The 144179-nt window shown below is 40.8% G+C and overlaps 4 protein-coding genes across 9 annotated transcripts in view; 2 read left to right on the plus strand and 2 right to left on the minus strand.

The window, feature by feature from the left end:
- The first annotated feature begins 14310 nt into the window (after window positions 1-14310).
- Window positions 14311-30070, plus strand: ZFAND5 (zinc finger AN1-type containing 5). 3 transcript variants are annotated; one of them, XM_054185673.1, is made up of 6 exons: window positions 14311-14534; window positions 18012-18169; window positions 18572-18683; window positions 19106-19203; window positions 27818-27943; window positions 28201-30070. In XM_054185673.1, exons 2-6 carry the CDS (start codon window positions 18019-18021, stop codon window positions 28347-28349), a joined length of 636 nt encoding a protein of 211 aa, XP_054041648.1. In that variant the 5' UTR covers window positions 14311-14534; window positions 18012-18018; the 3' UTR covers window positions 28350-30070. The 3 variants fall into 3 exon arrangements, with proteins under 3 accessions (XP_054041648.1, XP_054041649.1, XP_054041650.1); XM_054185674.1 differs by lacking the exon at window positions 14311-14534 and adding an exon at window positions 16015-16168; XM_054185675.1 differs by lacking the exon at window positions 14311-14534 and adding an exon at window positions 16041-16262.
- Window positions 30071-48264: 18194 nt separating this feature from the next.
- On the minus strand, window positions 48265-80584 carry GDA (guanine deaminase). Its single transcript, XM_054186338.1, has 14 exons — window positions 80356-80584; window positions 74937-75025; window positions 73119-73290; window positions 70473-70560; window positions 69107-69212; window positions 66314-66341; window positions 64784-64891; window positions 63648-63755; window positions 61440-61537; window positions 60559-60626; window positions 59853-59999; window positions 57361-57479; window positions 56219-56246; window positions 48265-55195 (listed from the first exon to the last, which is right to left on the minus strand). The coding sequence occupies exons 1-14, from the start codon at window positions 80476-80478 to the stop codon at window positions 55125-55127; spliced, it is 1353 nt and encodes a 450-aa protein (XP_054042313.1). The 5' UTR covers window positions 80479-80584; the 3' UTR covers window positions 48265-55124.
- Window positions 80585-120915: 40331 nt separating this feature from the next.
- On the minus strand, window positions 120916-134933 carry CZH9orf85 (chromosome Z C9orf85 homolog). 3 transcript variants are annotated; one of them, XM_054185794.1, is made up of 4 exons: window positions 134783-134933; window positions 125171-125277; window positions 122129-122242; window positions 120916-121359 (listed from the first exon to the last, which is right to left on the minus strand). In XM_054185794.1, the coding sequence occupies exons 1-4, from the start codon at window positions 134882-134884 to the stop codon at window positions 121182-121184; spliced, it is 501 nt and encodes a 166-aa protein (XP_054041769.1). In that variant the 5' UTR covers window positions 134885-134933; the 3' UTR covers window positions 120916-121181. The 3 variants fall into 3 exon arrangements, with proteins under 3 accessions (XP_054041769.1, XP_054041771.1, XP_054041770.1); XM_054185796.1 differs by lacking the exon at window positions 134783-134933 and adding an exon at window positions 132074-132471; XM_054185795.1 differs by lacking the exon at window positions 134783-134933 and adding an exon at window positions 126093-130280.
- A 209-nt stretch (window positions 134934-135142) lies between these two features.
- Window positions 135143-144179, plus strand: part of ABHD17B (abhydrolase domain containing 17B, depalmitoylase) — a 17752-nt gene continuing 8715 nt past the window's right edge. The window contains exons 1-3 of one of the 2 annotated variants that reach the window (XM_054184767.1): window positions 135143-135447; window positions 141859-142092; window positions 142180-142333. In XM_054184767.1, the coding sequence (XP_054040742.1) occupies window positions 141867-142092; window positions 142180-142333 (380 nt within the window). In that variant the 5' untranslated portion in view covers window positions 135143-135447; window positions 141859-141866. Of the gene's footprint in view, window positions 135448-141858; window positions 142334-144179 lie in introns of both variants that reach the window. The other variant, XM_054184766.1, reaches the window with a different exon arrangement.

Raw genomic sequence — 144179 nt, forward strand, 5'->3', positions numbered from 1 at the left:
CCACTGATGGGCCACAGTGAACAAAGCCAAAGTGGCTGGGGAGATATTTCCAGGATAGGCCTGGAAATCTCCCTTAGTACTTACAGATTGAATGCTAGCTCTCAAAGGACGTTCTCTCGGCTTCCGCAGCTTTCAACCTCCAGATTATCAAGTGATCAAACTTACCCAGTGGCAGAGTAACTAGACTGCCCAGGCTGGTAATCAGCACAGTAAAAATAGTGATCCAATGCCATGGATAGACTCATTCGTATCAGTAAATTTGCTTCTCAGGATTGTACAATGTCTAGAAACAGATTTAACCAAGTCTGTGTGAACTAGCATGGGTGGGCTGGGCTAACCTTTTACGAGGAGGAGTACTGAAGCAGACTCCTAGGGACTAAGCAAACGGCAGGGCACCAAGGCTCCCGGGGTCCTTCTTTGATTCTCCCACTGCCATAATACGTGTCCTTGTCCCAGTCTCTTAGGTCACCATGTTCAACTAAAGTTAGGTACATAAATCCATATTTAGGGATTGACCTGCTTTCTAGAAGTGTTCAGCGTAATTCTCACTTTGATCCCAGTACGGCAGGCCCCCTTCGGCTGAGGAGAGAAATTCACCTTCTCCCTAGCAGCTGCGGATTTCTAAAAGAAGTAAATGTAATGAGATAATCAGCAGGAAAATGGCTATGCATTTGATGTATCAATATTATAGACCAATGTCGCCATCACTGGATTTTCTTATTATTTCAGATTAAAAAGCAAGGGAGCACGCAGCATTACCCAAAATGGCAGGACAGTCTGGCAAGTGAACCTGGACAGACAGTTGTCCCTACTGCATCTGCATTCCCTTCTGTATCATTGTCTTGTATTCAAGCCCTGGTAAACACTATCTTTATTCTTTTATAAACAAATTGTCTTTATTATTTTATTTTTAGTAAGATTACCAAAGGGAAAAGTTAGAAACTGATGCCATCAGATACCTGGAAGGGGTCAGGTATGCACAGACAAAGAAACCTCTCAGTGCTGACAAATGAAAAAGCAGGTAATATGAAGTTTTCTCTAGGCTTCTGGTGCCTTTAGAATGCAATGAAGGAAATGCTTTCTCAGATTTGCTAATTTTGCATATTCATTATGTTTCAAACTGCATTCTCAGCAGTGGTTGCATGCTTTTTCCAAAAGTATCTTACTTCTGGAAATGAAATATGAATGACAAACCGACATCTTAATGAAAATTACCTGCATTTATTTACACTTACAAGGCTTTTAAATTAGACTAAGTTGCAGAGACTTGCCAAAACAAGCAGACAGATACTTATGAAAAGAGTCTGAGGCAAATGGCTTGTGAGTCAAAGATCTTCATGAATGTTTTTAAATTCACGAGTTAAGTAAACATCTTCTGTGGCTCTACAGCAAGATGCCACTGGACTGACATGCAGAAGCCCAAACTGGACACTATGTGAAACCAGCAGCTCTGGAAATCAGACTAATAGACATCTTGGTTTTCCTGAGTTGCTACATACCTCTTAAAAGTCACTTAAGTCAAGGTTTTCAAAAGCTTTCAGGAATTTTGGCTAGGTGGATCTCTAGGTGTCATACCTCAAATACCTTGAAGGACACATTAGGCTCATGTTCAAGGTGTGGCTTACAGGAACTTTGCCAACTCATCCTCTTTAAAGAATATCTTGGTCTGGGTAGACACCAGACTGCTAGCTTCTCTGGAGAAGCAGTGTTTTAATGGGACAGAAGTGTTAGTCTGTGTGAGTCACACCAGAAATACTAGGGGGTACAATGGAGACATTTTAGCTTTCTGGAGTGCTTGCAAATCTAGTGTTACCTATAAATTTGGTGTTATCAGTTAATGAAACTCTACTAATGAATAACTATGTGGTTACAGAGAAGTGCCTATTAAGTCACCTTAGAACTGCAATTAAGTGCTACCATGCCATTTCACACACATGCATACACTACAGCACGTCAAAGTACTATAACTGCATCTTCCACATGCCACAGAACATTTTAAAAATGCAGAATAATAAGCAGGATCTCAGAAGTGTGTTAGCATTTTAGTCAAAAAGGGTGCATGTATGCTTTCAGTTTCACAACACAACTTCCGTACCAGTAGTGCTTTCTGAAGGAAATATGCTTTATACAATATAGACCAAATTTTCAGTTGGTTCCTTACTGTCCCAGAAGAGCATTTTAACATAAAAAACCCTCTAGATTTGCAGAGAGATATTATGTGTGTAATGATCATTTTTCATCCAGTTTTGCAGGCATGTGTGTATTTATGGAAATCATTTTAAACACCTGAGAATTGAACCAAAGCTCAAACAAACTGCTTTTAAGTTCCACATACTGAAGTAGTCTCTCCTCAGTGCAAAGATATAAACAAAAGTAAGGCTGTATCAGAAGAGAAAATCAGCCCCCATCTTGTTAGTTCTCTTAAAACATGTGTTGTTTCTATTTAAATGTATACCCATCTGCAGTGTCTGAACATTTCTCGTGTTTATTTATTTAGTTTCTTTTGAGAGCACACAAATATTGCTTTTAAACTACTTATTTTGCTTTGAGGTCAAATTGTATTTAGTACCTTACTTTGTGTAACGATTACTTTTTCCTTTGGTCTACAAATTACACGGATTGTTATTTACCCATATCTATCTCTGAGATCCAAATAAAGGTGTAAATAACACATAACACACAATGTAAGTAATGCTATAAAGAATATAATAATATGAATAACTCCTAGAATCAGGGGCTTGGATTCTAATCAACAGCTTATCCCACAAAAGGGATCTTTCACTCTCAGTGAAAAGTTTGCATAATTCCTATCCCTCAGTGAAGTGCTGTTAAAGACTTAAGCAGGAAGCAAATTTTCAAAGACCAATAACTGTGAATAATGCTTCACATGATCTATAGGCTTCTGAAGTTAGCAGGATTCTGTCTTATTCCCATTACTGGTGAATATTTTTGTCCTGATATGCAAGTTTCACCTATAGCTTTAAAACTCCAGCCTTCTAAATGCTCCATATTAGTCATAAAATAAATTTGGCTTCTATACACCCAATACCCTGGAAACTCATTCATTACAGCTTTGTTAGTATTGCATAAGTCTCCATACGGCAGCAGATGTGAAGCTTTTTCCTTTCTATTTCATTGATCCGGCCTTAGCTCCAAGGCATAAGAATTCCTGGGGCTCTTTTATGTGAAGGACCTAAGCAGCTTAAAAGGGTAAATTTCTTTTATGGTTCTACCAATTGACATTCACAATTTTCATTCTCTGAGGAAATTTACTATACATTGGTTTTGACCCAATACTATGGTACTCATGGGGTTCCCACAGAATAGTACATGAAAATGTTGGGGTATAGGGAATGGAGATTAGCAGTTATTTTCTGAGTAAATTGATGAATTATCCCTGAGCTCTTCCCAGCATCAGAGAAAACAAAAACAGTACTGGCGTGAAAATTCCTGTGAGGAGAGAGTTAAAGTTGTGATGTTTATGGTTTGTTTTTTTTTCCTTCCTTAAACTAAACAAAGACATTCAGCAGTGTCCTGCCAAATATTTACATCTCTGTGGTAAGCACATATCCAAATTAGCTCAAAAGAACCCCACTCTGAAAAGATAGAAAGGTGACCTGCTCCAAATGAAGTGACCTGCTCCTTATTGCAAGAATCTTTTTATGTCACACAGAAATCTGAATAATTGCTGTGCCCTGAAGAAGTTATCTTTGATATCAGGTATGTCCCAATATTGGTCAAAAAGGATTAGTTAAGATTTACATCAGGCACAAAGGACTGTATCAAGGCAAGGCAAACTTGGTCCACAAGTGGAGCTGGGTAGCCTAGCAGGGTCTGCACAGCTACACAGACACAAAGAATTTGGCCACCACCAACTGCATTACGCAACTCAGGACATTACTCTGCGGTGCTGAACAAACGGGCACTGCAAATCCACCCGCTTCCGTACCACAGCTCCTCTGCCTACCTCAGCCCTCTTAACATGATCAATGTAGTGTATCAACACTACAGCCACAACATCCACCTGCAAATACTTGCCTCCTTTGTGAAAAATCAAAACATATTTGTCGATTCTCCACAACTGAGACCTGGCCACCTTTCAGGCTTTCTCTATCACGATGTGTGGTCATACCATACCACAAGTACAGTTTGATCTTTGCCCAGGAGATGCCCAAAAAGAGAGAAATCTGACAAGGAAAATGGAGACGATGTTTAATTGTCAAATTAAATAAAATACCAGAATGGGCAGGAATTCCCTGCAGTTTGAGTGACCGTATCTGACTCCTATTTAAGTGTAGAAAAAAAATCTAGAAAATTGGGATTATCAAGAGAAGTGGATATACACCACTTGCACTGCAGTTTTCTCAGGAAAATCAATGTAAGGAAGATACATGGCTGAACAAAGCAAACAGTCTGTCCTCCTGTCCCATTAAAATAAATAAATAAATAAAATAATTGGGGGGGGGAAAAACCCACCAAAAAAAAAAAAAAACCAGCAGCTAACAGTCGCTTCGGTATAATTTGCTAACAATTCAGAATGACATCTTCAACAGTGGTCTGTGTTCCCATAATTCTGCTCTCACCCCAGTTTACAGTAAGAGTACATAAGTCACTGGAATTTGTACTTTTGACTGTGAAGCAACAAGAATTAAAAACATGCAGAGATTTTCTACATGTCAAATGTTAGTGTTTCTTAAGCACTTTTTACCAGTAATCATTCAGCTATTCTGAATCTCCACTGATGTAACTAAAAACAGAAAATGAAAAATGGAAAAAGAAGTCTTTAAGATTTTTTGTCATTTTTCAACCCAGATGAAATGAAGGTCTGTCACAAAAAAAAAAAAAAAAAAAAAAAAAAAAAATCCCCAAAAATCAAACCTAAGACATCAGGAAATTTACTGATAATCTGATTTGTCTCCCATACTCCCATATACACTTTTGATACAACATAAGGGCTTTTCATTTGTATTTTATTGATGTACATATTTAAGCGTAACACAGTCCTTTTTCAAAGAACTCGTAGACAGCCCAGACTGAAATAGAGAACATGAAAGAACATGATGCAAAATATGAAGTAACTAGGGAAAACTAAAGAGAGATTTCAAGGGCATTACACAGATCAATAGTAGAAAAATTTTTGAGGATCATGAAAAAAAATTGAAGTTGTTTACAGGATTTGAAATGAATCTATTTATTATTTATATTCATTATCAAAAATGCTACAAAACTCATTTACCAGCAACACAGAGTTCAGTAAATTAACAATGCATATATCCCTTTCAGGACACAAAGCTGATAATGTTGTTAATGAAATTATGTAAAATTTATTTTTTGTCAGGCAACAGCTTCTGATGAATAATTTGGAAAGTAGTATTTTTTACGAAAATGCTCATCTATCTCTACTCATACTACACTCTACAAATTGCATACTTTACATATGTAAAAGATAACTATGTTCATAAAGCCAAGATTTAGTCTATGCAACAGATTTTAGACAGTCTGAGATACAAACAGCATATCCCCAACTCATACTGTATATTCACATTTCAGCATGTCCTGTTTCTGCCCTGTCCCCATGGACTGGCAGCAGAAGATTCAGAAAAAATATTCAGGAGGAAGAGAAAGGTCTCCAATTTGATGTGCTTAAAGCTGAACAATCAACGCTTAATATAACATGGTCGATGTTTGCCACATACTTGAGTCTTGGTTAAAAAGCTTTAGTAATTAATTTACAAAAGAATGAATGTATTTTTTCAAAAACAACTAAATACATATGAGATCTGAGGCACTTCTTGGTGCACAACACCGTGTTCATTCTGTGAATGCTGTGAAATTCTTTTATTACAGCAACCAGGTCTGGTGGTTGTGATTGATTGACATCATTCAGATCAGTGGTCTCCAAATTTTTTTGATCATGCACCCCTATTAGTAAAATGTTTTTGAACACACACACAGAGTATACAAATATTTATTTATAAATTATACACGTGTTACTGAAGTTCTAATATTTTCTTCCTGCACCCCAAGGGATCCTCTCATGCACCCCCCTTTGGAGACCACTGATTTAGATGTTCTAAGTAACTTAAGCATCTGCAGCGCGTTCGATGACGCAAACACCCAGGCTTCTTCCTTGCAGTGCTGCAGAAAACAGCTGGATGCAGAAATCTGTAGTGCCTATGGTCAGATATAGTTTGCCAGTCACAAGTACAGGCTATCAAACTAAGGATTATATTCTGCATATTGATTTTGCTTTTAAAATAATGCAGCAGTTAGAGAAACTAAACTAGTAGCTAAGCCAGCCACTGAGAATCCATTGATACAAAACCATTTAAAGCACCATCAGAAAACAAAGCACAAAAGTATTAAGCTATCAAAATACTGAAAAGAGCTCTTAGGGGGTGAAAAGAAGACATATGAGAGCAAGATGCAAGGACTTGCACAAAGAGCGGGTATACTATGCAGAATAGCCCATGAACTGACCTGTCTTTGGGAGTCCATTAAATTCTGAAGGTTAAAATTAATCTGGACAAGACTGAGGTGCCATTAGCACAACGAAGAAAGGAAACTGAGAAGCACTGGCTAGGATCAACACAGCCTATTGAGGCACTTGTCCACCACGTTCACAGAGGTTCATAGCTTGGTAATCATTAAATCAAGGCCTGCTCTGGGCTGTTCAGGTAATGTAGATTACTTTATCTGCTTAAGATGTGGACATTTCAGTCACATAAAGGTCTTCCTACACATAATTACGCATTTTCTTCATTGTAACTAGATTACTGAAACACTGTCCACGTTGGAACTACCTGGCATTTCGTATTAATACAAAAATATACAGAATATTTTTCTGGTAAGCCCATTACCACTCCTCTACAAGCAGAAAATAGAGATTAACATGTTCAATTTGATAACTGAAGCCCAAAACCTACTTAGGACCTGGCTGTCTGGGAGATGATGGCTTTTGCCATGTGGCATTTCCACTGATCAGAGTTTAGGGAAGATAATAGTCATATGTTCAAAGAGAGTGCACGCAACAAGGTATTTTCCATGCAAGCACCTTGTGATGGGCCAGCTTACACAACTGGAATGCTGCGACAGATGGAGGTGACCCCTTCGGGAGAGACAGGGAGAGGAGGAATGGAGCTGCCCTCCATATGAAGGAGCAGCTCGGATGTGTGGGGCTCAGGCCTGGGTAAGCGCTTGTGGGTCAGGATTGGAGGAGAGGTTGCTAAGCATGACACTCTGGTGGGATGTGTTACAGACCACTGACCAGGGTAAGAGCAGATGAAGATTTCTCTGAACAACCTGAGGAAGTCTCTACGTCACAGATGCCCACCCTCATCTGGAAAGGTAATGTGTCAGGACACCAGCCATCCAAGAGATTGCTGGAGGGCGTGAAGGATAACTTCTTGTTACACACACACTGGATGTGTCAAGCAGGGCCAAGGGACAGTGGGTGATGCTGCAGTGACCATGAAATAGTAGAGTCAAGTGGGGAAGGCAAGTAGCAGAGCACAGACCCTGGGCTTTAGGAGAGCACATTTTGGGTCATTCAGGGAACTGGTAGGTGGGAAACCATGGGAGTCAGCTCTGAAGGAAAAAGGATCCCAGTAAAGTTGGTCAGCCTTTGGGAAGAGCATCCTCAAGAACAAGAATGGTTCCCCTCTTCACTCAGGAAACGAAGTAGACATATCAGGAAGCCAGCCTGGCAAAACAGGAAACCCGTGATAGAGCTTCAACACAATAAAGGCAGTATTCAGAGAATGGAAGCAGAGGCAGCCTAAAAAGGGAGAATCAAGAAACACTGCCCGGCCATGTAGGGACTGTATCAGGGAAGCCAAAGCTCAGCTGGAGTTGAGACTTGCCAGGAACATCAAAAACAAGAAGAAGACCTTCCACTATCACATCAGTAGTGAAAGACTGAGCAGAGAAAATACATAATTGCTGCTGAATGGAGTGGATGACTTAGTCACAGCACACAGAGAAAAGGTTGAGGTACTCAGTGCATTAAATTCAAGAAGTCTGTGCATAAATTTCATTTCAGTAAAGCTGTATGAGTGCAATTAAAGCAGAACTTTTCCCAAATAGAAAGAGGAAAGTTCATTAAAATTGGTATTCACAAATGTATCCTGGAAAACATGTTATATAAAGATTTGCCAGCAGACCTTCCTATTCTGTAATCATGCAAATAATGATTCCTTGTCTTTCAAACCCTCCACTGCAATAATAATAATAATTACTGTTATTATCTAGTTGTACCTAGGAACAGGAGCTGTATCTAGGATCATAATACATTAAGTAGTATACAAATATAGAAAAAGAAAGCCACTGACCAAAGAGATTGTACTCCAGTCACTCTCTACAATCTCTTCTACTGCCTACAATGAAGATGAGACCACCAGAGTGTGTGTCATTACTCGAATGTCAGCATTACAGAATAAAGCAGGGGTGAGAAAGTACTGGCAGCCTTTTACTGCCCTTCTTAGGTAAAAGCTAAGAACCATGGGGTAGACCAACACATTTTAGAGAAAAAGTATCTGTGGAAAAGATGGGCACTCGCCCCTCTGTGTCAGACTGATCACCATCTATCTCTAAAAACAACACATCACCACCAAAACATTTCAGGGATGCTACATTTCACCTCAAATCTCTCCAGAGGGCAGCTGACCTTCATCAGAGGTAAGACTGCTCTTTCAGAGGACAGCCCAGAACCCTGTTCCATACCCTGTGACCCTTGGATTCACAAACTTGATATTTCCCGCCTCCCTCTCCTGTCAGGGTCCAGGTGCCTACACCCTTGAACAATCACAAAATACAACAAGGAACAATAACTGTAAGACAGCGGAAGGTGTATGTTTCTGCTCTACCTATTGACTTACAATGAGAATGTTCACCTGCAAAGACTTGTTCCCTACTGCCTGCTTCCTCAGAAGTGCAGCTTACCTGTGATGCCACTGAGCGGACCAATGTGAGGTGCAAAATCATCTCCTTCTTCTGAGGCTGTGATTCCTAAGGTTGCAAGTATCCTTTGGCTCTCTAGGTAAAATGTTCAGGCTACCCTGGGAGTGGTCTCCCTTTATAGGTCCCCGATACTCCAACCATCCCAAGTTAGAAAATGTCTCCAAAGCAGCTTGCATGAACCTCACGGTATTCCTGAAGGTACCAAGCTCTTAAAGGATAAGGTAATCTCCAAAACAGGAGGTAGAATTAGCTCTTTAGCACTGAATTAAGAAAAATGTGTGGCTACTTCTTTATTCGTTCTTTTTTTTTTTATTATGTGAGGGTTTGTTCTGAAGGAGAAGGAGAGTATGATAAGCCAACTGGCAATGAAATTCATAATCAGCAATTTAAATTAAAAGTGCTCTTCTGTTTTGGGGCAATGTACTCCTACAGCCGACCGTAGGAGAAGATCAGGTTTGAGACCATCTTAGGAACCTGAAAGTGCATAAGTCCATGGGACCAGATGAAATCCATCCACAGGTCATGAGGGAGCTGGTGGATGAAGTCACTAAGCCACTCCCCATTATATTTGAAAAGTCATGGCAGTATGGTGAAGTTCCCGCTGGTTGGAAATGGGGAAACATAACTCCCATTTTCAAAAAGGGAAAAAAGGATGACCCAGGGATCTACAGACCGGTCAGTCTCACCTCTGTGCCTGGCAAGATCATGAAGCAGATCCTCCTGGAATCTCTGCTAAGGCACATGGAAAATAAGGAGGTGATTGGTGACAGACAACATGGCTTCACCAAAGGAAAATCGTGCCTGACAAATTTGGTGGCCTCCAATGATGTTGCCACAGCATTGGTAGATAAGGGGAGAGCAACCGACGTCATCTACCTGGACCTATGTAAAGCGTTTGACACTGCCCTGCCCGATATCCTGGTCTCTAAATTGGAAAACCATCGATTTGATGGATGGACCACTTGATGGACAAGGAACTGGCTAGAGGGCCACACTCAAAGGGTTGTGGTCAACAGCTCAATGTCCACATGGAAACCAGTGATGAGGGGCTTTCCTCAGGGGTCAGTACTGGGACCAGTGCTGTTTAACATCTTTGTCAGCAGACATGGACAGCAAGGTTGAGTGAACCCTCAGCAAGTTTGCCAACAACACCAAGCTGTGTGGAGCAGTCGACACACAGGAGGGAAGGGATACCCTCCAGAGTGACCCTGACAGGCTTGAGAGGTGGGCCTATGCAAACCTCATGAAGTTCAACCAGGCTAAGTGCAAGGTCCTGCACCTGGGTCATGGCAATCCCAGGCACAAATACAGGTTGGGCAGAGAATGGCTTGAGGGAAGCCCTGAGGAGAAGGACTTGAGCGTGCTGGTGGATGAGAAGCTCAACATGAGCAGGCAATGCGCGTTTGCAGCCTAGAAAGCCAACCGCATCCTGGGCCGCATCAAAAGAAGCATGGCAGCAGGGCGAGGGAGGTGATTCTGGCCCTCTACTCTGCTCTGCTGCGACCCCGCATGGAGTACTGCGTTCAGCTCTGGAGCCCTCAGCACAAGGACAGGAACCGGTTGGAATGGGTTCAGCGGAGGACCACAAAGATGATCCGAGGGCTGGAGCACCTGTGCTATGAGGACAAGCTGAGAGAGTTGGGGTTGTTCAGCCTGGAGAAGAGAAGGTTCCGGGGAGACCTTATAGCGGCCTTCCAGTACCTGAAGGGGGCCTACAGGAAAGATGGAAAGAGACTCTTTTTCAGGGAGTGTAATGATAGGACAGGGGGTAATGGTTTCAAACTGAAAGAGGGTAGATTTAGATTGGATATTAGGAAGAAATTCTTTCCTGTGAGGGTGGCGAGGCACTGGAACAGGTTGCCCAGGGAAGTTGTGGATGCCCCATCCCTCAAGTGTTCAAGGCCAGGCCGGATGGGGCTTTGAGCAGCCTGGTCTAGTGGGAGGTGTCCCTGCCCATGGCAGGGGGGTTGGAACTGGGTGATCTTTAAGGTCCCTTCCAACCCGAACCATTCTGTGATTCTATGATTAATGATGCTGCATTTTTGCTTTTAATCTCACAAGACATCTGGATCTTGTAGGTACATTTAGGTCAAATAGAAAGGAAAAAAAAAAAAGGAAAATTATATTTTAGGGGCCACTTATTTTCTCTAAGATACTATGTAGTGGGAGTGTATCCCAATAATTCCAAGGCAAACAGACGGTCCTGGAAGTCTTTGAGTTGAAGTTATAAATCTCTGGTGAATATGCATAGGCTTAGGCTCACAAAGGCGATTTTTCTGTGGCTTGGGAAACTGGAGGGCTTCCTAGCTCTGCAGAACGCCATAAAAAATGTGATACACTTACCTACTATTGCACTCTCCTGGCTTGAGACTTGCAGGGAAAATACTGCCTTTCTAAAACAGCTTATATACAAAAAATAATAACCATGAGAAGAATGTGTAGGCAAAGAATCTTAGTAGGGAATTCTGCCCATTTCCCATTCCTCTGGAGCTCCTTATCTTTGAGACAAACTTTGTCTGTTGACATACCTCTTGAAAAATTACTCTGCTCTTTGAGATTTACCTTGGAAAAAACCAGAAAGGCTAATGGCTTTCAGTTGAAACTGTTCTGTCATCATCCTCTGCCCTGCCATTGTAAGGGAGGTCAAAATTACTCTCCAGGGCTACTAGTAGACCAACTTTTATTTTTACAATGAGATTTACTGTCATGCTCCGTTTTGGTCCTGGTCATAAAATCTCTACAAGGGGAAAAATAAGACACATTTCATCTTCTTTTTCCAGTTTTCCCCTCAAAGTGATAAAGTTATTCAACTCTCAGAGAGCATCTAGAGAGTAGTGTTCTCAGAAGATTTCCCTTCTACGTGATAAATCAGAAAGCTGTGCTTAAATGGTTTCTTGTAATAGTTGCAACTATTTTGTATGAGCAACTAGAAACTACCAGCCCAAATGTTGCAGGTGACAAGGGCGTTATTCCAAACACCAGTTCCACAGCACAACAGCAGCCTTCTGCAGCAAGCAGAGTGCCCTTTGCATCTGCAGAGGGTGTTATACTTGCAGCACTGTGCAATTCCATTCATCTGAAGCTTTTGGGTCTCAAGAGACATCTCTCTGACAAAGAAGGAAAAAGAGCTTTGGAAGACACTTCAGGGAAAAAAAGACTTTCCAATGATTTCTGTGGTGTATTTCCCATAGATCCATATGCTACAATTCTAGCATTTTTATTCAGATTAAGTGGTTTAGAGGCCCATAAATATATGCCTCTATATACTCTTTCCTTAGAATATCACTAGAACATGGAAGAAACTGCATTTAAGAAAAGTTTAATTACTCCACCTATCTAAAGCAACTTTGAATTTTACGGCTGAAGATGTTCTATGCTTAAGAAAAACATATCATGCTCTTATGAATCCATGTATTTTCCACTTCCCAGGAACACTGCCTAAAAAAAAAAAAGTCCTTAGTTTACTATGACAAAGCAACTAATTGTCTTTCTATGCCTGCTAGCAGTGTTTCGAAGGCATCAGGTACCTTGTGTTGCTCTTGGAGTGAGCAGGAGGTCTGAAATAACAAGCTTTATTCACTTCCCTTTGATTTCTTTCTCTTCCCATGCTATCCAGGCTTGCATGACCTGCTCATTCCCTCTCTCCACAGTGATGCAACCTTTCCTTCTCTCTTACCCACCTAGGTCAGTGACACATCCTCTGAATATAATAGCTCCATCAACATCCAGTAGACATGAAATCTATTTATTGTACCTATCCCATCTTCGAACACAGTTTGTGCATGCAGAAGTACAGAAATATTTAATCTTGAGGTTCAATGACCCACAAACTTGCAAAACTGAATGCAAATCAAGGTCTGGTCTTCAAGTCCTCCCTGTGCTTCTACATGGGGACAGCCAATAGATGGTAGCAAGCCCTCAAAAAAATGAGTTTTCAGTTAGAAAATACCTGAGCCAACGAGAAGTGCAGCAAAGCCCCTGACAGGCCAGGGCATGAGGCGGAACGGGTCTGCTGGGTATGGGCCACAGCCCATCACAGTGCCCTGAAAACCCTCTACTCTGCTCTGGTGAGATCCCACCTGCAGTACTGCATCCACCTCTGGGGCCCCCAAGTGTAAGAAGGACATGGATCTGTTGGAGCGGGCCCAGCAGAGGGCCATGAAGATGATCCAAGGGCTGGAGCACCTCTCCTATGAAGATAGGCTGAGGGAGTTGGGGCTGTTCAGCCTGAAGAGAAGGCTCTGGGGAGACCTTATAGTGGCCCTCCAGTATCTAAAGGGGGCCTACAAGAAAGCCAGGGAGGGACCTTTTACAAGTAGTGATAGAATGAGGGGTAACGGTTTTATACTGGAAGAAGGTAGATTTAGACTAGGTATCAGGAAGAAAGTTTTCACTCTGAGGGTGGTGAGGCACTGGAACAGGTTGCCCAGGGAAGTTGTGGATGCCCCATCCCTGGAAGTGTTCAAGGCCAGGCTGGATGGGGCTTTGAGCAGCCTGGTCTAGTGGGAGGTGTCCCTGCCCAGGGCAAGGGGGTTGGAACCATATGACCTATAAGGTCCCTTCCAACTCTAACCATTTCACAATTCTATGAAACGTATGTGTTTCAAGCTGACACCTTTGCATACCACTGTGATTATTTTGCAGAGTACATCTTACAAACAAAACAAAAACAAAAAAATCCCTAATTTTCAACCAGCGCAGCTCGCAAGCAGCAGGACCGATCCCCCTGCGCTGCCATCTAGCAGAAGGAAACCCCCACCCAGCCTGGCGGCCGGCACCCCCAGCCTCCCAGGCTGCTCTGCCAACCACGGCTCCACGCGTGGGTTGCGGCTGCCCCTGCGGCGCTGCCCGCTGCTTCTGTGCCGTGCGCTGGGCACGGCTGAACGCGCCGGGCACCGCGGGCGGGCGGGAGCGCAGGGGCCCGGCCGGGGCGCTCAGGAAGAGCCTGTTCAGCGCCCGCGAGCGCCCCGATCCCCCCGAAACGCTCCCGGGGCCGCTTTGGAAACCCAGCGGTGGCTGCCCGCTCCGCCCACCCGCGGGAAACCCGCGGGAAACCCCCGGCCGCCTCACTGCAGCACACCTGGGCGGGGCGGACGTAGTTCTGTGACGTAGTTATGTGACGTCACCCGGAACGTCGCCATCCCCCTGCACACCACCCCTCCCGCGGGAGGCGGTGGCACGGCGTGCCGGCGGCGAGCGCGCCCCCCGCCTCGCCTCGCGCGCCCCCGGGCGGCAGCGCGCATGTCCCGGCGGCCAGCGGCGGCGGGGAGGAGGCGGGGGCGGGGCCGGCGGCGGGTGGGCACGGCCCCTTCCTCCTCCCCCTCCTCCTCCCCGCATCCCTCCCTCCTGCGCCTTCCCGCCGCCCGCCCCCCGCGCACGGCGCCTCTCGCCCCGCGCCGCCGCCGACACGGCCGCCGCTGCTGCTGCGGGAACAAAGGAGGGAAGCGGCGGCGGCGGTGCCGCCAGCCCCGCGCCCCGCGTCCCCCTGTCCACTCCTCTCCCGCCAGCCACCCGGAGCCGCCCGCGGCGCCTTCTCCGACACCCGACGCGGGGTTTCTGGCCCCCGCTGGGAACAGGTAGGTGGAGGGCGGCGGCGGGCTGGGATGGGGTTCGGTTCCGCGGGGACCTCACGGCGGCGGGGAGTGCCTGGGCCTCCCCGCGGGCGACCCCGTCGCCTCTCCCGGCGGCCTCCTCCCGCCCGGCCCCCCGGCGCGGTGGGAGGCCGCCGGCCGGGCCGGTGCGGGGCAGCGCCGGCGGCGAGACAATGAGGTTTTCCTGGCCGGCGGCGGGGCCGTGGGGGCCGGCAGCGGCGCGGGGCCTGGTGGCGGCCGGGCCGGGCGTGACTCAGGGGTTTGGGAGGAGCGGCCCTGTCTGGGCATCCCCGCTCGCCGTCGCTGCTCCTGAGCCACGGCAGCCTCCGGGCCTTTTGTGTTCCGGTGTCCTCGACGGAGGAGGCGGTGAGGGGAGCGGGGAGGGGGGGGGTGTAATTAAGCCGTACCGGCGCTGCGGGCGCTTGGCAGCGGCTCCCCTTTTGTCTGACTCGCCCAGCCAGGCTTCACCCTCCGCGGGTAGGGACCGGTGTCGGTCCTCCTTCTTCCGTACCGAGCCCTCCGCCCCGCTTCCCCCGAGCGCGGCCGCGCAGGGGCGAGCATGCTTGGTGAACCACCCACCGTTCGGTTTGTTTCCCTGTTTCTCTTGCTTAATTGTGGTCCCCACACACACTCACACTTGGAGAGGAGGGTGTTGAGATCAATAGGTGTTGAGGTCATCAGGCCCACGGCCGGCGCCGTTGCCCGGTTTTAGGGTTGGTGTCGGTGCCCGGTGGGGATCGGTATTTCCGCCGTTAGGCCAGAAGGAGGGATCGGCCGGCGGGAGGGAGCCGGGTGGCCCGGCCATCGCCCCGGGGTGCGGGGGGCCGGGGTGCCTGGCGGCGTTAGCGTTCCCCTCTGCGTTTCGCCGGGGACGGGCGGCGCGAATCGCTGCTGGCCCGAAGGGCTCGCGTCGGTGTCGGGAGGTCCCAGGAGCATCCCAGAGGTCAGGAGCCGCTCCTGGAGGTGGTGGAACGAGACCTTTTTGTATTATCTCTTTTTTTCCCCCTCTTCCGCCGCCCAAGGGGAACAGTCGGGTTTCACCACCCCCACCAAGGTTGTGGGGCGCACCTGTGGGTCGGGGAATCGCGCCCCGCCGCCCGCGAAAATGTCTGTTGGGAGCTGCTTGGTGATGCTGCATTTTCTTGCGTGCGGGATTTCAGCATCCGCGCTCCCCGCTCCCAACCCACACCCCACCCCAACACCCCCCACCCACCTCCCTCGGGAAGGAACCCCGGAGGTCATGGCGTTTGGCGGCCCGGCTGCCGGCGGGGGTGGCGCGGGGGGCCGACGACCCGCCGGCCGTGGGGAAGCGGGGCCCGATGGCGGCGGCGGAGCCGGCTGACAGGCGGAAGCGCAGGCCCTGCCCCACGTGACCCGGCGCTGGGCCGGGCCGCGGGGGGGCTGCGCCGCCGGAGAGCGGGAGCGAACCGGGAAGGGAGGGTTTAACTGCCGGGAGGCGGGGGGGGGAGGGAAAGCGGCAGGAGCGGGGTCAGGCCGGGTGAGCGGCCTGGCAGGGTCCGCCCGGGGAAAGCACGGCTTCTGAAGGGCCCCGGAGCGACCTTTGAGGTGGCGGAGGAACGCGGTGGCAAAGGAGCAGCCGAGGCTCTCGTTTGTCGCAGGTGAATGTCACAAGCGTGAGCACCTGCAGCTAGGCTTCGTGCGCGGTGAAGGGCGATCGCTGCTCGCTAGCCTGGCAGCCGAGCAAGTCTTGAGGTTGGTGGTGTGGTGGCAGCGTGTTTAACAGCACTTTGAGCTCACCTGCGTGATAGAAGGGCAGAAGTACAGCCTTTATTTGTACCGTGTAGGCATAAGCCTACAACATAGACAACGTGGTTTTTTTAATTTATTTTTTTTTTAGATTTCTCTAGGTGTTGTCATGGTTTCGGTTTCTTTTAACTCCCTGGTGTGTGTGGCTGTAAAACTGTATCAGAGTAAGCGTGAAGCTGTTCTGTAGTCCTGAGAGGAAGTTGTTTGTACCTAGAAGGTCTAAATAAGGCATAGATAATACAACTCTTTATACCTGGAAAATGAGGTCCCATGACCACCAGCTGGCAAGCAGATGAATTTTGCTTGTTTACTTTCTCCTGCTCTTGGTTTGCTTTGATCCCAGCAACTTAGTTGAACTAGACAAAGGCAGCTGTCAGTCGCAGTTGTCGTACCAGTGGAACATAAGTTTACTACTTGCAGTGTGGGATTTCTTAATTAAAGGAAGTATTTCTCTACATGCTGTAATGAATTCACTCGGTGTTTTTGACTGCTCACAAGCATCAGCAGTCAAATATCTCTTACTATGACTGTTCCTGAATAGGAAGACAGTAATCTAGAAATTACACTAAAATGTCTCCAGGTGCCATGTACAGTGCTTCTACTAAACTTAAATTTTGGGAGGACAAGTGCAATATTCTTACATGTCCTCAATTTGTGGCAGATTGCTTGATTACTGTGTTCCAGTTTTATTGCCCTTGGGAATCAAGGATTTGGTTTCTGTTCAGTTTTTCTACTAACCTTGATCTGCAGAGGTTAACTAGCAGTGAAGGTGAAGTATTTTTATTCCTAACTTCTGCAGTTCATGGCAGAGTTACCATTGTCTGCCTTTGGGAGGCTTGGAGGTCTTGCTATAACTTTATTAAGACAAAGGATTTAACTGGCGCTTTTTTTATTATTTTAATGTGTAGGCTGTGTAATAGAACTTATTCAAGAGTTTAAAGTTGTTGATTTTATTTCTCTTGGAGGAATAAGACCTGGGCTAGACTTATTTCAGAAATGGTCTTTTGGTTCTCAGTTGAAGGGCCAGTTTATACCACGTTGTTGCCAGTTTGAGTGCTCGGTATCCGGTTTCATACACAATCTAAGCAGTGTTCACAGCCTTGTTTTAGAAACTCCTTCTAAAGATAGGAATACAGACTTCAAATGGCTGTGGCCAACACTTGAACGATTTTTATTGTTCTGTTTGACAAATGCATTGTGAGAGTAGGAACTGCTAATAGTGGAATTATCATCAAAATGATGTAAAATAACATTACTGGAAAAGTGGGGCTGGAGTTGGGGAGAAAACAAGCTATGTTGTTTGCCAGAACTGTTTGGTAGATGTGAACTTGATCTTGCTTATTCTGCATATCCCTGTTAGTGCATAGAGGTTAGTAATGTAATAAAGTGCTTTTTTTTGACTGCCAGTTTGAATTTAGTCATAACCTTCATATGTAGCTCGGTTCCCAACAAGTACGTTATTTTTCAGTAGTAGTATGATGACACTTTTTCTTCTCCTAAAGGTTCATAATGATGTTACTTAGCAGTACAATTGCAGTATTGAATGGCATATTAACATCCATATAACCCTCTTTAAGCATGCTGATATCACTTTGGGGGGGGGGTAGGGTGAGCAGATATGCTTTAATTTTATAACCCTGTAATTGATTTTGGTGACATGCCAGTTCCTAATGCAGTTCTTGGTTTTATTTGCAGCATCGAGATGACTCAGGAGACAAACCAGACCCCAGGGCCCATGCTGTGTAGTACAGGATGTGGATTTTATGGAAATCCTAGGACAAATGGGATGTGTTCTGTTTGCTACAAAGAGCATCTTCAGCGGCAACAGAATAGTGGTAGAATCAGCCCAATGGGTAAGGGTGTGTGATTGTTTTGGGGTTTTTACTTCTTTTACAATAAAATATACAGAAGATTTTTCAGGTGAACTTCCGAAAGCTGTGTACTAAAACAATGAATATCAAAGAGGATGCTACTTTAAATCACAGTAAAGATAAAAATACATTTCTGTGCAATGTGTTCTGATCTGCTTGGCATTCAGCCATAACTTGCTTTCCCACTTAGCCTCCTCTGTTAGCATATTCTTACATAATCTGTGTACTTTGGTTATTAACAGTATAGCCTGCCTTTAAATAGGAGTAATAAGCAGTAGCAGTGAATATTGTATGCAGACAGTTCACAGCTGTGTACAAGACTATTTGCCTAGCATATATTCTACAATGTGTCCATAACTAACTTGTCAAATTCTTGTTATATAGGAACAGCCAGTGGTTCAAACAGTCCTACCTCAGACTCTGCATCTGTACAGAGAGCAGACACTAGCTTAAACAACTGTGAAGGTGCTGCTGGCAGCACATCTGAAAAATCAAGGTAAGATGAAGGTATTACTTTCGGGTCTGAATGAGCTGCAAGTGTGCAGCAAGTTGAAGGCCTGCAGCAATCCTGCCTTATTGCAGTGAGCTTCTCCATAGGAAAAAAGAACGGTCTACCTCTCAGTCCTTTATGAATCTGTGTAAATGAGAAGTGATTAAAATATTTACTGTTGGACTCTTACATTTAAAAGGATGGGTTTGATTTATCTGGAGAAATATTTGCTACAGGTTTTGCCTGTTTTCTCCTAGGGAAACTAAAATTGAGTAAAAAAAAACGTGTTTTGAAGATAGTAAAAGCAGAGGTCAGGAATGTAGTAGACAGTAATTGAATAGACAGTTTATTAACAGATCTGGACAGTTTAAGCTTTTATTATGAATGCAAAACTAACGTAATTTATGCATTTCACTATACTTAAACAGAAATGTGCCTGTTGCCGCTTTGCCTGTAACGCAGCAAATGACAGAAATGAGCATTTCAAGAGAGGAAAAAGTAACACCGAAAACAGAGACTGAGCCAGGTATGTTGGCAGAGTAGCACTGGGTATAACTGGTGACTTAACAGAAGCTGACAGTTTGTTTACTTTCTAAGTAGGCATCTCCTGTTGTGGTGATGTTTTTGAGGAACTGTAAAGGTGATTGTTAAGGGTGCTTTTTGAGTAATCTCTTGTCAGCATCAAGAAAAAAGACTAGTGCCACAATACAGTACTAAGATGCATGTTCAATGTTAGTAAAAAAATTGATGCTGGTGAGGGTGATTTTGCCTCCCAAACCTTCGTTTTTAAAAGTAAGGCACTCTAAAATTGCACGTGGGCAAAGTGTTCAGTTTTGCAGTCAAACTGTTGAGGTTTTTGTGTATTATCTAGCAGTACAATTCCTGCTGACTCATGGCAGTCAAAATGGCTTGTTGCATTTGGAGAATGGAGTTCTTAATAAATTCCATTCTACAGAGGAGTGAAGGGAGGGGAAGGGAATATGTTGTTTAAAAATACTAACAAAAGCTGTTTAGCTTCTTGAACTAATTGAATAATCAGTAGATACAACCAAAGCGTTGTTCTGTGGATGTAGGATACTTGCAGCCTTAATTGCTTTGTGTGAATTGTCAATTTAAAAGTTTTATTTTTGTACTGGAAGGTCATAGCTGTAGTAGTAAACTATTTTTTGAAGGGAGGCAGGGAGGGGCATCTTTCTTACCTGCAAATAGTGAGTGATTAAATTCATATCAATTTGGATGAATGGATATCTTAACACACTTGTTCCATGCTTGCACATATTCACACTTTTTAAAAGAAACTTAACAGGTCTGAAACAGTCTTAAAACACTAAAAGCTGATGTTTAGTAGGAAGCCTGTTCACTCAAGCTGAAGATAAAATTAACTTTTTTCATTTTTGAAGTCAGTGAGATGAAAATTGCAGAAGATGCTACTCAGTACTGTGTAAAAGTGATTTTTATCTAGGTATATATTTGCCAGCAAAGACTGCTCTAACACCTGGTATTTAATCGGCTGGTATTTCTGCAGAGGATTTTGCCATAATATGTCATGAAAGTCAAAATTATGTGACACGAACTAAAGTACAGTTACACAGTATATTGGGGTTTTTGTTATGTATGGATTGAGAGGAGATTTTTGCAACTATTAACGTCTTGTAACTGATGGCATCTGAAGCAGCTTTCTGTATGTAACTGAGAAATAATTTAGACTTTGCTACAATATTTACAAGCCCATCGTGTGTTGTTATGAATACCTACCTGAAATGTGGCAAGCAGGAAAGAGGAATACATAAAATGGTAGCAGTGGTGAAGTAATAGGGACGTTACTCTTGTTAGAACTGCCAGTAAGAATTTTGTAATTTTCCCAGGTGTAAAGGATGATCTTCAGTTACTGTTGACATAGTACCTGAAAAACAGGTAATGTGGGTCAGCTATATGATAGGTAGTGTCACACTGCACTTTATTGATTAGAATAGGGGAAAGAACCCAAAGGCAGCTCAAGATACTTGTGTATTGTTGTAAGTAATCTCGCAGGTTGAAACTAGTAAAAGCTGTCACAGTCTTCTGTAGAGATCACTGGAAAAACTGCCACAGAGCTTAAATGTGTCTGGAAAAAAACTTGTGGAACAAAACTGCCTTCCTAAGTGCTTACCTGTAAATTCGTGAGACAGCCTCAGCTGCTGTAATGCCTAGGTTCCCTTTTAAGTGTTACAGTTTGTCACCAATTGTAGGCAGCGTAGCATAGTGTCCTTATATATTATTCTTAGGGTTTGCGGGACATCTAAAATACAGAGTGTTAGCTTTATTCAGTGCTACATTGATCTCTGTCTTGCAGGCAAGAGAAGCTGGCCTAGACTTATTTTTATAAAAATACCTGTCGTGTCTGGACTACCTGCATTTTTCTTCTCTTCCTTTTTCCAGCAGCCTCCAATATGTGCTGGTCTGACCTCTCAAGGAGGAACTGAAACCATGGTGAATAATTCATATCACCTCATAACAACAAGGCTAATACTTTCTATGAGGTGTAATTCTCTAAACTAATGCCAAAGTCATGGTGTTGTTAATGAAAACACAGTCTAGTCGTAAGCGCAGTCTGACCCTAGCTGCTGAATGGTTATGAACAGATGATGAACAAAAAATATAGCCTTCAAGCAAAGTAGCTTGCTCTCCTCTTAATGTCTCCAACAGTATGAAGTCACATTCTCTTCTGCCAGATTTTCATTAGCAAATGAAGTTTTGGGTATTTCCCTTACAGGCCAGACAGTTAAAAATAGACTTGCATCTGGTCAGCTGATTTTTATTTTTTTCTTAGCAGTCTGTAGCATAAAATTATACTTGTTTGCTGTTGTAATTGAAGCAACTGATTTGAGAAGGTGGTGAAGTTGAGAACAATGAAACTTAACAGGTTTATTTTTCTTGGGATTTTGGGTGTGTTGTAGTTTTTTTTTCCTTTGCACAGGTTGAGGCTGCAACCTGGATTTTCATTCAGAACAAATCCTGTGCTAAGACAATTAATTGTGTCTTAACATTTGAAGGAAGAAAGGCATGATGGATGCAACCAATCCTAGTTGGCTGTAATTTAGATGTCTAATGTGCTGTGTTTTCTTGTAACAACTTAGTTCCACATACTTGCTTGTTGCAGTTCTATAATTGAGCAGTGGCATGTGTTCGGTGCAGTTGTGTATCTGAACTGCTCATAAGTCAGAGAGATCTGAAGGCTTATATGTCCAAATTCAAATTTAAAAGTGGGCACTACTTGCAAAATACTTTTTATAGGATTTTGATGAGCTTTTATGCTTCTCTTTAAGGATTGAATTCTAATACAGTCTTCACCAAAGTCAGACTATACCCAATGCATTCTAGCTTTTTTTGCTGCGCTGAGTTGCAGGAATTACATGCAAAACCTTGTGAACTCCTTTCCTTTCCTTACACTATCAGAGCAATCTGTCTACCAAGTTGGTGAGTGGAGCCCTTCCTTAAGAAATCTGGGGGTGTTTGCAGCAAGTATTCAAATGGAAATAAAAGATCTGTACAAGAGAGAATTGAGTTACATAGTAACTGCTAAAAATAAACTGTTTTGAAAACAAGTATGTTTATACAATCATATTGTTTCAAGTTACAGCATATTTTTAGTATTTTGTTGCACTTCTGTGGGTAATTACCTTGCTGAATGATGAGACTCCAGTCAGGTTTGTCAGTATTTCCAGATGTAATTACTATCAGCAGGTATATCAGAGGCTTGGGTTGGTGGGATTTTTTGTTGTTTGTGGGGCATTTTTTGTTAATTTGTTTTCTGTTTGTTTTGGTTTTTTTTTTTTACCCTGTAGTAGCTCTATTTTAAGGAGTAGTCTGATTAGCTATCACTTTGTGAAGCCACAACTGCAGAGCAGCACTTTTTATAAAGTAAACCAGAAATTGAACTGATTGTGGTCTTGTGTAAATTACATATTTTAAAAAAATACCTAAGTGCTCTTAACTTACTGTATAATTCCATCCATGTTGTAGCTTACCCTTTCTGTTCTCGAATTAGCTTCAGAAGATAGCAGGCAGTGGTGGTTGGTTCGCTTGTCTCTTGGCTTTCTACCAAGTCAATTTTTGCAGCTGTCTTGTGTTCAGTTTAAGACCCTGCTATGGCTTGTCCTCACTTATATTGTAGATAGAACAATGTTTTATCTATGATGTGTAGAGTGTGTTGCAGGTAATGTTGTGAGGAAGATGCGGAGTAGACAGCTAGCTTATGAGATATGGTAGACTCAAGATGGTAAATACATGATATTCCTTAGACCTTGTTGTAATGAGTGTCTCGTTAATTCTGATTTGTTTTCACACATGGCTATAGTATTTTAACTATGTTGCTACGTGTAGGCAGTTCCTTTGTGGCTGTTGGTAAAATTGTCTGATGTAAAAACTCTGTCTTGTGTTGAAAATAACTAGCTTGTCTTCATGTTTCCCATGTCTGCTGTAGATACCCCTAATTGAAACAATTCTGAAATGGAACCAGTAGTGTCTTTTAAACCCTGAAGCTATTCACCTTGGAAAATAAGACTGGGGACCCAACTGTTGCTGAGAGATATTAGTTGATTAGCTTTAGTAAGTTTTAATTAGAATAAATTACTGAGGGTTATCATATGGTGGGATTTATGCTGTTTGCTTAGCTTAGCATGAGTAGCTAGATTTGCTGAAGCCTTTAGGCCACCATGGAGTACAGCACTGTGTTTAATGTTTTAGTATGAGGAAACTGTCCATAACACACTGATGTTTTGATAGTGTTTTCCCCAAGTCTGGGACTTTTCAGTTCCCCATGTTCTGCCAGTGAGCACAGGCACACAAGAAGCGTAAACTAGAAGATAAGGAGGCTACAACCCTCAGCAGAGACTGCAGATCAAAAGATAAGAGTGGTCAATGGCCTGTCTGCCTGGACACCGAAAAAGAATCCAATAATGTGTTAGAAGACCCCAGACCAAAAATCACTGTTGGACTAAAAGACACGTGAAGAGCATGAGGGGTGGCTGTACACATCTCAAGGGTCTAATTGCCCAGGGATTTCTTTGTTTGAGGTCCCTCCCTTCTTGGAGGCACCCAGCCCGGGCTGACCTTGCTACTGTACTGTTCAATTAAATTACTTATTTTTATAAAATCTGATGCGTGAGTGACCCCTCTGTGAAGGGACTCTGGTCTGAGCAGTGAAAGACTCGGGTAGTGTGTGTGCAACTCCTTGAATGGTGTCTGAATGCTCAAGCAGGCACGCTCTTTTGCAGCAGCCATACTTGTTTATGTAAGGAAACTACAGTCAGTTTTGAAAATCCCGTTCGTAGAGTGGTTTTTAATTCTGAATCTCCCACATAGTCACTGTGGCATAATACTTTGGCAGCTGAGAAGAGCTTTGGTGTCCAGTTTATAGGACCTTTCTATGTATAGATTGAGTAGCTGTCATGTTGTGGCATGTGACTAACTGCTCTCATCAGTGGCCTGGCTGTTCTGAGCTTTTGCAAAGATGCGTCTTATCTTCAGACTACCTGTGAAGGAAGTTTTCCCAAATTCATAATGCAATGCCTGTATTTGTTTGGGTTTTTTTCAGGTACCTCTCCAATACTAGGATTATGTTAGTCTGTATTATCCTAGCAGATCAGTGCATGATGATAATGCATCTTACAGTGCCTGCAGATAATTTCAGGCCAAAACAATAATTAATTAAGGCGTGCCTGGTCCTGCAAATATGTTGCTTCTAAGTTGTGGGGTTTTTTGCCTTGTAATAGGGAGGTGGTCTGGTAAAATTCAGGTGACATAAACCTAATCAGGTAACCTCTTAAGCTAAAGGCTGGGAAGTGAAGTGACCAAGGTGATGGAGAGGGGTGTATGCCAACAGAAACTCTATTCAAGTGATAAATCCTGTTTTAGTGGCGAGGGGTTTGCTTCATCTGAATGCTTGTTACTGAGGAAGCAGGTCTACAGGTACCAGTAACCACTATTTTCTAACTTTCAGCATTTCCTCAGTTATTTATTCCACGGGAATCATACAACAGTCATTTAGAGCACTTTGATTAACACAGTGATTTCTGGCATAAAATGAATTTAATATCTTGAGAACTGTAATTGTACTTGCTCAGTTGGATTTGGCTTCTGTGCTAAAGGAAGCCTTTTGTGACAAGCAGTTGTCAGGATAGTATCTGAATTCATATTCAACACTGATGTCGTGGCAGAACAACTACAATTTACAGTATTTTTTTTGACTGAGCCACAGGTTGATGAAAAAGGATTTTTGTTCTGGGCTTTAAGTAAGGGGCAGGGTGTAGGCAGCTTTGCCTCTGTCCTAGCCATTACTCAGAAGCACAGTTATGAAGGTTTAACATGATAAAATCTCATAATCAGACTTAACTTTGCTGGCATAAAAGAACAGGAGAATCCTTTATTCATGGAGAGTAATAAATTGAACGTTTTAATTTGGATTTAGGGGCTTATGTCCCATCTTGTCTTGGGACCTTCTAGTGGCCATTACTGCATGTTGTGTACTGCTCTTCCTTCTTGGAACCTTTTAGTTATGGGGGGAGGATCCTGTTCAGCAGCCCTTTCAGGAACTGTGCCTCTACAGTTTCTTAGGATTGCTTTCATCATTTTCCAGTTCCTGAGCTGCCAGTTGTCACGGTTTCTTCATGCAAACGACGAGTTGTACCTGTAGTAGTTGGTAGCACTTTCTCTTAGATGGACTTGTTCTTCGTGTCTTTATTTTGTGGTAGACTGACCTACTAGGCTATCTCTTTGCTTTGCTGATTCTTGGGAAGTTGCTATTTCAACTTTTGCTTCCTTGTTGGCATGTTAGGTGGTGATAAAGGTTGCTCCTCTTGTTCTCATATTCTCTTAATGCATGTTGTGACTGACTTTTAATTATTTAGGTCACTGTTGGTTTGCCCCTTCTGCATTTTCTTTTGTATCTGATTGAAACAGCATTCTCCCAGGGCACGTATTTATAAGCTGGTTCTGATGCAGATGAAGCTTACCCCTGGCTAGCTATCCACTAGATTGCAAAGTGTGTGAGCATTTCTGGTTCCTCTTTCTCATCTGCCATGGCATAGGATTAGCATTTCATTTTTAAACAAATTAGCAATATAACAAATCTAAAAGGAAGTTGACCATGCTTTTGGGGAGGTGTTTGATCTTTTTTTTTTTTTTAAGGCCATAGCTGATGGCTGTTAGCCAAGGTGCATAGTATCCAACAGGTTTGCACTGTGATAATGCTGGGTTTTTAACGTGGTTTTTGGTCACAGGCTCTCAAGTAGATTAACTGATACTGAACACTGCTTTCCTTGGGATTTAAAGACAAGTTCAGAAGATCATATCTGTTCATCTAGAAAATGTTCTTAATCATCAAGACAAAGAAATTGTTTTCTCAACAAACCAAAAGCAGCAGCAGAAATTACTCCAAAAAGTAACAATAGCACTAATGATTGTACTGCTAGTGCTGTAATAGTTTTCTTATCCCTCAGACTTGGCAAAATAGCACTGACAACTGAACTTCCCAAATTTTTTAGAAAAAGATCTATGTAAGGTGACAAAAAATAAAGACAGTAAGTGGCCTTAGTTAGGCCTGTTGCTATAATGTATAAATATAGTATATATAATGTATAAGTAAAGTATAAAGCATTTTTCTACTGCATGAAATTTCTTGGTGATGGGAACTGAAGGTTCCTTGTTACCTCTGAGAGCTTGTCACTTTTAAATCTTGTTTAGATTATGAAGTCCTGACTAGGGGCTGTCTTGCACAGTGAATTGTGAGGCTTTCTAGGTGTTAGAGGTAATAGTGAGCTCGTTTCTAAAATGCCTATGAACATGGTAATGCAAACAAAACTTTTAAAAAACAAGTATAAAGAGTAAAGAGAAAAACAATCAACAGAACTGTTTCTTTATGTCTGGAAAAAAAGCCCTTCTCACAGGATACAACACTTACTGATTCAAAAGAATCCCAACTAACAAATCCTGTTTGTGTGCATAAAGGTGATTACAAATAAGTTCTTAAAGCTGATATACTCCATTTATTCTGGAATGCCTTCTGCAATTTGTTCTATTTTACAACAATAGATGTCATCATACAGCTGAGAGTGTTCAGGAAAACTGTACCAGAAACAGGTATTAAAGTTGTGTACAAACACACCTCTCTGCTTTCCTTTGTTCTAGTTTAGAAAGAAAGAGGATATTAAAAAAATAAAAAAAAAGAGATAAACAAAAAAGCCAGAACAACAGCAAAAAAAACCCACAAAACAGTTTGAGTGATTGAAGAAAAAAATACTTTTTTAAACAAAATTAATAGATTCACAAAAGTTAACAAAAGGACAAATTTTTATCCTTCAGAAAAGTTAAATGTGACTGAAATTTGTCTGAAGGTGTTCATGACAGAGGCAATTGAAAAATGACTCACTTTGACTATACCTGCTTGAACACTAAAGCTGAATATGGTACAAAAATACAGATATTCAATGTAAATCTGCATTTTGTTCTTTAAGTTACTGAATGTGTCAAATGGGAGGACTCTTTTGATGTGTGTGTGTGTGTGTTTTGTAGCTGTGTTCTGGATCCGTCACAGAATCAGTGGCTTGCTAGGTGCTGTCTTGGTGAACTGTTATAGGAACCTGACTTCGCAAGCGTAGTAGCAGAGTAACCCAGTACTCTGATAGTAACACATTACTGAATTTCATTTGTTTCTAAAATATATTCCTATTAGTTATATTCTCTACAGGTATCCCCTCTGTTCATCAGCTTTAGTCGTGATGATATTGTTATTATTTTGTATTAAATGTTACTTGATTATGTGACTTTTTAAAATATTAAATGGAACCTCTGGACTGTTTTGTAAGTCCTTAATACCTGTATACACCTGTATAGGTGTAACAATAAGTACCTTGTGTTTTCCAGTTGATGGAAGTGTGGGGAAAATCTTGACTGTCTTGTGTAGAGCCAAAATAGAATAGAAGAATAGAGTACCTAAAAAATCCCTATTCCTGATTTACGTTTTTGTGGACTAGTCTATATAGTACTTCAGACAGCAAACATCAGGGTGTTAATAGGGGGAATTAATCCTTAAGGAATACAGGCATGCTAGTGAAATCAAGAAAAGGACATTTAACCTTTATTTCTGTTGCTTGCTTTAACAGTTGTTACTCAACCAAGCCCGTCAGTTTCTCAGCCTAGTACTTCGCAGAGTGAAGAGAGAGCTCCTGAGCTGCCCAAACCAAAGAAGAACAGATGTTTCATGTGCAGAAAGAAGGTTGGCCTTACAGGTATGAGAACACTTGTCCATTTTTAACAGATCTATATGATTAGTTGTCCCTTGCTAAATTAAACTTGCTGAAATATCTGTACCATTAAACTTACTTGCTTCTTCGGAATCCAAACAATTTAGTACAGCTGTTCATTTGTCTTACTCTGTGTGTCAGAGTAGGACAGCGTACCACCATTGTAGTGACTAAGCCCTTAATTTACAACTTAATTAAATATGAGGCATCTTAGTGATGTTGTTTCTTTTTTCTGTGTACAGGATTTGACTGCCGATGTGGGAACTTATTTTGTGGACTTCACCGTTACTCTGACAAGCATAACTGCCCGTATGATTATAAAGCAGAAGCTGCAGCAAAAATCAGAAAAGAGAATCCAGTTGTGGTGGCTGAAAAAATCCAGAGAATATAGATTAACCTGCTTGTGAACAGACTGACTGACTTTTTGTTTTTAATATATCCTAGGAAAACACAAAAGAGCAGGTGCATGGCCATTTTCCTCTGTTCTGCAAAGTTTTACTTTTAGTCTTGTCTTCTTAACGATATTTCAGAATGTTTGGGTGTTTGTTACAGGCAGAATTGGATAGATACAGCCCTTGAAAATATATATGCCCTCCCCAGAATATAATTGGATGATCAGAAACCTGCGTAGTAGGAATACACATGCACAGAGGACAGACTCTCTAGTTCACATGTGCCAAACAGATGTATGCTATCTGCATGTTTGCAGCAGATCTGCCTTTTGAGATGTGTTTGAGGTACGTAATCTTTGACTAGTGTTACGTGCCTGTTTTGGAGAAGGATACATCAAAAAGGTTGGCAGTCTACTTCTATCATTTAAAACATCATTCTAATTTTAGTTTCCACACTCCATTGTTTTCCAGCAGAATGTAAGTTACGTAGAGGGGTCCGCTATCCCAGTAAGATGAGTGTTGGTGCCATGTTTAAGAAAGTCACTTACCAATTGCACTGAGAAAAACGGAAAAAATCAGATACGTATGAAAAGAAAACTGTTTTGGAAAAGATGATGTTAACTTTAGAATCATGAAAATGAGGAAAAACTTCTCTATTTTAAGGGTGCCAGAGCACTAGAACAAGCCGCCCAGAGAGGTGGTGGAGTCTTCTTCTCTGGAGACATTCAAAACCTGCCTGGATGTGTTCCTGTCCAGCTTGCGGTAGGTGGATGTGCTCTGGCAGGGGGTTTGGACTAGGTGGTCTCCAGAGGTCCCTTCCAACCCCTACCATTCTGTGTGATTCTGTAAAATAGGTTCCCAAAGGAAACGTCCTGCTAGGAACTTACGTACTGGCCTGCAACAGAGTTGTCTGCTTTTCCTTGCGTAGCAAAAAATGTTGTGTAGCACAATATTGTAAGATTGGTTTACAAAAAAAAAGTTACATATGTTTTCAGACATACCACACAGCTCTATCAAGCAACACATGTCTGATGAGTAAGTTACTGAAGTATTAGAGCAGTTTATTATTCATATACTACTTATGTTCTGTGTGTTCTGAGTTCGAAAGAATATTAGGAGTTAATTTTTTCTAGTTTTAAATGTAACAGTTGCACCATTCTGCATGGAAAACCATACCCAACATGGCTGCTGTAGACTTAAGTGGTAGCTGGAACCACTCTTGGAGGGCTGCTTTATCATTTTTAATTGTACTTGGGTGTAGGACTGTAGTGTTCTTGGGTGTATTGCATGGGCTGCATTATCTACAGCATTGTACAATAACAACTCTAGAAAAGGCAGTATACTTCACTGATGCTTGTCTGGTAATATCACTTCTGTGTTATAATGGAAGGTTTTTTGTGATGTATGAAACTTGTGTTTTTTATATAAACAAGTACAGTTTAGACTAGTGTTGTGGTAATGCCTGTTCTCATCTGTAAATAGTTATGTATGTACACAAGAGGCTACTCCTGAACTTCCGATTTTTATTGCAGTGTTCAGTCTTAGTTTTTACTTCACTATTAAAAGCATCAGGTTTTTGCTTCTAGCTTTGTTCCTCTGAGTTATTAGATATGCAAACATGTACAGATATTTCATATTTATGTATTGCACATAATCATGCTACCCAGCATCTATGCTATATTGTATTATGTAAATAATAAAAATCATGTACAGAAGGAAATACTTCCTTTTGTGATAGTTCATTGGGTTTAGTTATTGCTGTAAACAGAAGATGACCTTGTAGAGGTTGAGGTGCAAAGTTAGTACTAAGTTCTTAATAGATCCATCTTTATGCTTAAGCCTGCCGATGACCTTATTTCTTATTTGGATATACCAGCTTCTTTTAAGATAACTTGCATGAGCAGCTGGAATACAGATAACTACTTGATGACCCTACAGAAATGCCAACAAACAACAATGTGCTTAAAAAAGGAGCAAAGGAAAGCATTAGCAATGAACTTCAAAGTTGTTTTTTTTCTTTTGCCTACAAAACTTATTTCCAGTGGATCTGTTCTAATAGAGCCTAACAGAGACAGTACACTGACTATGCCATTCTGTCCACATCTTCACCAGCAGACCTGGGCAGAGTTATTGTCAGTGTCAGCATCCAAATACAGATGTTAAATATGCCAGATTTATCCTTCCTGGTGCGAAGAAGGACAGGACACACAGCACATGTTGCCTTGGAGGACGACATCTACGCGGCTGGATAATGCATAAAAACTGCTTATTTCAGAAATGGATAATGTGCATCCCACCAGTCAGATGATACTCATGTGATAAATTACTACTGCAGCTACTGTATATACCTCCGATAAGGGAACACGGGCATACTCTGGGATTTCATTTTCCAGGATGAATTTTATGACTTGGAACTAAAATATCAAAATTATCATTTTTCTACCTTTTGTATTAAAGCAAAATCAGCTACTCCACTGCAGCATAAAATGCTTTTCTTTCTTTTTTTTTTTTTCCCCTTTTCTTTTGAACTTGTAACCGGATGTTTGAGGAGAATTGTTGTTTTCAATACTGTCATGGCTAGAGTGTTGTAGGGCAGGTAGTAGTACTGATACCAATGTTAATGATTGTGGTGGTATCAATCTCACTGTCTGCTTTTTCATCTGAAAAAAAAGGCTGTACTTAAGAAGACTTGCTGAAATAATTGCTCTTAGTAGATCCGTGGAGGAAAATACGGAATGGAAAAATTCCTCATTGTCTTGTAAAATCATGAACTGTATCTCATGGGGTGTGAACCTGTACTCAAAAGTAAGTCTGCAAGCTTCCTTGAGCTTTGTTCTTTTAATAATTTATACAGTGTCTGTAATCATTCAGGAGCCCTAATTCTGTTGAGGCTTACTAAAGACTCAAAGAAGGGGAAGATGGTTTAAAAGAGCAGGTATTGATGAAGTGTGCGTGGGGGTAGTATTTAAACTTCAGTGTAAAGACTGTGGCACCTTCCTTGGCAAAGAGTAAGAATGTAGGTGCAGAGTCTTTCAGATCCCACTCCCTACCGCCCGACTCGGGAGAATGGTATATATATTCCTAAAATAAATGGTTAACTCCCACAGCACTGTCAGTCACAGTCAGTTTTAATACAGTGGTATTAAAATCCTTTGAGAAAAAGAGTCCCTCTTCTATAATATCTAAACATAAGCCATTCATAAAGGTGCTGTCATTTCAGTTTAAAGTGACAAACAGCTATGAATAGTATACCCTTCTTCCAAGAAAGAAACATGATCACTTCACATGACACTGATCCTCATTTAACATTTGGCTCTTAGACTGAGGTGTTCTTAACCTGTGTATAAACACACCATTTGGGAAGAGTCGTCTTCTGTCCCAAACAAGTTTACCAGATGATGGGGTCTTTTTATACTTGGGAAACAAAAAGGAACACACAAACAAATGAGTAAGTAAAAGCAGCTAGGTGACGAAAAACTGGTAATCTTCAATCTGTGAAATACTTGCCCAGCTGGTGTTATGGCTGGGCAATAATACTGTGTTCCACAGGATTCTGTGCAAACTTACTGACAGCTGGTAATGTTAAACCTGAAGTTTGGAGTACAATGACGATCTTCCTGTGGTGTTTCCAGCCTGTTGCTGCCAGATGGCTTGGTTGGTTGTGGTGCATAAGGATGCCATGGAGTCGAGAAGCCCTGACTGTCTTCCTGGTACTTAGCCCTTGGATAATCAGTTACTCTGTGAGGTGTTTTGGAAGGTCATTATTTACAAGTGCAAGGGCATGTCTTAGACACTTGCTTGTATTTGTCATGTCTCAGTCACTCAAAAGGTACTTAATAAGGATTTAGCTCTTGTCTGGTATCTATAATGAGTCAAAATGCATGTCAGTTTCTTGGCATTCCTAAGCAGCTCTACAGTATCACCTGATGAGTATGCTTGAAGGAGGAAATGTGCAGCAAATAAGGAAATTGGTTTATTTCGGGTATCCAGGAGTGTTAAGTAGCAATGACTCAGTAAGAAAAGGAACTTTGCTCCGTGTATGGGTGTGAGATTTTTATGTTCCTTTTATTAGTTTTGTCAGCCAACCAAACAATGAAAATGCATTTTGTCACAAATGACCTATTGGTGACTCCCTTAATCTTTTTTGTAATAGAACACCCAGGAAATTTGATGGACTGAGGTCTGATTCAGGAGACACAAAATACACCTGAAAGTACCTGGATGCCATTGGAATTAATAAATGACAAACCCAAACAGTTAACGGAGGGGAACAGTTAGAAAACCTGAGCTGGAAAAATAATGAGAGTTATGGAAACGTTAAAACATAGTCCAGGAGCCAAGTTCTCTCTTGAGTGCAGTGAGGATTAGTTATCACCACAGCCAGGTCAATATCTAACAGAAGAGAGTTTTAAATACCATTTCACAGCCCTGAGTTACCCCTTAATCTACTGTAAACGCTTGAGCAGAATGTGCTTCGGCCTTTAAATTGCCTATTGTAGTAGTAATTTAGTGATGGCCAAAGAAGAAACAGGGTTGGGTTGTTTTGGTTTTTTTACTAGACTACGGAAGTACAGAGACTGTTTCTGCTTGAAAGGGCACATCAGCACAATGAAGCCAAACAAAGGACCAGATTTCTGACTCGTATAAACGATCGAATTCAGTGGAAGAAGCAAGTCTTGGCATGTGGGATGCAAATAGCAGAGTATCAGCAGCCAGTGATTTAAATGAAATTAAAATAGAGGTGTAAAACTGTTAAAGATGGCAGTACTGAAATAAATGCAAGAATCAACACCTAAAACAGCAACCCAAAACACTCCGGTTTGACTCCTTATTTGTGTAGATACAAATCTGTACCATTTAAAAAAAAAAAAAGAAAATGTTGATTATTGAAATGACTGAAGTCACAGCTTCCTGAAGAAGCTGCGTTTCACTCTTGCCTTTTGTACTAAATGTTAAGATGTAGATGACAGATTTTATTTTTTTTTTATGCTAATTTCATTTCTCTGTGTGTGTTCCTCTCCACGGCCAGTGTTGTAATACTGTTGGAAGCTGGGTTTCTTGTGTGTACATTACTTTGGCTCGAGCACCCTAACTAAGATACCTCTACCTTTACTAAACCTCCTTGTGGTCCTAGCTTTTTTCTCCCTGTATGTACAATCAGCTCACAGCGTTTATTTCCCAGTTGCAATAAGCCTGGTTATCACAAACTGAGGTTTATTTATTATGGAGAGAAAATAAAAAATAAATAGGATCATTTTATCTACTCCTGCAGCTGAGTACAAGCATGCCTGTGTAATTAGTCCTGGCCCAAGGCAGGTTAAGTCTTGCACTTAACCGACCGTAAGGGCACCTGAGAGGGTTGTAGGGTGAAGTGCCTCCCTCTCTGCAGGCATTTCGCAGAGAGATCACCCACTGCTCGTGCCATTCCCAGAGCCCCTGTCCTCCTCCCGAGTTCCCGACGGGTTGCCTCACATGCTAGATGGCTAAGATAGCAGTGTGAGATGCCGTCTTTAATCCATACACAGGCAGCAACTTCTCAATTATGTTACTGTGGCTGTGGAGCAAGTTCTTACTTTGTTTTGTTGCCTTTTCTAATTGTTGTGCCTGTATTATTTTTGCAAATATGTATAGGGGGTTGTGCGTGTATCAAGGAATTTTGTATTTAAAATATGCAGTGCCTTCATCTTTTTCATTTTTCCTCGAGTTAACATTCCGTATCTCGAAGGATTCAACTGAACACAAGCCTGATGTTTGTACCGTACGGTACCTACATATACCATAGTTATCAAATGACTGTCTCTGTATAAGACCAGCTCGAATATCAGCGTAAGATGACCATCCCTAATGATGGACCAGGGCCATGTTTGCTAAATGAACCACCAAGGCTGCGTTGCTCATGAAAAATGTTTAAATCGAAGGAAAGAGTTAGAGTCGCTGGCTGTGTAATAGCCAAATGTACTTACCTAACTGGACTGAAGACACCTTAGCTGCCCACTGCATCACTTGCTAAGCTACTTTAAAATGCAGCTGCACCTGAATTGGTTTTACTCTCCTCCATACCCACAGCCAGCCAGCCTCACCATGGTTTGGTTTGCTGTTAGGGAAAAATCCGCAGTTTTAAAATGCTTCGGTTGGGAGTTTTGTTAGGGTTTTTTTTTGAGGTTGTTTTGATAAGGCTGTGAGCACCGCTGGTGGTAAGTCACTTTTAACCTGCTCTTCCTGGTTCATGTGCTTACAGGTTCTTCCTGTAACTCCTTCTGGTGGTGCAATAATGAAATCAATATAGATGAAGGCAACACCACCTAAAGGATAAACTGAAGCCATGACTCGGTATGGGGCCCTGCTCACAGCAGAACTTTTCTTTCAGCTTCATTTTCCCACTGCAACCATACATATCTCAGTCCTTTTATCCAGTGTCTGAAATGTGTCATTAAATGCTAGCCGGGCATATATAGCGATGTGTATGTGGACTTCTCTTTATTGGTTGATTTTATTTTCACATTTCATTTACAGCAGTCTTTACCTGTAGTTAATGTATTTTATTTTCTGAAAGCATTTTGGTGGTGATGTTCATCAGTTTGTCGGTGTACTCTCTCGTGAGAGAGGTGTTAGAAGCACAAGGTGTTTGCCAAGCTACTGCATGGCAAACACGTAGGTGGGGAAATGCTCCCTCCAGCTCAGGCCTTTCATCTTCAGAGACCTACAGTGCCCCTCTCTAATATTTTTGCCTAATTGGTGATTTTGCAATATAGCGAGAGAGGATAAAGTCCCACTGTGAATCTTCATGTGTAATATCACCTAGTTTGTGGTACAGATCTGAGGAAAAGCAAAGCAATTTAATTCACTGTTCCTCATTCCTGTTTATCTGGTCTTTACCAGAGAGTACATTTATATTTATGTTGTTTAAAACCCACCCAACCTGCCTCATTTGCTGATGAGGATTTTCCTTGAGCAGACAGCATTTTTACTGTACATGTGATTGAAGTTTACTTTAGTAGGTTGGCAAGAAGTTGGGCACATGATGAATATGCCCTGAGTTCCCAAGGGAGCCTGTGAAACCGTTCGTGTGCAGGACCTTTTGACTTTGATAATGCTTCTGGGAGACCAGGTCAGACTAGGTTTAAACAGGATTAGGCTAAAGTAGATTTTCCTTAGTTGTATTTTAAGTAGCATGGGATTTGTGAGGGGAAAGTACGTTTATGACCCTGGAAAAATCTTGATCCCTTTCAGTCTGGTTACAGTCTTCAGAGTGAGACTGAGCTGGTTCCTTTGATTGCTGTACTGGGCTCCTCTGATGGGTAACATCTGTACGGAATTGTGCATTTCTACTAGAAGCTCACCTTCCGACTGACCTTGTAGGGCCAAAGACTTGGATGTTTTGCTGACAGTTCAGTCACCACAACAACTCGTGGAAAGTTAACCGCGTACCGGATTTAGTGCAAGGAGGAGGCAGGGACAAGGCAGGAGAGGTGAGACAACCACACGTGGGTTTGCATGGGCTGTGGAGGAATTGCAGTTTCAGTCTCGGTGCCGAGACAAGTTGGCTGGTAGCTTCAAGCATGTCAGCAGTGATGCAAAGGCTGGCATTTGCCATCGTGGCTTCCAGGTTTGCTAGCTAAGTCCGAGCCCTTAACCTGCAGGTTGCAGAAATAGGTTTACATTTGATTTAAGGTGATATTTTTGCTGATAATTGTAATTTAGTCTCTTATGTGTAGGCACCTGGCAATAAATAAAGGACCAACAGCAGGAATAGTTCACTGGCTCCTCAGCAATATTTTCTAAGCCAGAGTTTGGAAATTGTATTATGTTAGGAAATGGCCTGGAGGGACGAGTTGATTTACTCAGAGTTTCACGTAAACAGAGATTGTTGTGTTTAACGGTTTGTCATCTGGTGAGGTTGAATCACAGGTCAGCACAGAGTCATTTCTCAGTGTCGACCAGCCTTCAGTAAATAGAGGCATTTAACACTCATCTGCAAATAGCTGCTGGAGACCAAAGGTTATATCAGTGAATAATAACATTAGGACTTTTACATCCCTCTTACTCTTTCTTTCCCAGAGCCCTTTACGATGGCGGGTAAGGGTTGCTGTCCCCAACGCACAGAGGTGAGGATGGAGCGTGGAAGGTGTCAGCGAGGACAAAACCCTCCGGTCCTGCCTCCAGCTGAGCCATATTACCAAGCTGCTGCCACCAGCTTCTTGACCTGCCTACAGCCCTGGTTTTTCACCCCCTCTGCCTTCAAATATGCAATTGCTCCCTGATTTGTTTTTGCCCAAGTAATCCAAGTTAAAAAGACACATTTTAAAGAGTAATAGCATGGATCACAGGGAGGGCGAGGGTGAGTTACGCTGCCAGGAACAGAGGTACAACATCTGGGGGTGCCCCAAGTGCAGACCAAACCGAGAGGAGCACATCATCCGTGTCCTAAACTGCCCCTGGCTGCATAAAGCAGCAGTGACAGCGCCAGGCTCCAGACCCACCTCTCCTTGCTTCTTCAAGGGTGCCTCCTCCCTGCTTCCCCACCCAGGCTCTGGGGTGGCAACACCTTCTCCCCCTCCCCGAGGGCAGGGAGGGCCAGGGGAGGTGCAGCAGCCCTTTGGCTAGGTCCTGAGCAGGCACTGCATGAGCCACACGTCCATCACATCATGTTGTGCTGGCGGGAAAAAGCAGATGAAGCCAAGAGGTAACCGTTCCTGCTTTTACCTTACAGTAAACACTAACACAAAATATCTATGTACTCCAGTCTGCTTCTATGGAGGCTAATAATCCACCCACCACCATGCTTTTTCCTCGGTCAGGCTATTAAAAATATTCAATTGCTGGCACTTCAGCTCAGGAAGCAACCGTGTCACACCCACGACAAACAATAAAAGCAGCGATAGGCAAGAATACCCTTACTCTGTTACGCTTCTGCTCCCAGACCTCAGAAACACCCTTACTCCGTCACTAACTCCTACAGCAGCTTCAGCTGGCCTTTGCTTTCCTCTTTCATTTCATCCTCCTCTCCTCCTGGCAGCACTTTCACAGTTTGAAGCAAAGCTGTCTGTGATTTTCTTAAAGCTGTTCATGTAATTTGAAAAGCTGCTGGTGTCGAGGGTGGGGTGGGGGTTATTTTTTAACTAATCGCGGTAAAAGGTTATGCCAAGGACGTATCTTTGCAGAGTTTATTAGTACTGGAGAAAGGAAGTTAATATATGTGCAGCCTGCTTTTGAGTATAAGTAGTATGCTGTTTTGGGCTACAAATAGAGAGCTTTTTTAAAAAAAAGCTGACAAAATGTCACTACCCTGACTGGCAGTCAGGGTAACTTCCACTTCTTTTCTGCTAACTATGCCCTTTTTTAGGGCATCTTTCAGTAGCATCAGTTAAGTTGCTGGCTTCTGTTTATTTTTTTAACCAACTATAATTTAGTTAGGTGGAGTACAGTCACAGGGATTGTATGAAATCCCTGTGTTCTCCCAAACCTGGTCATTGTGTGTTTTTAAAAGCCTGTTGTTCAAACACACCTCTGTGGTGCGCAGCTCTGTCCTAGACGAGCACTGGATCTGAAAATCCCTGCCCCTCGCTCTCCCACCTGAGTTGTCCGAGTGCTGTGTGTAGGCAAGCGAAGCCTTGCGTTTTTCAGAGATCAGATGCACGCTTTTGCTTTTCTAAAATGCTTTTGCTTTTTTAAAACCTTTTGTGCATGCAGGGTTACAGCCACGAGCGCAGTGTATAGCTTTTTTTGTTTCCTACTTCAAGGAAAGAGCCATTCTCAGCCCACAAAGGTAGTAACGCAACCGGCTCAGGAGTTCGATTCAGCTTAAAATAACCTGTGACTAACCACAGTCTTCCCTGTGCTTCGTCTCCCCGCTGGAAGCGATGCCCGGAGGTCCCGGCACTTCACAGAAGCTGCCAGAGAGAAAGGGTGGCCAGGACAGCCCGTCAGGGTCTGTCTGCTGCGGGTTGAGCCCTGGCACTGCCACCCCCATGCGAGCGGGTGTCCCAGCTGCCGTTCCTCTCCGCAGTCCGGCTGGGGCTGCCCGTGCCCCTCCAGCATAGTTATTTTAGTACTGAAAAGACAACGGTTCCCTACAAGTGATCACTGCACCGTAAACGGTCCAAAGGAAATGCAGAGGGGAGTGTGGGAGCTATTTATGCCAGTGAGAGACACCACACAAATCATGCTCATACTTAATTTTGTCTGATTATTAGCATGCATTTGTGTGGGCAGTGGAGGAATCTGCTTATTAAATACCTCTTTGAAATCCATTAGCTCAGCCCCCATATTTTGGAGTTAAACATGCAGAGATTTAGTGAACTCAGTGAGTCACCCTCTCAGCAAATGCGAAAGACAGTTCAGTGCATTTAGCCCTACTATCACATATACAATTATCGCTTCATAAGCCTGGCTAAATAACAGAACCACCCAAAGCAATTATTTAGGTGTTATTAGTAACTAAGGTGCAGCATTCTTTGCTGAACAGGCAAGAGTCCTTTTTATAAGCATCTGCCCATGCTGTTGAGGCTGGAAGTAGTTGGTAAAATTATGCCTGCAGAAAAGTTTAACTAACTCACCCAATGCAGCACAAACATTACAGAGGGGAGCAAAATGAGTCAGTCTTTCACTGCCTCTCAGACTGGTTGCTTAGACCTTTGTAAGCAGTCAGTGGTGGCTTTCTTTTCTCCAGAGAGGGGCAGAGCTGGCAGGTGAATCCTTGAGGCCAAGGGAGATGGTTGCACATCATTGTATCCTCTCTCTTGGCAGAGAAACAGCAGCATTCAGCTGGTCTTTTCTGGGCTCTGCCAAAGGCAGAAAAAGCAATGGGGCCATGATGATTTTCTTGCCCTCTAGTGTAAAAGGATGAGTAAGTCTCATTAAAGAGCTGTTGTGGTTATTACAAAGTAATTTTTGGCAATGTCTTAGACCTTGCTTTTGTAACCATCTTCCACAAGAGAAGACCAAATTAAATTTTCATGGTCTTTGCATCTATGAGAATGTTGAGGTTGCATAGAACATAAAATCATAGAATGGTTTAGGTTGGAAGGGACCTTAAAGATCACCTAGTTCCAACCCCCCTGCTGTGGGCAGGGACACCTCCCACTAGACCAGGCTGCTCAAAGCCCCATCCAGCCTGGCCTTGAACGCTTCCAGAGATGGGGCATCCACAACTTCTCTTGGCAGCCTGTGTCTCACTACCCTCATAGTGAAAACTTTCTTCCTGATATCTAGTCTAAATTTACCCTCTTCCAGTTTGAAACCATTACCCGTTGTCCTATCACTACATGCCCTTATAAGTAGTCCCTCTCCAGCTTCCTTGTAGGCCCCCTTCAGACAGTGGAAGGCTGCTATAAGGTGTCCCTGGAGCCTTCACTTCTGCAGGCTGAACAACCCCAACTCTGTTATGGCAATCTTGGGTTTAGAAAACAAGTTACAAACACTTACCCTTGCTGTATAGTAATATCATGCAGTTCATCCATCTGTCCCACAATTTGTCACCTCAGTATCTGAATATTTACCTAGTTGTAGTTGTACTTGGAGGGCAATTTAGAAAACAAAATGTAATTGTTCTGAGCGCTCATGTGAATAACAGAAGTGAGTATGAATAATGATCCAAAGGGACATTTTGCACTTTGTGCGTCTATTTGCAGTCAAGCTATTTTGACTTTGAATTTGCTGAGGTCAGAGATCAAGTATGTCTGTATTTTGACGCAGATTTTTAAGCTTGTCCCAGAACATAATGTTTTGGTAGTGCTCACAGACTGCACATCAGCAGGAACTCATAAAACATCTCTGAAAGGAGTTGTGAAGGGTGACACTGCTGCCAGCCCGCAGTGCCTGTTCCTCTTGTGTCCTTATTAGGAGGGTAAAACAACAGTGTTTTTATTGTAGTCCTTTTCTGTTAGAAAGCACTTCTTTTAAGTATTAGGTTTTACGGAAGTAAGGGCCAGTGGAGAGGAAGGAAATATCCTCCTCTTGCCTCTGTCCCCTCTTTCCATGCCCTGGCATACAATTACTGCTCTCTTCTTCATAGCGGCTCTCATGCCACACACCATGTTTGTACAGGGAGGAAGAAACCGTGGACACTTGATACTGTTAATCACCCTTGGATCAAGAGAAAGACATTAGCTGTACAATACTTTTTCTGAAGTCTGTCCAACCCTGCATCTGACACTGTTCTTCATCAACGCCCAACTCAACATGTCTATCAGCCTTGGCACAGGGAGACCAGACATTTCCATGGTGGCAGGAAAATCCCAAGCTGTTTGTCCCTTGCACAACATGTACATAACGTTCTGCTGCTTCCAGGTCTATGAAATGGTCAGTTTTTTTTGGGGGATATGGAAATGGGCTGTTGCTCCATTCTTTCTGTGAAACCAGCCCGGTCTTCTTCACATATAATTTGCTGCCCAGCCCTAAGCTTTCTCTGTCAAACCAAATCACAAAATAAATACATGAAAACACCCTTTTGATAAATCTGAGTCAAAATTGTGATGCGGTGAAACGCTGAAGTTAAGACTCGGTAGCCTTGGTGACTATTAAGCAGGTATTCTTTATTGCAGCGCCGGGCGCACAGGGGATTGGTCCACCTAACGTGCATGCCAACTGATTTAGATGTACAGTTTGAATACATTTTATGTCTACATATTCACTAGCTTTCCAAGAAATGATTACTTATTCATTAACTCATTATTACATGTTACTGCCCACTCCCACATGCGCACTAGAGTCTCCTGGTGGTCTTCAGACTCCTCTTCATCGTTGTGACTTCTGGGTGAACTGCAGGCCTCTACTCCTTTATTCTTGCTGGCACATCAAACGTGTTAGCTTTGACTAGTCTCTGCATTCCTCAGCAACCCTGGGCCCCTTGTTTTGAGAGATAAACTTCTACTAGAAAGTTATATTGTCCTATACCATTCTTTCTTAAAAAATAGGAGATAAGTTCTGACATTTAGTACTACAACTGTTGCATCTGCTCTTTGTACAGCCTTAAGGTGCCCAGTCTCCTAAATTAAGCTTCTACTCTAATTTACAGTTCTAATATATTAAGCCCCTACTTCAATTAGTTTATAGCTTTAATATATCAAACCCTACTTCAATTATAAGAAGAACAAAATATTCCTACTTTCCCATGAAACCGATTTTAAGGACAGTGATGCTAATGGAAAGGGTGACAACATATTATTCACTATAGCTTGCAGTCTGAGAAGCAGTGATGTATTTATGCAGGCAGTTTAAAAAAAAAAAAAGGGCAAAAAACCAACCAAAAACAAAAAAGGAAGAAACGATTCTACAACCTAACACATAATGAACAGGTATGACAAACAGTCAACTGGAAGTTACAGAGAGCAAAAATAGAAATGTTTCAGAAAGGGATTAGACAAATTAAGGAGCTAAATCAAATTTCCTTGATGGCTCTAAATTTCTAAGAATTCCTGTCTGAAAGCAGGGGATGCTATGAGGGAAGGCTTGTGCTGTGTCCTGCTGTTCACCTGCACGTTCACGTTTATCAACCTTACTAGAAATAGGACAGTTGTGCTAAATAAACATTTGGTATGACCCAGCTCAGTCCTTTTTACATCTTTGCGTAAGGAAGCACTCAGTTATCCCTGTGGGAGGACAGACGCAGTGAGCACTGTCTGGTGTGCCACTGAGGATATACCCGTTCTCCACACGAAGAACGTAAAACTGTCAACAGCTCTGGGGTTCCTGAGCCCACTCCCGTTTGCTATACTTTTTTTCAAATTTAAAAAAAATGAGAAAGGGATGGGGTTTTTTTGATCTGAGGATGTAAGAGCCAGGGTCATTGGTGTGACGGCTGAAGTCCTCCATGGATTCAGAGAAGAGGTACTGCGTAGGAAGAAAAGTTGTTCAAGCTGCCTTGATGCCCAGTTAGCCTCACAACACCCCAATATGCCCAACAGGATTTACAGATAATGTTTGTCAAGAGAAAATTAATTCTGTTTGCAATGGGTGAAATTTTACTTGCTTTCTTCTTTTTTTTCTTCTTTTTTTCTGTATTTTTTCTTTTTGTTTAGTTGCATTTTGGTTAGCAGAGGCCACTAAACAACCATGAGCTTGCAGCATCTTTCTGCTGATGGCAGCCTAAACTGGATTTAGTGGATACCCTAGAAGTGACACTTCATGAACTAATTATAGGAGCAGCTGTTTTTCAGCATCCCAGAAAGATGATTCCAGACTGACACAGGGACACAGAAAAGCACTGCTCCCAAGATCTGTCAGCTGAGCACTTATATCACTTGATTGCTCAGAGATGTGAAGTATTTCACTTGAAGCCCATGCTGGATCCATCTTGCCAGTTGAAAAAATTCCTACTGAAGAGCATTGTACCTAAATTATAGTTAAATTCCACAAGAACTGATGAAATATTGAAACTGATGAAACAACACTTTTGCCAAAAGACATTTTTCCACCAGAAAATGTTTCACATCAAATTTCATAAGCAGCTGTGTGCTGAATGTTACTAGCAGGGCAATCACCTGGCTCTTTCTGTGGAGAAAAGCTGAGTTGATGTTGCTGACTGTGAGGAAGAATCATTTTGCACTTTTCACTGTTTGTGTTTAGGGTAGCCAGGGGTATGTGGCCATGTGTTTGATGGGGAACTGATCAATTTCTGCAGCGATGTCTCCCCGGAGGGCGTTCCCTCTGCAAATCCCCACCATCATTTTAGGTTACCCCAAGCCCAGCCTGTGCCCAGATGAGGAGCAGGTAGGGTGCCCTGGACCCCACAGTTCCAGTAGTTTACATGCTGCCTTCATGGCGGCATGTACCTGAAATCACCCATCAGTTTAATGAGGTGAAATGATAATGACTTAACACCATTTACTTTCCTTTGTTTGACAAAGTTTTAGTTTTTACTGTATGAATAGTGTGCCTTGTTCTTTCTGAAGAGTCAGTTGTTCCTGAGTACTTGCAGCTCTCATTATAGTTTACCATCCTGGCTAGAAACCAAAGCCACCCCTGCCAGCATTAACAACAGATGCTCTTTACTCAAGCAAGGATTAAAAATGCTCCTAAAAGCATATATAAAATAAAATCCATTGTAATTAACTCTTCCTGTTTGACTTTATCTTTCTTGTTTGGAGTTAAAAGGGAGCAAAAATGCTGGAGCATTACTATAAAAATAGCCCTTCTTGGAGACCACAGTTGCACTGAATAAAATGAGAAGAGCTGGTTGACCTTTCCTCCCATGAGGAAAACTAGCATTTATACCAGATTTGGTCATCTTCCTTAAGCTTCCCCTTCACAGAGGGAGAACACCATCCCTTTCTCGTGGAGGTCATGTCGTTCTTACCTGGGCAGTGACACTGAGGTGTCCCACCAGCCCCCAAGAGGCAGCTGCGGCAGGGGAACTGCCAGCGCATGGGACTAGAGGCTGGGCAGGCTCCAGCCCAACAGGGCCATCTCTTCGAAGGAGATTTTCTACCTGGTTGTATTTCCACACTCTTAGCTGCTTGCATTGAAGTTCATTCTTGGTTTTACTCTTAGAAATCCACTACAATAACTTTTCTGAAAGGGACTAATTTGTGAGGGAGTTATTGCTATCAGCCTGGTGCTACTGTGACCCTGTAAAGGACTTCCTTGAGCTCACAGGTTGTCATTAAGCACTCTTTCAAGGAAAAAGTAATCTAGAACAAGATTCCCTCAGGCTGCATTAAAGGTGAACTGTTGTGACAGGGTGCTCCATGGCCAATATGACCTTTATTTCCCACAACCCGATACCAACCCATGGTGGTCATCATGGATGCATCTGGTCATGATGGCTGCATCTGGCTCAACATGGTTTCAGGGAGACAGATAACTCATAGCCCAATAGCTATGGGCTAACTTAAGCAATGCTCCCACCTAATCACATCACTGCTACTTTGGTTGCTACGCAAATATAAGTCAATCATTTTACCCCCATAAATAGTGAACAGTCCAAAAGCCCTTTGAGCTCTCCTGCATAGCAGTGGGCTGCACGCCAGGATCTCCCCTTGAGTAGGGAGATGTCTCAAGGTCACTTCTTGAGATTCAGAGATTCCTTGCCACAACAGATCCTCGGGAAGTCACTAACAGCATGCTAAATCTTGAAATCTTAGGTAAGTGATATAAAGGATGGATTGCATGTATATAATCCTTTAGACATAAGCCATTGACCAAGTCTGGGACTTGGATTGGATACTGATGCACCCAGACTCTTCTCTGAGAAAGATTTTGGAAAGCAAAGGTGTCCTTTCTGAACCTCTACTCAACAGGAAGGTCTCCCTGACAGTTCTGTCTGACCCTGCCCTCTATGCAGTAAATAACCAAGTGTGCCTTGCCACTGAATCTTGTTAAAACACTGCCACATTTACTATCAAACTTAGTTAAATTCCTGGTTTGTATCAATAAATGTATTGCTGCTTCTGTCTACAAGTGAAGTGCATCACTCCATCTGTGACAACTGTACTTATGATGTGTACAGGTGGGGAACAGGAGGAAGCTGAAAGGTAGAATGGGCTTTATCATTCCTTCTCCTATCCCACAGCTCTTACTGCTTGCTTCTTTTCTCATCACCTTAAAGTTGTATCCACTTTCTTCTCACCCAGCAGCATCTCTCTTTGTGGGGAAAGGTTACCAAACCAATTACAGGCACTTTAAATTAAAACACATTTTTGCAGGAAAGACCTAGAAAATAATAAAGAGGGCCAGCTCCAAGCACACCAGAGCCTACTGCTACGTGTCCTGTAGGGAAGCTCAACCGTAAAGCCTGGCATTGATCCTGCAGCCCCACACATACGATGGTGCTGGTGACTTGCACACTCATGGGTTTAGCACTTATTTTGTGCTTTCACAGGCTGCAGCCTTCAGCATTGCAGGCTGTGTAGCCTCTACTCTTTGGACAATAACCATCAGGTAACTCCACAATCCTAGTGGGTCCACATTACTGTTTTTTTGTTGTTGTTATTCCAGTGGTTTTCACTGAAATGCAAATTTCATGACCTATACACCAAGAAACTGAGCATTCCTTTGGGCACATTGTGTCCTCTTCTCCAGTGCAGATCTCAACGCTGCTGTTGAGACAGTGTAGCACCTAAGACACTTATACCTCTGCCTACCCTGGATTCCTTCTATTACTCCAACTATCTGTATGGGTCAGACTTTTTTAATGTAAGGTTTATATGTCACTGGAGTAAAAAGTGTGAAATGGCAGTAAGCGTGTAGGGCAATGGCTCTATATTTCTTGCAAGCAGTTGCTTCTCTAGGTGGTGCATTGTACGTTGAAGTTGCAGAGATGCTCACGAAAAGTGATGGCATGTGATACTGTGAGCAGGCATTATCAGAGTGCTGCGGCTCACCAGGGGACTAGGAAGACTGTAGATGCCCTGGCAGGCCAGCCTTGAGGAGAGAAGCTCCAGAAGAAGAGGAAGAGGGGCTGTGCAGGACTAGGGGCAGAGCAGCGCAGGTGGGTACAACTCTCCCCTCACAGCCTCCTCCCCGCCATCTCTACCTGGGCTGCTCTCACTGACCCAAAACACCTCTATAAGATAAAGCCTCAAAAATGCAGTAGGGAAAAGCAGGAGGAAAGACTTGTTTCTTCCATTTTTTTTTTCTCTCCTGCTCTTCTTTTCATTATTTCTTTTGTTCTTGCTTTCCTTTTTCTCTCTTATTTTCTTCCTTTCCCTTTCTCTTTCTTCTGCAACTCCTTAAAGGGTTTTAAAAAGCAGGGGTAAAATTACAAGCCCGTGTTCTTTTTAAAGGGAGAAAAAAACAGAAGTGCAAGGGTATATGATGGTTTCTCATGCCATGTCCCACCTCACAGTGCCTCACCTTGTCTCAGTCCCACATCAGCACCTGCAGCCAGACATGGCAGCTGCTACAGGGCAAAAGTACAGCCAAGAGGTCTCTGTGCACGTGAACCGCTTTGAGATGGCTTTTGTAGCAGGAAAAGTGCAAGTATATAATTTTGAATTTAAACTGTTGTTGACAGTTTGAGTTTGTGTTGCGGTGAGGATGCCCGAGATGGGGTTGAGGTGAGGATGTCTTAGCGATGGGGACACCAGCCGAGGAGTGCAGGAAACTCTGCTCAGGTGCCTGCTCTCTGACAGGCCTCCGGTGAGAGTTTGGGCTGCTCGTGTAGGCTGGCTGAGCAATGGGCTGTCAAACAACCTCCCAGACTGCTAGCGCAGCGTTCAGCACAGCACCATGTAACAAGCCCCCATAATAAGCCGAGGTGGCGAGTGTTTAGCATGTGGGTCACCCCGCCCTGAGGGCCTGGAGGGGTCAGAGCAGAGGATTACAACAGTTCGTTTCTTTATAGGTTTAGGCTTAATCTAAATCTGTGAATCTCTCTTTCTGCAACAGCATCTTCTGCATGCAGTTCAGACTCTTCTCTTTTCCCTCAATTATCCCTCGGAGCATGCGAATCTTTGTATAACTGTGCTGGAAATGCCCCCAACACATGCAGCCCCTCAGCCGGGGTAGGGAGGATTGCTAAGCGCTGCCTGGTGAGTGCTGCGAGACAGCACTGTTCTTGTTTGGCTCATCTGTTTGCTGTTTCACAGGCAGTAAAAATACTACAACGTTGACACCTCCTCAAAAATAAAAGCTCAGGGAACAATTCTTGCACCGCTGAGTCCATACAACGAGCATTAGCACTGCCCACAGCTAGCTGGAATTGATATTCTGTATGATTTATCAGAGGAGTTGGGCTTCTCACAGCTATGAACCTTCACCAGTGTGCTGGGAGGTTGAGATTTGTTTAAGTAGCGGCTGAGATTAAACTTTAGCTACCTTTTTAATACTTCCAGGTTCTAAAAAGCAAAATACCTTTTATATTATGAGACGGTACCTCTAGGACAAAATATGAAGGGAAAAGGCACCACACATATTTCATCTGGATTTCATGGCATTTCTGGCCATATATTTAGGTTAACTCCTGAAGGACAGTTTTAATCAGAATTAATGCAAGAATGCAGTCACAAACTCATTACTTGGAAGGAAGACAGCTAATTACAGAGTACAAGCATAGGGCAAGCAACCTTCATTTTGCATTTTAACTATGCTCTTAACTCATGAACTATAGACCTATTAAGCTCAGTTATAAATGATTCAGCATCTGATCCCAAACCAAGAAGGGTCTTTGTATTCTTAATAGCCATGGGAGAAGACTGATGAAAATCAAACCAGTAATGTGTTCATGATTATTCGGTGGCTCTTCTATAAGCTTGCAAATTCTGTGTTCACTTATGCACGCTGCGCCTGCATCAACTCATTGTAGTGAAACAGGTAATTGTAGCCTGAGATTTACTGACAACGTACCCAAAGGCTCTCATATTTTCACAAACCCTCTATAGCGTAACCACTGTGCTCACACCTGGGGTTTATACTACTTTAAATAGGCAAGTCTCAACATAGTACTCTAGCAAAATGTCACAAAAGCATTTCTTACCGCTGTTTTCTAAAATAAAATGTTAAGTAGCTGAATTCCCATGCTGAAAGCCTAAATGGGCTCTTCTATTAAGAAAGTAGTATATAAAGAAGCTTTCTTTCATTTGTCTTTTCTCTGTAGTGTGCTTGACCTGCTGATAAATTGGTTGATGAAAATATGGAACAGCTTTATTTCTTGTGAACATAATTTTGCGTAAGTTGGTAATAACTTGCACATAATTCTCAAAATTTCAGCATACAACTCCTCAGTGTGTAATTAGTGGTTCTCCTATGGTAGTTTTTGTTTTAAGGAAATCCATTTCTGGTGAGTTTCAGGGCTGCTTAGACTGGGGACATTTTTATGCCTATGTTTTGAAAAGTAAGAAAGTGAAGAAAAACACATGAAAGGAGATGTGACTCTGTGTGCTTGCTGCCAGGTACAAGAAGAGAGCATTTCAGGATATTCTACTTATACACAAAGTAATACAAAGGTTACCGAAGCCCTGGCTTTGATTTATCAAGCCAACAAATCTGGTAATAGAGATGCATCAAAAGCTGTAAGAGTTTTGAATCTGGAAACAGATCCCCTAAAATAAAGTTATGCATACTAAGCAGAGTTTGCAAACCCCTATGATGGGTGTGCCTGAGTTCCCCAGGGAACAGGTAAGTTCTGTGCATCTCCAACACTTTGCTGTGTATTACGGTTTTCACCGTAAATCTTCATCAATCAGCCTGCCACCTTTCTCTCTCTCCTCCAAAGTCAAACACAGAAAGAGATGAGGGTTGTTGTAAACACAAGGCCTCTTTATTTTGTTTCGACAGTATATGACTTCCCATTTAGCATGATCAAAACCAAGCAGAACAGCAGAAATCTTATATACCATTTTTCCTAATACATTGCTCCTTCTTGAAACTACACGAGTACAACAGGAAGGATAAATTCAACATTAACTCCAGTTAGGCATTCTTCACAAACGAAAGAACCAGATCCTCTACGCACAACAGGCAACAAGCAGACAAAACCAAGGACCAGAATCAGAAAAGCTTACTCCAGTGAGATGTGAACTCTCCGTCGGGGAAAGAAGGTTCGTCTTGAAGCAAGGGCTGTAAACTTCCTCAGCTAAGGAGTTTGTGCAACCGCTTTTTAAAAGCTTAATCACCAAAAGCTGTTAAAGGAACACACAATCCAGCTCCGAAGCCACAAGGCCAGACAGGACACAAAGGTAAAAGCCTTCAGTTATCACTAACACTGGTCCCTTCTACTGAAGGCTTATCTCCAGGGAGTTTTTGTACCTAAATGCTCCTAGGAGCACTTGGCCAAGCAAAGCCTTTAGTGCAGATCAAGGTAAAACATTTGTATGTTTTGTCAGCTGCTCACAGTTTATGTCCTGGTTTTGTCTGGGTTTAATTGTTACCAGCTGACTCAAGTCATTAAGCCAAATCACAGAGTCTAAGAGCTGTGCAAACATAATAACATCTACCTGATGGGACAGTACTTTTGAGATGAAGTGTTAGGCAGGTGGGTGTAAGATTGCCTTTAAGGCTTATCCTTCTCTCGACTCCAGTCATTCAGCATAGTTGTTTTCAAACTAAAACCGAGAGTATGAGAAACCACAAACTAATGCCAGAATTAAAGCGAATACACACGTCTGACTCCTGACCGGGGAGGAAGTGTGAGTCTAGGCATGACTATTGCATTTACTCTACAGAAGTGACTGCCTCCGTAGAAGCCACAGAGGACCCCATTGGTTGGAGCACGCTCTGATTCAGGGCATTTTCCAAGAAAGAATTTCCACTGAAATTTCCAGGAAACTGCCCTCCAACAACATTGCTCAGCCTTTTGAGAAAAACTAGCAGTCCTATTAACTTTACACAACAGATTGTTGTTGATATTGCTGATGTCCTTTTGACTTCCCAAGAATTGTTTTTGTTGCTGTTGCTGCTGGTTTTAGTACAGAGAGCCTTGCAGATGTCATTTGTTGGCTGCTCTGTTGAGACAAGTATGAGCTGTTGCACATACAGTAACAAGGGCTTAAAAAAACCCCTAACTTTAAGCCAAAGTTCCTAGTACCTAGAAATTCACTACTAGGTATATGCTTGTGTAATTTCAGACGTGCTGTGCTCTCTGCAGTGTGCTTAACTTCAAAACAACATGATTTTTAAACCAGTTTATTTTCACTGACTCTAGTCACACCAGCTGCCTGTCTGCCTGTCTCGGACTCAGTCATCACTGTGCCACCAGGCACATGACAGGGGATGACGTTTGGGGCACACAGGAGCAGAGATTCTTCCCCGGGACCAGACTAGTTCAGTCTCTGACCTGGCCAATACCAAATGTTTCAAAGGACACGTGGAGGTAAAGCATAACGTGCCCTTGCATCACGTTTCTTCCGGAGTTGTTACAGGTAATTTTGACTTAAATCTTGAAGTAGAGGTTGAGAAGTTGAAAAGCATTATACAATTATGCTACGAATAGCTGCTATTATTTGGGTTTGTATTATTAAGCATGTAAGTAGATCTGCTCAGCTGTAGGGCCTCAGTGACTTTCAGAAGGAACGAGGTCCATGATTTAAGAGAACATTACCTGAAAAGGTATCCTCTTTCCTGAGTGTTTCCCACATAAAACTTCACTGACATGTCATCTTGCTTTTATGAGATCCTCTCGTCTAGCTTCTTTCTACTTTGCATTGTTCTGTATTCTGCTAACACCTTTTCCAAATCTCATCTCAAATTCATTTTTTTCCCAGTCCTTTCTCAAATTTTCAAAATCCCTTGGCTTTTTTTTTTTTAAATACCTTCTACATGTATACTGTCATTTCAGAGATGAGCTGACCATTGCTACATCCAGGACTGCAGATAAGGCAGTCTGCTTACCCGTACAAATCCAGTATTTTAAAAGCTGTCCACCTTACCATCTGTTATGGATTGTTCCTGGAAATGCTTAAAGCAATATTTTTAAACAGCTTGTCTGAGCAATGTTGTTAATATCTTTTCCTTTTAAAGCCGGGATATGCTTTGAAAGAACTTGCGCTTTTTATTTTTCAAGACTTGCATATTCTTTTTGAACGTATAATCAAGAATAGATACATTCTCCTTTGCTCGGTAGAACAGTAGGTATTTATCAAGAATTACTAGCTTTTGCTAATTTGCATTGCATAATCACTATTAAAATTTTAAAAAAATAAATTTCTCTGTAAATATTTTTAAATTAAAACATTACTATTCATGTAGGCTTTCATAAAACCATCATAATTTTTTTTCTTTCATGAGTGTATAGTCAGGCACAGACCTTTAAACGGGGTCATTTTAACATTTCTTTTTCTAACAGGAAGTCCACTTACAATACTGAAAATGTTCAGCTCAGTGAACAAATACACTTTTTTTTTCTCCTACAAAGCTTTCTGATCGCACAAAAACCACAGCATAAATATAAACATTAGGCCAAGGCAACAATTTAAAGTGCAGAACTCCACTTGCCACACATGAATAATTCAAATAACGCTGCATAATGCATAGGCGATACTTACTAGCATTCCATTAATAATCAAAATCTAAAGTGACACAATGAGATCAACATATAACAGTAATTCAAATACATTCCATTTATAATAAATAAGTGCTCGTCTGAACATAGAACACATTAAGCATATTATCCCAACAAGCAAGCTTTCCACAAACTACCTTTTTTTTTTTTCTTTGTCTGAATGGTGTGCTAACGTTGAACACAAAGACACATTAAGAAACAAAGATCCCATCCACAATCTGGCAAGAGCGCTAATGGGGAGTGATATCCGCAAAGAGTTGCATGTACATTTTTTCAGAGGTTTTATCTGAAGTCAGTAGCACTGTGTCGATTGGTACGAACTGAAAATTATCCCTTTTCTTTTCTTCCACTTACTCATCTCCCCTTTGTCTGGTTGCCTAATTTTTAATTTTTACTTTTTTTTTTCTCTTTTTTTTTTTTTTGGAAGAGGGAGGGAGATCAAGGAGGTTGCTTTAATTTGTCTTCAGCCACTAAATTCTGCGACAATGAGGATGGAGGGGGAATAGTCCCAGTCCTAGCCTCTATTAGCATTTTGGTTTGAGACAGTAGTGCTGTTACGAAGTGAATTCCCAACCATCTTCCCTTATTGAACCTTGGTTCAGTTTGCGGAGTGGTTTTGGTACACAAGGATTAAGTTTATTTTGGAGGAAACCACACTGCAGGCCCAGCTGTATGCCAAATGTACTCCAGCCTCTAAAAGAGATATTACGAGCCTGAACCAATTATTTGGCCTGCTTCAAACTGCATATGCAGTGGGGATATTTAGCCAAGGAAAAAGACTATATGTAGTCTTAAGCTGCATATAGTGTAGATGTATGAGTGTCAGCTTTCACTGACTGATCCTCCCCTACTGCACCAAGTACCATCTTGGCAATCTACACAGAGCCAGAGTCCTAAGTATCGAAACAACTTCACAATGGGATCCTCAGGGACTTTCCCAAAATTGCTTCAGAGAAGTGTGGCTACTATATCCTCTGTGTCTCCTAAAACATTAAGATTTCTGTGCTTATGCTATCTTCCACTGAACAAGCCTGTCACAGAATCACAGAATGGTCAGGGTTGGAAGGGACCTCTGGAGATCATCTGGTACAACCCTCCTGCCAGAGCAGGGTCACCCAGAGCAGGTTGCACAGGAACGCGTCCAGGCGGGTTTGGAATGTCTCCAGAGACGGAGACTCCACCACCTCTCTGGGCAGCCTGTTCCTGTGCTCTGCCACCCTCAGAGTAAAGAAGTTCCTCCTCATGTTTAGGTGGAACTTCCTATGCTCAAGTTTGTGCCCGTTACCTCTTGTCCTGTTGCTGGGCACCACTGAAAAGAGCCTGACCCCATCCTCCTGATACATACCCTTTCAGTATTTATAAGCGTATTCCCAGTTGGCAAATATGCAACCCCTTCTCCCCCGTAAATCTTTTAAGATTAAATGCTGAATCCCATTCTTAACAACACTACAAAATAGTGTGAAAACAATGAAGTCAGAGACAGTTAAGGCTACCACTAAAATAAAAGCACTGATATAATTCATAGCTCTGGAAGCGAAGTAGTAGGGCACAAACATACATTGTCCACTAGGCTGTGTAATCTTTCTCCATCCCAAAAAACATTCTTGCAGGAAAGCCAAAGCTGAAAATCATGCAACTCCCTAAAAATAGTTTCAAACAGTAACTGGGAGAATTAAAACAGGTGCCTCACAGATCTTTGGTTTTGGAACATGAAATTTGGTGAATTAAATTCATGTCAAAATTCATGAGGAAAAATGCTCCCTGAATCAGGAAACCAAGTTAAAGAGCTGAAGATTGTATTTGCCAAGCAAGTGTGCTACTGTGTAGGTGATTGGGACACAGGAAAAACAAAACGGTTAAGAAAACACCCTGATGGACTGTGGAAATCTTACTTCTTAAATCTTGACCCCTAAAACCTTAGGAATCACTGGACATAATGGATGGGAAGGCTGTACCTCCGCAAGCCGACGGCACAGCGCAGTGCCCTGTGAAGATACCTGAGGTAGCTCTCCATGAGCAAGCCACGTAGCTGCACTCAAGTGCAAGCCAATATCCCCTGCTGCTCAGTAGGGCTACTCAGCTTTGGAAAAAAAACAAAAACAAAACAACCACACTGAAAAGACTGTACTGCTTTAAGTGCCCAAGCTAGCTTTTACACTTTGATTGGACACTACAGTGTCTCATAGTGGAGCAACCATATAGGAACATCCTCATATAGGAGCAACCATAATAGTACGTAAGCTCCAAAAATGACTTTAAAATCAGAAAGTTATCAGTGACGTTGGGCTGAGCACTCTCTCCGAAGCAGACATGAAGTGAGACTTCGGTGCAGCGACCTCCCTTGTGTTGTGAACAGAGGGAAGTCCTGTGCCTTTACATCGCCAGGCAGCGAGGTGAGAGTCTGAAACAAAGCTCAGTGAAATCAGAGGATTTTCAAGCAGGCCTGAAAATCCTATTCAACACAGATTTATAGTAACTCAATACAATATTGTCTCTGTTGACACTGAAATTAAAGCTTACATCCTTTGTGTTGCAAAAACATAATAAAGAAACAAAGAAGCAACTCCCTCCTCAAACTGATTTCAAAAAAAAAAAAGAAAAAAAGGTCTCCGATAAAAAGTAGGGAAATATGTTTTTTAAGAAAGGAAATTGCACAGATTTCCAATTTCTTCTGGAATTGAACAGGGCTGGAATTATGGTTGCCAAGTTGAAAGACACAAAAGAGCACGTTAAAGCTGAGCTGCTTTTTCCAGTGATGACTTCCACCTCAAGTCAAAGGTGATAATGGCCATAAATAGCCTATTTCTCTTGGATTTTTTTAAAGTCCATTCCCTTTCCTTGCAGAAAGGAGAAGGGACATACTATCACCCTGTCTGAAGAGTCAGGAGCAAAGAGCTTGGGAAGGTTCTGCTGGAATCTGAGCCAGATGAAGCACTCCTTCTAGCACAGAAAAGCCTCTTTCATTTGTTTGCCACTGAGTACCCTGCTCAGATATCTTAGTGCCTGCTCCTAATTTATCACGCTCAGCTGAAGGTAATTCAACAGAGTGGGTGGGAGATGAGGCTGACCACTTCTAGATTTGGGAACAAAATCTGCGGAAACGCAGTTTCAGCTGGCAGCATCACGGAACGATGCAGCCCTTCGCGCTCTCCCAGCCCGGCTCCCTGTGTCTAACGCCCTGTTGCTTATTTGGTTCTTCCACCAGTTTGCTTCTGTCCTACTACAAACGACAAATCTAAATTCTTTGATAATAAGGACCCTTATTTATTTATAAATAAACATTTCTTATCTAATTTCTCTTAAAAAAATGTTTTAAATTAAATAATTATTTTTTAAAAAAAAAGCTCCAAAAGAAAACCAAAAAATGTTCTAAATGCCCCAAAACATCACTGATTTCTCCATACTTGGTGACAATATTATCAAAATTGCATTCTTCTGTGATACTCCTTATCTGCAAAATCAATTTACTAGCACTGGCTTTTTTTAAAATTCAGATGTATTTTAGACAATGAGAGTCTCACTGCTCTTCATAATGATTCCTACACTATTACTTAAAGGAACTGCAGGTGTCCCCTTTAATTAAGGTATTTACCAAATCCCTTATCAATGCACACATGCTATTTTTACAGCAGAATTTAAATATCCGTTTCCTCTAGAACTGTGACAAATTTGGTAAAGTAATTCTTGACAGGTCTAACAAAATTGCTAATGTTTGCAAGTTTTAAAGCATTAAACAAAAATGAGGTGTCATTCCTGATGACCAGGCACTGTGCTCAATCAATCTTTTCCAAATCAGATGCAGAATGATCAGCGGAGTATTTTGCAAAGGGAAATGGATTTATACTGAACTTGAAAAAGGAACAACTTGCTTTCCAGCCACATAAACTTCAGAAATATTCCGATCGTCACCTGAAATAACATGGTCAAAACAGAAATTTGCACATAAATCCATGCACTGATTTAATGAATGAAAAACTATGCAAACCACAAAATCAGTTTTGGAATACATCATTTGCAGCGACCCTTTCCTAGGACTGAGAAAGTTGTTTTGGAGAGAAAAAGTCAGGACTACCACAAAGATCAATGGATATTTAAATTACCCATGTTTTTTTTTTAAGAAATAAACATAGCATTCAGCTGCTGCAATGGTGTCATGGGTTTTCTATATATTTGGTAGATTCAAAAGCTGAAAATGCTACATATCAGTACAGAAAGCATATTGTTGCACCAAGCAGCAGTAAAGCCGATTTGCCTCAGCCACCATCTCCAAAAGGCAAAAACCTAATTAGAGAATGACACAAATGTGGCCACAACAACAGTTGCCTCTACAGAACAACATAACGGGCAACACAGCTCTTAGTCCAGACGATGCCCTATAAAGAGTATCTGTTCTCTTAGGGGGGTAGGATGGGTTGTGTTGGACTTTGTTCCTTTTAAAGGCCTCATTTTTTGTTTGGGAGTGAAAAAAACACAATGGCAACTGGTCTGCAGAAGTCCTTCTGAGCCGAACTGGTTCTGAACTGGTGATCAGCATGTCAGTGTTGCCTTACCGTGAAATATGATTTAGCTCATACTGTAGATAAAGATAGGAGTGGGAATAAATCTGGCAAACTTCGTGCATCTGGTAGTGTTAAACTGACTATTTAACTATGTCCCAAAGAACAACAGTTAAACCACTTAATTATTACTCAGTATTTATAAATAAATATCAATAAATGAAAGTAAATGCATATTTAATTAATGTAAATAAATACTAATATTACTAAATAGTGAGATATTCATGTCTATAGACAATTTAAATCAATATAATTACATTAAACACGTGTACATTTAATTATGTATCAATAAATTTACTATTAACCTCCACATTAATTTAGGCAATTTTGGATGTACAAAACAGCAAGAGAATGTAGGTTGAGAATCAGAACGTACCTAGATACAGGAACTTCTGCAGAGTGTCCTATAAAAAAAACAGGAGAAAATCAAATTCACAAAGCAGCATCTGTTATCCCAGATCCTAATTATTTGAAGCCTGAAAGAAATAATAGAAATAGTTTCCCCAAATATTCCTACTAACAGTAAAATCCAAACTTAATTTGCACATTTTCTAATAAATAACTTTCAGTAAGGAGGCTGTATGTTTTAGGAAGAAAACTGCACAAGTTTGACAGTACAAACAAATATATGCCTAAAACAGAATACTTCCCCTTCCTCTTTTTTAGAGTGCTCAAATTCATTTACTTATTGAAAAATCGGACAAGATTGTAAGCATTTTTATAATCCTAAGAACTGCTAACTTAGCTGAAAAGGTTTAGACTTAACCTGGAAAATATTTTTTCCAGAATTATTTGAATTAGGAAAAAGATTTAAAAATTAAAGAATTTAATCTAATCCAGATTATTGTGTCTGAAACAGATTAAGGAACAATTACCTCACCATTTATACCCACATTTCTAAGTAAATGGTGGTATTCAGAACAGAGATGGCAATAGATGGGCTGGCCACATCAGTAAATTCAAGTAACCGTTGTTCATTACCTTTTTTTAATCCTAAAAGAGTTTTGTATGAGAAGGTGTGCCCATTGCATAATGCCAATATTGCTTATTTGCGTGCATGAAAACTGTGCTTTCAACTCAAATTAGTTGTCTTGAGTTCTTGCTTAAATTTACAGTGGCAGTACAGTCAAGGCAACCTAGTCTTTACCTGGGAACCGGTTGCCATTTTTGAGTTTGAAGTCAACGTGTTAATGAAAACGGAATTGCTTTTTCTTGGCTGCCATTTGTCACTGCAAAGGCTAACTCTAATTGTCAGCTTGGGCTAATAAAACACACATTAAAAAATGTTACATGCATTTTTGCTCACGGGGATATGGGGACTGTCACTAAGGACAGCAAGAGTCTACAAAAACCCAATCACCAAACAAACCTCTTGGGCTGAAACACAGAGACCAGTGGTGTAGTACCCTCGACTCCTGTTACTGGAATAACTCTCAAAAGACTTATTCTGGCCACATCTTGGACCTTCCCCACATAATTTCCAGTAATTTTTTTGATCATTAATCCTGTTCCAATTACCTCAAAATTATCAGCAGAGAACAAGTCAAAAGGGCTGTCTGAAGCCTTCGTGTTGATTAGCAGTGCATCAAATTCTTTGCCGACCTCAAAGTTTCCAATCACATCGTCTAGTCCTAGAGCTGAGGAAGAAAATAAGCTCACAAACAGCTCTTCAAAGCAAGCCAACTTCCACCATGTGGAAGCACCTGGCAACTTACTTGAGATGTTCATAAGAAAAACTACAAGAATTTAGATGACCACATGGAAAAATATGACAGCAAATTCAACACTGAGTATTGTAGCATCTGAGTTCTTACGCAACATCTCAGTAAAGACATGTATATTTTGGTGAATTTCTGAAGGGTTAGGGTTCTGGTACTCCATCTGTTAAGGGTAAACGAAACGTGAGAAACAGTTTGAACCCCTCTTTTGATTTTCGTTCTTTGAATGTTATCCTTTGATTTTGTGTCACTGCAGATCTGGTGTATAGGCCACTAACTGTTTAAAGTGGAATAATAATCGTTTACATTGCAAAAACATTAAAGCTCCAAAAGGGGCAATGAAATGGAGTCAGAGAAATGGTAAAGTATATAATAATACTCACTTTGCTAAGGCAGTATTAGATTTAATTGTTTAAACAGTTTAAGCAACTTTAACAGGTTGTATAGACTTATTATGAGAGTGACATATATAATAATACAATAATAAAACAGGTGTGCAGAGAGGATAACGGATAACTGAGCGTAATTAGCAGGAACAAAGAACAATATGGTGTGGAAAAAAAATCACAGCCAGATCTGAAGATCTCATACCCACCTGTAAGGCTTGTCTTGGGGTCTATCATTTAGCTTTGTTATTTCAAAGCTTCATTACAACTTCTGGTTCTCAGATCCACAAGCACTGAAAACTTACAGTTTCATCTTCAGCAACTGGGTGCTTGTGAGTGCTTAGAATACCTAAAGAGAGGTCTTTGTGTCTCCTTGGAAATGATTTGGGATAGTTTTAAGTTGTACAATGTATCTGTGTATTAAACCAAGTTTTCTAATACTTCGGAGTTAAACTATGTTATCAAAGGGAATAATATCTGAAAATAACCTTTTCACTTGTTTTCAGATTGCTCCAGTCTGACAAAGGAACTTCAGCCTTCAGTGAACTTCACGATACTTTCACAAAGATATTTTGACTACCTACCAGTTCCAACTAAAATGATCTCGTATTCTTTCAGGTTTATAAGCAGAATGCAATTTTTAGATTAAACACAAGAGGGTGACAAGAGTTTAGGAGTCTCAGCAAAGCAAATTATTGCAGTGAAGAATCACTCATTTAAATTTCCGCAAACTACTTGTCCAGGTTACTGAAAGGTTGTATGAGTAATTTATTTTCTACCCTTGAAAGTGATTCAGTAAGGATAAAACAGTTCAAAACCAGTATACACAATAAAGATATTGCTAAGTAATTCTAAGAAGTCAGGCAAAACAAGTAAAAGAGTAGCTAGGAAGGCAAACCATATACGAGTTTGGGATTTTTATAAGTTTTCCTGTCTGTATCTGAGCTAATTATTCTCTATGTATGGTGGGGGAAAAGACCTCTCCTTTTTTGTTCCCTGCCCATTTTCTGCCTTCTCTATTTCCCCATTGCACCCTCCCAAAATTCAAATACAGTCCTGAGAAGATCTGTTTGATGACATTTTCATTACATCTTTCAAACTTCCATCAATATTTCACAATGGGGTTTTCTGACAGCTACAAAAATGTTACACTACCACATCTTCAGCAGGCAGCGAGCTAAATTCTGCTACCTGAAATAGTAATAAATTTTTACTTACGTGCGGATTTGCTCTCTGCTAAATCATACAAGTTCCACTAAAACTTTGCTAATTGTACAAATCAGTGTGTGCATACTGATCATGGCAAAACATCCCAGTGAACCAGAATAACCGATACACTACATGACTATATTCTGCAGATGCAAATGTGTCTTAAACAGCTATGGTGCATAACCTGTTTAAAGTCTGTGCTTTTCTCTGTCTGAGGAGTGATTTGTATGATGTTTTGATTTGCTGGAAAGGCAGTGGCAAACTGCTTCACTGAGAGTTCAAAAAGCAGAAACAAAATTAGAAACTGATGACAAACAGGATGCATGATGTTATAGTAATTGCACAGCTTTCTCTCTAAATGTTGGTTGCTGAGAAAACAAAGTCTTTCGAATTGATGTGATAAATATACAAGCACTAATGACTAAGAAGTCCGAGGAACTTTGCAGAGAAAATGTACAACCCTGAAAAATCATTAAGATTCTATTAATAAACTCTCAATATCGATATGACTACTTTTCTGTAATGAGCCTAGTAAAGATATGAGAGACTGAAGGATATCTCAGCCCAGCAGATACCATTTTAAACTTCATCTGGCACCAGAAAATCTGTTAATTCAGCCACCATTTAAAGACAGGGAGATAAAACACCAAAAAGAGATGTAGTTTTCTGTGTACATCCTAAAGAAATTTCTTCTTACCTTGGCTTCCTCCTAGAGTGGCTAGTTGAAAAGCTTCTTCAAGAGTTAGTCCCGTTTCGTTCACTTTATTGATCTGAAGGCTATTAGATGCCATCATTGTTTTCCTGATGGCATCAAGCATAGAAGCTGAATATCCACCCGCAACATCTAGAAGGGATCAGGCTCTTAGAAACAAGCTTTGGGAATAATTCTCTGGGTTAAACTTCTATGAGCTTTAATTAAATGTTACAAAGGGGCAGACATTGTAAACACAAAAAGTTTTACCGCTAAGTGCTGTCCCTGGATGTATAATTCCTAATAAAGGCACTCTGACATACAATTTAGGCTAAATAGAACATAACACAGAATAACTGAAACCTTCAAAGTTGTTATTCAAGCCCTGTTTACTCTCACAACAGGAACAAAATTGTCTTCATTCAGTTTTGGTTTTCTTTTTAAATACTTTCTTTTTAAAATATTTTTAAATACTTCTAAAATACTTTTAAATAATTTAATTAAAGTATTTAAATAAATTTAAATACTTTAAATACTTTAAATACCTGCTCTAGATTTCAGTACTTTAGACTTCACTACTCTAGAAGTAGTTGGGAAAAACAAGCAGGTCCATAGGCTGGAGACATGCTGACTTCTAAATACAAACAAGTAGGCATGTTTTTGTATGTCCCATACTTTCTAAAAGTAACCGTTTTTACAATGCACCACTAACCTGTGCCAAGGCCAAGCTTCACATTGTGTTTCAGGACCTTTTGCACATTTAAGACACCGCTGCGCAACCTGGATTGGAAGAAGAAATGTGTTCTGTGTGATACGTGCAGAGAAAGTTCAGGAAGAGCAGAGCTGCAGAGCCGTTTCATGAGAAAGGTTCTCAGAACATTTGCAATAGATTCGGTTTATCAAACTGGGATGGAGCATTTGCATTCATACATCTGAAAGATGGGGTTTAATCACTAAAAATAAAGGCGATTTTTCTCAGTTAAAAACTCCCATAGTTTTATAGTTATCTGCTGAAAATGAGCTCTCAATATTATCTGTGAAAAAATCCAAATATGAGGTAAAGTATATTCCAGAAGATAGGAGGTCATTTCAAGAGCAGTAGTAAGTCATCACAAACAAGATATCGGTTATGTTAAAGGCAAAATGACTGTTAACATTTAGTACAGTATCCCATGTGGATACCATACAGTATCTTATTTCTGCATAATAAAAAGAAGACTATATAGCCCATTCCCACTTCCCCAAAACATATGCATACTTTGAGGGGAAGGGACATGGCCTGAATCTGCCATTGACACAATAGTCAAAAGAAATAAAGTTTAAAAAAATCAATTCGTATACCTATATCTAGGTAGACAGATAGCTACATACATACATACATACATGACTATACTGAAAGACCACAAGTCAGTCCAGAGCATACCACGCAGAAGCAGAGCATGAATGGTCATTCTCAATCCAATATGTCACTTCTGGGGTATCACATACATAGCCTTGTAATGATAGGTTGGATTCAGGGTACTATATGAACAACAGCTTTATTTAATTGTACACCATTCTTTTTTTCCTTTTTTTTTTTTCTTTTTAACTTACGAAAAATTAGAATTGGGGCAATGTGAAATTGCAGCTCCACGAAGACTAAAAAGTTTCAGCTCTTCTTCAGAAAGATAACAGGCATGAGCCATCACTGTCTAAAGAAAAACAGAATCACCAATTTACTCAACATTGCATTTACTTCAGTACCTGTGATTTTTGCTGCACTACTTCTAATATCCAAAAGGACACCTGTTACCATCAAGGAAAATTAAAGCACTTCTTGAATGACACCCTTGAAATCAACAGGGGAGAAACTCTCATTAACTTCAGTGTGCCTCTCAGCTTTTTTTTCATTTATTAACGAAGATAGGGTGCTGCCTCTTGCAGTGACTGCTGTGACCTAAGTGCTTCAAGGAACAAAGGCAAGAATTCCCCAGTTGCCCTAGCACTGTAGTAACCTTATGATTTATATTTTCTAGCTAATACAGAGATTAAGTACTGGGGCTAGGAGTATGTCAGATACAATGGAAGATATATGTACTCTTAGCACATTTCCCATTGTCCCTCTAAAGGTTTGAACCAGGTAGAGATATATATATGGAATATCCATTAATTAAAATAATCTAATTTGTTATGCAACTGTTTAATGACATTTCTTTCTTGGCCTACATAGCTGATTTTAAAAATAAGTTCACAAGCAGTATACACAAAACATAGAAGTATAGGATAGTATCATTTAATAGCACATAAACCAATTATTCCCAGACAAATCTACTTGGAATTACCTTATATGCCAAATGACCACTCAAAGAGAAGAGCAAGAGCTCTTTCAGGCCTTGCAATCTGCTGATAAAAATGAGAACAGCACAGGGACTGTTTCCACTGAGCATTTCCTAATAGCACTGTACCCTTGCCATCCTTACTAATCAAGCTCAAATGTAACTGAAACTGCAATGACAACAGCCACATTTTAAGTTAAGGACATACATATGGTAGCTGTCGAACCATATCTCTACTGATGTGTACTTCTTTTTAAAAAGAAGGAAATATTTCAGCCACAGCTCTGAAAAACATACTTTTAAAACATTAAAAAAAATAATGGTGTCTTAGTTTTGGTGGTTGGGGAGGGGGCAGTGTCTGTGGTTTTGTTATGCTTGTCTTTCATAGAATGCTTCCCCAACCAACCAGAAGCCTGGTACCAGAAAGCACCCGTAACCCTGATTTTCAGCAACCTTTTTCAGCGCTGTGCATATAAAAGCCTGACAGAATTAAGACATATGTTTTTGCAGCACCAATATTCTCTTTGGTACACTGATGCAACAAATCATTGTGCATAGGACTGTGCAAGAGAACAAAATTTAATACTGTGTACATACTTAAGTAGTCCATATTGATTTCTCAGGTAAAAAGGACTGTAAATAAATAATTTACTGGGGTACACTTTTGAAGACAGAAACGGGAGTTCAATAGCTAATTCCCAAGGAGTTCCCAGCTGTCCTTTGTGCCTAGAATTTTAAATCAATTTGACCGGTGCTTAAGCACTCTGACCGTAATTAGGCTGTTCATACTCACTCTCGCATGGGGTCTCTGCTATCTAATAAGGTAAACCCTGGCATTCCAACCTGTGCTGAGTGTGGCCTGGTATCAGATCTGCTTGTATTTGTCTTGCCAGCATAAAGCTTCAGGCCACCGTGCCTCTCAATACTTGGTAAAATCAGCTAATGATGTGAGAGTGCTTTTGGGTAGTCAGAACAGTAAAGCATACCTGTCTGTATGTGAGGTTGACACACAGAACACAACAGGACAAGCTGCTTTTCTGTAGGAAACTGCCAAAAAATGAAGTTGGTCCTACCATAATGTCATAGAACAAATCTCCAGGCAAAACCAGCGTGCAAGAACACCATAATATAAGGGTAATTGGGTACTGCCCAAGCGTTACCAGGTCCTACAATACCAGCTTTACTCCGTCTCCTTCTGATCCCACTGCCCCAATACTCTTTGGAGCCCTTGGAAAATGGATCAGGGAGCATAAAGTACCTTAATTGTTCATGTTCCCTAAAATGCTTAGGAAAAGTGTGGGCTTGTCTAAAGGTCCAATATCTTGACCAACACCTGTGCAATAGAGAACATAAAACCAACTTACTTTCCCCTAGATGTCACTAACCTGGACAAAACAATACCTACTTTTCAGGTAACCACAGTTAACCATCATATTCTCTATGGGGATAAATGCAGGCTATACTGTGCAGGTTTTTATGCAGCTACCTTGCTAGTAAGCAGCTTGTTTTTATCATACAATTCAGTGTAATTCTGGTAGGCAGGAAACATGTTCTCCACAAGTTTGACTTCTTCTTCATTCTCACTTATGTGACTCTGCAAAAAGAAAATACATAGCAATGAGTGTTTTAAATAGCATTAAGCCTGACATTACAACTTTCTGAGCAACATACTGGTGCTAAAGTTATAATGACAGAAACTAGTGTTTGGAAAGCCTATAGTTAGATCTAGTCCTTGGGTTTCTCTTTTCATTGGAGAGGTCCCTGGGACCGAAAAGAGTAGCTCCATTTGTTCCTATAAAAGCGATATGAGATGGTATGCCTGGATGGTCCATCCCAGTACTTTGGTGACATAATGGCCCACTTGGTATTTGGCAAATGTTAAAATAATAAATAAAATAATACATATGACTGGGAGGTAAAAGAGAGAACCAGCCTACCACAGAGGGGACCCTTTGGTCAGGGCCACAGCTACCTAGCTGCTCCACGTATCTTCAAATGGGCTGATTAATTCCTGGTCTCAGACAAAAATCTGATCCTCCTGTACTCCCATTGGAGCATATATTTTCAAATGCCTACTTCATAATGGCAAAAAATCCTAATGTAGCATAGCTTTGTAACAGTATATGCTTAGAACAGTGTAACCAAAAGAGAAACATCTCAAAGTTTCAACAGTCCCGTAAGCTTTAAAATATGTCTTTTTTAAACACAGAAACTTCATCATACCGGAAATCTTACAGTTATGCTAACAATGTTAAATAAGATACGAAGATGAGTAATTCTTTTATCTACTGAAATCTGCTCTGTACAGAAAGAGCAGAAGGCAGAGAGACAGACGTAACAACCTTGTACTAGGGAGTGACCTTTAGCAACTCAAGGGTCGCTCTAACCATGCACCGGGGCTTGCTAAATTGCACATCCTTCCAGCCATGAGCCTTCTCATTTCCTGTGCAGGTCACAGTGTTCTTTCAGAGTACCACTGGTAATTTCAGAGGAATTGAAAACACAGCCTCCAAGGTAAGAAACAATGTGGTTTAAGTGTTTTGCTGAAATTATGAAAACTCCCTGGTCTGTATGCTATCTATCCAAACTATTTAAATTGTACGTAGAGCTCTCAGAGCTTACCTGTACGTGGAGATCACGAGCCTGTGCTAAATCGCCAAGTGCAGACAGCAAATCCTCTGTGCAGGAAGGGCCAAAGCGGGGGGTTATTACAGGCTGTACCCTTGGATACTGAAAATATTAAAAAGACATGCGTGGGATTCTATGTCTATATATCAGTAACCATAATTAAGACAAGCATTTACACAGCAATTACATTTTGTCTCCATCACTCATTGCTTACGGCATCCTTGCCAACTCAAATTAAACCATATAGTCATTTCCTAATTTTTATTAGAAATTTTACCAGAGAAATACAGAATCAATTTATATTTATTTTCAAAACAGTTTTAATGAACCTTAGTAAAGAAGTTATTCTTATTAGAAGTCCTTCATCAAGCCACTGAGATTTTACCAGACTTCAGGAGAAGCACTGGATGCTTCTTCATATTTGCTGACAGTCCAGTATGCATTATGAGGAGTAAGTCAAATGAATGACCAGATGTTTTTCTGACCCCTGCTTCTGTGAATATCAAACGTGTAATCATGCAAAACTGCAGAGTTCTGTAAAACCAAAGCCTTTTTATTATTCAGTTTTCTCCACTCATGATAGCAACAAACTGTCCCTATACTCCCTAGACAGGAAGATGAGTGGTAGCACCAGATATGCAGTAGGAAACAGTGGAGAAGACACCAAGACTACAGATACAGATGTTTACTTTACACCTTGCACTTCTCAATTAAAATTGTCATAAAAATAGACAATGGCATTACAACTCTGCCTTCAGACACAGGCAATAGTTGTGCACGTGACACCACTAGAAGACAGTATATGATAACTTGGTTTGCAGTTTCTTATACCATCTCCCAAATACAAGAAGCTCAGAACTTCTTCAGATTAGCCGATTTACTCTACTAATACATATGATTTAGGCATTAAAGTCTAGGCATCTGTTCTTGAATGTTTTGAATGTTTTGAGGTACAAACGTCAACAAATTAAGCCATTGAAGACAAAAAGCTGATAAGAAAAGTATAACTGCTTGTAATATCGGAGTGTACACCACTGCCTTTACCTCAGGAGTGTAAACTTGAATTTCTTTAGAAACACACTGGAAGACATGTGCTGACCCAAAATACTAATTTGGTAATGGATTAGTAACTGTACTGTAAAGACACTGGCTTCTGCTGATGAGAACTTCTTTTACCAGTCTATTTATATACCACAGAGTGATTGACTGACTTCCACCTTCTTCACAGAAAGTTGTCCTTTCTAGGAAGCAGAGTATTTTAAAGTCAATAGAGAACATGCACAGAACACTACTCTGCTGTGCTCTGAGCACATGAGACTGAATTTACACTGCTACAAGTCCATTTCTCAGCAACATGGCTAGCAGAACATTTTTCAGACTGATGATATCTGTATACTACACAGAAAGATGTGTATTTATTGATTTGTCACTAAGCCAGCAGTTTGTCGGTGGGATTAACTATTTCATATATTCACACAGCATCTTCTAAATACAGAAGCGAATACAAAGGAGAAATCTACTCACCTTCCTTTCCAGTAGTTCTTTAACAAACCTGAAAAAGGGTAGAAAAAAAATTTGTTATAAATCTGTCACCTGTGTTATAAATTACAAAAAATTTAGAAAATATTTACTTAGATACACTATTAAGTATTTCAGACACAGATTAATTTTTTACAGAAAGTTGGGCCAGATTCTCAGATTAAATAAAAAGAAGCAACACAACGAAGTCAAGGTAATTACCTCAAATTATGCTAGTTGTGAATTTGACCCTGAATATGCAGAATTTTTTTAATTTGCAATAATTAACATTAGACACATGGTAATTACTCTGAGTTCTCACTGAAAACCAAATACATGTTACATTAAATTCATTGAAAACATAATTATAAGCTACAGATGCAACATTAGAGAAAAAAAATACTTAAATCTGTCCATGAATTTAAATTACAGCATTAAATATATTCTATTGTTTAAAATCCTATTTTTAAAAGATGCCACAACATTCCATACCTCACTTACAGTAGTTACTTATGTCTCCATTCACTTAAAGGACCCTTTATTTTCTGATGCTTATATTAATGTTAGTGTATAGATTATCTACCTTATGGAAAATATAGTATAGATTTGCCTGCTTTGTTAAACAAAAGATGGTACCCCAGGGACCTCTACAAAAAAACCCCAAGCAGTCAATATAGGTAATGCAGAGGAGCAAATAAAACCTCCTCTGACTTTGAAGGGAAGAAAGTCTTTGAAAACCCAAATGCACAGCGTATGCAAATAATTTGCAAAAGCTGCTTTGAGATGGGTTCTGGACAGGATCTCGGTGAATTTTTACATCATAGTTTATATTCAGAAAAACACGTAATTTTGGTGACAACAAACATTGAATTAAATTTGTCAAATATCTTCAGATGGAAAAGAAAATAACGCCAGAGGCTAGATTCACAACATTGCAGCTGGTGCTAGATCAGCTGCTAGAAGTGAGAGACCTAAATTAAACATCTGCAATGACCGACGGAGTTGGAGCCCACCATTGTCTAACTTTGAGAGCCAAAATGCAATGTGAATTAGGTATCGCCTGTCTCCTCTTACTGATTCACCCAATATAATAATAAAATATTCAGTGGAGCAGAAACTCAACTCAAGTGTAACTCTCAGGTGATAATCCAAAACCTCCAGATGACTGTTTTTATTTTTTTTCACATTCTTTGAACAGTGTCACCATTGTTTCAAAACTGAAATACCCTATACTTTGTTGGCTTAGGTACTTCTCTATGAAGAAAGAAACTCAGGTTCAAACCATTGTCTTCTATATCAGAAGAACAGATTTGAACATCTGTCTTCATCTTTCCAGATGACTACTACTACTAGAAGCATATTACGTATTCTAGATTTCAGCTCCCTAACGTTTTATTCAACCCTCTTTGCAGGAGAAGGGTAGATTCAAATTCTTGACTTGAATTTAGATTTAGTACATGAAGCACTTGGAATTGTATATTATTTCCATGCATACAATAGAAATATTTCTGGAGTTTAACTGTAAAGAGCTGAAATCAGTGTAACACATTTTCTGACAGTGTGACAGATCATGTTTCTTAGGTTCTTTAAAAAAAAAAAAAAAAAAAGGTTGTCCGCTTAAAGGAAGAGCTTTTTCATCCTTCTGCAATTGTACTGATGAGGTAAATACTCCTGATTCACGCCAACAAGAACAAAGCCCTCTTCTCTAGACAGCTGTGGAGGACATGTGGCACAGTCTCATCCAAAGCTGAGGAACATTTGTTATTAACGCAATCACGAGAAGCGAGTTGGGGGCACACGATAGGTATTTAAAAGAAAGCTATTTAGAACATTCAGAAGTTTTAAAAAATATCAGAGCTGGAAGTTCTGCCACTTCCCAGGCCATTCAGCAGGACTCATGCTGTATTATGAAAATTAGGGATTTACGTGAAGGAAAACAAATGGTAGTAGAGTGCTACAAGTTTTAAAAATGTCTTTAAATATAAACACGGTTAGAAATCCATGACATTTCTAACTTTTACTGGCATTCTTCTAGAATGATTTGCAAAAATAAGGTAGCAACTTCACACAAGTGCTGTAAGATGTTTATATTACTGTCAGGCATTTTCTCTTTCAGCATGATATTTGAAACATTTATACAAGTGAACAAGTAGTCCCCTGAGAAAAGCTGTATGTCTACTTAAGCATTTCCTGAGCATGGATGTGCAAGACAAGAGAAACCTAAGACAGCAGGCTGCCATACTCCAGTCTTGGGTCCCCTCCGACATGTACATTGCCTTGATTGGATTCCCCTTCATTCTCTCAGCTGCAAGTTCAGAGTAATTTCACTGGTGCTATGCTGGAGGAGAGGAGAACCACAGCATGTTTAAAATGGGGTATATGAAAGCTGACTCCTGCAACTTGAATATATCTTTATCCTAAATGAGGGAAGAAAATACCTCAGAAGGGCAAAGGAACTGATTGCCACCCCACCATCCCATGTCAGGTCACATCAACTCCACACTCAGAGCTGTGACGGGAAAAGACAAAGAAAACAGACAACAACATACACATATTGTCTCCAAAGCCTAGAGCTGTAGCTTTCCCCCTTTGGAAAAGCTAGAGAGAAACTGCTTGGGCTGTGCAGCAACTGGGTATGTAGGAATTGCCAGAACTGTAGGAAACAATACTATCGGAAGAAAAAAAACCTGTTCCTAATAAATTTAAACTTGTAAGTTCTCAGTCAGCTTCACATTCACTTTCCAGATGTATGAAAAAGCCTTATTTCTAAAGGTTGTGCCATAAATTTAATCACCTTACCTTTCTGTCTCTTGGACAGAGTCAGCAGTATTCTCTTTGTATTGTGGCACAGTGTCATTCATATCCATGCAGACTTTTCCAACAAATGCTCTTTGACCAAATTTATCTGTTGAGATGCATAAGAACATAAAACTCAGAATCACTCGTTCTCAAAAACTGTTACCAAAGCCTGTACTGAAATCAAAACAGCAAATTCCACCCCAGCCAGCTTAATTTAAGATGAACAGAATTTATGCTCTTTTCTTAAGTTGTGACAATGCATGTGACTTTTAAGGCTAAAAAGGAAAGAGAAAAAAAAATTTAAATAGTTTTTCTTTTCCACATTAGTACCCAACTTTAAAAATGCTATAATTGAAGACTCTATTACTGTAGCTTAACCACAACCACAATTCATAATAGTAGTATAGGAAGAAGATCACTGTGAAGTAGAGGATGAGAAGCACAAGCTTCAAAGTACAGTAGCTGTAACAGATGATTACCCTGAGTGGAGAAAAGGCACAAAGATGTCAGCAAACCATCTCTCCTTAAGAGAAAGGAATGGGGCTCCTAACATGCCTCCCACATGCAGTTCAATGGAGAAAATTACCAGAGCTACTTCGAGCATCTTTCTTGAGATTTACCCATGCTAGGACTGAGAACATATGTGTAAGACTTAAAAGGAATGCATATAATATTCAATTCTAAGCTTTCAATTGTGTCTCTGAATTAGATGTCTTTTGTCCACTTTTTCTGAGTTGTTGAATACAACAGCTTCAAAGTTTTAGGTTTTCCTACAAAATCGGAAAGACTAGGGAATTTTTGATGGAAAGCGAGACTCTCATTAACTTGCTCTGCTTTAGGAACTGGATGAGCCTTGAGAAATCCTGCAATAATCACAACACTTTCAAACATCAGGCATTTGCAACAGTGAACAGAAGCGAGGGGTGAGATCCTGACACAAGTCCCACTGTTGTGGTTTCAGAGGGTGTGTAGAGATTTTTGATGTTGATTCTCAACTGAAACTTCAGAGTATCAGGAAATTAACACATTGACTGCACCTCTTGTCACTCAGCCCTTTAATCCTCAAATAGCAAAAGGCCAGAAAGAGAAGAGAACGGCAGATGAAGCGCAACTCCAGCAGACCTCATTCAAGCTCAGCCAGCAGCTGATTTGGGAATGAAGAGACTGGCAGAAATAACAGGACAGAGGTGGTTAAGTGAACAAGGGTAACTAGGGTGGATTTGGGGGACACAGTATGACAGATACAATGAATAAAAAACAAATTAGTAGAAAGATAGATCCCTAGCTAGTCTAAAACTCCTAGTGTCTGTTTCCTTCAACTAACACAGCCTGCACAACATCCTTTAAAACTCACTGTTAGCCTTACCTATAATTTCAGCAAGAAGAAGAGAAGTATCTGTGTAAATCGTTGCAAAGTAGCAAGCTGTAGTCGTTCCATTCTTTAGAGTTCGTCTCTATAAAAAGAAATCAGTTTCAACTGTCTGGGAAAAAAAATAATCAAGCTGCCAAAACGCAGAACAGGCAGTCTGATTTCAAACTGTGAGAACATTCAGTTATTGTGAAATTGTGCACTGAAGTGGAAAGGTAAAATATAGATTTTTAATTTCATAATAGCTTTTTTTTGAGTGTTAATAAATACAAAAATTCCTCTTCTAAATCCATACAGGATTTTAACAATGGCTAAAACCATAGGAACTAGTCTATATTTCTTTCACTTAAACTGGAAATAAATTCTGACTGTATTTAGAAATACAAACAACCAGTCATTTATACTATTTCTTAGTTTTGAAAGGCTCTCCAGTTTTCACAATGAAGCACTGTTTACCTAATGTTAGCAAAGCAAGGCTTTTGGGAAAAAGTAGTGGTTTTCATTTGGCCACCTGATGTGGCTGAGAAAAATAGCCAGGCTTTCATGTATAAAACCCCTTTGTTATCCCTGAATAAAAAACAAACTTCAAGGTAAAAGTAAACCAAGAACAACTGCTCAGAGTGTAATTTAATTATTTATTTAATTATACCATTTGAAAGAAGAGGGTGGTTAATACCTCTTCATATTATATTTGGAGGACATAACAGTAAATGAAGAGCCATTTAAAGTTACATTAAGTCATGGTGAAATTTATAGCTTCACTTGATCTTGGGATTAATGCATACTATATTGACTACCCATCCAACACACAGGTTTAAATTACATTTTTGGATTCTCTCTACAATGTAACTTGAGAATTGTATTTTATATTTTTAATGAGATAGAAGGTGGGACATCAAATGCAACTTTTGAGAATGGCTAGAACTAATTATTTGACAAACAGGAAGCCAAGCTCTGTCTTTTCCATACAATATTCAAATTAAAGCCAATAGTTAAAAATATGTCTTTAAGGGTTCCTAAAATGAGTCCCAAAAATAACAATGTTATTACTAAGACAAACTACCTTTGTCTTTCTCAGCTTTTATACCCCCAGAATTCTCTGCTTCTGGATTCCTATCACTTTTTAATGGAATCTAAAAACATTCTGTTCCCAAAACATCAGCATGAGGAATTGACTTTCCTAAAATTTGAGAGACCAGACGAGATTCCAGCTAAGATCTGGCATATTTTACCTAATTTGTTTCTTTTACTAAGTATAGAAAGTGTTTATTGGAAACACAATTTTGATTTGAAAAAATTCACTGTGCTTTCATTACAACTCCAAAAGTTCCAAGATCCATATGAAACAGTATCTGCTCCCCACAGGTTTAGTTCTGTTTCTAACAGTTGAATGTTATCATCAGCCCCATCAAATATGGGGCAGAGCAACTGGTATTCTGCAGCATTTGGGGGTGAAGACATTTTCCTAACCTTGTCCTATTTGACACACATGGTGAGAGCATAACCATTGTGTTGAAGCTCCTGCAACTAACTTCCACCTCTCACTGGCAGTTTTTTTCCAGGTGGTGTTATTAAACACCCTGCACAGTGAGCACTTCAGTTGTGCGGATGTCACCCTGTCTGAACTGAAGACACTAATAGTACATCAAGGCACAGGGCTGGAAGGCGAGATCACCTCTGTGTTTCAGGTATCTGAAGGCATGTGTGCTTGTCACTAGAGTTTATGACCAAGCTGCTCCTACATGTTTTTATTGTGGCAGATGGCAGAAAGTCGCGGGGTTTTTTTTTAAATTTGTGCAGCAAAGACAATATAACCATTTATTTCAGATTCACTATGTTATTATTTGGACAACACACGTTGTCACGGGATTAGACAAATCCAAGCCAATTTATGCTGGCCAAATTATTTAATCTGTTGAAGATATTTCAGTGCACATTTTAAAGGATAGATTTCAGTTATCGGACAGAATCAGTACTCTGCCACGTGACCTAGCTGCTTATTGTTCATCAAGTGGAATTTGACCCTAAAGCCTTTATAGTCCTCAGAATCAGTCTAGCTCCAACAGAGGCTCCCTCTTGGTGCCACAATACCGTTGACAGACTTAATCTAAGGCCCCTGCAGTGAAAGATACTCCTGCTACAAGGACCTCAGCTGTAAAAAATGTACATCTGTACTGGAGCTGTAGACCTCAGCTCCAAAACACCCCAGATTCATTGTCTCTAAGAAGCATTGTTCTCTTTCACGTAGTGTTTGCAGAAGACAATTTCTGTTTTGTGCAGAAAAGGCAAGACCCCCTGAATTTTTTTTTACCCTGTTTGGTTATTTCTGCATTGAGGCTGTCAGCTTCTGCTGGTTATACTAGCTCTGAGAGTACTCTTAAATGTCGGTCATTGTACTCAGATATCAGAAAAGATGATAAACAAGTTCACTGTTAACCATGAGATTAAATGAACTATCGTATCAGCAACAAGAGAACAAGACTGGAACTAGTAGGGGACAATCTTGGATGGCAATTAGAACAGTGCCTATACTGTTGTTTTTATCTGGTTTTCATGACATTGAAACATGCTCCACTATTTCTGATGACCTTCTGAAAACATACATATATTTCACAGTAAGTAAATGACATTTGCAGTACTTACAACAACTCTGGTGTACACTTCTTCTGCAAAATCACTGTCTTTGTATTTGGCTTCTGTTGGGAATGTGTAGGTAGTCAACCACTGCAAAAGAGGTAGATCTACTCTTGTGCCAGCAAATGAATATTGAGGGGCATGAATGTGTGTATCAACCATTCCTGGCATGAAGAATTCACTAGGGAAAGAAAAGAAAATTGTCAAATTTTGTCACAAAATGTCACAAAATTTTCCACAGTAAGTAGTTTTGCTTTAAACACTATGTTTGACCAAAATCCACCAGAGTAAATGGCCAATACAGATTAACCTTCATCTTTCAGCATTAGCTACTGTACCTCTACCCATACTCCTTTTACGTATGGGTATGAAGTAGTTGAATAATAACTTTTGCACAGACTTATATATAGCTACCTGAAAGAAAAACAACATAAGACCATGATGAATCCAATTATCTTTAATATTTACCCAAACTAAATACCAACAAATAAAGCAAAACTGACTTCACAATAACTAAAACTACTCCTCCATAGAATCCACCTGAAAAAGAAAAGATTTGGGCACAGTCTTGCTTCCTAGTATGGATATATTTGCAATGCCTCTAGCTGCCAGAACATTACATTCACAAAACTGTAACTTTCTATATTCCAGTTTTCCTCTACATCATATATGTGTATATAAGCTTTTTCTTCTTTTCAATCAATGAATTTTAAGGTTTAACGGAAGAACTGCCACTGCTTCTACAAATGCAGACACAGACACTGGTGAAAAAAACTCTGCTCAATATCTTGACAGGGAAGACATATTTACAATGGAACTGTAACAGTTTGCTGTCATGTAGTGTTCATGAAATAACAGGGATGAATATGCCAACATTACCAGGAAGTTGTTATAATTATTTTGTTTTGTGCTGGAATTACATACAGTTTAAAATTTCTCTCACTCTTCTTCCCTTCTCCCTGACTATTGAAAGAACAGTGATTTGTAGTTCCCCTTCTTCCTGCTTTCCTGCATGCTAGAAATGCTGAAAGATCTTTCCCAATCTGACCCATATTCCCACCACCTTCCATTTTCCTTAGGCTGTTTCAAGTGAAGAAAACATCTGATGACTCATATATTCTGTATAATTAGCCATCCAACAAAGCATACAGATTTTCTAACAACTGAACACTAAAACAATGATTCAACCCTAGATTCTAAGCCAAAAGTCATTTACAGTTGTGCTGCTACATGCAAAGCATAGTAGGTGCAATCCAAAACCATTTCACTTCACCAGAAAGGTGGAAGATTTCATTGCCTGAAGAAAAAAGGAATGCTCTGGCTGCAATACAGTTATAAATCCAAGGCTCTGTGTTTAGAAGATTCAGATTTTCTCATTTTATTAGGGCTTTACATTTGCAGTGTTAGTGTTGCCTACATTTACTAAGTCTAGAATTTGGAGCTAGCTGGGCATAGCCCGCTGCTAACCAAATGGATATAAAATGTAATATCAAGAAAAAACATCATTTACTTCTGTAAGAAGAGGTGCTGTATGAAAGCTAAATATGGCATTTTGTCCTGCGCAGTGTAAATCAGCCCACACAATTCAGCCATTGCTCCAGTCCCAAACCAAGGAATGCAAATGTCACATGGACTGTCCAACCCTTCCAGTCCCATCCAGGACACAGGCAGCTCTTGAGTTAAGAACTCTCACGGAGCTGAAAGGGAGTTTTGCCCATGAGATTGAGGTTAATGTGCTCCCTATCAAAACGTATTCATGGCAACTCACATTACTTCAGTCAGAGAATAAACTGCATTTGCTGAAATTAATCTAAACAAAACACATACTGGTTACTCAGTTCTCGTATGTCAGATGTTTTGAACCCCCACTTCTTAGCCAGCTGCTCTTGCTGATCAGCTTTTTCCAAAAACACAATCTAAAAGAAAGAAAACATAGTTAGATACTTTAAACCTGTATCCCACATCAACTTTACATGAAGGCAAAACGAGGCGTATCTTGAAACAGATTTTACACGCTTACTGCAAAGGTGATAGGTTTGCATTGAAATACTTGCTCCTCCTGACTATCAAGCATGATTTTGAAATACCTACTCACAATCCAGTGAATAACCGCACCCTTTTCATAACTTGTAAGAAAACAGTTAATTCTTTCTCAAGCAATACACGGGCAGAACCACACAGACTTGAGTGTCCACTCGCATTCCTGCAATATACTGGCATGCCAGCAGTACAGTCAGTCATTATGTTCATTGTGGAGGTGTGCAACAGCCTTATGGGAATGCAATTACAGTATTCAAAACCAGAGGGGTCAAATTAACTGCTTTGCCTAGGACTGACTGGAAGGGAGCTAAGCATTTTCTAATTTTCTGCTCATGTCACTTATGTTGGGGGTTTGGGTTTTTTTTAAGTGCTGAGGAAGAGAAAAGAAATTGAGGGAAAAAATGCAGATAATGTTTTTATTTTCCAGAACAGACTAAAAGCATGACTAAGATCTTTGTTTATTTCAATAAAACTGCTATCTGGAGCCTAACTCAGACCCACTTGACTCCTAGAGGACATCAACTCTACCGCTGCTGAGTTACTGTTGCCAAGTCAGAATTTTAGCACATTTTCTGTTTATTTTTGAGTTGTATGGCATTTTAATCTACACAACAACATGACTCTTGGCAGCTTAGTTCTCGGTTCTTTAATTCTCGGGTATGGCAATAACAGGAGTGACGACTCTCCCAAGAAACAAAGAGCAGAGGGTCTAGGAACCGCAATGCCCACTACAGGCTCCAGACGGGATTCCCTGCCCACGGCAGGGGGTTGGAACTAGGTGATCTTTAAGGTCCCTTCTAACCCAAACCATTCAATCATTCTATGATTCTATGATTTGGGTTTCTGCAACACTTGACACAGTAAGAGGACCCTGCTGCCTGCGCCAGACAAAGGATGGCTCTCCTGGGCTTTCAGAAGTTCTTGCCAAACCACAGCTTCTGCCAGGAACCAGCTCATGGTGTTCTAACTCCCTTGGTATAAGAGCTCATTCCTCTAAGTTCAAGGGAACAATCTTACTGCTATCAGCATCCTTCTGCTCCTGTGAAGATTCCCACACTGAGGGCCTGCATCACCCTCATGACAGCAGTTTCTGAGGCAGCAATTAAATAAACATGTAAAGGCAAGATCAAATAGCTGTAAAAAGGCAATAGGAAGTAACTTAGGAGGAAGATCAAGAGGACCAAAAGAGCACTGTTTAGCAGTTATTTGCACGCCCATTTTTATGTGTGTGACATTACCTTTTGAATTTTGTATTTTTTCTATAGTGAAAAATAAGCAAAGGCTGCTAAACTGTAGACAAGAAGTTTTGGACTGCCTAGTCTTTTAAATGCACATATGGCTTATATGATTTACACTGTCTAAAGATCAGATGTTTTAAAATTTTAATCAGAAAAAAACTGTATTAAAGTCATATCATATAAATAAATACCACCCTAGCAAAAGCTGCAAGAATATTGTAGTCCATTAATACTTCACATGAAGCAGCATCTCTCTCCTTCTAAAGAGGAATATAGCCAGCTTAATTAGCTATATATCTGCAGAAGGCTTAGAATACAGACCTACTGAAATTTCAGATGAGCAATAAAGAAAATGTCACTCAGATGCTGAAGTCAAAATGGATGCAGAATGAGTAATGTTAGAGCTGCTGAAAAAAAAAAAAAAAAAAAAAAAAAAGAGAAAAGGGAAGAGAGAGAGAAACATGAAATACCAGATGGCAAATTCTGGAAACAGGCGTTGCCATGGAAAAGAAGTGGCTATTATATACTGTTAGGGTGCAGATAAATAAAACACTTAAATCGCAGAAGAACGAAGAAAATATATTTTAAGGGAGCTGGACACGTGAAATCAACCCTAAACCTCACACCTGGTCAATTACTGTTGAATGCAGCTATGGATGAATCAGCAAGACAACTATACTATTTTCAGACAAACTTCCCAACAGAACTCCTTGGTAACCCAAGAGATGCTCCCCATTGCTTTAGGATGCATTTGCACGGGCCACCTTTCTAACACTGAATGCTTTAAGGTCTTTGAGGTCCCAGGCTTGGACATTCGCTCGCACTGGTCCATTAAATTAGTTCTGGACTATAACACTGTAAAAGCAAGGAAAAACTCTATGGCAGAGTCATTACAGAGTCAAAAGAAGTGCACAGACAAGACAAAGACCTTCAGCTTGTAAAGAAGGAAGTCAAGGACGATAACCACCACTTTGGGAAAGGTGTCTCACAAAAGGCAGGATCAACAGCTGCTACCACCACTGCCCAAACACTTTGATCAGTTCTGATGTGTCACCCATGTAATGGGGCTAAAGGATCCAAAGATGAGGAGCTGAGACCTCCCTACTCTGGTGCCTAGCTCAGGCCTTTTTTTTATTCCAAGAGATGCCCAAAGCTCCTCCATCAACACATAGCTGGTCCACTAAACTATGCATCAACCCTGATGCAGTAAATCCCGCCTGCCTCCAAGCACCACAGTGCATGTTGCTTTGCTACAAAAGAATGGAAAGTGAATGATACTGGCTGAAGGAACACAGGTTTTTTTGATCCAACAATGCCTGGATTACTTCTTTTCTGTCTATGACATTCATAGATGAACATGAGTAAGGGGTCCATCCTTCTTTCCCCTCCCACATGCTTCTCTTCCTTCCCTCTTCCTCCCCTCCCACATGCTTCTCTTCCTTCCCTCTTCCCACAACAATTAGCTGACTTTTGCAATTAGAGACACGATGTCTATTGCTTGCCTAGTTCCCAAAACTGGCATGTGAAGTTGGATAAGAGGCAGGAGCACTTATTAGACCCAGCTCCTGAATGAACGGCCCAATCTACTGAGAAAGTCTAAGCAACGAACTCCAGATGGATGTTAGTGCCTTGGTACCTTCCTCCTTGTACAGCTAACACGCATCACTTGCTCTCCCAGCTGGCTTAAGTCAAACACCCATGTTTGGCGGTACTTAATAATGTTAACTCTTATTCCACAACTCTTGCTCTTTTCATGCCTTCAACAGGAGCTTTTAGCTTAACACTTGTTCTATTTACTTAATATGCTACTCAGCTAAGTTAATTACACCAACATTTCAACTCACATTTTGCACCTGTCTCTATTTTCTTTACTCTGAGGAATACTACTCTTTCTATTTGCTGTTCCTCAAAACCAGCACCACACTGCTCTGCAAACCACTCAGTTAAACACAGTCCTTATTTCACTAACTTAAAAATAACTTGAGTCATCATACCTGACAGCAGCATTTTCCTTGATAAAGCTCCCTTTTCATCTACAGGCAAAGCACGGAGCTGACATTTCACCTGTAGGATTTACCAGACAAGTATCCCCATATGCAGTGGGGGTCTGGGCAGTGTTTCTGTGGCACAGGTTGTATGCTCCTGTCCCTCGGACAGGGACTCACTCTGGAGAACAGGACCTGGCTGTTCACAAAGTCTGTTCACCCCATCAGAGACCACGCCAAGATTCTTCCATGATGGAGTCAGTAACATGAGGCAAATATTTACTTAAACTTACTTCTTTGGGAGTAATACTGAAACAGTTTTGGTGTAAACTTGGACAATAAAGGTAAGCAATTTTCTAACTGTCATGTTCTCCTTGAAAAGCCAACTCTTCCATGATTCCAGTGGAAGTTCCCCATGAGGTTAAATTATGAGTAATAGGCTAAAGGGTACCAAAACTCTCTGTATCACACCGTGGAATAGTAAAATGACAAGAATTTGTATTAAAAAGAGAAGAAAATGAAAGTCCTTGTTACTGTACTCTGGTGGGAATTTTATTTTTGGACAACAGTGTTCTACTGGAAAATATTTCTTTTTAAAACGACTGCATGGGAATATGCCAATTTATGCACGGAAAACAGCATCCAGTGAATTCTTGTTCACTAGGAGAAGGGAAGAGAGTGACTGAGAGCACAAATCCCTAGGTATAGCTTACTAAGGCACCTGTTTTTCAAGAAAATCACTTAAAGGTCTTGATTTCCTGAGGATGCTGAATAGGGACCCTTTTCCGGAAATTGCCAGTACACAGAGCAGGATGGGGTATGAGCTTCTCCCTCCTGCGCCCAAGTTACACAAACCAAACCCTTTTTTTATTCAGCTCTGTTGTTTTTAGTTGACACCAGCCAATACATAGTTATGCAGGTTTTTATTGTCCTCCCATACATCAAAATACAGCATAGACTTTGCTATCCCTTGCACCAGACTCCTCAAGAGCTGTAAGGAGGCTGTCCTGAAACACACCCTCATGGTCCTGTATGAACAGATAAAATAAACACCATAAGGGCTCAAAGTGTGGTTTTGAATTGTACTGAAGCCTGACATGCTGAAGCCTGTTCTTTAGCAGCAAGAAAGAAAATGACCTTCTTTTTATCATAAATAGGGTACCTATATGTATACTATTGAGTCTATAAGAAATTACCAGTCTACCTGCACAACATGCACTGTACAACTGAGTTTCACCTGTGATACTATTAAGAGAATGATACAGCTTTCCTGCCAGAATCAATCTTGTGTTATCAGTAAGTGCAACTTTAAACTTGGCTCGTACCACTAACATGCCCAACATCCCCTAACATCGTCTTCGTAACTCTATGTGGGTATATGCCATGATTTTTCTTGTGACAAGAAAGGAAGAAAAAAAAAAGTCCCTCAGAAGGCTGTGCATGAGTACAGGGGGTACACTGCAACTACTCACAATCATGATTTGACGCTTAGAGAATGAAAAACCCACTTGTGAAACTGAAAGAAAAATGAGAGAATCTGGAAGAGTGCCTGGTCCAGGCACGCCGCTGCTTCGGAAACATTGAGCACACTTCAAAAAACAGATTTAGGTTGCCTGCAGAGTCGTTCCAAGGAGGTAACGTGCCATCCCAGTTATCTCCAGTTCCCTTCTGGACTGGAGACCACACTGGCGTGAAATCCCTTCCCCGCGGGTCCCTCCTCTTGCCGACAGTCTCCGACTACTTCGAGCGCCGAAATTTTCCACCTCCACCCTACGGACCGGCGGAGACGGCCCTGCCCCTCACCACCCCCGGACCGGGACTCGGGACCCAAAAGGGTCATTTTCCACTGCGAGACAGGGGGACGCCGGGGGAGAGCGGGACACCTGGAGACCACCGTCCCGCCGGGGCGGCGGCCCCGCGCCTCCCCCGGCCGTCCGCACCCGCCGCCCCCGCAACACCCCTTCCCTCGCCCCCCGCGCTCACCGTCCCGCTGTCGTCCACCCCCAGCAGGTGTCCATGGAGGATCTCCATGGGCGCGGAGGCGCTGGAGTGCACGAAGGTCCCCCTGAAGACGTGGGCGAGCGGCGGGCGCTGTGGGGAGCCCATGGCGGCCGGCGGCGGGGCTGGCTTCGCCGTGGCGGAGGCGGCTGGGAGCTTCCACACAGCGGGCTACCGGCCCTCGGTGTCTCCCGGTGCCGGCGGCGGCTTCCTGGAGCTGTCACCATTTCCCCACCCCCTGGTGACTTTGTCTTCGGGGAGTGGTTTCGGCGGAGGGAGGGCGGGAGGCCGGGCCGCCCCCTTCCCCCGGCGCCCCGGGAGGCAGGAGGTGACCGCGGGCGGCCGGGAGGTGCGAGGGGTGACCCCCTCCCTGACCCAAACCGTCAGCCACCCCTACCGTCGGACCCATCCCCAGGACCCTGCAGGGATGGGTCCTCTGCCGTGTAAGAGGCTCAAAAGCCTGGAGCAACGCCCGGTGGGTTGTGGGGGTGCCAGTTACTTCCCACCAGGTGTCTGGCCATACTTTACGATGTCCAGCAACTGACTTTTGCAACCAAACTGAAGGCTGCAACCACTTTCAAGAGTTTCATTTACAAATGTTTGAGTCCGTAAGCTTCCTCTGCCACAAACAGCCAGCATCTTGGAACCTGTTGGTCTGTGCCAGGAGCACTAGGAAATTTATTGGATGTTTTCAGAAAAACAGACCTAATTTTAAAATGTTATAAACCTTAAATATCTATTTTGAGGTGTCAGTTACTGCTTTGTTTCACCTATTCTGTTGTACTCAGTGCTCCAGTACTGATCTCTCAGACTGTCTCCTCAGTCCTCAGCACCCGTACTGCACATTTGTAGGGTATAGGAGTAGAAAATAGATGCCAGCTGAGGTACCAGAACTACCGGCAGTAGGCAGCCAAATGCCTCGTGTGGTGGAGAAGGTCTACAGAAAAAAAAAAGAAAGAGAACAGCCTCCAGAAAATGAAAGGCAGACAAAAGTGAATTTTGTTAACCCAAAGAACTGCACTTCCAGAACCATATTCTGCTCCAACAACCTAAGTCAAAGTACATCATGAACACATGCTAAGAGGGTTGCTATTAAAAATACTAGGATAAGGCTTCATGGGGACAGAATGATACACACCAAGGATAACATGACAACTGTCCTCTAAATTTTCGTTTGACGACATCTGTCTTCATCAGGTTGTCAAGCGAAGAATGAACTTGGCAGCAAGGGCACTGACTCTGTCCTTCTCAAAGCTGGATTGCGAAATTTGTTGTTATGTAGTTTATCATTAAAAGACCTTTGCACTTCCCACTGTGCTGACACTATACAAATGCATAGCAGATTATCTTTCCTACAGGCTCTCCAGATCAATGGTGGGAGGAGAGAAAAACACAGTGGGAAAGCACAGAATGAGTTTAATTTTGGTCTGCTATGGGCACGTCATCGGCCTGTTTCTTGCCTTCTTTGCATACGAATGCTTTAGGTTACTGTGAAGCAAGTTTAAAAAACAGAGGACTTACTGATTTCAACTGAAAGATCTTACCTTGACTTTGCTATCAATCTAGTCAGGCCATAAAGAATGTACAAAGTAAAGCGGACATCTGAAAGTGACTGTTACGTGCTGATATCGGTAATTTCTTGTGAGAGAAATGTGCGTCTTGTGTATCTTGTAGTTTAAGAAGACTCCCAATGAGGTAAAATGGATTTTTAAGACTTTTTTTTAATTGTATTTCTAATATCTTTGACATGAGAATCTAGCAAACAAAACAAAACACAGATTGGTCTTTCAGGTTAATCTAGTTTGGAGAGGAAAGTGGCATGAGACTCTTTCACACAATTCAGTTTGCTTACAACACAGTAGTACTTCCTGCTTCCTTGAACAGCAAGGTAATAAATTTAAAAAAAATAGCACCAAGACTCTTTTTTAAATTAGCACTCGCAAAAGCCCTTTTACAAAGATGTTTCTGAGGGTGATACTGCTGTGTTTATTAAGGCTGCAACTGGAATGAGCTGTATTCCAAGCTGTGACCCCAGGCAAGGAGAATTGTCTTTTGCTCTATTAAAGATAAGGAGTGAGAGATAGGTTCGTTTTGCCACTGAATAACAAAAGGCAGAGGGTGTAGAGCTGAGAAACAGGGCGAACTGAGACCAAGCCCTGCAGAGGTAAGCTCACCTGCTCCTCCTGTGAACAGAAGAGTGAAGACAGCTTTCCCCAGCAATAGCTACTGCTCCATACAACTTGCCCCTACCCTCGTGGCAGCAGATAGCCCAATTTTCCAAAGTAGTTGGGTCCCACCGTATGCTGTCCTCTCCAGTATGCTGCCACAGGCAGCTGTGTGCTTCACTTAACTCACTTCAGGCTACATGCGGCTTTTGGCTTCAAATCCTCAGCTCTTCAGCTGGCTGCTACCCAGACACAGGTACACTGCTGTGCACAGTAATATACAGCAGAGCTCACTGTTCCTGAGAAGCCCTTTGGTTGCATTTGGTGGGCATGTGGGCTGCTCCTGAGAATCTGAGACTGCTTCAGCCCTGGTTTTCCATGAAAAATCCCAGGGATTTCCTCCAGCTACCTCACATAAAGGGTGATAGGTACTCCACTGGTTCCAGTGAGATTTAATCCAGCCAGGATTTATGCCTGAGAAGAAAACCAAAAACACTGACAGTTTTTTCCTTTAGCACTTTTAGGAAGAAATGGCAGTAGCAACCACTGTTAATGATAAATTTACTGCCGTAAGTGCATTCCAAACACTCTAAAGTTTTATGATTTCACTGTTAAAAGAACTAGAGGTCTCTTCTGCTTTTTTCAGCTGCCACACAGGAGAGAATGGGAGCCCCTGAAGATAGGGGGGTGGTGGAAGAATTTTATACACCCTTCCCTCTTCTCAGATTTTTTTTTTGTTATGAGTTTGCAAGTTGCACATGCATGCCCTAGATATTGACATGGCTCAAGATGAGACCTTGTCCAGCTGTGAAAAAACAAGTCTTTCTTACAAGATATTATGAGAGGATTACCCTGATGTATGTTTAGTTTTGCTGGGATGCACTGGGCTAGGCACTTTACCTCCTTGGATAGAAATGTAATGCTCTGTTGTGACTGTTATATATTAATTAACTTAAGGATTAATTGAAATAACTTGCTTTTTTTGCAAAATTGTTGAGGAGAGGTCTGAAGAGAGAGATTTAGCTTCTTACAAATTACACAATGTTTTGTTTGGAAAGCATTTTAAAATAAATCTTAGCTTTATTATCTTCAGACCTTGAAATCTTTATACCTGGATTAACACATTCACAATAAAGTACATAATTACTGTACTTTGATCTACTGCTGTTAAAAAAAAAAGTCGCTCTCACCCTTCAGCAGCTTTTCAGACTGTCTTTGTCTTCTAAATAATTGTCCTCTAGGCAATTATAGAAATGAGTCTTTAGGCTGAGTCCTGAAGCCAAACAACTTCAGGACTAGAAGAATAATCTGTCAATGTACAGGGGCAGATTTTAGCACGTTTAGGTTGTCTTCATTCTCATTAACACTTGCGCTTTCTGATCTTTTGTTTCACTTGGCACACTATAAAAAGTAAGAATTCAGTGCCTTGTTTCAGAGTTTCAGAGCACACAAGCTGATCCTGCGACATCTGGGAAATATCAGAAAAAGAAACTTGTGTCTCCCCCCACTTTCAAACAATATTTGATGGGGTACACGCCACCAAACAGAAGCTCCTATTGTCAGGACTCTGCTGAGGTAAAAGTGCCTGTGGAGCCTCAGCATCAGGATACAATAATTATTGGTCTGGTATAGAAGTGGATGTTCTTATTGCATTTTATGGTCAAAATGTACCCTGTATATAATTTGTAACATAGCAACTAAGTCAATGGAGAGGCAAAATATAATTGATTTATCTGCTATTGAGTGATTTTTGTCTGTAAAAGAGAGAGATGAGTATGCAGCAAATACTTGTGAATATTCAGAAAAAGAAAGAAAGTGAAGCATACCTACTGTCAAGTGTGAAATTACGTTGGGAGCTAGGGTTAATTCAGCACACGCTGCCTCAAGCACCTCATTTTCCCTGAAACATTTATATCATCAACTTCTGTTTACAATACTTTATCTTTCAAACTCCATCTAAAACTGAAAATTACCCCACCCAAAAAGGGGAAGAAGCAATGACCACACATACAAGCTCCATTTCATTTACTGCTATGGGCATTCACTCTGCAGGTCCCAGACAGAGCTTTCAGCCTTTGATTCCCAAGTCTACAAAGGCTTGGGAAGGCAAGGCTCAGACACCTCCGAAGGAAGCTGGAGTTACCTGCTGATGTTTTCAACTTCCAAAAGGGGCCAGTACTGGCATAGTACTGTTGTAAAACATTGCATCATTAGAATTTGAAGATAGTACATCTTACTTGTTTACTGATACATAAATACCTTAAGCACAGGTTGGCTGATGCTAATTTTAACACTGATAAAGGTTTACTGCCTTGTTCCTAACAGGAATTGTAGTAACTAAGCCAGAGGTTTACTTAAGAAAAGCCAGGAAATACTACACAAATATCAGTAAAACTCATTTTTCACTAGAAGTACAAGCATGAATGGGTGCAACATGCCAAAAGATTTTGTTGGCAAACTTGTTTTCAGTTTCCACGGAACATACAGGATGAATCAGTACAGTTACTATACTTTGTGGTAAGATTGTGGTAAGAGAGAACAGAACAGAACTTGGGTGTCTGCTGTTGTTAACAGAGGTTTATGGGCAACAAATTGGACCAGGAGTTGGTGTAGTTGCCTGAGCCCTTTCACTGAGAAAAATTCATATGTAGAATTACATTACAAGGTGAATGTGTATTTTCCTCAGTCCTCCCAGTAATGGGTGGAAACAGGAGACACCAGGATATCAATACCTGGCTCCAGGACTGGTGCCTCTACCAAAACTTTGGGTTTTTAAACCATGAAGAACCTTCAAGAGACGGGTATGAAGGTCAAAGTATGCTGGGACCTGACAGGATCCACCTGTCCTGATGGGGAAACTCTGTCCTTGGGTCTTTGGCAGGACTGATTGAGAGAGCTTTAAACTAGAATCAGTGTGGGGAGGGGATGCCAACAGGATTGCAGTAGGTAAGCCAAGAGCTAGCGTGGCATCACCTGAGGGTGACAATGCTAGTGGGAACATTTACACTGCTTCTGGGAACACAGAGGGCTCAGGAGTGCATCTGAAATGCTTGTACACCAACGCACACAGTGTAAGAAACAAACAGGATGAAATGGAAGTGTTGGTCACTTCCCAGAGCTACAATATCATTGGTATTAGTGGCACTTGTTGGAATGAATCACACAACTGGACTGCTGGGATGGAGGGCTGCAGGCAGTTTAGAGGGATAGGCAGGGCAGGCGAGGTGGAAGTGTCGCACTATACGTCAGGGAGAAGGTTGATTGCAGAGCCCTTACAGTTAGTGAGGATGTGGTTGAGAGCCTCTGGGTGAGGATTAGGGAGGTGGAAAACAAAGGAGACATTGTAGTGTGTGTCTACTACCAATCGCCCAGCCAGGACGTAAGCACCGAGTTATTCCACAGGCAATTAGGAACAATTTCTGGATCAGTAGCCCTGCTCCTTATGGGACATTTCAACTTTCCACAAACCAACTGGGAATATCATACTGCTGTGATGGGCAGGTCTTAGAAATTCTTGAAGTTTGTAGGAGATGATAACTTCTTGTCACAGGTATGCAGTGAGCCAACTAGGAAAGATGCCCTCCTAGACTTGTGAATAGAGAAGGACTCGTGGGGGATGTGATGGTAGGTGGCTTTCTTGGACACAATAATCATGAAATGGTTGAGTTTAAAGTTTTCAAAGTATTGAGAAAAAAAGGACAACAGGTTTCCTACCCTGGGCTTTAGGAGCGCAAACTTTACGTTCTTCAGGGAGACACTTAGCAAAGTGCCCTGGGAATCTGCTTTTGAGGGCTTAGGAGTCCATGAGTGCTGGTCAGTCTTTAAGAACCACCTTTTAGAAGCACAGAGCTGTGGTTTGTATATGCAGGGAGAAGGCATGAAAGGCCAAAGCTCAACTAGAGCTGAAACTGGCCAGTGTGGTTTTGGATAACAAGAAGGGCAGTGAATGTAGTTTTTCTGGATTTTAGTAAGGCTTTGGACACCGTGCCTCACAGCATCCTTCTGGACAAGTCGTCCAACTGTGGGATGAGCAGGTTCACAGTGCGCTGGGTGAAGAACTAGCTGAAGGCCAGGGCCCAAAGTGTTGTAGTGAATGGGGCTACATCTGGCTGGTGGCCAGTCACCGGTGGTGTTCCTCAGGGCTCAGTTCTAGGGTCAGAATGGGGTTCAATATTTTTATAAACGATCTGGATGTAGGAGTTAAATGCACCTGTAGCAAGTTTGCTGATGATACCAAACTGAGAGGTGCTGTTGACTCTCCTGAGGGACAAGAGGCCTTGCAGAGAGATCTAGACAGAGTGGTGCATTGGGCTATGATTAATGGGATGAAATTTAACAAGTCCAAGTGCCGGATTCTGCACCTAGGATGGAGTAACCCCAGGCACAAGTCTAAATTGGGGGAGGAGTGGATGGAGAGCCGCCCTGCCGAAAGGGGTCTGTGAGAGCCGGTTGACACCAAGCTCAGTGAGAGTCAGCAGTGTGCCCTGGCAGCCAAGAGGGCAAACCCCATCAAACACAGCACAACCAGCTGGTCAAAAGAGGGGATTATCCCACTGGATTCAGTGTTGGTGCAGCCTCACCTTGAGTATTGTGTGCAGTTCTGGGCCCCACAATTTAAGAAGGATGTTCAGGTCCTCGAATGTGTCCAGAGGAGGGCAACAAAGCTGTGAAAGGGCTGGAAGGAATTGCTTATGAGGAACAACTGAAGACTCTGGGTTAGTCTAGTTTGGAGAAAAGGAAGCTGAGAAGTGACGCTGTCTACAGCTTCCCAAGGAGGGGAAGTGTAGAGGGAGGTGCTTATCCCTTCTCCCCAGGATCCAGTGATAAGATGTGTGGGTATGCCTCAAAACTGCACCACAGGAGGTTCACACTGAACATTAGGAAGCATTTCTTTACTAAGAGTGTGGTCAAACACTGGAACAGGCTTTCTAGAGAGGTGGTTGATGCCCCAAGCCTGTCAGTCTTTAAAAGGCATTTGGACAGTGCCCTTAACAATTGGTTTAACTTTTGGTCTGCCCTGAATTGCTCAGGCACTTGGACTAGATGATCACTGTAGGTCCCTTCCAACTGAAATAGTCTATAGTAGTCTTCTAGTAATAGAACAGCATTTCTAGTCATCATAAACAACTGTACTTAACCATTTTTAAAAACTGTCTGGCTAATCTTGTTTCCATTCCTAAAACCTATGTATTATCAGTGACTAGACATTTATCTAATTCTGCATTGCTAGCAGAAGATAAAACCCTCAAGACAAGCAGACAAAAATAAACCGTCATAAGGAATTGAAGTGAGCAGTTACTATTGATTTCCTCTTTAAAGATGTCCACACATGAACACCTTTCCTGCTTTAAAGAGGAGCAAATTACTGCTTCTTCCTCCTTTAGCCTTGCCTGACAGTAGTGATGGATAATCATGAGCTTAGTTGTCCAACGTGCTTCCACTTAATGCTGGAATTCATTTTCTTCTTGAGTGATTTGTCAACTTTGAACGATGAAGAATAATTTAACTTACAAACATAATTAATAATGCACGCATCCAAACCTACACCTGTAAAATAGCTTAATAACTGCAATGTATTAACAAGCAGTAGCATTTCTAAGCTGTATGCAGGACCTATTCATGTGTGCACATCCAGTCAAATAGTAAAATCATCATGAAAGGTTTTGAGATCAGGTTGGAGGAAATCTGCTAGAAATATAAAAATAATATCACAGTGTTATTATTTCATCACTTTTTTCCAGAAGACATTAAAACATAAGCATATATACTGTGAGAATTAAAAAAAAAATTCAAACACTATGGTAATAGTGATGTGCATAAAATGAATTAAGCAGCTTATTTATTCACAGCTACATAGTTTTATGGATTACCAGCTCTGGAATTGAAAAGCAATTTATTTCTATGACCTGTTGACAGAAAGTTTCCTCTTTCCATCCAAAACAGAATTTCTAGGCCTTCTAAAAACGGCAGTGTCCTATTTGAGGTATACATTTCCAACTTCCCAATAGTTCCTCTTAGAGAAGAAGAGGGAGAGGGAAGCGAGGGAAGGAGGAAGTGGGGGGAGAAAGCAAGGACATGCATGTCAGTATTATTTACCCAGGTTCAATCTGAGAAGTTGATAAAAGCCTCCTTACCTCCCAAAAAGGCAAATATGTACGACAAGTGGGAAAAGGTGGAAATTTTGGCACTTAAAGTTCGATCAAAATATTAATTGTTTCACATATGCTTCCCAGCCTCACCCCTTTCCTAGCAGGGTTTTGTGGGATGCTGCCTACTGGCTAAGAAGCCCTATAACCTAGAGTACTCATCAATATCCTCTGTAGGGATCATGTGGACATGTCAAAAAAATATGATTTCCTAAGGCCAGAAAAGAACAGGTGTTGATGGGCCTTAATTGTTCCTATGTCCATTTCCTTAGTCCTTAGTTTTTGTCTACATTTTGCTTGTGTTCTCCAGAGGGTCTTCAGTAGCTATAGTCTTCCTCATAAGATGACTATTTTATCTTGCTTGCTGACTCTTAAGCACTCAGTGGTATAATTTCAAAGTAAAGTACTACATATGCATGCCATGTTGTCACCCAATAAATGTGTTTATGTTAGCAATTTAGTGTGTTGGACATGTAAATTTCCTAGATAGGATTTTTATCGTTTTTTTGTGCGCAGATTTGCCTTGTGTCTACAGTTACAGTAATGCAGCATTCACTTGTGTGCACCACTTGTGTGCTTGGCAGGGTTTCTCTACTGGTCGGAGGCAACCCATGATGACATTGCATGCAGGAAGCCACGTAGAGGTCCCCACCTGCAATGTGTCTGCAAGGTCCTTCAGTAGTTTGCTTTTTACAAATGCACCAGTGTCTGTTAGTAAAGGCAGTCTGGGATGTTTCTACAGAAACCTGGTTTCACTTAGCAGCTATAGATGTATTCATCTGGGAATCACTTACTAGGTGTAGACACATGGTGCATACTAAAGACAAGCAACTAGCATGAATTCTGTTGCTCCTAAACACAACTTCTGAATATGATCCTAGAACCACATCATATAGCATCAAGTCAAACCTCTATCCCTTTGAATCACACCAGTAAGAAAGGTAGGATCCTTATGCCATTAAGGACATCATCCCACACAACATCCTTGTAGCTAAATTAGACAGATGTGTGTTTGCAATCAATGCCTCGATGTCCAAACAGAGGTCAGTAACAAGTGGTGTCTCTCAGGGGTCTGTACTGGCACCAATGCTGTTCAATATCTTCATCAATGACATAGAGAGTGGGATTGAGTGCACCCTTAAGCATGTTTGCGAATAACACCAAACTAAGTGGTGCAGTCGATATGCTTGAGGGAAGGAGTGCTATCCAAAGTGACCTTAACAGGCTTGAGGAGTGAATCAATATGAACCTCATGAAGTTCATTGAGGCCACGTGCAAGATCAGGCACCTGGGTCGGGGTAATCACTGGCATCAGTAGAGGCTGGGTGGTGAATGGATTGAGAGCAGCCCTGCAAAGAAGGACTTGGGGAAACTGATGTATGAAAAAATTAGATATGAATCAACAATGTGCACTTGCAGCCCTGAAAGACAGTTGTATCCTAGGCTCCATAAAAAGAAGTTGGGCCAGCAGGTCAAGGGAGGTGATTCTCCACTTCTACTCTGCTCTGGTGAGACTCCACATTGAGTACTGCATCAAGTTCTGGCATCCCAGCACCAGAGGAGGGTCACAGAAGTGATCTGAGGGCCGTCTCCTGTGAAGAAAAGCTAACAGGTGGGGTTGTTCAGCCTGGAAAAGAGAAGACTCCAAGGGAGACTTTATTGTGTCCTTTCAACATCTATTCTTTGTTATATGTATTTTATATAATTATTTCTTGCAAGAAGTACAGAGAAAGACTTTTTACTAGGCCCTTTAGTGATAGGACAAGAAGTAACAGTTTTAAACTAAAAGAAACAAGATTAAGATTGGGCATAAGAAATAAATTCTTTACTGTGAGGGTGGTGAGACACTGGAAAAGGTTGCCCGGAGAAGGTGTGGATGTCCCATCATTATAAGTGTTCAAGGTCAGGTTGGACAGTGCTCTAAGCAACCTGGTCTAGTGAAAGATGTCCCTGCCCGTGGCAGGAGGGTTGGGCTAGATGAACTTCAAAGGTCAAAAAAACACCAACCATTCTGTAATCCTAAGTATCTGCTTGCTTCTGAAGATACCAGTCTATTTTCAAAGGTCATAGCAGTGTTCACAATTTTATAGTGTGCTATTTCTCTTGAATCTCAAGTTGACATCTGGGAAACACAGTCACACACTCCGTGCTGTTGTTGACACCTCCAGAAGGGAATCCTGACAGAATTCACAAAAGCATCACAAAGGTTCTTCCAAAACAAATACCAAGGCAAAATTGTTCTGTTGGAAATGAGCCTGCAAAAGCTGTGGAGAAACCATAGTGACCAGAGCATTATGAACACATACACAGACAGCATACTACCACAAAGCAGAACACCATGACATGGAACCATGTTGTAGAGGCCATGTGTCAGTGGTAAGAGGCATTCAATCAGTTATCTTTTTTAGCCAAGTATTGTCCAAGAACCTTGTTTCATCGTGCTTGTCATTCTTTTTTGATTCACCTCAATTTTTTGACTAGGATCATAACTAACAGCTCCTTTTCATCTCTGTTTTTATGTGACTCCTATTTACGCTACAGCCTTTCTGCTGCTTATGAATACTACCAGGTGCGGGTTTGTTGTCTTGCAGCATTCAAGGATTTCTGTGGTTTTTACAATGTTTTCTTCAGTCTTCTTTAAAACTTTCAGTAAAATTTCCTTTTTTTTTTAAAAAAAATGTTTTTCAACTTTTCACGTTAATGATTATAAGATATTTCCTTTTTCTTTCAGATTTTAAGCTGAAACACTATAGTTGAGGTTGTTAAAATATGATGTGTTCCATGGCAGTTAACTTCACCCATACACACAGCAAAATTTATATAAAGAAGAAGGGACAATTGTGATCCTGTAGTCTCATCATCTATGTAAAATGTACCATTGGCAATGCCTGGGGTTATGCATGTTTGGGTATATCTCTAGGAAGATCTTGATACATAATTTGCCAGTAATGGAGAATTCGTTATGGCCTTTAATAAGATATGCCAATTTATTTTTATAGATAATTATCTTCCCTGGCAAAAAAAAAAGGAAGAATACAAATCTTATTTGTAATTTGAATTTGCTTACCTTGAATTTCCAGAGACACAATATATTGAGTGGTAGAATGCCTTATGCACTTTCATTGCAATCAAGCAGATCCCTTCACTCTCTCTTTGACAACCTAAATAAATTGTGGTTTTTGTCTTTCAATGTATAGCTCATTTTCTCAGCCTTAAATGTTCCTTACTGCTCTTTTCTGGATCCTGTCTAATTTCAGTGTCTTTCATGGACATTGAGAGCTGGACACCATATGCCAGAAGCAATCACGCTAACGCCAAATGCAGAGGTTATGTAATGTCCCTATTTACACATCTGAAACTAGCATATTTGCTATTTTGCTTGTGCTGGTGCCCTGGGAACTCATATTCACTTGATTATCAATGACAGTCAATCCTATGGCACAGTTAGCTGCCAAATAAATACGTCCTACATTCTTTACACCTAAGCATACACCTTATATTTGGTTTTGTTGAAATATGTACTATTTCTTTGAATCAAGGCAGTTAAGCTGTCCAGATCAAAGAACTGCACTCTATTATTTACTACTCTCCCTACCTCCATGTCTTTGGCAAATTTTACAATGACAATTTTGTATTTTCTTCCAAATGACTGGTAAAGGTAGCGTAGAGCCAAGCAATGGTATCTGCACAATTCTAGTAGAGACACACCATAATGTAATTCCACATTTATAGTATGCCTAGAGATCTGACTGCTTCCTCATATGAGTTGGTGGGGTGGTCAACAGCAGACTGTGTATGGTACCCTGTCTTGTGTTATATCTGATAAAATAGATTTGCTAAACATTCAGTGTCAGGTTTTTTTCTGAATTTTCAATATTTTGAAAACAGAATTCTTTTTTTTTTTTTCATTTTATCACTTCACTATAGCAGAAAATTCTGATTTCCCAAAGAAAAAGAAAGCAATCAAAACCACTGAGGTAGCTGCTTTCTGCACTTTTTTTTTTTCTATCACTTCTTTCAATACTTGTGGAAAAGAACAGTGGGATCTCCACTCCAAAGCATCTGCGTGCATCATCTGGCACACATTAGTAAATGTCAGCTCTGAAATGCTTTCAGAATCAGTTGAAAAACCTATGAAGCAACCTGTCAAGCTGTCACAGATGAGGCAGATTTGAATGACAACCATCCAGGATCTGGGTACTGGGGTTTGTTTAAGACCCAACAAGATAAAGGCTTCTTCATACACTCACGCCCTCGCTTCTTCCGGTATTAGGTTACCAAGCTCCTAACCCCCTTCCCCAGCAGGGAGGTCACTGCTAATCCAGTACGGTTGGGAAAAAAGTTGTGTAGGTTCCTGCTGTGATGCTGCTGGCAGTTACCTCTCTTGGGTGTTTACTGACTAAGGACGCTGGGCATCCCCTGACATTCGTCTCCACTCAGTTCTCTGATTTCCAGGATCTTCCCACACTTCCAGGATGTTTCCTTCAGCCAGGATCTTCACCCGCTCCTTTCCAGGCCCCAGCTTTCCCAACCTGAATAGTCCATGTGCAGAAGCAGGATGTGCGATCAGCCTCCTAAGTGGTGTCTCATGTCCCTTCCTCAACTGGAGGATTCAGGATGTGCCACCTGTGTTTAGACCAGGTGTTATCAATATTTACAACTGTCCCCCATGACAGTTGCAGCTAGCAAATAGCTGGCTTCTGCTTGGGAGTGTGAAAGTTCAGTTTCAGACATCTAATCCCATATACACATGCATCTAATTATCTGCCACCTGCTAGTATTCGCAACTAAGCTATTTTTTCCTCCATGGCACAAGCCAAGATTGTTTTTGTGATTCAGAAGTACTGTCGTGACTCACAGGCCCTTTTGCTGTGCAAGTACGACGCTTTAAATAGTACACTGTGACAGAAAGACAGAGCAGGCAAAGAGGTTTGACTCCTTTGAGCATCTTGGTCCCTGGTAAGTCACACTCATTCACACAGTTTAAGTGTTAAACTGCTGTATTTTTGTAGTTTTTTGGATTAGATTTAAAAAAAAAAATCTAAGCCTTCATAAAAGGCAATTAGTTTATGCAAATCAAATGGGGTCCTGTTTCTCAGTCCTCCACGCAGAGTTGCAGAAAAACAGCCAAGGCACCTACAATGGATTCTCGGTGAGTGCTTCATCGTCTGGGTGTAGAGCAGTATTAATCTACTGCCTTGTCAGTGCAAGAGAAACGGATGCCTGGAATAACAGGCAAGTAACAGCCAAAAGCACTATTTCTGCTCTGGCTGTGTCATTTGAGAAAGAGGACTTTTTGACTCTACAGCCAGACTAGTTTTGCTGTATCCCTACCCTACGTCTCCCAAGGCAGATAACGGCAGAAAGACCTGAGGGGCTGAGGGAGAAGAAAAGAAACTCCCATACATTCCCAGGAGGAGCTCTGCAACTCCCACAGTATCAGCACTAATTTCTAGTTTTGTTCTCAAAATAGATGTTAGAGAAAATGCTTCTCTCTACTTTTTGCTTTTCAGATGTTTTTTTCAAGAGATTTAGGTAAAACATTACCTTCTAAAAAACGGGAGAGTGAGTCAAGGAGCTCATAGCTGGTTTTGCAGCAACTATATGCTTCCCAAGGAGCCTCCCAAGGCTGCTAGATCAGGGGTCATGTATGTGTCTTGTTCTTCAGGGGAGGCTCTGGGTAGGTGGATTACAGGATAAAGTCGGAGAGATTTTGAAACTGTAATATAACTGGACTCCAGCAACGGTTCACAAGGAGGACTACATTCACCATGCAGAAGTGGATTGCCAAAACCCAGAGAGAATACCAAGCAGCTACTGATCACCTAGTTGGTGGTCAGTGATAGAGAGATGTGTGGTAAATTCTGGTTTTCTAGGCAACACATAATAAGTTTCAGAGGCATTTGCACAGCACAGCCAGTGTGTCAGGGGACACTGAGAACTAAAGAAGTTAAATGTGTCTGGGCTGTTCCAGAGCCATGTGCTAGCAAACCCTAGAGTGCTTTAAACAGGAATTACCACTCTCCAGTGATGCCAGATTTGGTGTGTCACACCAGAGGAATCGTGCAGAAATGTAAAATACCCAAGCAAGTTTCTGACTGGAGAGTTTCGTGAACCTCTCGGGTACCCTTAGTGATCACTAGATATGAGTGGTGATCCTCTTTAGACTCTTGACCTCAAAGTACGCTCTGTTGTTGCAAAAACTAGGTCCTATGTACATTTGGGAATCCTGACGCATGCTGGAGCTGGCTGAACCGAAATAATGGTGAGATTTTGAAATGTTTGCTGTCATACCTCCTGATTTTACATTGGCTGTGTAACCGCAGAATTGGTTTTTAAAAATGTAGCGACTTATAACAGAAGGCCGACTGTCACAGGGAGACTAATCTGTATCATTCAGTGTACACCTGAACAGACAAGTTTGAGCTGAAAATGCCAGGCTACATTGCCACAAGCAAACTACAAAAGAAGAAGTGATCAGTTGAGGATGTTTTTCATCACAAAATGAAACTGGGGGTTAAATTTATGTATACTTTTGGCAGTAAAGTAAAGAGAAAAACAAGATTTTGTGTTATTAAACTTTTCTTTTATTCCAGACAGAAGATTCATAAGGAATGTTTATATTGTGAAACAACTTCGTACAGTAACGGAGTTAAGGAGAAAAGCCAACTTCTACTTCACTTTCTAGGCAACTTAGCTTACCTAGTTTTGAGATTGAGCAGATGCCTTTTTTAATAACCTGTAATGGTTAAAGATTAAGCAACTGATCAGTTGAAGATTGTATTAAAACTAACAGCAACTTCAGTTCACGTGCCTTAAACAAAAATAGCAATGCTCACAAGTATTCGTTAACTCCTCACCGCCAAATACTTTCATTCACTTCCCACATGCAGCCACCCACTCTGTGCATAACTCATTCCTTTAAATCATGCTCAGATGCACCAGATTAAATACAGTCTTGAGGTTTTTTAAGAGTGATAACGCACTATATACTGTCACAGTGAAAGTCTGTCTGCTAACAAAATATCAAATTTCACAGGGGGTGCTAAGCTTGCACATGCAAGTCTAATTAGTGCTTTTGGCCTGTTTTTTTTTCCTATTTTCTGATTTAAACTTCTGAAATTACATGTTTCACTTAGCTGCAATTCTTTTCGTTGTCCCTGTCCAATCTCCACAGGGTACTTGCTTTCACCTCCAAAACCAGAAAGAGTTTTAATAGCTTTCTGCCTAACAGACGGCCGACTGCAGTATAAAAAGTTACAGAGAGGTGGTTTCAATATGGAGGATGTGAAACAGCTTACTATTCTAGTCCTGTGACTCCTGCCACTAAAGTGTTTTGTTAGAGGGCTTATGAGATTTCTACTTAAGAATTGGAAAGTTTAGTTTTACCGCCGCAAGAGAGTTCAACAGCTGTGTAGGGAGACAAAACCAAGGTCACCCTGGCCCTTATAATAGAGTGGCCTGCACAATTAGTTGTTCTTTCAGTTGGTTCTTTGAGCTAATAAGTTGTTCTTTCATAATCGCTGTTCCCTTAGACTCAAAAGCTGCACCAGTTTCTGCCATGTCAAGATCTGGCTTCAGATCATATGCCTGTTCCCTAAGTCATTTCAAGGCCCTAATTACAACAGTATGTGGTTGGATGGACTTTAGATTAAGATTCTGGGTTTTCAATAACTTGAGGATGAGAAGATAGTGGAGAAGAGAAAAAAACTATTTGCCTCTTTTACATGCAAGCTAAGTTCCTCATTTCCCACTAGAAGTTCCACAAGCAAAGGTTGTAGTGCAACTCTCACCTGCTATGCACTCAAACCATAAATCTCTGCAGCCACAATAGTAAGAGTTGTTTGATTAAGACTGCATTTATAACATTTGTGACTAGCACAATGAATAGCACAATAAAAAAGGACTAAATAAACAAGCTGGCTGTGGGTTTTTTTCTGGAAAAAAGTCAGCCCCGTGTCCTTGAAGAAAGGGAAGGGAAGTTTTCCTTAATATGATTCCCTTCTTTCTCTCTTGGGACACTGGTTAAAACTGCTTCTTTGTTCTTCCCTATCTCCCTTTTGTAGATGCATAGGTAGATGTTTGAGCAACTGACTGATTTTGTATTTGAAAGACAGTACTTGAAAGATTAGGGACTGCTTTTTGCAAAAGGGAATCTTCCTAGAATTACTGAGTATGCCATGAGTGTTTTCATACCATCCTTCTACTTCACAGTAACATCATTTTCTTTATGTTTTTCAGTTAGCTATTTGAGAAGCATGATTAAATTTTAATTCCAGTTCTTCCTAATGGGAAAGATTAGTCCTTCTCTATGTCCTATATCAGCTCACAAAAAGAAATAATTTTCATGGCTATACTGAATTTTCCTTACAAAGACCCTCAGTGTTGCATGACACTCACAGGCCACCTTGCCTTATAGATTGGTGCATAATAGAGCTGATCTGACTCCCACTAGTTGAAAATGAGGCCTTGTATTTCCAATCAATCATCCCAAAGGCTCACTGGGAGGATGCATGTATATTCAAGAATCTAAAGTATTGTTACAGTTCTTTCATTTTTGGATCTTTTTCTTCCTTAACAAACCAATATGTTTTATTGAATCATGACTTTGCAGCTCTTATTCAATATAAAGAAATAGTGGGAAAGCACTTTGCATTTTACCGTCTGTAACTGTATGGAAATGAGAGTGGCTAGTGCTGCTACTAGGATGGTACATATTGACCATTTCGTAGAATGGTCATTCATTGTATCCAGGGAACCTCAGTAGAAAGTAGCAAAAGGGATATTCTGCATAATATGAACCCTAAGCGTTCATACATTATGCAAGTATTTCAGCAGCCCACGTAGCACAGCCTGCATACAAAAGAATAAAAGTAGCAAAAGAACATTCCTGTTGGAAAAAAAATAAGAGTCAGGTGATCTTCCATCTAGTCTTGAGAAGTTGGCATTGGCTCATGCGTTCCAACTGTTGAACCTATAATAAAAAAGTAAGCATTTCACAGCGGGAGTAAACATTATATAATTCAATATGTGTTTACTTCAGCAGAATGCCTCATTTATTTCTGTGCAACGTAAATGCCTTGGATTGAGAGTTTTACTGAGAATCTTTCTCCTGCAGGAACAAATACAATCCAGGAGAGACACGATAAGGCAATAACAGCACTTGGTGCTGGCACGAAATCAGCTCAGTGCAGTGTTTACTGGTGCTGAGGCAGTAGGCATTTCAATGGAGCCATGGCTAGTCTTGGCTTAGTCTTTTCTCCTTCCCACATGTAATAGCATTGCTTGCTTCAGTCAAAGAACACAACTTCCAGAAAAACAGAACCTGCTCCTTTCATTAGTGTCAGCTCTACTGATGCTTGCAGACAGAAGACCTCCAGGACCCTTGCTGCAAAGAAGTCACAAAATAGGGGTGAACATTGATATTTCACCAAATGAAGGTTTTTCCTTCTTGCATTAGAGCCTGTATGAACTAACCTGTTCTACACCATTGTTTTTGAGCTATTCACCTACTGAATTACTTTGAAAAGCAGAGCTGACTTTGCTGTGTGTTTGCAGGGCTGGCTTAGGCGTATGTTGGTAACTGTTTAAGCCAGCAGGACTTGACAAGTGATCGTTATGACCCTTTCAATCATTGCTCCCACCAAGGCACATTTCAGTTATTGCACTGTGTTTGAAGTAACACGATTCTTGCCATTATTAAGGAACAGATGGAAGGATTAACTCATAAAGTTAGGAGCCTCGTCATACTGCACAGTCAATGGAAAACCTCAGGTAAATGCTTAAAGACAGATACTTCCCATTGTTTGTTACATCCTAGGGTAGCTTTGTACTTATTTTAAAACAGTAAGCTTCTTCCTAACGTATCTACAGTTAATGTCATCCCAGACTGAATTCTATAATCATTTAAAGATTTATTATATTTATGGTGATAAAGTGGACCTTCTCAGTCACTGAGATCAGACAACGGATAGCACCTCACAACATCAATTTCCTTCTTAAGCCAGCTAGGATTTCTGTCCTGACTGTTGTGAACTGGCAGCTCTTCCAGTTCCTCATTCCTCTAATGGGAAGGATTTTTCTTCTGATTTCTAGCCTAAATGTGTTCATGGACATCTTGTAGATTGGATGCACAAGGTCTCTTAGTTTATGGATGAAGTAAAATTTTTCAGATACAGATATATTCTTTCCATGCACCAACAGGTTTGAAATCTTGATTGATTCCTGCTAATGATCAGTTATAAACTATTTCTCTTATTTTTTTCTTTTTATTCATGCAACATTAAAACTGTAGTTAAGAGTCACAGCTACTATTACTGCTTGCTTTCTACTGGTTTCCAAATTTAAACATTTCTATCAAAACTTACACACTTTTTATTTGTTTTAATTTCTATGAAGAGAACAGTAACAGAAGTATGAATGCTTCCAAAACATGGTATCATGATACAGAACCTCTGTAATTCTAGTCTGTCAATAGCATATATAACTCCCTGAAGGAAGCATAATGTAGGGCAGGAAGGGGATTTTTGTCCTCAGTCTCCATGACTATGGACACCATATACAGTCAGCACTTGAGAGGCTACAGTAAAGGGCAGAGTAAGCGAGCTTTCATTGCTGCTGGTCCTGTGGTCAAGAAATAGATTTGTGAATTGTAAAATAACTGTGGCAGCTCAGCACTGCCTATACGCATGGTGTATTTATTCATCTTCACTTTTGTTCATAGGCAATACATATTTTCTTAAAACTTTATGAAGTAAATGACTTCTACATGCTGGAAGAAGAAATATTTCACTTTTTTTTTTTTTCTAAATTTGTTATTTACTACAGCACTGAGGCTAGATGAAAGCAGATAAGGCTTGTAAGCACGAAAAGGGCATGCTTTCAGACTGTGCTTTCAGAGGCTGCGCTGAGGCTGTTACATGCTGCTGCCCTCAGAGGCACAGTGCTGTGGCTGCAGATGTGCGATGGGTTTTCCATCTGTTTTATCCTTCTGCTTTGTTCAGGGGCTGCAGGCACATAACCAGGTCCTCCTTTTATTTGTTTAACAGCCAGAAGGACAAATAGTTACAACTGCTAACATAATAAACAAACATAAAATCAGAGTGGACATTAAGGCATTTTGTTTGACCAGCAGTGTGTGTCTCCATGACAATGATGACTGAATAAAAGCTGAGATTAACTATTCAAATTTAGATAAATAGTTCTCACAAGGTGTATCTAAATAATCCCCTAAGGAAAAGTTACCAATGCTCCCAAAAGATTTCTGTTTTCTGGATACGCACAAATCCACCATTTTGGATTCCGGCAGTTCAAACACAGGTTGTGGTCTGATGAGCTCTTCGGGGCTCTGGCTTTGCAGCCAGATATCTTGATATCTTTCAGGCTGATGGCAGCAGTGCCCTTCTGTCGATACGTAGCAATGCTTACCAGGCCATAACAAATTCTTTCATAGTTTTTTTTTTCTTCTTTATACATCACATTAACTGAATCCTTGGATGAGGAGAAGTGGGAAAGGGGCTGAGAAAGGAGATAATGGGCAGAATGGAGTTGAAATCCCCATATAAATGTAATGGCTGGGCCCTTGTTAATCAGTAGAGACAGTTTACTCCCACGGTGCTTCTACTGGGTAGACTTCCATCCTGCTTCAACTACCAGAATCTCCAGAGTGGTCTGAGGCTCACGCCTTCTGAGCAGTGTAAACCCAATGTAAAAATTTGCCCTGGCTGTAGTTGCAATGGTAGTCCATTGCAATTCACCATGCAGTCTAGCTTTTTGTGAAATAAGCAGCTCAGTCTGTGCACTAGCCTTGAAATTATTATGTCTGCTCCCCCTCAGGCACAGGGTGACACCTTTAGCACTGCTGTTTGCTTTGCCTGACCTGTGCCAGTGCTCCTTTCGATCCAAGCATCAGCTAGGTCTTTTGCCAGTTCCAAGGTGAACGTGAACACCTGAGTTTCTTCTCAGGCATGGTTTAACTGCTTTATTGCTCATTCGAAGCTGAAGGTGATGACAGAGAACACATGAAAGAATGGTGAAAAAGTAGGCAACTCTTAATTTCAGAATTGGGTATTTTTGCTCCTGTGTGAAAGACTGCAGTCTCATGACTGGGGATTTTGCACTAACATGGGAGTTAAAATACTAACCATGGGCAGGTGCTTTTCTCAGAACATGGAAGTTGCAGACAACCTGTTAGGATGATGGGATCTTAGGAAATTCAGGTTGGAGTGAGCCTCGGGTATGTCCAACTACCTGCTCAAAGCAGATCAGGGCTTTCTGAGATCAGTTTTTGTCAGGGCTTCACCCACTTGGGGCATGAAACATCCCCCAAGCTGGAAACAAACCAAGCCCCTTGGGTCCTGGCTCCACCACAAATCCAGCCCCAGTCCTGCAGCCTCTCCTCGCAGGGCAAGAGCTCCAGCCCTATCATCTCAGTGGCCTCCCCTTACCTTCCACCAGTTTGTCAGGGTCATTCCTGCAATGGGAACCCAATATGGAGGTGGTACTGATGTGGAGTCTGGCAGGCACTGAGCAGAGGGGACAGTCCCTGCCTTCCCCATGCTCTCAAGGCCATGTCCTGCTCACATCAGCCTCTGAGCAGTGTCTGACCCATAACCACCACCATGTGAGCCCACCACCCAAATGGGCCCTCAACCACCAATGTGTCCTCCTTCCCAGACTGTAAAGTCCCAGCCCAGGTCCAAGAATATTGGGGGAGACAGTGCCAACAGCCTGACTATAGCAGAGGTAGGTGGCATCTGCTACTCTGCTCTCGTCCCCATGATTTTGTCGCAGAAGGCAGTCAGGTGGGTTAGGCATGATTTACCCTTGGTAAACCCTTGCCGACAGCTCCCTGACACTGTTTTCTCCCTGCTGTGCCCAGACATGGGTGCCAGGAGGTCTCACTCCTTGATTTTACCTGGTAGTGACAGGAAGACGGCTCACATGTGGTTCCTCAGGGTGGCTTTTGCCCTTTGTTGAAGGCAGGTGTGACATTTGCCTTTCTCCAGTTGTTGGGGACCTCCCTGATCTCCACAACCTTTGGGAACTGATGGAGAGCATCTGCACAAGGACATCAACCACCTCCCTCAGCACCTTGGGGTGCAGCCTCACAGGTCCCAGGGACATGCGTGGGTTGTGTCCTCCCTAGCAATCCCTGACTCAACCATCATCCCCAGCTGGTAGCTCCTCTCCTCCTTGAGCCCTGTTACTAAGCACAGAGGCCTGACAGACATTGCTGGCGACAACAAAGGCGGCAGTGAGGACCTGCCTTATCTGTGTTTGCTGTCACTAAATCACCCACCCCATCCTGCAATGTGCCTACATTTTCCTTAGTCAGCCTTTTGTGACTAATGTAGCAGTAGAAGCTCTTGCTGCCCTTGACATTTGTTGCGAATCTCAGCTCCCCCTGAATTTTTGGCTTCACTGACAGTGCCCCTACATGCCTGGTCAGTGTTTTGATTACTCCTTTGTATCCAGTCCTTGTCCCTCACCTGTACACTGCCTTTTCATGTTGGAGCTGTGCCATGACTTTCTTGCTTTGCCAAGCTGGCCTCCTAATATGTCTCCTTGTTTTCCTGAGGATGGACCATTCTTGCGCATGGAGAATGCTGTCCTTAAAGGCCAACCAGCTTTGCTGAGGTACTTTGACCTTCAGAGCTTCCTCCAATGGGTTCCCACCTACAAGTCCTCTGAATAAGGCAAAGTTTTTGAACTTGAAGTCCAGGGTCTTTGCTTTGATGCTCACCTTCCCTTATATGGAAAAAAATTTGCTATTCGTGCTAGACACATATTTGACCCTTTAAAAAAACCCATCAATTGTAACTCCAAAAGAATGCCATCTTCAACACACTTGTGAAGTTTTCTGTTCCTCGAAGGAAAGAACACATTCTGTTTCTAGAGAATTATTTTTTGTTTCTTCATTTTCCCTGTAAAATCACTCCAATTTTCAATGACAAGCATGGAAAGGGGAACAGCTGTAGAGAACATTAAGCATAATCGCTACCTAAACTCAAACTGGAAAATATATGTGCAAGCCTTTGTCCTCCACCACGAACTTTCTGTGAAACAACCAACCAACTAATTTCCTATTACTGTCTCAGCTAAGTTTGTGTAGGAAGTAAATCTGTGCCTCACACTTTCTGCAGGGTTTGAAGTGATATAGCAGTTGCTTAGATAATGCTAATTTCCCAGAACTCAACAAGACACATTGAATACACAGAATTTGTCAGCTTGACATTTCTGACATTATTCTCCTTCATTTTACTTTAACACAAAAGAGGGTCTCATTTTCTACTTTATTTTTTCTGAACATACAAACATAAAACATAATAATTGAGTCACATGGTATTTTTATTTGTTCATTTATATGTATGTGATAGGAGTTGCCCCTCACAAGGAGTTCACTAGGCTTATAGTAGTTGAAAAAACCAGTCATGTGAAAAGGGGTATTTTCCTAGAATGTTTCTTTACTGACTATGATTTAAAGTAAAACAGGCAAACTCACCTCTTGAGTTTTATATAAACTTAATTTGGAATCACACTGAAAATTTTGCACAGGGCAAGGCTAAGAATTCAAATCGTACAAATTTTGGGGTTTGGGTTTTGGTTTTGTTCTGTTGTGTTTGTTTTTTTTTTAAAGGGACAGTGCTGTATGGTCATTTACAATGCATGTTTTATACTTGTAACCATGAAGCCACACATACCAAAGGTTTCTTCGTCCGTCCGTCCGTCTGTCCATCCATCCATTCATCCATCCATCCATCCATCCATCCATCCATCCATCCATCCATCCCATCATCTCAGATTCTGTTTCTTTTCCTTGATCCAGACCTGATGTGTCCAAATAGCCATATACTACTCCTGCGTCTTGGAGACCAAGAAAAAGGTCATTTTTTCCCTATGTTCAGGAGTTTTAGGAATTAGAATACTCTTACAGCAATTAGTATTTGGCTTGTTTAGGGTAGAAATGTCAGAAATGAGGTCTTTGCACAATGACGCAGAGCAACTAACAGGATTGCAGAGTTGTCTCAACAATAATGTGTAGCCCTGCAACACATTATTGCCAGTGTTAATTACAGGCCTTATGCTTTGTACTGAGTTTGCAAGGCCTCGGGGCTAAGGCTTGTGAGATTTGTGCTGTCTGAACTTTTTTTGACCTGTAGCTTTGTTTTATTTGGCTTAGCTGTGAATGCAATTTCTCTACCTGACCAGGTACTGGTTTACTTGTGTGTAGTAGGACCATATTTTTGTACAGTAAGCATTAATGAGCAGTTATTCTATGCAGAATGGGATATTTACACCTCTGACACAATCATGCAGCCCAGAGAAACCCAAGTCTGGTGCAACAGCAGAGGCCCTGAGAAGTAAACATGCACAATATGGCCCAGAGGAGTACAGGCATGGGGTGATAAGAGCTAGGGCTCAGGCTTGGCACTGAAGAGAGACTCCACGTCTATGAACAACTCTCCTGTGATCAGTTAAAGAAATGGTCTGCTCTGGATTTAAAGAACTGGTTTTGGAGATAACAAAGAGAACAAATAAATAGCAACTAACGTGTAGAGGGCACCATATATAGTAAATTTGGGTGTAGTATGGCGGTACAGACCACTGAAGGTAGAGGAAGATGTAGTAAAAAGCATGTTAGAAAATATGTACAAGTGGCCTCAAGAGAATCGTGGGGAGAGAAAGAAGAAAGCAGCAACATCAGCATCATTTTCCTCCCAAAGGACTCAGGGGGGGCTGACAACTTCTGGTATTGTCCCCTCTAGGAGTCCAAAGCTATTAACTTTAAAATGCAGGGGAGCAGTGGAAAGGAGAGCATAACACCAGGAAAAAGGGAATAGAAACTACAGAATGTGTGCGTTTCAATTTTAATTTTAGTATTACTGAGACTTTTCCATACAGAAGTAATTCAACAGCAATATTATTCTTTAATTTTCTGCAATAATTAGATCTAGATGACTAATGATTCTTGAATTAGACTTTTAAGATTTCCATCATCCTAAGAAGAAATTTCTGGCTTTACTTGTGTGTAAGATATGATTCCTCTTTCCCATAAATAAGATCTTGAAAATAATGCCTCACCAGCTCCCAGGGCACAGAGAACGGACGCATCTCGGAGGGGCATGGGGCTGGTTGCAGCGGGGGTGCAGCAGGTCCTGGGGTCTTTGCTGAAGTCTGAGCTGTGGTGGTGGTCATGGGGTCTATGGTGACGTCGGAGTGAGGAGCCACCACACATCAGCAGCCTCCAGCCAGTCATAAGTTACCTTTTGACCTTTTCCCGTTTTCGGAAGCAGAATCAGAGAAAATTAGTCATAATAAATCACAAGGTTTGCTGCACAAGGATGAGTTGTAGGTACTACAACATTCAGAAAAAGCTACAGTTAGACCAACTGGACTGTTAACCAGCACTTCTGACACTAGCACTTTTGAAAGCCATCTGCAAGATTAAATTGTAATAACAATGTAGCCATGGCAATCATGATAGTGTTTATGTTCTGTTAGTTCTGTGAAGGTTTTGAATATTAGCATGCATAACACTGGAAAATAAATATGTAAGGGCAGCTAAAACAGGCTGTAAAAGACACCATTTGTGGGAGGAAGGTTTGCTCCTCAGATATTCCTTGTGGTAATGTTTATCTCAGGTTCCTGGTGTATTAAATCATAAAGAATGTTGTGGGGACGTAAACAATGGTCTGATATTGCAGTTAACCACCTGTTGTGTAATTTGTATTTTGGCGGTCTTGCAACTGTTATTAGTAGGTGTCTGTGGATTGCCTAAAAACCTCAAAACTTCCAACATGCTTTTATTTGTGTTCAATGACTAGGCAATCTGTTAGCAGCTAAAATTCAATCATTAATCAAATATATTGGTCAAGCCGTACATATACCACACCACACGTACATGATGTTCCTTTTCTGGCACTGATGTTCACTGGTGTTTGGTCTCTGAGGCCAGGATTGTGATGCTCAAGACCTTTTTGATGAAAGAAAAGAGAAACAAAGTTGGCTGATTTGGCCCAAATAATTATTTCCTCCTTTTGTCAATCAAAACCAGTTCATTGTGGCTCTTACAGGCATGTGTTATTGGTTTGCCAGAAGGATGTTACCTGTTGGGTAGCCATTATTTTATTCCTTCTAATAGTTGCACAATGTCCTTGCCTTAGTTCTACTGGTTTTATGCAACTATACCAAACAGGCAAACCTTACAAAATCTAAAACTTCTTCCCCTGCATCAGTCAGTCTTTTGACATGTGTGGCTGCAAGGCAAACAGAACAAAGTCACTAACAGGTCTCAGTTCTGGAAGAGAGGGTAGCATTTTCATTTCATTAATAAAGAGTGTCAAGCCATGCATAGCTTTTGGCTGCAGTAAGGCTGTGACTTAAAAGAATTCCAAACGAGTCCAGATCCAACCTCAGAAAAAATACAGTTCTGTCTAATTTGGACTTTATTTGATGGTTAAGAAGTGCCACAGAAATGAAAAGAATAAAAGCCGTCCCTCCCACCAAACACGTCCTCTAAAAATCTCCCACACCCTAAATTCAGAAGAATTTGATGAAAATTAGGTAGAACAGAAACATGAAGAGTGTGCTCAGAATCTAGCACACATTTTCTGTGTTCACATCTTTTTTCTCTGACTCATCCCTTTAAGTCTATTTTCATTAATCAGCCATGCATGTTTAGTAGAGAAAAAAATACCCTCATTAATTCAAAGACTTGTGTAATTTTCAATTTTTTTTTTTAATATCAATTTTATTCTTTGTAGCTCAGGGAGTGTGGTAAAAAAAATAAGTTTCCACTTAGCAAACAGTATTATTACACTTATCAAAAATTCCTCCATCTTTATTCAAATGGAACAGGAAGACCAGTCAAACACATACTTGTTTTCCACACAAAAGGGCTGGAACACCTACAGGCTATGGGATTTGAAACATTAAGCACTTTAACTTTTTTTTTTAAATTACAGGAATTGGTTTAGATGTCTTTTGACAGGTAGCATACAACAGAAATGCTAAATGGCATGGATGTCATTTATTACATCGCACTAGTGAATTGCAAGGAGTAAAACAACATTGCCGTTTCCAAAGCAGTTTGCATTATAAACCAAAACAAGGAATTGTCTTTTCACATAGATGGCCCCTCTCACCTGGTAACTTAAATTCTGTTAAAGCTCAGTGATGTGTTCTTCAGGGGAAGGCTTAGCCAAAGTCAAGAAGTGAACCACCAGGCAGCAGCAAGTCTTTGGAGATATCCTCAGCTTGGGGCTGGTAGGGTTTGTCATACTCCCAAAAGAATGAGAGCTCACTTTATATCCCTTATTTTCATCCCAGCTCATGCATCTCCGGTTTTGGGCATAGGCAAGGGGAGATGCTCACCTAGCCTGACCCACTTCTGCTCCTGACCATCTGCCTGCCCCTCAAAACCAGCACTTTGTTCACAACACGCACAGGCAAGTGAAGAGAAGTCTTCTCCTTTATCCTGACTGGACCCCAAAAGACTCTTTGGGCCCCCAAAACCATACTGACCTCGCCACAATCCTTTCTTCCAGTGCTACAAAATTCAACTTACATTGGCCAACAATGAAGGAAGGATAATTTATTGTGTTCCTTTTACTTAGAACAACAAAATACAATTTTAACAATGCAGATCATCCCTGCAATTCTGCAAGCATTGTGTGGGGTTTCTCACTCCTTCAGGAAAAGATCTTGTAGCTAGCAGCACCCTTCCTCTGTTTCTCATCCTCCAACAAAATGCGGTAATATGGGACTCTGTCCACCTCTGGTGTTAATCCAGTCACTGCCCTATGGAGGTGAACTGTTTCAGATTTCAAATCAAATCTGGATTACAGCAACAGGCAGCCTCAATTTCTGTTTTGCTGTCACAGTCCAGCAGATATTTAAAACGCAACCTTGAGACTTTCTTCAATGAAGTATAATTAAGTGAATCTTTGTCCTTTTTAGAAAAGGCTGTGCTGAAACTGCTTGAAGAAATGTGTTGTGTAGATATACAACAAAATCACTATGGCACCTCTGTTTTTACCTTGTTCTCAAGGTTTTTTTTCTTATCTTTCAGAATAATTGTATAACAAAGGTTGTTAAAGACCTGGAAGGTTCTTTGCAAAACGATTTTGGAAGATGGTGTCATGGTTATCTTGATAATGCAGTTTCTTCTTTCTGACAAGGCTATTTAAGATAAAAGATTTTCAGATTAGCCAATTGCAACTGAAAAAATAAAAGTATGTTTGATGTTGAGTACAAAAGCAATTTTATGCAAAAGTCTTTTTTTAAGCTTCCAAGAGGTAAGCAATTCATAGAACCAAGGAAAAAATAAAAGGAAGGTACATTCACACCAGCTGACCTCAGCCATCATGTTGACCCTAGACCAGCCAATCAGGTAGAAGAGTTGCTGCTCCAATTTCGTCAGACAGAGCCACATCAAGTGATACATCTGAGCACAATTCCTGTAAACAGAGCATTTCACTAGTAGACATCCCTTTATTGTAAGGGTCCCTTTATTGTAAGGATCACTTACAGACGTGTTATTAAAGGTCATAAAGGTAATCTGTAGATGAGATATCACACTCTTTATAATTTTATAAGGGGGCAAAAGGTGTGGAGATTAGACCATGATCTTTCACAGAGTGAACATGCACAGTCCACACTGATGTATATACTGTAAGCAGCAGACGTATACAGAAAGATAACTTTGGGGGGATTGTCAGTGTTAGGCACAATTCCTCACTGGACAAGAAAACCCAGTATGCATCTCCAAATGAAGCAAGCTGGTGCCCTTTGCTGAGGAGAGGCTGTTGGGGTGGTTGGGGGTGGTGGCAGCACTCTGGCTTGACCGGGCTGGGGCGCGAGGGGCTCCTTCTGCTGCCACCTGTCCCTGTCCCACCTCCCTCTGGGCACCACCAGTCATATGGGTGCTTTTGAATGTCTTATCTTGCACATGGAGAACGTCCTTTGGACTTGTTTGGTCAGCTTTTCTCCAGTTTGCCATCAGAATTGCCATGTAGATAGGAGATTAGAGGTAATCTGCTGCATGATATAACAACTGCAGTTTGAAGTGAGGATGAATTATAAGAAGCTTTGCTATTAGCATCACGTTATGGAGCAGTGGAGTTATTTTGGCAAGGTAATTCTGGGGAGTTAAGGAAGGAGTAAAGCTGTGAGAGATGACAATCTCAGAGTCTGTGCAGAAGTTAAGCTTTTGCAATCACCATGGTTACTTACTTCTAAGCCAGAAACAGGAAGGGAACGTATAATTTATTTCCTGAAACTGGCCTGCCCCACTGAAATGATATTGCGTTCTATGTTGGCCCCACTTCAGTAAAACTGTTCAAAGGGATGGGCCTGTGTTAGATGTGAAACTCCACAGCCATTAATCACAATGTTCCTGCGCTCTGCAAACAGCAATCGTAAAAGACAGGAACTGATAACAGGAGCAAAAGAAACTGAACCAACCAAGTCAAGGCTTTTTTTTTTATTTTTTTTTTTTTAAGGTGGCACAAAAATAGATTTGATTATTTTCAGAAGGTGAAGTTAGACTCCAGTTGATTGTCTGCACAAGGCCAAGGGAACTATTTAGGCTTTTAAAGCAAGTTGCTTGTGATGCATGGAACATTTTCTAGGCCTTCTGCATTGATGTGTTTGTTCTTGTAGCTGTCTTCCACATCAGGAAAAAAAATTGCTAGTAAGGAAATTAGTGTCTGAAAATTATGATTAAGAGAATATTAATGAAAACAGTATTTCTATTTGTTAATTTCTATCTACCAGACAAAGGAAGGACTGTCTTTATCTCTTCTTGTCCATTTGCTCAAATCCTCATCAACTCACTCCTAATTAGGAAGGAAAAGAGCTGGTAGCTCTCAGAGAGGATTTTTGTTCCATGTGTATTCTGCTTGAACTTAGGAAATTCTTCAACTCCAATTCTTCAATAGCTGCATAGTTAACTGAGAAATGCTTATCTAAAAATTGAATCTTCACTGAAAGTTTCAATCAAAGCATGCAAGCAGCAGGAACTCCATACCATACCTGCATTACCAGCCTATTAATATACCATTTGAGGGCCTTGTCGTTATAAGTGTGGCACTTATTACTAAACAACATTGTCACTTTGCTATGTATTTGCTTACTTAACTAAGAAACAATCTAGAGAGGAGACCATAAATTTCTTTTACTATTTCCTATCTGATCAACTATGTTAGACCAGTGATTTAAGGCTAGACCACATTGGCGATAGGTAGAGTCTTGCTGCACAAAATGATGCAAGGCTAAAAATGTTAAGTCCAGGTCTGTAGAGAGATAGATTGTCTTTTTCTAGATAAAAATTCAGCAAATGACCAAATACAAATGTCTGCCACTTGATAAGCACAAATCCTCCTGTTACATGTTATTTTATGTAAACCAGCAAGAGCTTGCTGAGAGAAATTATTTTGCTATGTCACATCCAATTCCTAAAAAGTTATATTACACCTCTTTACAGAATATGACTTGCTCGATCTTCATGCACGTAAGGTAAAAATATGTTGTTCCGTATACAGTTTAGTCATGTGATGGCCTGTGTCCTTTACTGCAGTGTCATTTGCAACACAAGAAGCAATGTGGATCAAATATTCCTTGAAAAAATCTGCTTTCAACATTTACCAGCGACTTAGCCACTGCCTTATCCATTTTATAAAGCCTACCTAGAATATCTGATAAGACACCATTAGATTTATTCTGTGATAACAAAAACTAATTTTACATTATTAAAATATTAATATTTTTATTTGTACATTTGCTATTAATACTAGCAGTAAATCAGAACCACATTCTGAAAGCTGTAGTTTTCACGTGCATCTTCATTTCATGTTTTTCATTTGCTCTTTAATTATAAATGTTTGCAATGTAATTTGTGGTACAAATATTGTGACATCATCGGTCATGATTGTGACCAGACATTTGATTTTGATACTTTTACAATTTCCATTATGTAAAGGAAGAGTTCTTGACAGCCGAACATTGCTGGTGTAGCTAATTCAGTCACCACATATACTGCAGTCAAGGCAAGTGATTCATGAGCTAAATTGTGAATAAAAATGAACTTTTTGTCTGCTATATCTCCTCTACATAGTCAAACAATAAAAAATGTATCATTTGTTTTAAGCAAGTCTTAGACTTTACCTAAAATGGTTCAATTGCAATTACCTTTCAAGAGAGAAAAGCGTTGATGCCCACCCCCAGTGTGATGTTTTATATATAGAAATACTGTTCTGCTGTTACCATAGAAATAGTTTAAGATCACAACAAAAAAATATTGGGGAATGTAGGGAAGATTTAACTGATGCTGTTAAATTTAATCTATTTTGCTTTCAGTGCACAAAATACCCTCAGAAGTAAAAACAGTCAAGCCTCTGTTCATAGCAAGTGTCCTAACAGGGGACCTAGGGATTGTCGTGACAATGTAAAGTTGTGTAGATCATGGTCATTGGATTGCACACAGGGCTGTGGGGAAGTCTGGTCAGCAACAGGAGGGATGTCCTTCCTGTTGGAAATCTTTGGTGCTGCCACTCCCTGAGAAAGGGCCAGAAAAATAAAAGCATGGATGATAGCTGTCTTATCCAGCTCTTCTCTGGCTACAAGTCTCACACCGTTGGAAGATGGATCCTTAAGATCAAGTTTCCCAAGATCTGGGTCAGAGAATTCACTTCAGGGATGAACAGGAGTTACATCATTTTTTTGGGTTGGAAAGACTTTTACCCCCAAATCTGCCTCATTTCAGAGTTGAGACCTCCTCTGGAACAATAGCCTTTCCACCAAGAAAACTTCACATCACAAATATATACTGACATAACAGCTTTTCAAAGGAGTCTCTGTGTGACCAATTTGTTTAAACAAGGTTTTTACCATTTCTGAGCAAATACCCTTGCAAATCGTCACATTATAGTGAGACTCCACATGCCCAGGAGGTCTTCTCAGTAGAAGCAAGTTTTGTTCTAAGTGTCTACATATGCATAAGGCTTCATAGTCAAAATTGCCATTAGTACAGTACAAATTTAAAATGCCAGCCCCTGAGACCATTAGATTCAGTAGCGACACTCCCATTAATTTTTATAGTCTGGTCTTGACCCAAGATGAATGAACAATTCCATAATTCTCAGAAAAACTTTCAGTACTTCCAGAACAAAAATCTTATGCAGTACTGCTCTATGAATTACTATACTGACCTTTAACACTAATTAAAACTACAAAAGACAAACCACCTGCTGCTCTCCACAATTTCATATGTCACTCTTTGCATCCAAATCTTAAACATCCAGCACCTTATAGGTATTTTTTTTTCCCAAAAGTCTTCAAATACATAACTAGTAAAGGAGACATTGATTTTTTTAAAAATATAGGTTCAGGTCTTTCTTTCAAGCAAAGAGATGCTTATCATGCATTTTACCCCTTAATGAATACAGCAATTAACTTTTAGTGAGAGGCAAACATTTAATCAGATTGGTGCATATGGATCCCCATGTGTATGCTCATAAATTTTTTTACAAATTTGTTCAGTCTGTACCTAGAAAGATCCGTGTTGACAATTTTACAATAATTTATATTTTTGGCACTCAGACCGAGATTACTGTGACAGTGAGACAATGCAGAAAGCAAGCTCAGTACATAGATGTATGGGGTCTGGCTGGGATGTGGTTGACTTTCTCCACAGCAGCCCGCATGGTGCTGAGATATGAATTTGTGACCAAAACAGAGTTGACAAGCACACCCATGTTTTGGCTGTTGCTGGAGAGTGCTTGCACAGAGTGAAGGCTTCCTCTCTCTTTCACACACTGTCCCCCACCAAGGAGTAGGCCAGGAGCAGGTGGGAGGCTGGGAGGGCACACAGGTGGGACAGCCGACCCGAACTGGCCAAAGGGATAACCCGTACCATATCACATCTTTGTGCTCAGCAATAGAAACTGAGGGAAAGGAGAAGGAAGGGAGGGGATGTCTGATGGTGTTTGTCTTCTCAAGTCACTGTTAACGCATGAGGAAGCTTTGCTTTCCAGGAAAGGAGGCTAAACATCTGCCTGCCCACGGGATGTGGTGAATTGGGATGGTGTGATTGTATGTGGTTTGTGTAGTGTCATGTTTTGTTGCGAATTGTTAGTTTGTTTGTTTGTTTGTTTTTTAAATTTGCATGACAGGGGGGCGGAGTACAGAACGAGCACATTAGCACTGACTGTGGAAAATTCAGCATCTGTCTACTTGTGGTATTGCAGCTGCAGGTGTGGAGGCCAGGCTGGGAAGCATGGCCTTTGAAGCTTTCCCTAAAAACAGGCACCAAGTTAAAAGCAGAATTCCCAGCGCGGGTGTCCGCCCTTGATCCCAGCTCCTCTCCTGAGCAGCTTGCTAGAAGTGCAGATCACCTGGATGGCAGCTCGCTGCACAGATCAGGGAGGGTTTCATCCCTGTGAGGTAAAAGCTGCTCTGGGGCATTTAAGCCACCCGCTTTCCAGACACCCAGCCTGGACCCCTGGGACTGCTGGTGGGTTTTAAAGGCATTATCCCCGCGCAGTGTGAAGACAACTTCCAAGCCAACTTTTTCACTTTGTTACAGTGACACCTGGTGTTGTACCAGAGCTTCTTCGAGAGAGACACGTGAGGACGTCCATAAACGCAACTAGCAGAAATGCTTGCATCTTTGCTCAGCCATTCGCCATATGTCACTAGCAAGCAAATGTGCCGATTTTTGAACACAAGTTTGGGGTTTTTTTGGGCAATGTTTTCTTTGTTCCACATTCATTAAGTGAGAAAAAAAAAAAAAGAGCTAAAAAGAGCTACATCCTTTTTTTTTTTTTTTTTTTCCCCTTACATCCTTAGTCTAGGCAAGGTCATACCTCTCATTTGTACATGTATAGAAGTCGTATGGTGGGCAGCAGAATCACATGGGTAAGGCCTCAGAGTAGGATGTAAGAGTTTTGGGTTCTGCCGCTCGTCTCTTGCTGGCCTTGTAGCTCCTGTGACCTTACACATTTACCCTAACTGATTTACACAGTATTCTCTGGAACAGCGACTGCCACACGGATTTGGGGCCCTCATCTGTAATGGGGTACCAAAGCAGTCTTGTAAACTAAAAACACACACATAAAAAAAACCAACCCATCCTTCAATGAAAATATGTCAAATATAAAGCCCAATGGACTATCTTGGTATTAAATCAGTTAGGGAAGATATATTTAGCCACCACCAATACAGTTTACTCAAGATCAGTAAATCAAGCTCCCTTGTAACACAACTTACCTTTAGGAAGGAGCAAAGCACTCCCAGCTGCAGAATAACACAACCCAGCGGTGGTGGTGTTAAAGCAGGAGCTTTGTGCAGAACATTGCTACGCTCAATAGTGTAACTAATGGCAAATACAGCTTTAATATGAAGGAAAAAAAAAAAAAGTCATGAAAACCCCCTCAAATTACAGAGCTAAAGTGGCAGTAACTCTGTATTTTGTCACTCTGAAAGTCTCACTTCAGTTCCAGGAATGGGTTTCTTAATCTGAATTATTCTTTTTAGGTAACTTCCATTTAGGCCCCAGGAGAACAAGTACCTTACAGCATACTTACTGTCCATTACAAAGTTTCATTTAAGTTGCTTTCCTTTTCACCTAAAATTAAGAGAACTCAAACAGTAACAAGGTATTTCGTTCCTTGGAGCCTGCTTGCAAATCTCCTTTAAAATGCTAGGGGGCAATAAACACTAACTTCTTGTCAGGCTAATTATGGTAAAGCTGTAGGTTTATTATTTGCGGTAATTTCCATGCACATTACAGTGACAGCTGGAGACTGTGAGGATGAAGAGAGGCAGTTGCAGCCTGTGTGAACCTCTGTATTTCCATACTCACAAGCTCAGTGCCGTGTTTGTTTCAGTTTGAAGCTTTTTCTTCTTTTTTTTTTTTTTTTTTTTTCCCCCTTCTTCTTTTTTCTTCTAAATGGCATTTTTGACAGACCTGGCTTGGGCACCCTGCCTGACACCCTCAGATATTTGGCAAAGAACCCTCTCTCCATTTAAAGGCTAGAGGCATGTACATTACCCTTCCTTTTGAGCCACACACTGTGTTCTCATTAATGGCAAGCAAAGCGTCTCTGCTTAGCGGGAGAACAATGCACACTTTTAATTCCAGCCTCTATAGCAGAGAGAGGTCTGCACTGCCACGCGCTCGGAGTGGCAGGGGACAAGAATGCCCAACGGGATGCATTTCTGAAGTGCGCTGGGTGAGGGCTACAGTCCTTTTTTTGTCACAGCCAGTCAGCTGCTAATGTGATTTTTTTGAAGTATCGTAGACAGCCATCACCTTTCTTTGGTCTCCACAGACCTTAGAGAGAAGTTCAGCAATAACGATGTGAAAGAAGCCACTAGTTGAATGTGGTGATCCCAAACATAATTCTTTCTCAATGCAGAGAGATCCACATAATGTCAGTACTACTTACACACAAATGCAACCTAAGCTAATACAAAAACTGTAAAAAGTAGAAAATTTTCTGCTGAAACAGAGCAAAAACAATAGCTCTGAAGTTCCAGTCACTACATAGTTTTGAGATGGCTTAATGCTTCATGTAACACTTCCCTAAAATAGGAAGATTTTGGCATAACACCACCAGTCTGGCTAGACATAAATTCCTTATGGTCTTCTCAGAGCATAGGACTATGGTTTTATAACATAAAGAATATATTATGTCTTTTCCCCAAATAAGGCAGGTACAAGCTTGTTCCATTCTTGCCGGTTCCATCACTAACTTATTATAAGAAGGACTGAGCTAATACTGAAGAGTTGTTATCCTTTGAGAATGAGATATTAGCCATTCCCAGAGAATAACTTTTTAAATCTTTGTCATGTAAGCAATAGCAAATTTGCTATTTTTAGAAGAATAGACGTAGTCTGATTTTATGGGTTTTATTTTGCCTTGGAAATGGAAGGCTTAGGGTCATTCTGCATTTCTTTACTATAAAAAAAAAAAGATACTGTACGGCCCTTTTATCGTTTTCCCCAAGACGTGCGGCCTCATTTCATTTCACATACATCTCACAAACATCACTACTTTGAAGCAAGCAGTTTGGTTTATGGTTCTGGCATCAGTTCTGTTGCTGATACTGGGAATAACCCAGAATAATCTATTGTTGCTGTCAGTCAGAGGCTGTATCAGCTCTCATTCAAGCTAGCAGCTTCTACAGTTCTATAGTGCAGAACTACACGCTGTGGGACAAAGAGAGAAAATAACCCTAAAAGGAACAAAACAGTCAGGGGACAGAGTAAAGTCTATGAGGAAAAAAAAAGAAAAAAAAAATTAAACTGCTGCACGTATAGCTTGCAATTACTGATTTAATATAAATGCTACAAGTTTCACTGCTGCTACATATGCTAATATGTAAACTATGGATACTCATTACAGATTCTTTTCATACATTATGTCACACTTGCTCATGTAAGATTTACGAAATAGCAAGCCAAGTGCAAGGAGCATAGCTATGACAAACTGGAGACTCAGAAATGCAAGCTGTCCTAAAAAGAGATTTCAGGTGATGCTGCCATTCAGGGAGATGCCTAATCCATACATTTTTTTATACAAAAACATGGTCTTCTATGTTGCAGTTTTAAGAAAAATATTAAAATATTTGGTTTCATATAATAATATAAGTGCTTTCAAAGCACTTTTAGTTACGAGACTACACCAGACCCTTTTAACTTGGGTTTCTAAAGCTGTATCAAAGTCAAATGAAAGTACAGATACTACACAGAGGTGAAATTCAGGTCAAACCTTAATGTGTTGGATGTGGTCTTCAGCCCCTGTTTTCAGATCCTCAAACTCAAGCTTCTTATTGGTGACTGAATTATGAGTCCTATCCCCACTATTACAAACAGTTGTTTTCTCACTGACTTCAGCGGGAAAAAAGAGAACTCCTGTCTGATTGCATCTTAACTATTTTAGAGGCTCCGCCAGGAAAATCTGCTACCTGAAATATGCCAAATATTTCATTTCTAGTCTGTTATAGGTCATTTGTCTGAGAATGTGTTATCAATCCCTAGACAGATCTACCTTACTTCGAATACTAGTGTATTTTCAACTGGTTTGAGGTTTAGAAACCCTACTTTACACTCCCACTGTATGTGATGAGAACACAATATGCAGGGCACATAGTTTTTTTCATACACAGTTTTGTCCTTTAACAGCTTTCAGATAAAAGGTAGGCAGAAAAATGAAGTGAAGCAGATGCTGACAGTGTGCATGACCAGCTCCCTAAGCATCTGATTATTAAGAATGTCTCTCCCTGCTACTTAAAAACCTTTCCTCATTAACTCTGTAAGTCAGCCTGATGCTTCCTATAAACAGAGGTAGTTTTGCATTTTCCACCAGCATCCGTTTACTTGTGAGAGCTCCTGAACAAAGAAAACACATATAATTGTAGGGCTAGAGGGTTACAAGGTGTCTCACTTTTGATTACCTGCTATATTTTCCTCTTTTTCCTTGCTAATGCTATGATTTGCATCTCAGCATCCAAGTACATGCCCATTATAGTGAGAAAACAACCCATCCTTTTCCTAATTAACCAGTGGTTCTATAAACCTTCAGAGGCTGGTATTATTTCAGTACTTTAGAGGAAGACAGATTAATCAGTAGCTAAAACAAGAGCAGAAGAGCCCAGCCCATGCGAAACTAGAAGTAACTCATTGGGCAATGCTTTTTGTATAGCCTGATAGTTCAAAACATTTGGTGATAGGATGTTTCAGAGACACCTGTGAACTTTGACAGAAGATCTGACAGAGAGGAATTATGCTAGGAGGCAGCACTGTGTCCATACTGGACTCTCCTCCTACTGCAATGAATCCAAGACCATCCTAAGAAATCCTTATGTATGGGAATTTGTTTTTCCGGAAATACATACAAGTCAACAGTGACAAGTTCTGACAGCTCAAGCCTATGATAAGCATTTCCCCTTGTGAAGTGCGAATCATCTTGCATGCCTGCTGACAGTCCATTATCTAATTAATTACTGTCGGTGTTGAGTCACACTAAATGAGAATTGGTAACACTCCTGAGGACAATCAGTTAACAGGAATCCAGCTGTGTCAGCAGCATCACCGCATCTCCTTTATTCTTCAGATGACTAATTATTAGCATCTGTCATTCTCTTATTCAGTAATGTATTTGGTAAGGACTCGCAAGGTTCAGTTAAATTCTTGAAACTCCCGATCAGTCATCCTAGACCTTGCATCTCAATATCCTGCAGGCATGATGGTATAATTATTTCCTTTCTCTTGAAGTTTACAAATGCAAATTCATTATTCTTTGTGAAAGAGGAGTTAGCAACCTTTCAAAATCTCAATTAAAAACTCTTAAATATACAACTACCCTAAAGATTTTCTCAGAAATTTCTTTGACTACTTTTCATCTCCTTCCTTTTTTTTGTTTTCTCATCTAGATATGATTTTACTGAAGATCAGTATTTAAAGGAGTTCTGTTCCTGCATAATCCTCTGTTCAACAAGTTCTTCAGAAAAAAACCCAACTTTCTTGAAATTCAGACTATTACTTAAAAGTCTTCAAAAAATAATATCTTACTGTAATCCCAAATATGTTCTAACTTCAGGCAAAATCAAACCAGAAAACTAAAATTGTTCCTTTAATTCCTGTTAGAGGTGTCTTCAGTAAATACAAACTCCTTTTTCCTATGACAGCAAGTGTGCCTAAACTTGAAGTTAGCAATTTTGCAAGCTGACTCAGAACCACCGTTGTACATGGTTTTAGTTGCAGCAGTCCTTCCCAGCAGTATATATTTTAACCACAGTTACGACCAAAGACAGAACGCTTGCCGGAACCAAGGGCTGTCTTCAGAGGTTGGACTAACACCAGCCAGACACCACTGCAGCCACACTCACGCCAAAGTTTTATCAACCGCAGTATCAACTGCCCACCTAAACTCCCAACAGAGGATTAGCGGTGTGACACGAAGATGCTAACTTTAGAGGACTTTCCCTAATGTTTGTGTTTTGTTGCTACACGTTGCTTATCTGTGTGGCACGGCTCTTCCCCGGTACTGACAGCTTGTGTCACCACTTTGAGAAGAGGGCCCTTCCCCTTATTTTCTCATTATACAGCTCCTACCAGTTCCATGACACCGTTTCCTATCGTTTCAGGATTTCCTCTCGCCTTCGGGCAAAGGGCTAGGCCATTACCTAATTTTTCCAAGTGGCAGAACATTTCCCATACGTATGTCACTTTCAAAAGCTGAGTTCACTTTTGATGACACTCATGGTTTCCCCTTCAGAGACACCCTTTCTGAAGCTAGCTCTAGATTGCTCATTAACTCCCCCTTACGCTCACCACCCAGTCATTTGCAGTGCGTATGGGGGATATTCCGTGTTCACTCTATCAATGTCAACTGGCAGGACAACAGGTGATGTGACACAAAGTCAGACGTCACTGCTGTCCTGCTGGGAGGACTTATCTGTCAATGCAACGTGACCTTCAGACCAATTTCCAGTCACTTCTAAACACCAAACAACCTCCTTTTCTGCCATGAAGCACCTCTCAGTGCTTTGCAGCTTCAATTACTCTTCCAAAACAAACCACTGCCCTTCTACAAATTTTAAACTTCTGAATTTCTTATTTTTTATTAGTTGCAGTTAAGTGAAAAAACCAATATGTTTAATCACAAAACTAGTGGTTTAGCTTATAAACAACACGTTTGTCGAGTAGAGAGAGAAAGGAGATGGGTTGTTTGGGTCATCAGTTCTTGTCCTTTAGGACTGCAAACAATTATGTAATACGCAACTCCAGAAGGAAACATAATACCACCCAAACACTTAGTGAACTTTAGACTTTGTCTCAGTGAAAAGCCACAAAAGTCATGATGCATCACAACATGGAACATGTGGTTGTGATAACATGTGGTTATCACAAAACACTTAGCAAAAATCTACCTATGCAAAACCCCCTCAAAAAAAAGAAGAAACCAGAAAGCAGATTACTAGTCCTTAGAAAACATTAAAAAAGCATGTTTTAGATATTAAGATACAAATTTACAAATAGTTTAGAAAAGGTAAAAGGTTGTTTTAATGTACAATATGAAACTGAAAGACAAATCTAAATAAATAAAATGTAATAAAAGACAAAGCTCATTCTTACGGCCTTATGTGTAGTGATAAGCAACTACAGTTAAGAAAAAACAGTAAGAGTTCACTGTTCCATGACTGATTACAAGAATTTTGTTGTTGCCGGTTATTGCCAATACTAAATAATAAAGCTGTCCTTTAAATCAGAACAGTTTCTAGGCATATTGACTGCTGAATGTCAGTACCCCACATCTTGCTAACCAGATTTTCTTTTAAGTTAAGGTCTGCTACAGCAGCCACAGGGTAGCTATCTCCACCCAAAGGATAAAGTTTCAGTATTTTTCCCATGGCGGGGGGGAGGGGGGGGGAATAATCCCAGAGCTAAAGTCCCTCACAGTTTATTTGAAAAAGGTAGTTTGGGAATCAAATTTTTCTGTGCCCACTACTGCAAATCAGGCAGAACACCAAAGCGGATGTGTAGCTGTTATGCGGATAGTAAAAATGGCATCGTATATCGTAATAGGTTAAACCATTTAATTACTAGGACGTACTTCTTCAGCTTTATTTATAAAGGTAGCAGAAAATACAAAAGAAATCAAACCATCCTGATTCCCAAAAAAGGACAGTTACTGCAAATTCAGTTAAGTTCTTCCTAGAGCTTAACCTACATTGAAATAACCCCTAAAAAGAACTGAAAATCAGGAAGAGAGTAATTATATAAGCATGAAAACACTTGTGTAGTGTTGTGCTATCAAAGGAAACTACATTAGACCTGCAGTGAAAGGAAAAGAAAGCATGAGACCTGTTATGAGAAATTCTAAAAAGTCTTCAGGTTTTTTTCTTTTCAAAACACTGGTGGTAACAAGGTCACAGGTTTGTAATGCATACTTATATGTGGCAAATAAGCATTAACTACTCGTGAACTTTACTGGTGGTGACGATTAGGCCCTTTTTTTGCACAGAAGAGAAACAACAGGCATATGGGTAACGACCACTTGGTATTTTGACCGTGTTTGGAAACTCACTGACAGAAGTTGCAAGTTTTTCCTTCAGCAAACTATTACAGTTGGTTTAGCTCTTCCTTTTTGTGACAAGACTCTCTATTTATTCTAGTTTTTCATGTATCTTTCCAAGTGGCAATACAACAGTCGCGTAACAATGAATTTAGAACAATTACTTGAAGAGGCTTTATTCCAGAGAAAAAGGAAGTTGTTACTTGTATACAAAAAATAACTCTGCTTAAAGATTCAATTTCTGAATCTTTTCACAAGAAATTCTGCTCTTAATACAAAAAAATATTTTACACAATCCATCTGATGAGCATGCCAACATTTATATGAAAGGACCTGCAAGGTTTTCAGAGCAGTTTAAGACAAACATTGGTTTACCAGTTCTGATTGCATATAGTCTCTCACATAAACTCAACTTTTTAGATCTCTGTCCTTTCAAAATTCATACTTCTAAATTGTTCTTCAAGCACATCAGAATCTTCATCATTGTCTGTACTACTGAAGTTTGTATCAAAATCCAGCTCATCCTCCAATCCACTGCTCTTTTGGCCATTTTTAGTAGTCACACTCTCAGTTCTGTCTTGTCCTTTATCAATCCTGCAGAAAGCAAGAGGATATTATCACCACCCACATCTGGAATTTATTTTTCTCTTAAACAAGAATGGGATCGTGGGTAGAATATTCCACCAGGGACGGAAGGAGGCAGGGATGTGGGGAGGAGGAAGAGAGGGACAATAACCTAAAGTTTCTTTCATGTTGAATAGGAAAGAAATAAAAGACAGTAAAGGAAAAAGACTTGGTGAAGAAAAGAAAAAAAAAAATATGAACACTTTGACCAACTACGCAACCACTGGCCAGTTGTCATAAACTAGCAAATTAATATAGGATGCTCAATAAAGAGAAAACTCTCTTAAAACAATTAAAAAAAAAAAAGCTTGCTAAATATATTGCGGTAACTGTGCTCAGTATCAGCCCTTGTTTAGTTTTTCTGTTCACTAGTAACTGAATCACCAAATGACAGACAAAACGCAAACAGTAAATTGGCTTATGCATATTTTATGGTGCTCTATATCAAAATCCATTTTGAAGTGCTTTGTTCCTAAGGAAGATGTGCCATTTACCCTTTGGTATTAAAATAAAGTGTCTTATCCAAATAATACTTTTTTTGGGCCAGCCCCACTAACATCAATAGGCATTTCACCCCTAGCTTCAGCAGAATTGAGGCTTCCTACTGATTCCTGTCAGGATTATTCAGAATATGGCATAAAGTACAACAGCTTCTTGGCAGTTTCCAAACAAGCTTTATTAAATGGGGAAGAAACAGTGCAGTACTGTTTCTTGTAACTGTAACCTATGAGCTACTTACGGAATTACTATTTCTTCTTCTTTTCCACATTTAGCACAAATTTCTAGTTTACCAGCACATGGTCGACAAATAATATGGTAAGGATCTTTTACAGTCTTCTGGAGGCACTTCACACTGTGAGGAAAAAGAAAACATGATTTAAAAGTATCCATGGACAATTATTAAACATTCTGTGTTCAAAACCAATATAGATATACTTTTCAAAAGTGGAACAACATGTTACAGACCAGTTTCACATGAAACAATTAGTGTTCTAGCAAGCAGCACTATCAAAATCATCGCCTGTATTCCCTCTCCTTTAACTTTTTCAGGAAGAATGGAAGAACTATTAAAACAAGAAGCGAAGAAAAACATAAAATCAAGAATTTTTATATTTAAAGTGACAAAAGAAACCTTTCCATTAATTTCAGTAGGTAGTTTCACTTTAAAAGCTATATAACTTCTTCTTTTGGTTTAACAATAAAAGAAAATAAGAATATGGCAGAAAAGGTGCACACATTTTACAAATCAAATGCTTTTGAACTTTTCAGAGGAAAATACAGCCAGTGCTGGACTTTGCTTCCTATGAATACAGGCCTGCACAGAACTGTATTCTGAACAAGCCCAATCTAATTATGTAGAGGTTTTTGGCTATTCTTTTTCAAGATATGATAAAACTCTGTAGATTAAGTCAGTTTTAAAATGCTATGGCTTAACATTCAGCTGACATTTCTAAAGCCTCACATTTTTGGAGAACAGAACCCAGAACCATATATCCCATGTAACACAGCTGTCCTAAAAGTCACTCCTTCTTGGTTCCTCAAGTGCTCAAAAGTCTGTTAAGAAAGATTTAGCATACAGTTCTGAACAATGGATGTGCAGACTTGGCTAAAGCAGGATGAAGAAAAACATCAAGTGTTTTTGCATGCCTTATAAGGAGAGATGCACTAACTAGCATCTAGCAAAATAGAATTTTTACTCGCTTTCTCAAATCTCATTCTTAAGCACTATAACCTTCTCCCTACAATCTTCATCTAGGCTCTGCTGGGCCTTCATTATTAAGATATCCAATTCCTTACAGCTTCTTAAAAGCTGTAAAATCAAAAGAATTGCCGTAGGACACATTTGACAAAAGCAAAGCCTGAACTGCCTAGTGTTTCTGGTCTTCCCTCTCCCCCAGGAAAACCTTCAGTTAGATGTCACTGGAAATATCTATGTAATTTGGGGGGGTGTGTGTTTATTTTTTTTCCTTTTTCTTTCTTCTATGTTCACTTACATTAGTATTAAAAACATGCCTACAGCTCTTCCCAGCCATGTCACACCAAACAGGGGCACTGTCAATGCAAGACGGATAGACCTTTTTTTTTTAAAAAAAGTTAAATATGTAATAATGAAATACTTGAAATAAAAGTAAAATAGGGATAACTTGTGATTGTACTTACAATCATAATTTTGAATATGTTAAAAAACTAAAAATAAGTTGGGGTAAAAATAAAGGGGGAGAGTCCTCCATTCCCATTGTTTGTGATGTGAAGAACTATTTTTTTTTCCAAAGTCATATTTTTAATGTCTACAATGTGTTTACTTCACCTAGAAGTTCACCCATTGAAAATCTTCATAGTCTTGCCCTTTCAGAACAGTGGCCCACTCCATCATTGTACTGCTGTAGGCTGGACTAGAAACTACCACCTCTAGAGCTAGAATGGTCTGCAGCCTGATTTACTTGTGCAAAAATAAGACAGAAAACATCACATATTCTGTCATAAGCAGCTGTCCCACAATGACACTTTTTCTATTTCCAATGTTTCTCTGATTTACATGCTTTTTAACTTATTTGTTGGGTTATTTTCATTCCTTTGAGGGTAGGGAGAAAAGAAGTAAAAGAATCAGATCTACCATCACGTGATTTGTTACAGCTCGTTACTTTCAAACAGGATGCACATAGTCATTTGAGAAAGAGTTAAGAAAGACAAATCCCAGCTTTATCTGTCGTGAATAGAACCCAGAATGTTTACTTTGAGAACCAGTGAGATTTCTACCCAATCGAGTTATTTTTCTTACATGAAAGGTTGAAATTGTTTATTAAAAGCAAAATATTTGCTGTATGAGGTTTCACATTAAAAAGTAAAACTTCTCACAAGTGGGAGATACAGTACAAACAGATATTACTTCCCTTTTAACCTACTGAAAATCAAAATAAAATACACCATCATTCAGGGAACTGTACACACATACATTTACAGAGCCTCTTCAAGCAGTTCATAAGTATTTCAGAACTATGCAACTGAGAATACACAAATGCAGAGCAAACTACTTTGACAAAGATGCCTGTATCATACAGCCCAGCTGTAGCTTCTTTGAGTTCAACGTTTCACTGTTGAAACACTGTCTGTGCCTGTAAGGTAAGACGTAAGGACCTCTGCAGCTGAGCAAGTAAGAAGAAAGCAGAGTACCCACTTCAGAAAATTAACCTGCCATAAACCTATAAATTATCGTAAGGTATTTATAACTTTTGTTATGTACTTATCCAATAATACGGAACTGTATGCAAACAATGCAAAACATTTAACATTTAGGATTACAGTTTCATATATAAAAAGAGAGAAAATGCAGAGCAGTAACGAAATGCATACATTGCAAACGTTTTGTAGGAACTGAGGCCTCAGTAATGTCTTTGTGAATTACGAAAGTTAGAAGTGCAGATTCCTCTCATATTGACTTGCAACGAGGCCTTGGAAAATTGTGTCACAACTGGTTCAGCTTTGACTTTTTGTTCAAGAGGATACACAGACAGTTTTGGAAACTTACAGGCCCAGAGTTCAAGCCTTTTAACAGCTAAGAGGGAAGCAGTTGCTTTTCCACTGTGCTTTCTTTTCAAAATTTTAAGATAAAAGACTAATGAATCAGAAAACTAACATTGCATATATATTGCCATTGTAGACTCCAAATTTGGAGAATGGGATATAGTAGCAGCTACTACTTGTGAGTTTCCAAAGCTAGAATATTTTCCAAAAAGTTCACAAACTACACTGTAAGCAATTAACACAAAGTATGTTAACTCACCATTTTTTAGGTTTTGATAGTAGTTTATACTTGCTGAATTTTACCCGCCACTCCAAGATACCTTTGCAATGTTGACACACTCCATCATGAAGCTTAGCATTTATTTTCTGAATGAATAAATAAATAAAAATTAAAATAAGAATACATTGGAAATCTCCAACTTTTACGAATATATCTTGCTTAGAAAGTATTTCCACCCATCACGTGATTAATACAGTATTTAGAAAGATGTTTGTTTGATATTAGCATAAGCATTTCACACACATTTACTGCTAGGAACTTTATTCAGTGGAAAGAGTACTGAGATAGTCTCATCCCTCAAGGTAGTCTTCATTATTATTATCATCATAATTTTAATATTATTAATAGTAATACTTATTTATGTTATTATATTGTTGATAACAGATTATTATAGGTATTTTGTTTTTTCATCTCTATACATTTTACAAAGCATATTTAAGTAGAAATGAGCCCTGAAATACTGGGTTTTTTTCCCCAAAGAAGATAACTTGCAAGACTTAACATTGAATTTATTATTGCTCAAGCTACCGTTATACCACATACTTCAAGTAGCCTCAGGATTTTTTCTCAGATCACAATGAAGTTATTTGTTGTCAAATCATTCAATGTCTCTTTCATCATAAGATTCCTTTATGAAAAAGTAGTACATTTTTGCTCTCAAGTAGCTAAGATAAAATCCTCAAAATGCTAATTTAAACTATGGTATATTTTCAAGACAATGCAAAGTTTACCTTAAGATCTTCTACAACATTTTGTGTTTAGTTTGTGCAGGAATACAAAATGTCAACTGGCCAGTACTATTTCCACAAGAGAAGTTATTCTGAGATAGGAAGTAGTACCAAACCACACTGTTACCCTAAATAACAAGCAACGTATGTTGCTTAATCTGCACTAAACCTACTTTTATTTCTTCTCTACCTAAAAACGTCAGCAGTAACTTTATCATATGGCTGTGTGTATTCATTCAGACCTTTAAAAAGAGAAATTTCACAATTAAAAGAAAACGCATATAGCCAAAAAAAGTAATCTATTATGCCTTTTTTAAAACAGCTTTAAAATAGCTACCATACCAAAATCACATTATTAATATAGTCTAAACCACACCTATTTCTTAGAATACCTAAAAGTTCATTGGAACAGATTCTGCATTAATTGGGATCACAGTTTATGTTATTCTTTTACAAACAAACTGAAAAGTTCTTCTATGCATGCAGTAGCTGCTGAAGTAATTTCCTGATTTTATGACCCACAAGAGCTTCTTGCTACTCCACAGAGTTCTACTTCAATACATTAGACAAAAGAACAAGTCCAGCTTTAAAAACACAATATCTTATTCTATTCTGAAAACAATGTATATGGCAGAGGAAATGCTACTTATGAGTAAGACCATACTATGGGATTTGTTCTCCATTGTTTCCATTTTTACTAAATTTCAACCATTCCATATGAGTTTTCCTTTGGTGCGGTTAACCAAAGGTGTGGTGCTTTTTGGCTGCTTCAGTTAAAAGACAGTAAACTTTTTTCCCCCAAATGATCCAATACAGACTTGTCACGTTAAAAAAAAAAAATAAAAAAAAAAAGAAAGACAGACAGAAGGTTTTGCAGATTGCTTGAATATTGAATATAGAAAGCTCTGGTCTGATATCAGGCATGCACTATGAATTACATTTTCCAAGAAACACAAGTGTTTAGCTAATATGGAAACTTTATGAGAGAAGAAAATCATTGGTAAATTCTCAGCAGATATCTGTTAAAGGGCTGGCAATTCAAACTGCTGTCAGCACTGACTGTTCATTCTTTCAAAATTCAAGCAATTTGAAGATAAGCCTTCTTTTCAGTGCTTGACTAGCAGAAAGTAAGGCTCCAAGTATTATAGCCTGAATAAGCTTCTAATAACCTGCAAATCAGCCTGAACTTCCCAGTTCTGCCTCTCACTCTCCTGATTTGCATTAATTAGTAATGCAGGAAGGGAGAAAGACACAAACACTGTAATTTGTATTCCCAGGTGTTCTTTACTGTGATCAACTATTTTCAGTATTGCTAAGGCAGAACCTAATAAACCTCAGAAGACTACAATAGTTTAAGCTGAAGACAGCTGGCTGTCTTTCCAAAGGGAGTTATCTTCCTTGCTGAAAACTGCCTCCAGTAATTCCAGTAATATGTCCTGACATCACGGCTGGGGGCTGGGGACAGGAGCCCTGTTACTAAGTGATGCAGGGACTGGCTCAGCAATGCGTAACACACTTGGAATGCAAGAGGCCATGCTCAGAACTGCATGTGGCATAAACAGTGCAGAAGAAAAAAGTAGGAACTACTTTCACCTCTCATCTGAAGGAAATCCAAAGTTTGTCAAAGAGGCAGTCTTACTACAAATTCTGCTAAACATTTGCCATGGAACAAGGAAATATGCATAATTATTACCAATTAAGCTTTACAAAGCTCTTCCCCCTCCCAGTATGCTTATCATCTGGCTCCAGAATATACAGCAATCTTACAGTGATGAACCTCTTTTTTATTTATGTTTTTTTCTCAGAAAAACAAAAACGCAAGCCATCCCAAATTCCAAAGATGTCTTTTCATGTTATTCATTGTAGAGATCTTTGCATGAAAATGTCACCTTACAGCAAGGCCAAGACAGTAGTCATGTGGCATAAAGGCTATATTATTGGGACTTCTTCACCTTCGTTTCAAACAACAAAGCCCTGCATCTTATCTGATGCCCTCATCCCAAAGACTAGTCCTCTGTCTACACTAACACATTGGTTCACCACTGGAGAAGGTCTTTAGAAGATAAGTAACACATAAGAAACTCTAAAGTAAAATAAAGTTAATGTAATTCAATTGCACAGTAACAATCACATTATCCACATAAAGGCAATGAATCTCTATCAGACTTCGTCTATGTATTTAGGTTACTTCTACACAGTCACATTTGAACTGTTCCATTTTCTTGCTATGATCAGCAACACTTCAAATATCCAGTGCAAAGACACAGATTAAAAACATCAACCAAAACACTGCTGAAAAGTCTTTTGACACCAAACTAGATTGTAGCTATGAAGATCATATTTATGTGTAACTTAAAAACCTGATCCAGGCATAAAGATACCTAAATTCTCCAACCTTGTCACCTGTAGGACCACAAATCTTACACAGCAACTCAAAGAAGCCACACAGTACCTGCTCAGAAGGTAACTGGAAGCAAGACAACAGCTTTTAAGTTCTAATTTCTTCCTTCTAACAGGCACAGCACAGTCTCTTCCTCCCCTTCAGCAACTTCCTGTATTTTTTAGCCAATGTTGGCACTTCAGGTGTGGGGTGTTTTAGTTAATCATTGGCTCAGCACGTCTGAATGTGAGAGAGACTATGACTCTACAATCCTTCTACTAGGCTGTTGATTTAGCAAGTCAATAGAGAATGACGGATTGATGTAAAGCAAGCAAGCAGGGAGACTTAAAGAGTTCAATCTTGTGTTTGCCTTCTAAGTTTACTTTGCTCAGAAAAAATGTCTGATACGTAGATGTTACTATTATTGAAACAGGTTGATAATTCACTGTGGTTTTCTACATTAAATTCAACATTTCCCTTGACCAAAAAAAAGTATCATATCACTTTCAAAAGCAACGCAGGCTTGAAGAATCAAAGAATGCTGTCGTTAACTAAAGATTTGGATAAGTTAGTTTTTAAGATTTTTAAAATCCTTAAAGAACGTGAGAGTAAGTTCTCCTAACAAACTGGAAGAGAAACTTTCCTGGTATTTCAGTTCCCAGTCAGAATGGGGAAGTTATTAGTTAAATCAAAGAAATCCCTCTGCTGCCTACTTTTCCTATTAACTTTTTAACGTATTTAGTACATTGTTTAAACTTTCATATATTTGTATTTTCTTCCTTTCACCCATTCAACAGCTTGCTTTCCGTTAAGGGTACAAAAAAACAACCACACGAAGAGCTGAACAAGGTTTGTCAGCTTCATTATTCCCTTCCAACTTTTCTATCCAGCTTTTATGTAGGTATTTAGCGCTCATACACAAAGCGGTGGTATTACTTGTGGACCAAAATGGTTTTCTTGGTGTGAGAACTACCCTGACAGGTTAGATTCTGTTTCTGTCACAGCAGTTTCTCTATTATTTTTTTATGCTCATTTCCCTGTTTTAGTCAATAGCTCTTTCCTCTTTTCTTTTGCCGTACTTCCTTCCAAGGACAAGTGCAACTCATCCAGTGCTTATAGTATGTCTATATATTCTCCAAAGAAATTACAGTTATGCAATACAGACATACATAAACAGTCTTAAAGTATACAGTCACAAAATATTCCATGTTCATATTATATACACACTGTCAGGTCAACAGCATCCTCCGTGTGTTCACATAACCCAGTATTAAATCATTTAACAACCCACCAAAAGCAGTTCAGAATGTATTAAACACATGCACCTACACCTACTAACTTGGCACATAAAATAATCCCTAGCTTAAGCTAGCATTAAAGCACTCATAAGCAAGATGTAATGATGGGGTTTCAAAGAAGCCTCACTGTCTGTTTGGAAGTTTCTAATTATGTGTAAACCTATGGGTATTTTGATTTACTCTACTGAAAGCAGACTCCTACTACTGAGCACACATCAGTGGTCTATTCTGCTGTAAATGAATGCAATGTCAATGCCATCCATAAACTTCCTTGTCAGAAACACAGGTGATACTGCTGCAACCAACAAGGCTCAATGCAGCGTTTCTGAATAACTATATAATTGTGAAACTGTCATACAAGACACCAGCTTTTCAGGGTTCTAATACATATTTCACAGGCTGAAATCAAGTCCCAAAGAGCTTCACTTGCTCACACATTGTATTTGTACTACTTTAAATTTCATTTTTTACACATTTTCTCAGCTGTTTCTAATGTTAAAGGAGAAGCCGCTGTCTCACACACACATAGGGACACACACATGCACACACACACACAGAGACAGCTGCACTCCCTCCGTTTTCAGGCTCGACCGCAGGTTTCCTGCAGCAAAGTCTCAGGTGTCAGATTTTACAAAAATAAGTAATTTAATTGAAAGGTACAACAATGAGGTCAGCCCGGGCTGGGTGCCTCCAAGAAGGGAGGGACCTCGAACAAAGAAATCCCCGGGGCAATTAGACCCTTGAGATGTGTACAGTTGCCCCTCACGCTCTTCACGTGTCTCTTAGTCCAACGGTGACTTCTGGTCTGGGGTCTTCTAACACATTATTGGATTCTTTTTCTGTGTCCAGGCAGGCAGGCCATTGACCACTCTTATCTTTTGATTTGCAGTCTCTGCTGAGGGTTGTAGCCTCCTTATCTTCTGGTTTACGTTTCCTGTGTGCCTGTGCTCACTGGCAGAACATGGGGAACTGAAAAGTCCCAGACTTGGGGAAAACACTATCAAAACATCAGTGTGTTATGGACAGTTTCCTCATACTAAAAGACTAAACACAGCACTGTACCAACTGCTAGGAAAACTACTAAGAAAATTAACTCTATTGTGGCCTAAAGGCTTCAGCAAATGTAGCTACTCATGCTAAGTAAAGTTAGGCAAACAGCATAAATCACACCATATGATAATCCTAAGCAATTTACTCTAATTAAAACTTACTTATTTAAGCTAAACAACTAATATCTCTTAACACTAAAGAGAAGTTTATTTAACATTTTAACCAAAGCCTTCAAGTTTTCCTTACATCCATACTGGTTACACGTGGATGGCTTTAAGGGCCTTTTGTGCTTTATTGCTAAGGACTTTAAAACACAAGAAATGAAGACTTCTCTGAACCCAATTCCAAATGTCCATCTTGGAGATCAAGATGTTTAGCTTTTTTTAGATCAGTGACCATAGATCTGAAAGTGTGCAAGTAACTGGCAAGAGAATGTACACACTTTGAAGGACTGACAGTCAACTCCCATCCTCTTCTCCACAAAGAACTGAACACACACACAGACGCTTGCTCTCTCTCTCCTCTCCCACCCCACCGTGTCCCCCTCCCGAAACCAAGTTAGGTTACAGTCCAGAATGCCCTTCTGAACCCAGAATAACAGGGGTGGCTACAGAGTGGACTTTAGCCTACCAAGCCACTCTATGTTGCAGCAAGAACAGAAACTAACCAAACTCCAATACTGTTATCTGACAGTTCCAGCTGGCTGCTGGTTTATCTATATCCCCCCTCTGAGCTTCAAGTCACGATCACTGACTCAACCTTTAAGCTCTATATTCACCTGCTCTATTCCTACTGCCCTCCCACATTCTTGACCCAGCATCTCCACTGAAAGAAGTTAGTTAACCATACAGCCAGCTGAAGAAGTAGCTGACAACAACATGATGCTAAAGCTCAGGTTCAAAGTTAATAACCTCTGAAATTTAGGGAAATGCAGATTATCATCTGGGGCATACTTAATGAGAGGAAAGAAATGGAGAAACAGATCAGTCATTTGGGTGTAAATATGAATCACTTTGTGGTTTACCATCTTATTACAATGGAGTTCTAAATGCTCTCATTGAATGCTATTTGCTTTCATCTCTAGAACTACTCAAGCTTCCATGTTGACTTATGTAATATACTTTACATAAAATGTATATTCATATAACATAATATGTATTCCTCAGCTCAGTGCTGCAAACAGCTGTTCTGGAATATACTATGTAAAGCAAGCACGCATAAACAAATTCCAAGATTCAGTAACTAACAACACAGTGTATCGTAACCTGTCCTAGCTCTTCCATCTTCAGTTCATCCTAGAATGCAAGCTTCCCCAGCACTGTCGTAGGCAGCTACCCAAATACAGTAGAGAAGCAGTGCACTTTGCTGCAAGGGTGTTCACCTCAACTAGCCTATCCCAGATTAATGCTGTAGGTTAAAGACTGACCATTAGACGAAAGACAGATGGATCTTTCAGCATGTTCTGCAAGTAATCACATTACGGTCTTTAACCATACCATCAGAAAATGGATGTCAAGGTCAGAGTCAGACAGAGAGCACAAAACCTTTCAAAAAAACCAGAAAACAACTGGATAGTGACTGCCAGCAGGGAAAAGTCAAAAGACTATTAGATCATTTTCCTCTGCAGATACTGCTTCTCTGAGAAAAGTAGCAGTAACACTGCAAATAACTACCTCAGCTCCACCCACATACAACCTGAAGCTACTGTAGTTAATATTCAACATTGCTAACGCAGTGCACAAATGCAGGATAAAAATTTTAAGCTAAAAAGCATTCTGCAGCCTTTAAAGATTGTATTACATTGGACAGAGCAGAACAGTAGTCAAAGATAAGCCAAATACCTAAAAAATAATATAATAATTTTTCAGTGATTTACAGGAGATCCACCCTCTTTCAGCAGCTCTGAGCATTCTTCTGATCTACTGAGCTAGTGAGAGGTGGAAAGGAAGAATGCTCTACTCCTCTATCAGTCCCTGTGATCAAATTGCTACTATTTCTTCCTTTCCCTCGTCACACCTTGAACATCTGTGGCACATTTGATCATTCACGACTGCACAAGACAGAGATGCAAAACTGTCATCATTCAGCATAGCCTGTATCTAAACTATGACATTAATCACCACTTAACTACTTTTCAAATTTCTCAAATAGAAGAAGCAGACCTAGTCATCATTATAAAATCACTGTGTAACCCCTAGCACTAGAACTTGATCCCTTAGCGCTAGAATTTGTACTTGAACATTTGCAATGTACATGTGCATTTGCCAAAAGAAAAATGCATTCTTTCCCTTTATCACACACTATATAACACCATAATGGGAAGCATCATCTTCAAGAAGCTTCTTCCCTGTGCTCAGCGATCTCCATGAACTGGCAGGCACAGAGAGAAAAGAAATCATTCGCATGAAACAGAAAAGAAAAAGACAGAGCCCCATATCACAGTTAATGCCCACAATGTCTACACTGAAAAGCTTCTAAAAAAATGTATTTATTTGAGTGAATAGTACTGTGTAGCCAGTTTCATATGTGACAAAATATTTAAAAAGGGAAAAAAACCCACCATGTGGGTACTAAAATGATTACTTCAGTTACAAAACTGATGTCAGAACTCAGTTTCTCTTTGAAGACTTTTCTGATAGACTAACTCTCTAGGATATTTTTGTGTGTGTATGTGTGTAGAGGCCAGACAGGAAAATACTCAATCAGGGATCATGCAGTGACTCACACAATAAATAACACTGGTGCTACTCAGAGACCCAGGAAAGCAGCCTGTTCAACTTGCAGAACCAGTCCTACAACATCTGGAAAAAAAACAAAAAACAAAAACCAAAAAGCAGACCCACAAAAAACCCAACCAAACCTCCCTCTGGTGCCATTGTTTTCACTTACGACTTTTTTTTCCCTCCTCTCAGTTCTTTTTGACAACCCAGTCAGGTTCAGTTAAAGGGATATTGACGTAACAGCAATAGCACCAGGTAAGCCTCTTCTAGAATGCTCATCTCGTCTTTTGTTCTATTCATCTCTTTCAGTTTAGCTTTTAAGACAAAACATCCCACTTCCGCGTTGTTACTGCTCAGGCACACTGCTCCGTCTTCATGCTCTCCAGCATTGCGATTACATTACCACAACTACAAGCACGGGGCACGTACTAAGAATATATGGTAAACCATTACCTTTTCCTTGCTTAGAAACAACAACAACAAAAAAAGGCAATGGTCTTTTGTCACAATAGCGTGAAAATATCAAACCATGATAATGCGTGTAGCAAAGGCACCAATAAAACAGCTAAAGATACCTTTATATGTAACTACTCAGCAACACATCTTAAGATTTTTTTTAAAGCCTTAAAGCAAATATCAGTCTTTTTTAAGTTGTCTCAAAAGTAAGCAAAATGAAACTCGATAGTTAGTTGGATGATGGGGGGAGCTGTTCAAAATAAATTCTCAAAATGTTAAGATGTCTGAAGTAAGACCATGTAGTTACAAACTTTGAGACGACCAAATACCTTCCAAGAAGTCACATGGATAACATTGCAGGTGGAATGTTTACTTACTGCACTTGCTGCACAAAAGTAAATGCTTTATTTCAGTCTTACTACTAATAATTCCTTGGCTTAACGAGGGCCTTTCATGTCACAAATATGATTCAAATTATCACACAAGGCATTTGCTTATGCAACTGCCTAAGACAAGGGGCCAGGTGACAGCTGACTGGAATGACTTGTTAGGGATTTTACTCCCTTGACACCTCAGCGAACGGACTTTTCAGACAGATCCTGGTCAAAGCTTCTCCACACGGCTAAAATGATGAGGTTTCTCGGCATCCGCTGTTGTACGACTTCGTTTGCGACTCCGAAGCTCTTCAAACCAGCGGGCCGCAGAGGGACCGGCCGCCGCCGCAGAGACGCCTGCGGGCCCAGCAGGCCGCCGCACCTCCTGCCCGCGCTTTCGCCGCCAAACGCCACCCAGCCCCGTCCGCCGCTCCGCTCCGCCGTCTCGGGAGGGATTGCCCGCGCCTCACGCACCCGCCTCTACCACGCAGCGACCTACGCGGCCCGGCGCGCTGCCGGGAGGGGAGCGGAGAGGCCGAGGGGCCGGTGTCAGTGGCCGGTGTCCGTGTCCGCCCCGCCACCTACCTTGCGCCGGGCGCTGGTGTCGTACTTGTCGTTCCTGAAGGCGTGCGCGTTCTGGTACCGTTGGGGCCGCGTGCGCGACACATTCCCCTTCTCCGTGCTCATCCCCCGGGCAACCGCCACTACCGCCAGCGCCTGCCCCGGAACCGCTCCGCGTCCCACCCTCCTCTCTCTCTCTCTCTCTCTCCCCCCCCCCCGTCCCGTCCCGTCCCGCCTCGCCATTGGCCCGCTGCCGACGTCTGTATCACCCCTCCCGCCCACCACGGTTCGCTGTCTCTTCGCGGCTTCCCGCCCACCCGCCTTCAGGCGGAACCTCAGTGGCCGGAGCGGCGCTGCGGGCTGCACCCCCATTGGTGGGCTCCGGCCGGTCCCGCCCCGCCCCGCCGCTACCCCTCTGCCGCTGGAGCCGCCGCTCGATCCTATGCAGTCGCTTGGTGAAGCGAGGCCGGCGCCGCCGCTCCCGTAGGCCGCGGGGAGAGCAACCCTGCCAGCGGGCCGCGCGTTCTCTGTCTGCGGGGCGCGGCTACGGGCAGCGGCCAGGGCGCTGACAGCCGCCCGCCGCCGTTACTCAGCACAACCGGCACCCCTCCCCCCCACGCCGGCCCAGCGTCGGAGCGGTGGCCGTTGGGAAAGGACGGCGCCGCCGCCGAGCGGAGCGCCAGGCGCAGGTACGGTGTGTCTGTGTGTGTTTGGGTTTGTGTCCCGAGTTGCGGTGAGAGGGGGATGTCAGGGAGCAGCTGGCGCGGCCCCGGCTCAGCGCTGGCGGCGGGGTTGAGGCTCGAGGATCCGCTTCCGAGGCGTGGCGGCGAGTCGGCCTGCGGCGGCCCCGCCGCTCCCGGGGCTGTGGCGTGGGGCAGGAGCGAGGCCCGCGGCTTTTCCTCAGGGAGGGAGGTGGCGGTTCCGCTTCCCGACCCGGGCAAAGGGATGGCGGCCCTGGCGACCCCACTCCCCCCCCGGCTCCCCGCTCAGTCCGCGTCCCGGCTGCGGGCCCGGGGGCCGCTCTCTGCCGCCCTCGGTGCCGCCGGCCTCCGAGGGCCCGGGGAGCTGCGAGTCTGCCTGTCCCGGGGCTCCCGTCTCCGTTGTCTTGCTGTGGGTGCCTTTGTTCGGGCAACAGGCGCGCTGACTTGTTTAAATTCTGGCTTTTAGCGGGTCGAAATAGTGCCTCCGTGTCTGTGTTGTTGACTCCTGCCGAGTCCCTTTTAGATACAGACACCTTAAGAGTTCATTTAATTTTCGCGAGCCTGATTTAATGTATTTCTTCAGCTTCTGCTGCTGACGTTGGGAGTGACCCTGGCTTTAAAGTTGCTGTCAGGTATTATTAACTTTAAAGTGTTTGGCCAGAAGGTAGCTAGAAAAATGCCTGACTGCAGAAACCAAAATAGTACAGATGGTACCGATTTTAAAAGCGTAGCTTCTTGCTAGTGATTGACCCACCGGTGCGGTGAAGCGCCAGCTTGATGTGGGTGAAATACAATCGGGGACGCGAGCGCCTGTCAGCTGCAGGTGGCTCTAGCAGAGCAGTCCCTTAGTGCAGAGTCTTGCTTGGAGCATGCAAAACATTGTGTAATCCCGCTTAATCCCACAGCTCTCTATCTGGGATCTTCAGAGGGTTTGTTTATTCTTTAGGTGAGAAGGAATGGCTGGGTTTTTCACTTGGTTTTTCCTGTATTCCCTTTCTCTTTTTTCAACTGTGCCATTAGGTTTTGAGGTACACCAAGTAACAAGCATAAGAAGAATGTCTCTCTACACAAGTTAAGCTTTATAACATTGCTGGAATTTGTGAGAATAGTAAAGCTATTTATCTATTTAAAATCAACCTAATCAAATGAAGTTTTGGTCCTGTCAGGCTTCTCTGGTTTTGTGTAGGCTGTTTTGCTCTTTGAAAACTACCTTAAAGAGTTACTCCAGGGTATTTACTGTTATGGCTTTTTCACTAGTGAATAGACTTCCTCTGTGTTTTTTTCTGGACTTACCATATATCCTTTCTTAATAATTATATTAGTTTAATGCTTTTATATAATACTTAATCAGACACTGATTTTTTTTTCACTAAATACTTTGTTGTTTTAACTCTTGAAGTAGTTGGACGATGTTTATACCCTTCTATTCCATATTTAATAATGCAGATGTTGAAATAAATATGACTGTGTCAGTAGTGGCTTGAACTCAAGTTTTCATTGCATTGTGTTCAATGAAAGGGTAGGGGAAACTACATTAGAATTTCTTATTTCAGCAGTATATAAAGAAAAATGGCGAGTAAAAAAAAAAGAAAAAACCCACACCCAAACAACAAACCCCAACAATTTGAGTATCTTGTCTGCTATACTTAGAGCACCACTAAAATTTACAAACCAGCAGCTGTATTTACAAGTTTCACTTTGTTCTTGTGAATAGTTCCTATAAAATAGGTAATTTAATTTAAATATACAATTACAATAATTTATATTTAATGTAAATATAAGATTTCTAGATAAGTATTTGCAAGGGTTGGGCTTTTAAGGCTAATATGTAGCGAAGTGCTCAAAGATCTGCATAGTAGGAGCCAGTCTCTTGTAATGGCTTGCAGAGGAAAGAGGACAGGAATAACTGCTTGTGAGAAAGAACTACATTTATGTTATCCTAGGAATCACAAAATAAATACTCGAGGTGCTCTTTCAAATTAGATAGACTTTTCTTCCCTTCTTCTGTGAGCCTTAATGAAGGCAAAAAGGTTAATTGCTGAAGAATGGATAGAAATTACTGCCTGTGGGCATTTTTACATTTGTCGTTTCCAATGTTACTTCCTTATTCATGAGAGAGTTAAAGAGACAAATTTGATAAAATGATCTTGTCTGCCTTTTAAAAGCTATCCCAGAAAGGGGTGGGTGATGCCACTTGGGTCTGTTTTATTTTTTAGCCTGTCTTGGTGCAAGAGTGGAATTTTATCAATTTTCCAGTTTCTTCCACAGAATTTTCCTACTTAATTTATATGAAAAATGTGGGATAGTTTTAAAAGATATATATTTTTTTTTCTCTTATTATGTTCATTTTGTTGTTAGTAATTTTACCAGCAACTGTGTTTCTAGAGCAGCACTGGCTTCTTTATCACTACTACTTAATTTATCAGAAATAGCTATGTTGTTGGGAGGTATTGATCTCTGCATCTGATGATGCTACTGTAATAAACACTGAGATTTACATCATACATACTCAGAAGGTGTTAGACTATAACTTAAGTGTTCACAACATATCTTAGGCAAACGAGTCCCATTAAAGTTATTCATCTGTACTTGCAGAAGTGTATGCTTAAGGTAGTTTGTGGTTGGTGTTGGTTTTGCCCCAGTTTCAGTAAGAGTCCAGACAAAGCATACGCCAAGCCCATTTGTTATTAATTTTTAATGCAACTTCACTTGTGATACCTCGTTGCCTTTCCATAAATTATATTTTACATTTAATTGGTCTCTTAAGGCTGTTGATCTCCAAAGCTTTTGGAGATCACGCCAAGGCTGAGTGATGCTAAATGAAGAGGTCTTTGTGACTTTTCTTTTAGTTTTTACCATAACAATTTTTTGGCTAGGTTAATCATTAGGAAATCATGTTTTGTGTCTTCTAACATTAAAAACATTTAAAAAAAAAACCCACACCAAAAAAAAAACCCCAAACAGAAAAACCCCCCAAAACAAAAGAAACAAAAAACGCAGACCAAAAAAACCCTAGAACAGAACACTTCTCAGGGGGGTAACATTAAATTTAATCCCTCATTGAAGTATCTAAGCAGTACACCTTCTGAGGAAAGATAATGCTTGTTTAGTTGAAGTTAAATTATGACATCTGGTGGATAACTACTAGGAGGAAATGCCGATTCAGTTGAACTTTTAAACACTGATATCAGAATTACTCTATACACCCTGGGGACTCTCTCACATCCTGGTTCCATTCCAGATCCGGACGTTAAGAACACACTTGTGAACACAATGAATGACAAACCAGTTCCAGTATAATGGCAACATTGTTTGCATTTAGTTGAAGGTATCCTCTTGGCGAAGTTCAGTAGGTGTTTTGTGTCAAATTTGTTCAGTTAGTCATGCTAGGGATCTGCTGTTTTTCTTAAGTCTTCTGAGTGAAGAAAGTAGCAAATATTTATTTTAAAAAAATTGTTACTAGCCATGATTTAGATGGCGAAGAACTCTGACATCAGAATCTTTAGTTGCAGTAGACGGAGTTTCCACTGGATTAAATGGACATTATTTAATTATTATTAAATGGACACTACAGTCTAGTATGGGGGAGAAATAGTACTTAAGCCATGATCTTCAGTATAAGTCATTTGCCATATGTGGCAACATCTCATTTTTAGCACATTTGAGTTATCTTGGGGCACAGTACCACCTCATCTGATAAACTGTGGTTACTGCAGTACTGCCCTGTGTATGAATTCCACAGGCCAGCTTCCAGTCTTCTGAAATGACTTTGACAAATAGCAAATATTTTCTGAGTGAGATCATGTTTGTAGTGTTGCTGGGCTGTTTGTAGTTATAAATAATGTAAACTCCTGTTTTAATTCTTTCTGACAAGTGGACTGGGAAGCAAGTAAGAAATTCCTGCAGTTTTCATTGTATGCTGGAGCAGAGTGCAATCTGCTGTTCCTGGGCAGAACACACTATTTATACCTCACTTTTGGAGGTACATATTCTTCTAAACTTTTCACATAAAGCGTTTCCCCCACCCTGCACCCCCTAGAATAAATTGTAGTATCTAGCTTTGCCCTTCAGCTTTTCTGCAAGGATGGGAACACTTACTCAAACAAATTGGTTTAGTAGTTTCTGATAGAAATGGAAGTGTCGTTGAATACAGGGTCATAAGCACTTATTGAACGAAAAAAAACCCAACAACCTGTTGAGGCATCACAGCAGTTCCTCTGGGCTGTGAACATGAACTTTCTAAGTAGAAGTGAAAGAAGTGTCTCCTTCAGTGCTCACAGCTGTAAGAGAAGTCAAGAAGGAAAATAGTCTTGTGTTTTTCCTGTGGATAAAACAGCCCAAGCTTTTTGCCAATCCCTACGCGTCTTCCCCTTCTTGTCCTGACTTGCATATTTAAAATAAACTTAAGGTCCAGCTAATCTCACCTGCCAGGAAACAGATGAGGTATTCCAAATTTGAGTGACTATTTGTGCTGATTACATAAATACATGAGGTTGATCCTTTAGCTGGCAGAAATACGGTCATTTGTTCAGGATCTTCATTTAAGAGACAATCTGCCCTTTTATGGAAGGTGATCAGTACACCCTTCCTGCCATCTACTCTAAATTGGTAGTGTTGGTCACCCGTATCTAAGAATCTGTGATTTTGATTTCCCTCACAAAAATCTGTTTTCCTTTTTTCACTCAGGGTGAAAGCACTTGGTTGTAGCAGCCTTGGTGCAAAAAAAAAAAAACCAACAACAACAAAAACCCCCCAAAAAACCCACCCACAAACAAACAAAAAAAAGGGGGTTTTGTGCCCTACAAAGAGAAGTAGTATTCCAAGAATGCTCATGCTGTTTATCGAACTGTCGTGCTGTGCCTGTGTTTCCTACTGTACAAGTACACTCTATGTAACATTGTACGCAGTATGCATTCATACTCTATCACAGGGAAGAGACCATTCATGGATCCAAAATACAGATAGGTTCTGTGATCTGTATTCAACAGTTCTTACAGCAGCGACCTTGAAACTTTTCTAAAGAGAAATTTATACGGGCATGAAAACTATGCTTTTTATACAAGTTAGAGGACAAACTTTGAAATATGATCTAAATATCACCAAGTATTATAGTTAGCAGTAAGATTTTATTGTTGGATTACCCAAGTATTTCTGAAATGACATGGGACTGTGGACGTCAGAAGTCAGCTTGTTTAGTTCCCATCTGTAAACTTGCATCTAGCAGTCAAAGGTGGTACATTAAACTGTAAGTGACCTGGCAGGAACTGAGCTCGAGACCTGTAGATTGATTTGGGATAGAAAAGTTGTTTAAGTTGAGGTGAAATATCAGATGCCTTAGCACAAGGAAAGTAGTGTAAATGCCTGTCTTAGGTGTGCTGGTTTCCAGTATGGCTCTTTGCAGATTTCATCACTCTTCCTACCTCTGAGAAAAAGTATTGTCACAATAAAGGATTTTTTTACCTCTCCCTTCTCCCTGCTGTAAATTAAGAGGACACAATGCCTGCTTTTCAGAGCAACTGTATATTTCCCTAGGTTGCTTTAGGTGTTTGTGTGTTTACTTCTCCCGCCCCCAACTCCGTTAACCAATGCTTTGAATTGGTATTCTACATTATATTGATTTGCCAAATATGTGTGATAGAATGTTTGGGTTGGGATGTTTTTGTCAGTGCATTGAAAAAAATAGTCATTAATATAATCCCAATTCCTGTGTGCAATACAGAAGACCTTCGCTAATAATTTCTTTGAAGGGTTTGGAAACATTTATGTCAGCTAGTATGTGGAGCAAGGAAGAGTTTATGGCTGTATTTTAGTGTACTGAGGGTCTACAATGTTTGCTAAGCCAGCAGAAACATCTTGTTTTGGCTTCTAAATTTTGACCGTCATGCACCTTTCATACTGCTGCTACTTCTTGCAGGAGCCCATAACTCACAATTGCAATATGTATTCTCTGTATTTAGGAAATGTTGTAGTGATTTTTGGCTGCAGAGATCTGCATAGCAAACACTGCAACATATTTTAATTGTTCTTTCTAACATAAGTGTTTGTCAATGGGATGAACACTTTTCTTAATGGCTTAAGATGAGGGACTTCATTTCCTCCAGAGAAACTCCAAAACTCATGCTTGTTCTTTCACTGGCTAATCACATTTTAGTTTTAGTTTCTGGCAGGGCTTTAGAGTTACCACTCACTCTAATAATATGCTCATTCTAAAGTAGCTAATAATATCAAATAATCTGTTATATAGAAATGTACGTAACTATTTATATCCATGCTTCGTTAGATGTTTACACTAAAATTATATATTATTTTCTAGAAAGGTTAAGCTTACCTTTTCCATGATTTTTTTTTTTATAAAGGATTGTAACTAGGAACTGATACCATTCTCTCTTCCCGTTTCAGACTCGAAGATGAATAACCTTTCCTTTAGTGAACTGTGTTGCCTGTTCTGTTGTCCGCCATGCCCAGGGAAAATTGCCTCCAAACTGGCATTCTTACCTCCTGATCCCACGTACACACTGATGTGTGATGAGAGTGGTAGTCGTTGGACTTTACATCTCTCAGAGCGAGCAGACTGGCAATATTCTTCTAGAGAAAAAGATGCCATTGAGTGTTTCATGACTAGAACAAGTAAAGGTAACAGGATTGCCTGTATGTTTGTGCGTTGCTCGCCTAATGCCAAGTATACTTTGCTTTTCTCACATGGAAATGCTGTTGACCTAGGACAGATGAGCAGCTTTTACATAGGACTGGGCTCACGGATTAATTGCAACATATTCTCATATGATTATTCTGGATATGGTGCAAGTTCTGGGAAGCCAACAGAGAAGAATCTGTATGCTGACATTGATGCTGCTTGGGTGGCTCTTAGGACAAGGTAAGACATTAGTTGACATTTTTCTTTTACAGCTTGCTTTTCAAATGGTTGTACTTAATCTGCATTGGTAGTTTAAACAGAAATGCTGTATTTTAGGATTAATGGATTCATATCCAAGCTGATTGATGGTGCCTTATGCTGAAGGCATTGTCAGTACTGAGAACAATCAGTATATAGTATCAATATACTACAGGAATTGGAATGGGATGAAATTTTGAAAAGATTGCAGTCTTGAATGATTGGAAGATATCCTTATTGTCACAGTTTGGGATGTCTTCAGTTAGAAATATCAGACAATAAGAAAAATCTACAATAATTGATTTCCCAGTAACTGAACCACTGGTGTGATGTGGGTGAGAGAAAGTACAGGTTGGTTTTTCAGCTAATTCCATCACCTACTTCTTTTCTAGGGAGGCACAGTGGAAAAGCTGTTATAGGAGAACCTTGTGAGACTCTGTTTGGATTTCTGTATGGTGTTAGACCACCTATGTTTCAGAATTCAGACTGTCACCACCAGTATTTCCAAAGATAGCTTTCTATATAAAACAAAAAAATTTTTTATCTTAGCAAAATATGATGTGTGGGAGAGATTGTAATTGATCTGTGTAAATACATTATGGTGGGAACAAAAAACAGGAATTTGAATCAGTAGTGTGAGCTCAAATAAGTTAAAACTGGACAAGGAAAATAATGCAAATTGGAAGGATGTTGCTTCAGCAATTTCTGTGTTCTAAGACTCCAGTTTTAGAGAGATAAAATCTGGAGGCATTCTCTGATATAGGTAAGAATCCCAGGCACCAAATAAACGCAGCACTGAATGCCCACTTCTTAAATTTGAGAGCATTTTTCACTATGTTTTTTTCCACTTAGAGGAATATTATTCTTGTGTTACAAGTACCCAAACCACAAAAAGATTATTTTTTTAAAATGCCATGTGATTGTAAGAATAGATGTTCACCAAAAAAAATCCAATCATATTGTGTATTTTGCACAAAAAAAATAATCTGTGAAAACCTGAATTTAATGTAGAGCAGCTTCTTATTGTTCAGTAATTGCAAGGTGAGTGTGCTGTTTAATAAAATAATATCAGGGATGTGACTTAGTGTAAGGGCAAGTGTAAAGACTCTTTAAAAAATCTTGGAGCCTGGTAGTTGTCGCAGTGAATTTAGAACTTGATCAATGTAATGTTAACTATTTTTCTACTACTGTGGAGTGGATCATGCCTTTTCAGTGTTTTAAATACACATATTGTCTTGCATTTCTTTTACATGAAAACAAAGGTGTGATAGTTCTTTTTAAAGAAGCATATTTTATTCATGTATTAAAGTAGGGGGAAAGCTTATTATCATAAACCTCATACAACCACAGGGGACAGGTATTCAACCTCATATATTCAGAAACATGCATACTGTGTTGTTAGATTAGGTTTTGTCATTTCTTTTGATTACAGTGGAAAGCTGAGATGTAACTAGACATCCATTCTGTAAGCCAAGAGCTGCAACAGGTGCACTGGTGGCTGTGATTTGTAGTTGATAGGTGATCTGGAAGATAGCCACTTGGTGAAATACGCAGTAACATTGGCCAAAAACATAATATGGTAGATATGTATGTATCCAGTATGGAAGATAGTCTGAATTGTTTGAATATATCAGCAGATGGAAGAGAACTAGATGCTGAAATTTAATTGCTTGTTTATGTTAGTTTACAGGCTCTGTTTCATGAACTAATTTGTATTTATTGTCTCTCCTTCCCCCTGATGAATTTCTAATTGAAAACCTAAAAGGATATGTGATTGGAACTGTATTCTCTCCTCCATTCTGGAACAATCCATAGTGTGCGTTCCCTA

Source organism: Rissa tridactyla, chromosome Z (assembly GCF_028500815.1).
Source record: "Rissa tridactyla isolate bRisTri1 chromosome Z, bRisTri1.patW.cur.20221130, whole genome shotgun sequence".
NCBI classification, from domain to species: domain Eukaryota; kingdom Metazoa; phylum Chordata; class Aves; order Charadriiformes; family Laridae; genus Rissa; species Rissa tridactyla.

Bases quoted from the DNA above. Each gene is read 5' to 3' on its own strand.
- ZFAND5 (XM_054185673.1), top strand. From the start codon at position 18,019: ATGACTCAGGAGACAAACCAGACCCCAGGGCCCATGCTGTGTAGTACA. The intron at 18,170-18,571 runs GTAAGGGTGTGT...CTTGTTATATAG, and splicing joins TGGTAGAATCAGCCCAATGG to GAACAGCCAGTGGTTCAAAC. The intron at 27,944-28,200 runs GTATGAGAACAC...TTCTGTGTACAG, and splicing joins AAAGAAGGTTGGCCTTACAG to GATTTGACTGCCGATGTGGG.
- GDA (XM_054186338.1), bottom strand. From the start codon at position 80,478: ATGGGCTCCCCACAGCGCCCGCCGCTCGCCCACGTCTTCAGGGGGACC. The intron at 70,561-73,118 runs GTAAGTACTGCA...TTCTTTTTATAG, and splicing joins AAGTGTACACCAGAGTTGTT to AGACGAACTCTAAAGAATGG. The intron at 55,196-56,218 runs GTACGTTCTGAT...ATGTTATTTCAG, and splicing joins GCAGAAGTTCCTGTATCTAG to GTGACGATCGGAATATTTCT.
- CZH9orf85 (XM_054185794.1), bottom strand. From the start codon at position 134,884: ATGAGCACGGAGAAGGGGAATGTGTCGCGCACGCGGCCCCAACGGTAC. The intron at 125,278-134,782 runs GTAGGTGGCGGG...TTATTCATTCAG, and splicing joins ACACCAGCGCCCGGCGCAAG to AAAATAAATGCTAAGCTTCA. The intron at 121,360-122,128 runs GTAAGTAGCTCA...TGCTTTCTGCAG, and splicing joins GAAGAAGAAATAGTAATTCC to GATTGATAAAGGACAAGACA.